The sequence below is a fragment of the Thermobia domestica genome, chromosome 2, assembly GCF_964235325.1.
Source record: "Thermobia domestica chromosome 2, izTheDome1.hap1.1, whole genome shotgun sequence".
NCBI classification, from domain to species: Eukaryota; Metazoa; Arthropoda; class Insecta; order Zygentoma; family Lepismatidae; genus Thermobia; species Thermobia domestica.
Window position 1 is genome coordinate 311,955,827 of NC_137455.1, and position 144,179 is coordinate 312,100,005.

Sequence of the window (144,179 nt, forward strand, 5' to 3'; positions counted from 1 at the left end):
TAACAAGTTAAAATTTGACATAGATGTTGATAAAGATTATTTAAATGACACACTAAAATCCCATAACTTCTTCGTTCGCCATATTGGAAAATGTCCGAAGTAATTGAAAGATATTATTTTGTTAAGTGAAATACAAAATCTGGACCGAGCTAAATATTTGAGAAACTGTAAACACAGTCGATCCAAAGTCAATTGGGATCAATGGTGGTACGAGGGGAAACATTATGATGTGTTTAAGGTTGTCCTCCGCCATCTTGGAATCAACTTGTTTATTTTAAATGGCAACATGGTCGTGTGACATATATAAAACATCATCCTCGTTCGCAGGCACGTAGCCAAGGGGGGGGGGTCCGGATCCCCCCCCCCTTCGAGACCAGAAATGAAAAAATTAAGGAAGGATAAAAACAAAATGAAATAACAAAAAGAAGGATCAGCGTTAAAAATTAAAAAGAAAACTACAGGAAGCTTTTCTTACTCTTTCTTATGAGGAGATTTGTATTACTTGCAATACGGTGGCGAGGTAAGCGAGGTATTCTGGAAGATTCAGGGAATTTGAAATTTCAAGAAAAGTTATGGAATTCTCAGAATTCCTGCTACTAGTCAGGGAGATTTCAAGCTTTGGAAAGCATAAGTGCCGTTGTGTAACAGCGTGGACATTTTTAATCATAACTTTTCGTCATAGCATCCTTGCAGTATCGAACATGTTATTTCAAGGACAATTTTCTGTTGCTCCCTTAACCTATCATTTGGAACCGACAGTAGTTGACGGAATAATAAAAACAAAAAATTATATTGAAAGAAAGTTCTATTAGCATTTGATTCAACAAAGAAAGGAACGCATATATTGTGAAACTAGTTGAATATACACATGCTTTGCACAGGGGCTGTATTTGGAAGTCAGCGCCTGTGGGAGTATCACCATTGATCTCAGCGACCACAAAAACTATGGATTTGATACTAATATAGGTCATTTTGGGCTATTTTTTACATGTCTCGGTATCCACCCCCCGCTGACTCCCAGCCCACATTCTTGCAAGTCATCGCTAATGGAAGTGTCACCATTGATTTCAGCGACCGCGAAAACTATGGATTCAGTAGCGTAACTAGAATTTTTCTCAGGGGAGGCCAATGAAGGGCCCAAGAAAATTTTGAGGGGGCCATCTCTAACGAATGATTTTTCATATATATATATATATATATATTTGTGTGTGTGTTTTTGATTTTGCTGAACCTATAATATAATATAAAACAGGTTAAGTTAATAAGTTCAGCAAAATAAAATAAAAATAAATAAAAAAACCGGGAAATTAAAGAATCGTTCTTTATTCATAAATACAAACCTGCATTGAACCTTGATACTGGCAACATTGATCGAACTTGGTTACCTAACTTTGATGCATACTTTGGATCTGGCAATAGTGGCCTAACATAGACACCACGTTCTTTTTTATTCAGTTCATTCTTTTTTCACTCTGCTCTGTTTCTTCTCAGGATCTTTTTTGTACGTTACTTTTATATAGTGGTATGTATTCTTGGTTTCACTCCTTTTATCTCCTTTCCGTTTTAATCCTTTTTACCTTGCCACTGAGGAAGGAACCAGCTGAGAGTCCCGAAACGTCAAAATGTTTAAATTTTTCAAGGGAGGATTCATTGGTAAGTAGCCAATTTTTTGTTAATGATACTCAATCATGTTTATCCTTGTTTTAACTGTCAACTCATGCAGGAGACTCTTGTCCTTTCTTTTCATCTACATTCTCAAGTCAGTGCACACTTACTCGCTGCAAACACTGACAAATTTCCAGTAGATTTTATGAACAAAACACCTCCTAGAGTATGGTCATTACTTACGAGGAAGGTCCATAAACCGTGAGAGTTGAATTTTGATGAAAATTAGTGACAAGATTCAGTTCGAGTTGCTAAGTAACGTAGTAATAGTCACTCGATGCGCAAATGCTTCGTTGAGCTGCTACACCGACGCCATCTTCAAATCCTGTAGGCAATGTCCAAGAATACCCTTTTAGCACAAAAATGAAAAAGCTTTTGATATATCTGACTTCAGTATTGTAAACCAAGGTAAATCATCTATATGTGAGAGTACTTCCTGTGCATGACCGCTATCTTGAAAGGCGCCATATTGAATCGTCGTCAAATATGATAAATGGCAAGGGGGTCATGTGGGGTATCAAACAGAACTGGAATTTACTCCTGAATTCATTTCAGTAACCAAAGTTTAGTTATCTGTTTTCACTTCAGAGTTAAAAGCTCTCTCGCTCACAGGAACATACAAAAACTGAGCAAGTAAAATCTGTGATATGAAATGCGGTCGTGCAAACACTTGCATGATTTTAACTAATGCAATAGTAGTTATTTGATCTACAATAGCCGCTATACCAATCAGATCTTGAGACTAGTGAGAGATATCTTAATTAAATTGAAATGCCTGTAGTGAAAAATGGAATAGCAGCACTGTAACAAATTATACCTATTTCAAAATCGCTATATATATATATATATATATGAGTCTGTGTGTGTTGCGATTATGCATAGCATTTAAATGCTGTAATATAAGTTAGGTGGAACGGCACATATGGTTTTAAAGAATCTGTCTTGAAGTTATTAGAAAATTAATAGAAAAAAATATTAGAAAAATAATATAAACTATTGCACATAAGCAAATATTAACCTACTAACCTTTTGCTCTTGATGATGGAGATGATGATGATGAAGATCCAAAACGTAGTGATTAGCACACAGCATCATGGAGCAGTGCAAACACTTAACAAATGCACTTTCGTCACAATCTTCATGACCACAGACACTATTTTCTACTACTATTCAGAACATTTGTAAATGAACCAACTATTGCTCCTGTTACGTACTCACATTTCTTCCATGCATATGCAAGCATGTCCTTTAGGACTGTCGCACAACATTGATGATACACAAAAGAATGCATTTTCTTTATGAAAATTCTGCCATATAACTTGTACACCGAACAAGTGAACACCTGCTACAATCAGTTCTTTATCACAGTTTTGATATGAAAACTAGTCTTGCCCTTATTATAAGCAAGTGTTTTATTGTTAAAGGTGGAAAGATGCAGATATTTAATTATTTTATATTGAAGGGAAAAGGAAGAAAGAGGCTTGTTTTATGGATTGGAACTTGGAATTGAATCTTCAAATAATCTTTACTGCCACATATTCTTAGCAGTTGTGCATGCATTCTCTTATCACTAATAGCAGAACAGACATAAGAAAAGTGAATTCTAAGTTTCCAGGTGTATCTTCTAAGAATTGGCTGTGAACTGATAATTTAAATCTCATTCATTGTTCAATGTGGCAGCAATAAATCGATAACACATTAAAGTATTTTAACTTCGTAATATGCACGGTAAATTATAGGTCGTCAAATATGAGTATTGGAAAGGAACGCAATATTCTGCAACAATGATGGTCTTTGCGTAAGGTTTCTAGATTGGAGAATAAAACTTAACACACTATAATGGACCACGTAAAATTGCCTAAAAGATATTTTTGGTTTGATACAATTAAACATCCCACACGCCTGCTACGCTAAAGGAGACGTGGACCTACTGATTATAGTGGAATCCGAACCATTTTGGTCGTTCAACTAATATGTACCAGTTTATATAATTTTTCTAATATATATCCGAACAATCCCTTTGGTATTCTCTGCTTGTCAGTACTATTAGGCATGTGTTTCATCGACCAACAGTCTATTCCATCGCACTTTGAAATAGGTATAACTTGTAGCATGCTGATATTCCATTTTTCACTACAGAAATTTCAATTTAATTAACGATTTCTCTTACTAGTCTCAAGATCTGATTGGTATAGTTGCTATTGTACTGCATTAACTACTGCATTAGTTAAAATCATGCAAGTGCTCGCACGACCGTGTTTCATGACACAAGTTTAACTCGCACAGTTTTTATATGTTCCTGTGGTTAAGAGGGCTCTTAACTCTGAAGTGAAAACAGATAACTAAACTTTGGTTACGGAAATGAATTCAGGAGTAAATTCCAGTGCTATTTTATACCCCACGTGACCCCCTTGCCATTTATCATATTTGATGGCGATTCAATATGGCGCCTTTCAAGATGGCGGTCATGCACTGGAAGTACTCTCGCATATAGATGATCTACCTTGGTTTACAATACTGAAGTCAGATATATCAAAAGCTTTTTCATTTTTGTGCTAAAAGGGTATTCTTGGACATTGCCTACAGGATTTGAAGATGGCGTCGGTGTAGCAGCTCAACGAAGCATTTGCGCATCGAGTGACTATTACTACGTTACTTAGCAACTCGAACTGAATCTTGTCACTAATTTTCATCAAAATTCAACTCTCACGGTTTATGGACCTTCCTCGTTAGTACTTTGACCCCCTTCTGTTCAAAACACAACACGCGCTTTGTTGTGTGTTATGGTATACTAAAGGACTAACTATTCCCAAAATTTCAGATTTTTCTATCCAGGCCCATTGGAGATATTGGACAGTGAAATATTCTAAATTGGCATAATTCCCCAACTTTACGATTTTTTTCAGGCCTTTGGGAGCAACTACTGGTCTGTAAGTTTTTGTGTATTAACTTATGTCCCCGGACTACATGCACTCACAGATTCAGACCTCTACGTCAGTTGTTTCCTCTTCCCAAACATGTTTTCAATGTCCAAAAATGTTGCTACTGCAGACCCTGATTTCACCCCTTTCAAATGGTTTTAGGCAAAAGAGATTAAAGTTTTAGCTCTGCACGAGTTGAAGACGTCCAGCAATTTTCAATTTGGTGAGGCAAATGCATACTGAGATATTCAAAACAACGTGAACGCCTAAAATCGAAAAAACGCAAAATGGCAGCAGCCGTTGTGTCGCCATGGGATGTTGTAAAAAATAATTAATTGTGGTTTTAAAGTACCCTGATATAGGATAAACATTCATGGAAAAATTAGATTTTTTGGAGATGGTCGAGCGGCATATGCTTGATCACTTAGAATGGATTGACTCATATACCAAGTTGCTACTTTATTATCTAAATTTTCAATCTTCAATGCATTTACATCCAAGTTTTTCTTTATTTTCCCTATATCAACGTGCACTTGTTCTAATACACGTTTTTTTTTTTTTTTTTTTTCAATTCCACAAGAACTAACTTCTCCAATACTCCATAACGTTTTTAAGTTGTTCTAGATCATGGAGCCATTCTACTTTACATTTACCATTACTGTGTTTCAAATTGTTTAGTTCTTCTTTTTCTTCTACCATCAAATTACTTCAACTTTTTCGCTTGATGCTTTTGCCACCCCTTCAACCGTATTCTGACTTGTAATAACTTCCAACTAACTGGACTTGCTATCTTCCGAAGTATATGTGTTTTGGTTTTCCGAAACTTTCTTACTCTTTTTCCCATTCTTTTTATTTTTCTTCCCATACATTATCACGTGGTCATCCTTGTCTTGCAGTTCAGAGTCTGCTTTAACCTTACACTCACTAATTTCCTGTGGATTATCGTTTATTTCTTGTTTTGCTTCGTTATGAACAATTACTGTATTGCCTCGTTCACAACTTTTACTTTCATTCTGTACTACTGAGTGCATTACACCGAAATATTGTATAGACTGGTCCATTGTTGTATGGGAACCAACACCATTCTTGTTAGAGATCATGGAGCTGTGACCATTTACACTTGACAACGGACTGTTAGAATTGTTAACCGTATTATTTGTTTGAGTATTACCATTGTTACTGCCTTGCACAACTTCTGTTTACCTTTGTTTTATCTGCTGAACACTATTTGAAACAGTTTTATGTCTGCATGCGTAGGCGAAATGATTCATTCTGTTGCGAGAATAACATTGCTTTCAATACGCCGGACAGCCTCAACTCATGATATTTCTTACATCTTCCGCATGGAAATTTCCATTTTTGATATTTAGACCGATATAAACACCGTTGACAAACAGCTAGCCCGTTGAAATGCGCCGTATGTGAAATTCATTTTGCTTCGGAGGTACACTCTATGAGGTGGTCTTCAATCGGTGCTCATAGTAGCCAAAAATCTGGTGAAGCGGTGGAATGCCTACCTCAACAACAGAAAGGAGTGTGCTGAGCAATAATAAAAGATAAGTCGGTAAAAAAAATTCAGTCCGGTTGTTTATTGACCATATCAAATATATCGTTGAAAACATCAAAATAAATATTAAGCATTACTTTTCAAAACCAGTGCTACGTATATTACACATAACATGTCCCATTTACTTACAATAATCATCATAAAATCAACAGTAATTACGTTAAATTAGTTGAATATCTACCCAATTTTTGAAATAATCCAAACAAGTGTACTGACTTACATTTACTTAACGACGTAACAGCATGCATATTAATAATCAAAAATTAATATCATACTCACTAAAGCACCAAATGATAATGGCAAATCGACGCTGCGTTTCAATGATTCCTTGTCATCATTTTCATTTTCATTTTTTTTTTTTTTTTAATATGCTTGTAGAAAAACATATTTTGATCAGTTTTCTCCACTTCCATGTTGATGTTCCTTGAATCGCCGATATAAAATTTCCTTCTTGAAAACGACTTCTGCCTCTTCTTCCATTTTTCCAAAAACAAGTTAACCTACCACTAAGTTGTTTCGTATCTCCTTAGCGTTTTCAGATTTGTATTTTGAGTAGATGCCTGTTACTTAAACTTGACCAACTTGACGTATTTACCTTACTAGGTCAAATCATCGCTACAAAGGCCACATCAAATCATTCCAAATTACACGAAGAAGATGACAAGGAATCGTTGAAACGTAGCGTCGATTTGTCGTTAACATTAGCACTTAACTTAGATGTTTTTCTCTTTCTTAGACAAATATAATTTGACATCGAAATTTCACTGGCATTTAAATAAAGAAGTGCCTCAATAAACATAATACATCCAAAATGCACATAGAAACGTCACTACGACATTCGAGAATATTCACGAAAACTGCTCATTTTCTAGCAAAAGGATGTTTAGAAGAATTTCTTTAGGACACTTTTGAAATCTTGCTCGAGAACTAATATATTGGGAGTTGGAAGTTGAACATCTGATGCCATTACGAAAGGAAAATGAATACCGAGGAAACACATTAAACAAATAGTTGTTTCAGGTTATCAGCTCTTAATTCTTAAAATAATAATAATAATAATAAAAATAAATAAATAAATAAATAAATAAAAAACACTTTTACTAAATCACACACGCAAGGTTTCCACACACGTAATGCCAATAGTGTAGAGTCTTCCCTTCCCTACTTCAGGAAAAAGCACTCGGAAATCAGGATTCAAAGGTTTATTCACAGGTCTGTTGGATTTTACTGAGGGTTGTGAGGTCACCTGTCCATGAAACAGCCAATTATTATTATTATTATTATTATTATTATTATTATTATTATTATTATTATTATTAAAAAGTCAAAAAAAAAAAAAAAAAAAAAAGGTTTGTATATTTAATAAAAAAGTTAATATACTATGTTACAACTTTTTTCCTCATAGGAACAGTATATTGTTTTGTAACAAATATATTCAACACGTCATAACTCGACACAATAATTTAAACCTATAATTTTACAACATTCATAAGTAAATATACACTGGTTTGCGCTATAAATTCCATTACATTCGTCTTTACACAAATTATTTTAGATTTGATATTAATATTCATAAGAATATTTTTATATCACAGATAAGATTCGCACTTGACTACAACTACAATTATTCGATACACTTAAAAAAAAAAGTATAAAAATATAATACAAACAATGAAGACTTACACAATGTAGGCATGTGTCTTAGTGCTTACCATTATATGAAAAAGAAAAAAAAATGCGTATTCTGCAAATGATGTATGATCAAAAACACTTCCATTTTCTTTATATACTCGAAATGTTTGAAGATTTCAATAGGAGGAATCAGCATTGACACATTTATTTTCATTTTTTGTTCAATATTAGCGTAAAATAATTAAATTAGAAGCAAAAGATTTAAATATAGGACAACTTTCTTCCACTGTCAACATTGTTAGAAGGGAATTCGTACTCCTGAACGCTGAACCTTGAAACTCCACTCTGAAGAGCAGAGCTATGGTGAATTTAGATCCACATACGAAAACATTTTCTGAAATCTTATCCATTCTCTTTCTGTCATGAAATTATTATAAATATTAGTAGCAGCATCCTAACATTTAAATCTGAACACTGATTTACATGATAGTTCAGATTCCCTTCATTATATATGTATGAAGGGAACAGGGAAAATTTCCAGACGAAATACAAGAACAGTGAGCTTCTTTAACAGTCTCCCTATGTAAGCAGCAAATGAATCCTAAGAGCAACCAGACACTTAGTCCAGTGGCAGAATAATAAGAAAAACAAAACTGATAAAGTCGATGAGCGAAAGTTCGAATCTGCGCCAGAGTGAAGTGTTTTCTTCTTAAGTAAAATTATGAAATAAGAAAAAAATAATAAGTAAATAAATAATGGCTGACAGCAGCACATCCGATAAGTCAGAAAATATATAACATTGAAAAGTGATACAGACATCACATGACAAGACAAGACACACACACTTCATGTGAAAATACCGTTAAGCTCTTCACTTACACACAATCATAGTCATACGTCTTGCGAATAAAATCAGAAAAACACACTGTTGAACAAGACTGTACTTATTTAATATAAAAACACATTTACACGTGACGTTTCGATCTTCTAGCCAAGATTCTCATCAGACGTACACTGAGTGATACAAAAAACTGCTCAAGTATAAATATACAATTCATCTCCCTATCTGCTCTCTCATTGGCCCGTTCAAACAGCCAATCAGAAGCAATCTTTAAACACGTAAAAGAAAAAGGACATGATGGAACTGGGAAGAAGTTATTGTGCTGGAACGGGAAAAAAGGTTGTGGCCCAGAAAGTGGAAAGAGGCCTGGTGGATAGAAAAGGAAGGGGATGTAAACTTAATGAATTGGACCAAAGATATCAGCATTAATAAAGAATGGAGAAATATTATTGATAAATACAGAAAAATTTATGTGAATTAATGTATTCAATGGTTGCTTGCTCCTTGTTGTTTCTTTCTGATAGAATGTTATGTTTTCCCATTGGTCAGTTCAGAGATTTCCACGCTTCTGATTGGCTGTTTGAACGGGCCAATAAGAGAGCAGATAGGGAGATGAATTGTGTATTTATACTTGAGTAGTTTTTTGTATCACTCAGTGTACGTCTGATGAGGATCTTGGCTAGAAGATCGAAACGTCACGTGTGAATGTGTTTTTATATTAAATAAGTACAGTCTTGTTCAGCAGTGTGCTTCTCTTCACTTATGTCAGTAACTAAAACGTTGATAATCGTACGTTAAGAAATCTAGACGCTTCAATGAGTTTTTTTTCCTTTTGTGTGCATGCTACAAGCCTTCGATTGGAAGTGAAACCTATTTTTACAAAGCCAATAAAGCTTCAAGTTGATAAATAATGGCTTTGTGCATAAATAAGTGTTGATTTTTTGCAAATATATACTGTAATTATTTTGAATTAATCATATGATTTAAATCATGAGGGACATGCTAGTAGGTATGGTGACAGGAGAAAGAGGGAAATGCTGAAAAAGGCTACAGTTGATGGATAATATTGTACGTGAAGACGAGGGAAGTTAGCTGAAGATCGTGGAGCATGAAACCTTCTCTATTACGGCAAGTTACGAGCCAATAATAGCAGAGTATCTATGATGATTATGATATAATATGATTTAAGGATCTCGAAGGATTATCGCCGCAGAAACAAACTCCTAAGTGAATATTGCTCTACAAATATATTTGATAACCAACATATTTGATAATGATTACAATCTGTCCTATTTATCTACATGTGACACACTGCCTATTACTCAATAAACCAAACGCTTTTCTCAAAGATATCTCAACTAAAACTCCACATATCCTTTCCATATAAGTAGCGCGGCGATATTACACATTTCAGTCCAGAAACTCTATTAATGAAGTGCCACGTGAAATAGTTTGTAATTAACCTATTACAAACAACCACATCGAAAGAAATTTGTTAAATACAAGTTACAAAATGACTGAACAACTGTAGTGCTTTGAACAAGCGACAGAACACGAAACGAGACTTCAAGGTTTCGCATCTCGTCTAGTGAAAATGATGTCTCGTTTCGAAAATATATCCCTATATTTTTCGTCCTAAATTCTCAAGCGAGACAAAAGGGAGCTAAAATACATAATAAAAATTAAAATTGTGTGGGAAATTTGCAATATTCTGATCATCATGCAGCAAATCTCACAAGTTATGGAAGAAGCACTTGAAAATAGGACAAGATGGACGGTGAACGGACATTCGAGGCAATGTTCTTTTTTTCTCTCTCTCTCTCTCTCTTTGAGCTCACAATTTATTTTACGTTCTATTAAATTTTAATGTTTGGTTGCTCATTAGTAACAACCCCACTAATTGGAATTTCACAACATAAAAATAAAAATAAAATAATAATAATAATAATAATAATAATAATAATAATAATAATAAAACTAGTAACTTTAAATTTGAACAGCTCAAAAGGACAGAACAATATTGGTTAGTTAACTGTCTGTTCATCATCCATCTATTTCAATTGTCAGTTGCTTCAGTCATAAATGACATTTGCTGTATGCATCTCAAAAATCAAAAAATGCATTTCACATCAGAGTCAATAGCGCAAACATTGTATGAAATCATACACTTATTTGGAATACCACGGCAGATTGTCTTAGATAGATTAGCTGCACTAAGTCTCAAATTATCCACATATTTGCGGACAGATTTGGCACTCATTTAAATTTTGCGAATACGGAGAGACATTACACTGAGCGATTGACAGAACGAACCAATGGAATTATCAGAATTATTTACGACATTATATTGATCGTAAAATGGCAACGTGAGAAACAGAAGTACAAAATGTACTATTTTCAAAAAAAAAAAAAAAAAAAAAAAAAAAAAAAAAAAAAAAAAAAAAAAAAGGAACAAAATATTAACCATACTATTTTTTTTTTTTTTTTGGTTGGAATGCTAGAACACCATTTGATCATGAATTAGACATACTATGTCAATGTATTGACAATGAAACTCGTTCATGGTGTCTAGCAAATTTCTCTGAGCAATTTCCCGACTTTTTCCAGACTTTTCCCGACCATTTCCAAATTTTTCCCGACTCATTCTAAAAAAAAAAAAAAAAAAAAAAAAAAAAAAAAAAAAAATGTTTTCGTAAAATTAGGAAAGGTTGAATGTAATGAAAAAGTGTACAAGTTCTTACCTGATCATAGAATGTCTCCTTCTTCATATATACAATGAAACAATCTAATCATGCAATTTTTTGATCTCCTCCTCTATGGTAGCAACCTGTTCCGACAACTGATTTACGATTTTCTGTTTCTTTGCTTCAAGTTCCTTTCGTCTCTGTTCTGTTCTTCTTTTTTCAGCGGCCCTGCGATCTTTTTCCGACATCACTTTTCTGCGGTGTTCTTCGGCTTCCTTGAATCTCGCGTATGCGTTTCTCATTGATAGAATCATCTGCTTTGGGATAGGAAGGGCTTGTATGCCACCAGCCTCATTGACAGCATCATACACTACACGCTGCGCCACTAAAGAATCCTCTGACAAATTTTCAACTAATATTTCCCTGTTTACCGAAAAACCCCTTTCTAATGCTGCATTACCGTGGGAAAGAATTAGGCATATCTTTACTATTTTGCACAGATATACATCATTTGGTGGTAACACACTCACCCAGAAGTCATCAAGTCTGTGTTCATTTCTTTTGTACGACTCCATTTTCTTCCGCACATGTGTCTGATCTACTAGAGCATTGTATTCTCTGTCTGCCTTTTCTGCATCAGATGCTGAGACAATATTACTCTGCACTAAAATTTCGAACGTTGCTCTCATTTGTTTAACAGCTTCTTCCTGTGAATGACCAACGGTTAAGGGATTAAGAAACGTCAGCGCTTTTGTAAGGGAATATTTTAGCGGGGACCTCTCCTGCAGCTTGGACACTAAATGTTGATAACATTCACGTACTTGCTTTCGGAAACTCAACATTTCCTTTTCACTAACTTCTGTACATCTCCTCAGTGCTGACCTAGTTGCATACCCAAGGTCAATTTCTTTGATACGAATTAAATTAATATATAAGTTTTCACTTTTCTCCATAACATCAATAGCATTGATACTCTTCTTGTCCATTATTTCTTTTTTAACGAAGCGAGACATCAATACTTTCAATAACTGAGTAAGGCTACCATGTAAAAATGGAGTCATAGGAGTGTCTGACTGATATTCAGTCAGGAAAGGCTCACAGTCCTCAGCAAGAGATTGAAAAAACGCTAATTTTGCATAGAGCAACTTGTCGTTCAAATTTCTAGCTACTATTCTGAAACTGTTACAGTTGGGTTCTTTGTCTGTTCCCTTAACCGTTTCAACATACTTTCTCACATGCGGTAATATTTCTTGGCTTCGCTTAGCTACCTTCGCATTTTCTACCCAACGAATATGGCAAAATGGAAGTGGAAACAATGACGAACCTGTTATTTCAGAATGCTGGGCACGCCTTGCTGGTACCATTTCGTACAAGTTATACAAGGCTCTAAGAAAAGAAATCAAATCCCATCCAGTTTTTTGTATACCAGTCTTAAAACCACCGTGAACAACGTGAAGACCACACGAGCCAAGTTCAAGGAGCTGTGGAGCGTCTGTACCAAGGGAGGCACAACGTTCCTCTTTCATTAGTCGTAAAAGCGCCCAATTTACATTTGGCCCATCCATTGAAACTTGCAAAAGCTTAAATGGATCAAGCGATTGCAATACATTCTGCAAACCTTGTAGTAGGTCTGTAGCTGTACTATGATCCATAAACACAGAATTCAAATACCGTGTTCTGACTCTGTTCGTGTTATCGTCCCAGAAGCGTACACTTACATCCATTTGGGTTCTTTGCGCAACACTATTTAAACTTTCATCAAATCCAATGACATAATGTTCGCACTCTTGTAATATGGATTTAAGTTCACGTTGAAAGTATGGACACAATCCGTACACGATGCTATATGACACTTTATCCTTGTGCAATTTCATCTCGCTAGCAATTGCACTGTCTGGAAACATCCTAGTGAAAAGAAGAACACTACTTTCAGCACTGCGTAAAGAGTTGTGATTCATCACCTCGTTTATACACCACAAAATCTCCGCCTGTGTGACTCTATCTTTTAGTTTATATTTGTCCAGGGTCGAAGTAGACCTACGAGTGGGAGAGCATGTTTCGCTGGATGAGCATGGAACAGGACCAGTGCTGGTGCCAGGTTGATCTACATTTAATGAAGACGCAGGAACATCTGAAATTTCTTTAGGTTTTGTTGGGAAATGATATGTCATTGCGTAAGTCTTCTGTCGAGTCGCTGCAAGGTTTTGATGCTTCTTGCTCTTTGAATGACTGGTAAGAGCTGTACGTCCCATGGTGCCAAACGAAAATGTGGTATGACACCACACACATTCTGCAGTTAACTTCGTCTTCCCTTCTTTTACCCAGGGAAATTCATATTTCCACCTTTCTTGAAAATTCGTTGACGGCATGATGTGCGTCAGACTCTGAAAACACAAAAAATAAATCATGGCAAAACTACACGAGTATGTTCGGTGCTGAGCTAGTTCGTGGCCTAATTGACGATTACGTAAATAAATGCTAACCTAACCTAACGTAACGTAAATTAAACTTACTTCAAACTGTTTACCAAACGTTTCAACCAAATCTTGCTAGTTTTTTTTTTTTTTTTTTTTTTTTTTTTGTCCAAATTTCCACGTGGTTGGCCTACACTCTCCAACATAAAAAAAAGAAAAAAGGTAAGATGGCTTTGAGTGTTTCTACATGTACAAGCACAGGAAAGATGAGTGACTTTTTCTTCAGACAGACATTAAATAAAGTACCTAACAAGAATTATAATATTTTTGAGATATTACGGGCACAGAATTGTGCTTGGTTCAGGGCTTAGAAATATGACCGGTTCTTACTAATATAGAGGCTCCCCTTATAGCTGGATCATTTTCGATGTTACCCTTAGTGTCACTCGCGTCACTTCCACTAATTTCATCATCGACTTCCGATTACACTTCAATATTGTCATCGGACTCTCTGAAATTACCTACAGAATCATAATCTTCTTCTAATGTGTTGAGTACAAAGTCTATAAACTTGCTTGAACCTGCACACACTTTCGACATCATGCAATTAAACAAATATGCACGCAAAGTATCTGAAACAAATTTCGTCAAAATTTGAATTTCACATACGTAAATACACAGGTGGGGTGCTGGAGAACCCCACCTCTTGAATATATTCTCTTCTGAAACGAGACAATTTGCTTCAGACCCACCACCGTGAATGTCATGCTTCAAAATGAGAATACACGGAAGCACCAACCAATGTGCCTGAGAACAAAGCCACAATGGCGATGAGTATAACGTCTGGGGTGCTCCAGCACCCCCCTGTGTATTCCAGGGTTAACGTTAATTAAGTCAGGTTTAAAATATACTAGAATTCTTAACGTTACACTTACTGTTCTGCACAAAGTAAAATCTTGCCCACCTTGTGTATTAGTTCAAGTTACTACATTCTAATAACTTGTTTTTAAATTTTAAAAAATGATTGGTAATAGTATACAACAGTACCTCATGATCTGTGCGCGTGGATACTTCCTACTGTTGCACTACGTATAAAAATGATTTTATTACATTTAGAAGTAGTAAGAAGCATCCACGTGCACGTGACATGCGATATATGTTTCAAATCCCCCACATATACTCATACACTACGTACAAGGGCACATTATTATTCTTCGCATACCATAAAACACAACGAAACGCAACGCAAACCGACGTACATTTTATTTTATATTACTCAGTAATTAAATGGAAGTCGCCTTGTTACCTCATTTTCAAGTTCCTATATCCTCAATGAATAATCCTTAAAAGACTGCACTTCGTGAGTCCTCGCTAAATGATGAGGCACTGTCGTATACTATAACCAATGATTTATTTTGAGCAGAATATTTCAAACATATTACTGTCTTTAGGTAAAACTTTGCTTAGGTCTTTTGTTGTTGTTGTTATTGTAATAGTTGGTAAAATAAACTTATTTATGACGGCAGGAATGTTGAATACTCAAAATTGACATGCCTGTAATTCATGGCAAAGAAAGAAATGGCAAGTGGTTTGCCGTGACATTAAAACAACTAGCCTTTAAAGTGTTGAATTATTTACAAAATCATTGCCCAGGTAAACTTACCTATACGTGAAAAACAATCCAACACGCAAAAACCTTTACTCTTGAAACGCAAAAACCCCAAAAACCTTTCTGCTGTCAGCAAACACTGTTGTCAACCACTCACTCACCACTCTTCTTCCCCCAGCACCACAGCAGGAGACAAACCGCGCGCCTCACATAAATCGCAGAAAATTCACGGTGTACGAGATGCAACGCGTACCACATGACCGCTTCTACGTAGAAAATAGAAAAACGGTTGAGATGGATCGCGGTGTATTTAGGAACACATTAAAAAAAAATAAAATGTAAAAGTATTACATCGCGATGCATTTAGGAACGCGAGGTTTATCGGAGTTGCTCCGACAAGCGTCAGCATCATTTCCAACATGTGGAATTTAATTCCATTTTTCCCGACTTTTTTTGCAAATTCCAGACAAATCCCCGAATTCCCGACCATTTTTTTAATTTAAGACAAATTCCCGACTTTCCCGATTTTCCCGACTGCTAGACACCCTGCTCGTTTCAAAAGTGTTCAGAATACGCTACAATTAGCATATCGTAATTTACAGAAGAGATTTAGAACACAACAAGCCTATTTTGAACGAAAATTTGCAACCCTCAATGCAAAGTGTGACAAAAAGTTTTAATGCAAGAAGTCAATCCGAAACCAAGAATTCCAGCTTGCTTTGGATATAAATTCAGTATTCAAGGAGTTATCCAAACAAGCTTAATGAAAATTAGTACGAAATTAAATACAAAACCCATTGCCATGGCTGGAAAGTTGATTCATTTGACAGGAGAATCAAGTTATTTTATAAAAATACAGAAATAGAGGGAAAATTAGCACATTAATGTAGTTCCTTTCCGTAAAATTATGGTACATTTACAAAATAAAAAATAATAAATATTTATTCTTATCATTATAGTAGAGTATGTACTGAAAAGTTTTATTGTTTTCTTTTCAGATGTTTTGACTTCTAATCGCAGTCTACTTTGTCAAACTTGGGAATTGCTATTTCACAGTCGGGATACGCACTTCACCATACCGACACAGTCCATACCAGTTTAAGAAACTATCTAGACACTCATTACACAAATTTGATTAACAACTTCTGTTACTGAAACAAATTTAATCGACGAGATAGTTTCAGAAGAACGAGAATTTTGTTCACAACTACAATTATTTCTTGTGCATTTCAATACTCTAACAATTCTCTTCATTGTTTACACCAATACCATTCTACATGGTCAATTGTTCTTAGCTTTTAGGAACCTCTTCTTTTGGCTTCTTAACCTATAACTTTCTCGAAACTCCAAAGATAAAGAATTTTTAAAACATTTTTCAAGAATACAACGATCATCTGAATTCCGAATTGAATAATATTAAGAAAGCTTTTGATCCAGTGAAAATTGTTCATGGAATAGTTCTTGCTGTCAAACATGCTCTACTATACGTGGAAACTCATACTTCTGAACTTCTTTGTGGAATAAAAACAAATGAGAAACGATTTTTAACTAAGTGTAACTATCATGAATCACGATGAAAAGTTGCAGATATTTACAGAAAAAACATTTTACAAAACCAAATAATTTACAGAATTTTAAACACAGTTCAGGTACTTTCTCTAATTGAAAATCATCCAAACTTAAAAAAAAAAAAAAAAATCTTTTTTCATGACTTCGGATTGTTTTATACAGTTTCTTCCGTTTTTCTAATAAATTTTAATTTTGATTCTAAAAACATTGACTTAATACTAAAGAGACTGGTACTGACACCAGATAAAAGTTCTGAACGATTTGAAATTAGTAATTTAGGGATTTTAATGACAAATAAATCTGCTAAGTATTGCAAGGTACGTCTTGCGACCTTGCTGGAATAATTATAAATATTAAAGGTAAAAATTAAATATTACTCAATTTAATAATTATGTTTATTTATAAGGTAGATATCCAGGCCTGGAGTACGTTAATTAACTGGTATATATTTATTCATATATATTTATTATTAATGGTGTACAGTAATATTTACTTATGTTGTATATTTATGTATATATATTAGAGAATTATTCCCCATACTTAAGATTTAATCATATTCGTTTTTAGTTAGCTAGCTTCTAACGTTGATTTTTTCATGCTAGTTTTTTGCCTTTTAGAAGCCTGTTTAGGAGGCTAGCAGAGAATCCCATTGTATTCTGTCTCCCTTGCTTGGAATTTTCCATTCGAGTAGTTGGTGCTAAAAATTTTCAAAGGAATTTTTTTGTAGCTATTTTTTTAGCAGGCCAAAACATATACAAAGGCAGCCTCCCCCATCTTTCGCTGCTGTGCGTTGTAGGAGTCCTTGAGTATAGGATCTCGGCCAGCCAGTCCGCTGCACTATTAGTGAATGTGCAGTTTGGAGAGAATCCCCTCTAGTTAGTTACTGTGTATAATCAGATTAGAGGTTCTGCTACAATACAATGTTCGCTGAAGCAATTGGGCTTTGGCCGCAAGATAGTTTAAACCATGTTAGGGAATTTCGACTTAAGTTTGTTTTTTAGAAGTTTGATCCTACGTCTATAATAGAGGCTACTTGGATCATATATTGATTGTTTGGAATGATAGCATGGTAAACTGCCTATGGGGTCTTTGTCGATGGTGAGAGACGTCGAAAAGACTTAGGTATTGGTTCCGTCCTAATGGTGGAGGAACATTTATTTGAGTCCGAGTGCGTTTGGGTTCGATCCACTGTGTATGTATTTATTAGCACAATTAGGTGCTGTGGATGATTAGAAATTTTCTCACTGCAACTTTCATGCAGGAAAATGTAAGAGTGAGTATTGACCTAATTCCTCATTCCTTGAGTGCAAGGAAGTTTAGTCAGAGCCGTGGAGTGAAGGCTGATCTATCCCAAGACCAACCTATCCTACATATATAATTTAGATAGATTCCTTATTATAGACTTAATTTGGAATCTCAGATTCAGGGTTAGGCCAGACTCTGTTCTGTGAGTCAAGGTCCAGTTTTTGAATTGTAAGGAGTGCGAGCCAGAGTTAAGTGATTACTGTACTCTATTTTTCCCTTCTTAATTAGAGATATTTTGAAAAATTAATGAATTAGGAAAATTAGAAGTTAGCTTGAATTCTTCCCTTCTCCATTAGTTATTGGGGAAAGGCAAGCAGGAAATTTTGATGCATATAGGGATGGAGTGGCGTCCTGAGATTATAGCCATTATACCACCTCCTAAATTAGAATATTTATTTGTAATAAATAATTAATCTTCATACTAATTCCGCGAACTTTTCATTTAATTTCTTTGTTATGAACCAATCCTAGACTTAACGAGCAGGTATTTATTAGTTGACGTATAGATATATATATATTTATAGAGCAGATGGTAGTAAATACGAATTTTTTCGTAATTTCAAATTTATTTTATTTGGAAGAAAAATAATAGTATAATTTCTTGAGGGAAGTGAAGGCTATTCAGTAACTTCATCTCAAGTGGGGGCTGAGCCAAATATCTAATAGATACTTAATTTTAGTTGTATAGCTTAGAGCTGTAGAGAGTTCTGTCTAGACAGTGTTCGAGTTGTAGGGGGGATGCCTGGGATTCCCCCCCTCTGGAAAAATCATCCCAGCTTCTGGTTTAGCTAATGTCGTCCCAACCAGGGATAGTGGTTTTCCCCTCTCTGCACACAGTTCCTTTATCATGGAAAAGATTTAAAATCACACTCTTAGAGTGTTCTGTTTTCTAAGTTTGGATGACGCTTCTTCTGTCTCATTTCCCTTTTCTTCTTTCCCATACATGAGGCTGTATTTGTTTGTGCTAGCTACTCGCATAAAAATACCGTTTTGGGGAGTTTTAAACGAATCTTGCAAGAAAACAAAACCAAAGATGCGTGTTGTTTCAAGGTCTGCAGTATATTTGCAATGTCCCCTTCCTCTTTGTCAGCAAAGATGAAGGGGAAGATTTGATGTTTAAGCTTACTATTGAAACTCGGGAGTACCGGACACCAATATACCAATAATGCGTTTCTTCTTCCGTCGACAAGAAAAGAAACAATTGAGGTACTAGCAAAAGCACAAATGGACCAGAGTTTTCCCTCTTCCCCCGTGCATCACATAACAGAAGGAAGAAATGTTTATTGCTCTTGCGATCAACATATGTTTGAAATTTTGGATCCTACAGCCTCCCCAACCAAAGGCAAGAATAAATACAAATCTGTGTTCTCATCTACAGTAGTCTTTTTTTAATAGCTAATAAAGGAATAGAACTTGAAAATTTGATCTCAGGAGACCACTGGAAATCTACACTATCACTAGAATAGAATGGTTGTTGACAGGGAATAAAGGCAATGGGGAAAATTACAAGTATAGAGGAAATTCAAGTTACTATACATTCGCGCTTGTGGGGTCAATGCCATATTTGTTATTCGTCTGCGGCTGTCGCCGTGACACATCGTTTGGAACATCAAGTTTTATTGCTCGTTGGGCGTAGGAAAACATTGATGTTTTCCTCTATCGGTCGTAACCACATAGGGGCCGGCGTTCAATTGACAACAATACACCACTTCGGTTAATTTGGATTTTCAAACAATCGAAGAGTTATATAGGTTCCACTTGGCTTTAAAGAAAAATAAAAGAAATAGGCAGGGCCAGGACTTTAGAGTTGTTCACAGTAAGTTAGATGTGGATGAGCCCTCTAGTGTTCTCTCGTGTTGAGTTGATGGTAGCTGTGCGTTAGCAAGAAATGTCGAAGAATGTTCATATGCATCTCGCCTTTTCAACTAAAACGTAAGTAATGTTTTTCTTTAAAAAAAAGACAACTTTAGTTTGTTGTATGTACGTATTTATTGTATTACTCTATCTTTACTACATTTTCTGTTATTGTTTTGTTACTTTTCATAATTGAATATTTTGTTTAGCTAGATTTTGAATTTGAAATAAAATATTACTCTGATTAGAAGAGGCTCCAGGAAATATTTTTGGCCATCTCACAACTTTGAAGCCCCACTGTCCCTAATGTATATGCAAATGCACTACACATTGTGATCCACCTATTCCCCCTCCCCCCCTTCCTTAATGGTAAATTAACAAATCGAACCCTGTGTCTAGAGATCAGAGAGTAAATAACGTAGTTACAATACGGACAGACAGACAAACAGAAAGTATTTTTTCTTCCAATATTTCTTATCAAAACCGATAAGTATTTCTATTTAACCGATAACTATTTTGTGGAGATAGCGTTCAACAGTATGAATGGAAAAAAAAAAAATCTATATTTTTGCGAAACTTTCACACACCACACAAATAATAGATCTAACTGTTTAGCCTATTCACATAATAACAACGTATTTCGATAGAAAATTTTCACGAGTTGTTTTATAAATCTGTGAAGCAACGTTTACATAAATACTGTAACACTGTAGCTAATATTTATAATAAATTTGACAGAGCGACATCTGGTAAGATTTGATAATATGTTTGGTACGTAGGTCGGAATCCACGGTAGCGTCGCTCGTCGAAATGAAGTTCCAAGGTTCAGTGCTGAGTAACACCATTTTCCCTCTACGAAATCCTTTTGCAACAATGGGGCAATGGAAGAAAGCTCATATTTAAGTCCTTTGCTTTTAATTTAATTATTTTACGCTATTACTGAACAAAAATATTGAAAATAAATGTGTTGGTACTGTTTCCTACTATTGAAACCTTCAAACATTTCGAATATATACAGAAAAAGGAGATATTTTTGATAAAATGTCATTTACAAGATACACGACATTTTTTCTTGCACATAGTAATACAAGAAAAGGACTCGATTCAGAGAGAAAAGTGACTAAGCCCAGTACAGTAATAAATTCCTTTAATTCCGTTTCTAATGCAAAGAAGTAAGCCTTTTGGAATGAAGTGATATACATTTACTGGTCTTTCTTATTCAACAATTATCTTTACTTTCCTGTAGTGGGTTCTACAATGAAGAAAATGCTTTTCCAACTTTCTGTATCCCTATGTTCAATCTGGGGCTGTTTACCTTGATTGTTTTTCAAACAATGCATTCCTGCCAAATCACTGGTGTCTATTTGGTTGCCTAACCAATTTATCAGTTCTTATAATCTATACACTTTTGACACATGCGTTTTTTGGGTTAGCTAAATTCAAACTAGGAGGTAAGAAAATACTACCATTACAAATAAAACAGATACACCATTGAATATATTCTCTATTAGATTTCCCCACAGTGTATTCTTTCTTCTGGTAGCAGTTTCATTGCAATATTCTTAGTACCGGTAACAAGTTTTATTTATTAAAAAACTAGCTGAACCTGCACTGCCTACTCAGTGCATCGTTCTATTATCACCATGAATATCCTTCTCACTGTCCAGGTCTCATTACTCATACAAGTAAAGGATAGGGGACTCACAAAGGAAGTGAATTGCTATGTATAGATAGCCATGCGCAGGATATGATGCTTTAGGTTTTTGTTTATAATTTCAACACTTCCAGTGTACCCGTAAAAATGTAATAAAGAAATAATGGCCATGTTTTTTTTTATTTTTTTAAATATTCAATTAGAACTGGACAATCTACGCAAAATTTGCAATCGATCAGTGAAAACGTCATCTTTCTAGAGATTGTAGTTCCCGAGATCTCATTGTCGAAAGGATTGGCCACAAACATATAGTTTAAAAGAACTCCAAAGATGGTAGCACGATTCATTTGCATTGATTTTGGAGAAGGCTTATTAAAATCCAAAGACTTTGAACAATATTTTTAAATCATTAACTTTATGAAAAAGATCTACTTAAATAACTTATTTAAAGTATACACACTTAAAATGTTTGTCTGTGTTAAACATGAAATCACATATAACCGTAAATGAAAGATTTGAAAGCCAATGGTTATAGGTTGGAGCTCAGGCGTTTTTAATTGCTATTGTAGCATTTTAATAGATAGATGGTCGATCATTTCATGCGCCACCCTGTACTAAGTAATTTAGTTTAATAGTATACTTTCCGAAAAATGTATATTATTATAGGGAAATTATAAGATAAAGATACACCCTCCATTCGGAATAGACAAATGCGGAGATATAGTCTGCACCATGATCCATCACCTCCTCCTTCCATGGTTCCCATTTGACATAGGCTTGGTGAACTCCTGAGCTACATTTGAACGAGAGCACAAGGCAATAAATTTCAGCAACCCGGGTCCTTCAGTAGTAGATACCAATTCAGATTATTGAAAGAAGAAGAAGAAAAAAAAACCTTGAAAACTGATTGGAACCAAACCTACTGAGGATGCGTTGATTACATCGTACAAAGTACACACCCATGTAAAATATTTTGTATACCGTAAGCGTTTGTGTTATAGGTATGATTTCAACAGCCGAAGTCACCCAGTTGTTAGATAAATATAATAACGTTGTTAGATTGTCATCAAGTAAAACTTGTTAATTGCTAGTTTGCCATTAAAGAAGGAAATACATGAAATATACCTTTGTTTTACATCTATATATAGCCAATAGCACGATAGCATTGTATTGTTTCTCAAATCCGTAATAGGCATTGCATGTGAGGCTGTTTTCGTTGCTCTCGGCGACGAACGACCCTGCAGCGTGTAACAATGGCGGAAAATCTTGTGCCTCGGACTCTTTCAATCGTGGAAACTGGCAAAAATCTTATGCACTAATCTCTGGCAAGTACGGTGGATGTTTCAAGACCTCTTAATGCTACCTACAGTAATCGCACCGAGTCGTGAAACTTGACCTAGATTCACCGATTTCACCACCCATCAAACTTTGTCAGTGTCGTCTCTCGCGCTACACGGAAGACATCTTCCAAGAGTACAGTGTTATCGGATTGGCGCCTAGTTCCGTTTTGTTAATTATTTTTCTACGTTATATTTTCGTTCTCATTATTCGTGTTATTGTTATCGTTTAAGAATAATTGTTACAGTGGTTGTGCAGTGTTACTATTTACAATTTTTAAATGCTTTCGTGTGTGTATGTGATATACATGTATACTCTTATACGCGTATTTGTTATTGCATTCGTTTATTCCCTTTTTTATCTTGTATTCGTGTTTAGTTCTTGGGATATGCAATATGAATGACATTAGAAACAATAAGAAAGTGGTTCACAAGCAAGGGAGATTATTTTTTTTTTTTTTTTTTTAAAGAAGCCAAAGCAGGAGGTCCTCTAATGTGCATAAAGTGCAGGAGAGAATAGTAGATGCTTGTGGAATAAGAAAGAGCTTTGTTCAACGCATGACTGCAGAGGCAAAGGGAGCGCAAGCTTCAACAGGTGAAACATCCTTCGTTTCTCCTAGGAAACGAATAAACAAAAGACCAGTTATCACTGACCTGGATGATTTTGACAAAAATGTTCTCAGGAGGAGAATGTTCCACTACTATGAGAAGGGTGAGTATCCTACGGTGGATAAACTTTATGATATGAGGAGTGAAATTAACTTTAAGGGGAAAGCAACATCCTTACGTTCCATTTTGAAATCAATGGGTTTTTATTACCGGAATACAAAAGATGGTCGAAAGTACCTTCTTGAAAGAAACGATATTGCAACTTCGCGTATAACATTTTCACGCAAAATCTGCAATGCAAGAGAAGAGGAACGGGAGATATTTTACCTTGATGATACATTTGTAGACAAAACCTACTCTCATTCCAAGGTGTGGCAAGACGAAGACGGAAGAGGTGGTTTGGACTTGCCTGTCGGAAAAGGGAAAAGAATAATAGTGTGCCATGTGGGTTCCGGGAAAGTGGGATTTGTGCGTGGATGTAAACTAGTTTTCCGAGGAAACCAGAGCTCTGCTGACTACCATCATGAATTGAACGCAGCTGTTTTCAAGGAATGTTTTTTATAACTTACTTAATAAGTTACATGACATAGAGGTGAAAAAAATGCGGTAATTGTGATGGACAACGCGCGTTACCAGTAAGCAGACTGCCTTTCACTATAATTCAATAAAGATGATATGGGCACAAGAGAAGAGATCGATTGCAGACAGAAATAACACATTTAACGCTGAACGACGTACAAATTCTCGTAAATATTGCTTTGGACAGCGCATCTAAACATCAGTGGGAGATATACGTTGGTCACGCGGAAAAACTACAAGATGAAGATTTTCGTCTCGAAGTGGTTGCTGATAGTACAATGGAACATTTTATTATAAATATAAACAAGACAGCGATACGGAGAGCAAAGTTTGCGAAGAATTAGACGAAGATGGATAAGAGGATAAAGAGGGCGAAAAACTTGCTGTCCCTTTGGAATAGGTAAGATACTTTTTTAAAAATTATTTTTTAATACTCCTTTACTATGTCTTCAAAGTTTGATAACATTGTTGGTAAATTTCAGCTGTTTGACGTTTCCTCAAGTGTGCGCTCGGGAAGCGGCTCCACAAATTGTATCGAAGTTTTCCGATGTATCGAAACTCAAGCAAAATAATTCTATGATTGGTTTAGAGATCAAGCTTCACAATTCGGCGCAATTACTATAGTCAACAATTAGGTCTCTATGTCTGCCACGCAAGAACGAGAATATCATGTAAGATGCAAAGTGGTGTTTCAAGGAATCTTTGATAGTACTCTACGTTCACAACTTCACTCCAAGTAGTGTATGACTAAGGATAGCATGCTTTCCTTCCTACGCCAGTATCAGTTTCACCTCATCCTATTGGTTTCCTGTCCTAATATTTCTGGTCGTGGCGATGTTTGGTGACGCCATTTATAAACTGGATGTTTAATTAGGTCTCGTATGCCCGTACCCACGTACAGTCAATCACAACAAAACAACGCAGAAATTTATTTCCTTCTTTCCAAATAAAGATCATTTACCTCGTATCACAAACGAATACTCCCTGATATCCCAATAACGATCAATTCAAGACAATCTCATTAATTTCAACTCTCTTCCGTAACGAAAGGAGAATCCCTACGAGCCAAATCTGCTGACTCCTCTCCGCCTGAACGAAATGCCTTGACCCTAAGACACCGTTGTCATACGCAACGTTTCCCCACAGCATAATTTTTGCACTTAGATTCTTGTCCAAAAGTGCTGTTCAAGTTTCGTAAATATGTTTTAGGGGACTTCATACTAAAATGTTTTCTTCAAACACAACTGTACAAAAACTACTCGCTTTATCGACTGCTCTCCGCACTGCATACGTCGACAGTAGTTCGAACTAGCAATGTTTTGATCCTTATCGTGCAAAAATATACCTATACTTGTCTGCCAACAGCCTTGCCAGTACTTTCAGTAACTTATGTTGTTTTCTTCGGCTTATATATATATATATATATATATATATATATATATATATATATATATATATATATATATATATATATATATATTGCTTAGAACTACAACATAGCATATAACCAAGTATGAAAATCTAATTAAGGCATAAACGTATTCAAAAAATACAATAAAAGAAACAATTTCAAGGTGGCACTTACATTGTTTTCTACAGCAAGTCTTCAATTACGCTAAAAGTGATCTTCTTCGCTGGAACGTTCCAAGGAGCGCGAGCATTTATTCAGAATATAATTGCTAAATTTTGCTCTTAAGATTCCAATTGCCTCTCTCTTTTTGTACTTCATTACAGAAGTTTCTTATTCCATAATTATCATTCTATTCCTTTCTCGAAGTGACCCAAATTACAGTTAAGAAAGCAGTGTTTTAATTATGAGATACATACATTTTTAGTGTAATTATTTACATCCTACACGTCACAAAATCCATGAGCTGCTCCACTCTTGTGTCTCATTCGAAACATCTTTAAACATGCTCTCCGACGTAAGAAAGAAAAAAATAAGTGATTGTTCTACTCCTGTATTTATGTAATATGTTTAGTTTAATAATTTTACCTAGAATGTTACTTGTGCGATTACGTATACTTTCTACAACCACATAGTAATATGTTAACATAATATTTGCCGAATCATGTGCATCTGTAAGTCTATATAACTGTGTATCTTCTGTTTGGGCCATTCTGTCCTCTGCTGATTAATTAATAATAATAATTTTGATTGATAGTCTTATATTCCTTTTTTTTGGATCTACTGACAGTGAAATTCTCTAACAGATATGTGTAGTGCCAATTTTTGTGGATAGATGGCTCTTGGGGTCAATTTTGATCTAACTCGGAGTTCCGTATTCTGTTTCCTTTGTCTCCTCTTGTTGTTCAAATTACCGTTAGGCCGCTCCCAAGCATTTTTGTCAGTGTGTGTGTGACACTCTTCTTGTGTATAACGCGCAACCGCGATCGCGCTTAGAGGATACATTTTTATCAATTGAGTGAACTATCAACCTTCTATGTATTACAGTCCATTATTTCTTGTAAGGTTTATTATGAGTTTATTATTAAATAACTACTAACACACATTTTTATAGTGTTTTCTTTATGTGTAAGCAACATACTGTTGTTTGGATTGTCCTCTTTCCGGGCTGGATTCGTAGCCGTTCCGAGCAGTTTTAAAGGAACAGTGTGAACATTCTATTATTATTATTATTTTTAAAGTGTTTTGTGTTTATAGCTAAAGTGGAGGTTCTAGCAGTGATAAAATGGACCCTCAAGTCCAAAACTACAAGATCTAAAAAAGCCGTTGAACTCTTGACGTCAATTGAAGTGAACGCCATTCTTGTTCACAAAGACAAAGTGGGTGATCTTGAACGAGAATGCTCAGCGTTATTGGAGAAATGTGCGGCAGTGGCAACAAATGAAGAATACGCAAAGGAAGAAGTGGATGTTACGGAGATGGACAACAGGATAGTGAAACTGCGGGTTTCATTGTAAGTGGATTATAAGTGCCACCACGAAAAAATATGTACGGCATCATCCCCAGTTCCTAAAAAATTACAATGGGCAAAGATAGGCAGGGGGAACGGCGTAGCGTCATGCCTCTATCTACCGTCCCCCCACCTTTTCAGATCCACTTTTACCACTGTTCCAGTGTATTCTCGATTGCGCATCAGAGTATAGTTTTGCCATTGAAAATTTCGTGCAAAAACTTGGTCTACGAAAAATCAGACCCAGTGATTTCCGGTATAACTGGAGCAGGTGTAGGGACTGCCAGTGCTATGGTGAACCTGAGGTTTCAACCTGAAGGTGGAAGTTGTGAAACATTCGAAACTAAAGCTGTTGTGGTGCCCAAGGTGACTTCAAATCTGCCCAAGCAGCCATATTCCGAAGCAACGTGCTGGCCACGGGCTTAAGGTTGGCAGACCCCACTTTTAATGTTGTGGACCCCATTGATATGCTTCTCGGTGCTGACGTGTTTCCGTCTTTCATGCTCGAGGGGAAAGCGCGTCGGGGCCTCAGGCGCACCTATTACTCTTGAAACGGCCCTGGGATGGGTGTTATCCGGAAGTGTAGGTTCTAAGGCCAACAGCGTGACAGTGACATCATATCAGGTGTCGTGTGAAGTAGATTCTGCCCTCCAAAGGTTGTGGGAACAGAAGAGCTGCCTCAGCAAATGCACTTATCTAAAAAATGACGGGATTGTGAGCAACATTTTCCGAAAACACACCATCGTGACTTGCAGGGGCGTTATGTGGTTAGACTACCTTTCAGAGTGGCGTGCCTGTATTAGGCGGAATCACGCGAGATCGCGATTAAGAGATTATTGAGCACGGAACAAAAATTAGAGAAACCACTTGTGTTAAAGTGGCGTAATCATGAGTTCATGCACGAATATCTCGATTTGAGACATGGAGCTCGTCCCCACGAGTGACAAAAATGTTCCGAAAGAAGTTGCTACCTGCCACATCACGCAGTATTAAAGCCTACTAGCTCTACCACGAAAGTACGGGTGGTTTTCGATGTAAGTGTGGAAACAACTTTTGGGGTGTCTTTGAATCAAAAGCTCATGGTGGGCTCGAAGTTACAGAAAGATATTTTCTCTATTCCAGTTCGGTTTCGTGAGTATTGTGTGTCATTATGTGCTAACATTTAGATGTACCGCGCCATACGAGTGCACAACAACTATGTTGACTATCAAAGGATTGTTTGGAGAAGCTCTCAAAGTTCACCTATAGAGGACTCCGGCCTACTGACCGTCACTTATGGTACCGCTCCGGCCAGCTTCCTTGTCACGAGATGCCTACTCCAGCCGGTCCAAGATGAAGGAGAGATACCTGCTAACATTCGAAGCCGTGAAACGTGATTTTTTTTTTCTCATGGACGACTACCTCGGAGGTGCGGTCAGTGTGAGGGACGCAATCGAGTTGCAACATCAGCTAATTTAACTGTTACGCGAGTGCGGTTTTGAGCTTCGAAAATGGTTATACAGTGAACCAGAAGTGCTTCAGGCCGTTCCCTCCCACCTGTGCGAAACAGATGTGCCATTCAATTTCAGTGAGGAAAACAACTTTAAGACTCTCGGGGTGCAGTGGTTACCTGTAAGTGACGAGTTTAGTTTCAGCGTATCCATTCTCCCTCCTCCCGCCGTTTGGACAAAACAAAAGCTACTGTCGGAAGTTGCCAAAATCTTTGATCCTCTCAGTCTCTTACCCCTAGTGATTATCAAGGCCAAGATAATATCACAATCGTTATGGAAAGAAAAAATTAGGTTGGGATGAACCAATTTCTCTTGAAAACCAGTGCAGTGTGGCAAGCATACTGTGACTCACTATTTTTGTTACGTGAAGTGAAGGTAGCGCGGTATATCACGACGCTGTCAGCTGCCAGCTGATAGGATATTGTGATGCCAGTGAACGAGCTTATTGTGCAGTGGCCTACATGCGGTCAGAATGTATAGACGCGCGTGTGGGCATAAGCCTCATTGCGGCCAAGACGAAGGTTGTGCCCATCAAAGCTGTGTCCCTCCCCCACTTGGAATTGTATGCGACATTATTGTTGGCCAAGCTGTTAAAAACAATCACCAGTGTAATCAATCTCAATGTAAAACAAGCTAGAGCCTTTACGGATTTCATGGTCATGTTGTCTTGGTTAGCTTAGTCGTGGGACAAATGACCCACCTTTATTGTTAACAGAGTAGCGAAAACACAAATATTCTGCCCGTTTCCCAGTGAGCGCATGTCGAGAGTAAAGACAAAGCAGCGGACTGTGCCACGCGGGGGGTTATGCCCCAGAAGCTCTTAGGTCACCCGCTGTGGTGAGAGGGTCCTTGGATGCGCGAAGCAGTGTTTTCAGAATCACCTTGTACTCCGGTTGTCTCAAGTGCAGTTCAGGAAGAAAGAAGAAAATGTGTCACAGTTATACGTGTGAACACCGAAAATGATCTTGTGAACCGTTACTCCTCCATGTCAAAGGTGACGAGAGTGGTGAGCTGGTGTCGCCGGTTTGCCTACAATTTCAGAAATCCAAAACAGAAGCTTCATGGTTTATTGACCGCGATAGAATTAGAAGGAAGATTTTTTGTGCTTGATCAAGGTAGTACAGCGTTTTTTTTTGTTTTTTTTTTTTCTACGAAGCTAAAGTGTTTGCTGAATGAGCAACTTCTCCCCCGTAAGAGCAGTATGCTTAACTCTCTTTATGGATGGCAATGGAATTTTGCGTGTGTTGGTGGAAGATTACAAAATGCCGAAATGTCGGTGGATAGGAAACACCCTATTTTAATGCCCAAAAGGCATAAACTTACTCTTCTCTTGGTAGAATATGAGCATGCAAATACTTTGCATGGTGGACCTCAAATAGTGTGGGCTACCCTGAGAACAAAATTTTGGGTTCTGGGGGTCAGAAATTTAGTGCGTGATGTTATTCGAAAATGTGTAAAGTGTCAGCGTTTCAATGCACGGACCCCAGACTCAAATTATGGGTTCACTGTCGGCATCCTGGGTTAATCCTGGCAAGTGCTTTTCTAAGACTGGTGTAGATTACGCCGGGTCATATGTTTTGAAAAACAGTTATGGAAGAAGCCGTATTAAGGGCAAGGCCTATATTTTTCTGTTTGTATACCTCGCTGCCATGGCCCTACACCTTGAATTGGTATCTGACGCCAGCACCAATTCATTTCTAGCCGCTTTGAAGCGATTCATAGGCCACAGGGATGTCCCAAATGATTTAAAGGAATTAAATGATAAGGAATTAAATGAGCTACTGAAGGCCAGTGCGGATTCGAAGGAAAATAACCTGACCACATCATTCCTCTCCGAAAGGGAGATAACTTGGCATTTTAATCCTTTCCTTGTCCCTCACCTTGGTGGTTTATGGGAGGCCGGCGTCAAGAGTGTGAAGCATCATTTAAAAAGAATAATAGGAAACGCAACATAATGCTACGAAGAGATGTGCACCGTACGTGTACAAATAGAAGCAATTCTGAACTCGCGTCCTCTCACACCGTTGTCAGAAAACCCTAATGATCTCTCCTGTATTACCCCTGCTCACTTCCTAATCGGGGAATCCCTCTTGGCCCTCCAGAGAGAGACTGCTCGTCCCCTAAACTCTCGCACCTGAGAAAATGGCAGCTTATACAACAGCTGGCGTCAATGGTCCTTATAGTATGTATCCTGCTTCCAGCAGAAGGTAAAGTGGTTTACGTAACACACTAACCGGAAGGTGTATGATATAGTGATACTAAAGGAATCCAACCTCCCTCCGCTACAATGGAAACTTGAGACGTTCATAGACGTTCATTCGGGTAGCGATGGAGCGGTACGTGTCGTTACGATTAAAACAGACCAAAGTGAACTGAAACGTCCGATTGTGAAACTATGCTCGATCCTATTCTTTTCTAAGAATGAGCAATGCTAGGTCATGGCAGCAGGTGTATTGATAAGTGCATTAGCGGCTGTCATATAATTTGTAAATAGTGGTCTCATGTTTCAACTTCTTGATATTATTCTTATGCAATATATGTGGTTTGTGCGGGTGAAGGCTTGTGGAACTTGAGCGTTTCAAGGTGAGGGCTATGTTTGGGCCATTCTGTCCTCTGCTGATTAATTAATAAGAACTTGATTGAGTCTTATATCCCTTTTTTGGATCTACTAACAGCGAAATTCTTTAACAGAAATATATGTAGTACCAATTTTTGTGGATAGATGATTCTTGGGCCCAGTTTCGATCTACCCCGGAGTTCCGTATTCTGTCTCCCCTTGTTGCTCAAATTGCCGTTAGCCGCTCCCAAGCATTTTTGTCAGTGTGTGAGTGACAGTCTTCCTGTGTATAATGCGCAACCGCAATCGTGCTCAGAGGTCAAAATAAAGTGCATTTTTATCAATTGAGTGAACTATCAACGTTCTGTGTATTACAGTTCATTATTTCTTGTAAGATCTATTATTAAATAATTACCAACATGCATTTTTATAGTGTTTTCTTTATGTGTAAGCAACAGACCGTTGTTTAGACACCACATTTTCTTTTGACCCGGTTTGGTGTTGTAGCCATTGTCTTTGAAGAATATGATTTCTTTAGCAGAAAATGCAATAAATGAATTGTCATTTCATGAAGAATTTTCCTACAACTCTGAAGTGTGTACTTACTGACATAATAATAAATGGTGTTTGATTTTTTTTTTTATATCACAAAACCTTTAAAACACTTATCACCTTTCTCTTTACCTTTATTTTTTATACATAATATTTTTCAAAATTGTAAAATGTTCGTTGATTTTTATCATTGTACAAAAATTAAAACAAAGGAACAAAAAATTCAATAATACTAACAAAAAAAATTATTGGATATCACAGGAAATGGTGCAAATTTTTAAATCTGTGAAATTGAGGTTCCCTGTGGTACAGGTAGTTCCAATGACTGCTGAGTTGGTTGTAAGCTATTTGGAACAACTTGTATCGACAGAGACGAAGGAACATTAATTGCGAGAGAATTGACAGGTGTTAGATTAGCAATAGGAATCGATTGTGGCTGTAGCTCTGGCAGAATAAACGGCTGAGACGAGGGAACTTCGATTTCTTGAAGAATGCTACTGGACAATGCAGATGATAGTGATACGGTGGGGAAAATTTGGAACGAATCATTCTGATTGATAACCGATTGTTGAGGTCGCGTCATAACAGCCTGAGTTGAACTTTCAGACGTGCTCATTAAAGGTAAAGATCCAGTAATGTGGGACTCCGTTAAGTCTGATAATCCTGAATCTTGGATTCGTAACGTAAGGATATTTGAATCTAAAGTCTGTACGGGGACATCATCTAAAACAACAGTTGAACTAACTTGATGTTCTGTATTTGAGGGTATATTAGTAACTATAGAACCTAAAAGGGTTTGAACTGTGTATTCTGGTGGATGGAGTTTTTTAATATGTTCACGCCAATGTTTCTTCTCCTTATACTGTTTCCCACAAGAATCACATTGGAAAGGTCTGCTAGCTGAATGCGTTCGAATATGACCTTCGTAATGACTTTTTCGCACAAATTTTTTGTTGCATGTAGCACACTTATAATTGAAAGCTCCAGTATGTGCTTTCTTGTGATTTTCAAAAGACGATTTATGCCGAAACTTTTTATCACACTGGGTACAATGCCACTGAACAGTATTGTCATGAGATATCATGTGAACTTTGTAATTAGTTTTTGCAGCAAAACTTTTGCCACACTGCTGACATATAAAGGGCTTTTGACCTGTATGAAGAAATAAGTGATTGCGAAGGACATCTTTCCTATGAAACTTACGTCCACAAATCGAGCACACATGACGAGGTTCCTCGCAATGTTGTCGTATATGTTCGTTTAATTTAGTCTTTTTCTGGAAACGTTTGGAACAGATGTGACATCTGTGTGGTCGTAATATTTCCTGAGGCACAGTATTTCCCACTTCAGACACTTCGTGCTGATTCGTGTGGACTTTCAAACTTCGCTCGCTTTTGAACCCTTTCCCACAAGTATCACACAGGAACGAGTTGTCTTCTGAATGCGTCCTCATGTGTCTTTCCACTTGATACTTTTTTGTAAATTTCTTGGAACAAACAAGACACGAATGTAAACCGTTCATTGTATGTTTGCGGTGATGGAGCGCTAGACTGCTTTTGTGGCGAAATTGTGCGTTGCATTCTCCACATTGATAGGAAGGTCCTTTCATATGAACCTGAAAAAAGAAGTATATAATGCAATTGCTATACAATATTATTTATGAATAAATAAGGAATTGCATTAAAGTCTTGGTCAAGTCATGTACATTTAGTGGTATGTGAATAGTTTGAGTTTTCTCGAGTTACCTTCGTTTCCTCCCACATTACAATATTATTATTTCGTCGCTATTCGTTTCACGGCATTATTACAACATGGTGCTAAATTTTAAGATGGCAATGATCAACATTTGGTGTATAATTCGATCCAAAAATAGTGTTAGTTAACTTAGCTCTGGAATCGAACTCTTAACCTTGTTTGACAGTTAAAAATTTTACCGGACCGCAGCAACCATATGTAGGTATTTTAGTAGGAATTTTTATTATTATTTATGTCACCAAATTTTATATTATCAGTAACTCAACATCACACTCAGTTTATACTTAACAGAATCATAATATTTCAATCATTGGTGGCTTGTATTTTAAAATTTAGGTTGCGTGTTGTTTACCGCAATTTGATCTTGGTGTTGTTTGCTACGATTTTGTTACAGAATTTGCATTCCAGTTTTATCAGATTTCATTGTCATGAAGATTCACACAAACACACACACCGGATGTAAAAGCTAAGGACTGCCAGGTACTTTTGAATAAATAAAAAGTATCTCACCTTTGGAGCGAGAGAGGTCTCATTAACCTGGTTGCTGAAAAAGAATATTAAGCTCCAAACAGACGAACACAAAGACACCATTAATATCACAAGCATGGGCGGCGATTAGGGGGGCAAGAGGGGGCAGTTGGCCCCCCCACTTTTTTGAAGTGACCACTTAACTCTTTTAAATTATATCATCTATTTTTCGGTGATAGGCTAGAATCTTCATTGTTCGATTTAAAAAAGTACCAAAAAGCTTTTTACTTTTTTTCTGTCAAGCCTGGAGGCATTGTAGAACACGTTACATATCCTTTCACGCCTTTCTGCGTCGAGACAGAGTGTGATGACGTCACAACTAAAAATATTTTTTTGTTATGACTTTTTTAAGTTACTTTTTGCAGGGCTTACTTTTGCACCTAGAAGATTGAAATTTTGCACACACATTCAGTGCACCCCTTAATATTGTCCAGATTCTTTTCAGATTTCTGCGACAAAACAGGGGGGTTCAAGTACCGTTTGAAAGGCTGTTCTGTTCTTAAAAGAATGATGTACGAACCATGATCCTAATATAGATAGGAATGTCTCAGGGAATTTTTACCTGAGATCCTTTTTTATACGGGAATCTGGAGTATTGTAGAGATATTATTTTTGGTGGGCTTACTTTTGCACCCAGAAGATTGAAATTTTGCACACACATTTAGTACACCCCTTAGTATTTTTCAGATTTGTTTCAGATCTCTGCGTTAAAACATGGGGGTACAGAGGAAAAAAAGTACAGAGAAGGAATATTTTTTAAACAAATAATCTATTTTTTCATGATTTTCCCACCTCAGGTACAAGATGGAGACATGTGAGTGGTACCGTTTGAAAGTGTGTTCTATTCTGAAGGGAATGATGTACGAACAATGATCCTAGGATGAATAGGGATGTCTCGGGAAACTTTCATATTACATCTGGGTCATTTGGGGCATTCTGGGAATGTTCTTAGCTCATTGGTAAACATTTTCCCGCACTTAGTTTTCAAGATAGAAGCTTGATTTTTTTAAAATACACATTTAGTATATTCCATCGTATTTTTCAGTTGATTTTAAGATCTGTGCGTTAACATCCAGAGGGGGCCCCAAAGGGGATCAAAGCTTGAAAAAATCAGAAAAAATCCAAATTTTCCTCAAAGTTTCCCGCCTTAGGGACATAGTAGGAAATGAGAGCGTTTGAAAGGTGATTCTATTCTGAAGAGAATGAGATTCTAACCATGATCCTAGGATAAATAGGGATGATGCTGTAGCTGATTGACTAAAATTCAATAATTTACCTTTAAAAAACCATAATTTAAAATGGTTAAAGTATATAGTTTCATTTGGAAATGTAAAGTTTTTGCATATATTATTGGTTCATAGAAAAAAATGGTACCACATAATATTTGTCGTTGCGTAAGTGGGTATTGGTTATTTGTCTTCTCGTGGAGTTAAGACAGCTACAGGAATTGCGTTTTAATTGTAATTCCAAGGAATTAATATTACAATTGCGTGGTAGCATATGTTTGTAGTATTTACTGTCTTTCATTTTCTAAGTGTAATAACATACATTAATGGCAAATGTGGAATTAAAAATGTAAGTTGTTTATTAATATCACGGTTTCAATATAACTTCTACAAAACAAGCCTCATTATTCATTAGTATGATTAATAATATCCTTTATATTTATTTGTTTTGCAAATATGTTATTAAATAATCTGATCACACAATTTTTCAGACAGAATTTTAAGATGTTCATGAGCAAGTAATCAAGGATTAGTACCTAATGTGCGTTGCTCTTGTCAATTTACTTAATCAAATATGAAACACGATATACGGTATTTTAACTGAAAAAGATAGTATCCTATTAGTTATACAACCTTTCGTCAAACAAAGTGTTAGAAGCAACCAGGAAAACTAACATTGATAGCCTATACAAATATTCAGATCATATCTTGCCCCCCCACTTTTAACGTCCAAACGCCGCCACTGATCACAAGAGTTTCATAAATTGACATAACTACATCTTCTCTTTTAACACAATTCTTAATATTACCTGCTGTTATATATGCCTTTGTTGCAATGTAACTTGACCAAATAACACACGTAGCAGATAAGTCGCAACTTTGAACAGTATTACATTGCGCGATGAAAAGTAAAGAAAGATTCCTGTTGTTACTGGAAATCGATCTGCTTCAGTTTTGGCCGGGCACGCATAAAAATGGAAAGAAATCTTTAAATCTGATGCTTCACGTACATGCCATTTAGGCTAATTGATGATTAACGAAAGTGAATGATTGTGAAAAAGTTGGTGGAATGATACGTGAGAGAAAACGGAAGAACTCCAAGAAAACACACGCACACGATGTAGTCTATATTTGTAATATGCGCTAAATTACCTTAGCGTTTGTCCTGCTGGCAGAGGGTGTGTTGTCATTTATGACCTATTCCCTGACGAAAACATCGTGTTTGCAGATTTAATCCAATAGTAAATACTATGCAGAAAAGCAAACAAAACTACTTTTGAGGAATGTTAACAGCAAACGAAGATCAAATACTTTGATGAAAGTGGAGTAAATGAGCTTGATGATCTCTGTAATTATGACATTTAACTTTGTTGTTTTCCCACTTCCGTTCTGTACACGTCTTGAGAAGCGTAACTTTTGGTAATATATACAAAAACTCTGAGTCTTCCTCTGCTTTCCCATACTGACAAGATTCACTGCCTGCTGAAATGTTAGCTTTTATGAACTTATGTGTTTTCGAGCTGCTTTGTTATGAGTTTCAAATACAAATTGGTTCCGCAAGGCATGTTCCAAGTAAATTCCCCAATTACAATAAGACACTTGCTTGCTTAGGGTTAACACAAACTGTGCTACAGTTTGATTTTTTTTCTTGTTTAATACTGTGGAATGGATCCTTTACGCAATCTCATTTGCAATCACACCAACACGTGCTAGCAGCAACTCCTTTATCTATTTGAATTTCTTATCATAGGACATATATAGTGCACATAAATGGTTTAAATCTCCGTGAGGTTTTGGAAGTGTCACAGACAAAAAATTTGCCTCTTTTCTATGTTATGTAAGACCATTGATATGCACATTTTTGGAAACACTGCAAGTTTGACTGTACTTGACCAACTTTCACATCACAGGGTGCTAGTGAAGAGAACGAAGCAATCTTATTTCATTTCTTCTACGTGGAAGCGTGAATTCGCATTTGAATTACGCCACATGTTGTTTTATTAGGTGCAGTTAATTAAAGCATTATGTTAGTTACGAATTGAGATGAGTCGATTTTGAGTTTAACACCCCGTTCAGCAGTGACGCTATATGAGACGTGGACCTACTGATTAACGTGGAATCCGAACCACATGACCTTCCGTCGGGAATCGAACCTAAGTCTCCCACGCCAAAGGCGCTTACGCTAACCGATGACAGAAGAACTAGCCACAGCTCAAGCAGTAGCTTATTTTACTCAATTCTAATCAAAGATAATGCTAATAGAATTTAATAATGTATTAAACTTGCGTAACGAAACAATTATCTATCATTTTAACTTACATACTTATTTACTTTGGTGCCGAGATGTCTCAACTGTAGACCACTCACCTCTGGCGCGTGGGATCCCGGGTTCGACCCGATCTCGCGAAGTGGGTTTTGTGGTGGTGGTGGTAGTAGTAGTAAGAAGAAGAAGAAGCAGGAGTAATAATAGTGGGAGAAAAGGTAAAATAAATTAATACAAGAAACACAAGAGTGGAAAATACTTATATATGGAGTTTATGAACAACAGCGAACTATTTTCGTATCTGAAAAAAGTTCATGAAACTTAAATCTGAAATCAAAATGACTGTGTCAGAAATCATTACCATCTGAAATCGTAAACGTTGAATCTTAGTCTAAATAACATCAATACTATTAAACACCAACTCCATTCATAGCTACTAGTGTCAACAATTCATAGGTAGCTGCAAATAGGACTTTTCATTTACAATATGAATACTTCTCAGGATTTCTCAACTAATGAAAAAGAAGGTCGGTGAATTCTTTGCACAGCTTTTTAAGAAATTATCGCAGTAGTTTTGAATAATAATAATAATAATAATAATAATAATAATAATAATAATAATAATAATAATAATAATAATAATATGTAACGCTGCACTAATTAAATTATTTGAGTCATTTAAACTTAAATTATAATTTTTACGTTTTCAGATGCAGTAACTCTTAAATAACTCCCCAATGGGCCTATATTTCATAAGATTGCTTTTTCTTTTGGATCTTAAACAGTACTTTGGCTCCGAAAATATTTCACTACTATTCAATAACACTCTGTACAGAAGGTCGATACGCGTATATGTGTCCAATTTTACACCTGTACCACTGAAGCGACCGAACCAAGTGGTTAAACGCGTGTGTAACCACTTGGAGGTCCATTCTATCGTCTGCCAAGCGAAACTGTGTATCGTGTGCATCGTGGCTCCAAAGGTGAACCGTTTTTGGAAGGGCTACGTAATTGGACTTTTCCACGCCAAATATTCGGTTTCTAAAATTCAAAAGCAGTGTAAAGAAAATGGTTGTGCATTGGGTTCGACGACTATCAAGAACATAATCAAGCAGTATAAAAAAGGAAGACATACCAGGTAAGCATTCACCCACTAAGGGGTCGAGGAAGCGAGCGTGTACCACAGTGACTCCACAAGTAGCTCAGAAGTTGCGGCGAATGGCCTTACAAGAAAATCCCCCTCCGCAACGTGTGATGGCAGCTCGACTCCACATACCAGAGTCAACTGTTAACCGCGCCTTGAGTGGGAAATTAAACCTCCGGAGGGTCTTTAAAAGTCATGGACATTACCTAAGTGCGGCCCATCGCCGTGAGAGAAAGACCAACTGCAGGCGCCTCTATGAACGCCATCTATCTGGGGAAAAGTGGAATTTTGTGGCCACACTAGATGAAGCATGGGTGTATCTATCAGATTGTGGCAAAATTCGCTCAATAACTTACACTTCGCGAGATGCAAAAAGCCGTCCTACTTTCATCCGTCATTGCAAAGCAACTTTCTCGAAAGGATTTATGGTTGTCGTCGGTTACTCTTATCAGGGCAAGTTAACAATTCGTCAGTTCCTTAAAAACTGTAAAATCAACTCTGCATTCTTTCAGCAACATATACTGACACCAATTTATACAGAAGATCTGCCTTGTTTGTATGGGCATGCCATAAAGCAAGTGTCTGTGCATATGGACAAAGCCTCCTCACATACATCTCGTTCTACCCAGAACTTTCTGAAGCAGATGGAGACAGACACCGGTATTCGTGCTATTCCGTTTCATGATATACCAGTGAAATCACCAGATGCCAGTCCATGGATTTCTGCGGGTTTGGTCTACTGAAAAGGGCACTTTCTTCTCGTCGTGTCACTACTCTCGGGGGCCTGTGGAAAGCCTGCCGGGAGGAATGGGAGAAGATTCCACTTCCTGTACTTCGTCGTAGTCTTCTACAGTGGAAGTTACGGTGCAGGGCTATTGCCAGAACACATGGCCAACACATTGAGGCCAACCGATGGTGGTCCCATGGATTTTCATAAGGTTAGTGCTATTTCAAAATTGGACACATATACGCGGATCGACCTTCTGTATATACACGACTGTAAACTCCTGTTTTTGTTTTATTACCTGTTTATGCAGCATCATATTTGATTTGGTAGAAAATGCTTTTGAACACACTGAACACTGAAATGGTTTGACTCCGGAATGTATCTTCTTGTGCTGTTCAAGGATATCTCTTCTAACAAATTTCTTCATACAAACGTCACAGGTAAAACGTGGTTCACGGTGAGCATACATGTGTGCGTTTAATTTTGCTTGTGTTGTGAACTTCTTGTGACACTCCTCACACTCGAATGGATACACACCTAAATCAACACAAATACTAAATTGTATTAAAGTAAATAAAACACTAAGAAGACTATAATGTAACGTTAAAACTTAAAATTAATTAACAATATAACGATTTACTGCGTCCAAATCCACTTCAATTGAACTAAAACGTTTCAGCAATTTCTGTTGTCTTTGTCAGTAGCTCTGCGAACTCACACCCCCTTCCCTCAGAACAACATTAGAAGTGTTTATCAATGGGGAATACAATTCTAAAAAACAAGTTCTACATTACATACGTCGCACAAAAGAAGTTTTAGTGCATAGTATTTCAAGTAGCAGATCGTTCAAAAGACGAGTTGTTCGAGTACAAGGGATTAACATTAGTACGAGATTAACTAATTATTTATTTTAACAATTAGTAATAATTTTTCAACTGGACACACGAAAGAAGTGTAAAATGAAACTCTGAAAAGTGAGAAAAATTCATGCGATTTCCCCAGAGCTATTGACGAAGACAAGAGATTGCTGAAACAGTTTAGTTCAACTGAAGTGCATTTAATGCTGTTTTAGTTGATATTGTTTTTACTACTCATAATACGGCCTAACGGAGTAGTATTACTTCCTGAGAATTGCAGTAAGGATGTGCCTAGGATGACCCGGGACACCATTCTACGCCTTGGATGGAAACACTGTTGCATCCGCCATACTCCGTGAACATTGCACCATCCAATTATCGCTTGTTCCGTTCCTTGGACAATCACCTTAGAGGATGCCAGTTCAAATCCCTAGTAGAGGTGCAAAATGCACTTGATACCTCCTTCGCTTCACGGCCAAGTTCTACCGCGATGGAATCTATGGGCTTCCAGAATGTTGGCAGAAGGTCATGATGCTGATGGGAACTTTTTTGATCTTTCAGGTACGTCTTAGGTAACATATCGATGTTCAAAGGTGGTGGGTGAAAAAGCGACAGAACTTTCTTCGCTACCTTTATAACTTGTGTCCAAACATAGTTTTTATATCTTTTACAGTGGAAGAAGTAAATTTTCCCTGATAAAAAGAGGTTTCTCTGATTTGCTTATGTGCAAACTTAAGACGTAGGATGCTTCCAGTGCTTTTCTACTAATTAAACTCATGGTCGAAACTTTATATTTCCCACAATTTGGTATTCTTAAGCATCGCTGAAAAACTCAATTGGTTTGTTTTGCACCCACAATGCTCTTTTTGTAAATGTAGTAGGAAATTTGCACGTTTCACAAAATTTCATAACACAAAACGCACTGTGGTTTCTGTTCACTTTTAGCACCGCACCAAGTAAATTCTAATTCCAAACACGAACTATAATTTTGCTGTGCAATGTATTTTTTCTTTCAACTGCTTGCTTTAACTTTCATAAAAGAATATTTACTCGCTGTAGTAACACTCGTTTCACAGTTGGAATTAGCTTCACTTATATCATTTGCTTTTATGTTTAAAGTTTGTTGTACGGAACTTCTCCACTATCAAAACAAACACTTTTTGAAAATGTATAAAACTGGAGTTAACTGACAGCACATATTGGCCAACTATAACCTGAAAGTTACGAAGATCTATTGAGCTTCGATTGGCAGAGGAGACCTATTAATAAATAACAATAAACAACAACCAGCTTGTTGAAATTTGGATGCCATATTTTACTTCTAACAACACGGGAAAGCAGAAGCAATAATATCGTTGTTAAAATCACCGTCCTTTGTTTCCCTTCTTTCTGTAATATTAATTTTTGTCGATGCATACCACGGTTCCTTTTAAGTTAGTGAGAAATGCATTCATGTAATCTTATTTCCCCCGGAAATACCAGATTTTTGTCTGATCACTGAAATGTGTTTCGTAATTATAAGATCTAAAGTAGTATATAATGGGGTAAAATATTGAAAGATTCAAAAATGTCTGGCTTTTAGTTTCCGTTTTATGTGAAAAGTTTTACTAATTTATACTGTATTTAACTTGTTTTCTTATGATATTTTAATTCCGTTTGCAGACTTGTGGCATCATATTCACGAACCATTCATCATCCGTGAACCATAGCCTGAAAATAGCTGCATTACACGATGGGCTATTTGCCCATGAAATTTGGTTCAGATCAGCCAGTAGTTACCTAGAAATAAGCTACCACACAGAAGCCAAGCAAAATCTATCCGGCCGAGCTCGGCCACCAAATATAGCGATCTTTATTCCTTAGGCAATGGGCTACATGCCCACCAAATTATTTTTTCTGGTTCAAATTCGACCAGTAGTTACCGAGAAATAACGTCCCCCATATATATATATATATATATATATATATATATATATATATATATAATATATATATATATATATATATATATAACATACATACATGTACGCTTACGCCGAAAGCTAATAAGAGTTACAAATACACAATCAATGGTGATTGGAAACGAAGTAGTCAATATCAAATATTGAAGCAAGAGGGAGAGAAAAAAAGATATGATCAGTAAAGATATGAAGTGCAAACGTGAAATAAAAAGAAAGGTAGAAATGACAGAAGAAGTAAAGTATATTTCCTGGATCTTTGAATAAAAAGTTAAAACAAAGTATTTCGTGTGGAGTATTGTACTGTATGGAGCGAAACATGGACACTACACAAGGACAACGAAAAAGGATTAAATGCTTTAGAAATGTAGATATGGAGAAGAATGTATAAAATGAGTAGGTTCGAATGAAAAATCGATGAGGAAGTACTAGCGATAGATGGAGAGAAAAGAATAATATTAGATATAATTAGGAAAAGGAAGATAAACTAACAGATACATCGGCTGAGAAGGAAATGTATCCTGAGAGACTCACGGTGGGGTGGAAACGAGAAGAGGGAAAGCATCAAGGGATTATGATTCAACGACGGTATTACAACAGAAAATTATTCCGTCAAGACGAAGAAATTAACTGAGAACCATGGTGCATGGAATCTTCTAGTTTACATCAAATCACCAACAAGTAATGGCAAAATATCTATGAAGAAGATTAACAAGCACCAAAATGTAAGCTCACTCGGCACAAAGGATAATCATACTAATAAAATTATAATTTATATTGTTTTATTGTTTCTGTTTCTAGCGAGTCTAAACATTTATACATTACAATCATAATACAAAAGGAGTACAAAAATGTAACATAGACCGTCTTCGCATATAGAAAGAAATGCATTTGAATAATTTTATTAGTTCAAAAAATTCAGGGTTAAACATAAATAAAGGGAATTTGAACATATTTTTAATAATATTATCAATAGTAATTAGCAAACCTTAATCACAAACATTTGTAATTGAAATATTTTCGTATTTGCACCAGTTATTCAATAGCCAAATTATACCGGGTGAGGCATTTAAAATTGTTTTTGGAAATATCTAGAAAACCACAAATCGGAGTTTAAAAAAGTTGTAATAAAAGTTGTTCGTCTCGAAGGGGGACATCCAATGATACCACACTCGACCCCCTACCCCCACCCCCGGGGGCGGGAGGGGGTCAACTTTGAAATCTTAAATAGGAACCACCATTTTTATTGCATATTCTGATTCTCCGTGAAAAAATACGAAACTTTTGTTTCGAATATTTTTTTTTCGTTGCGTGATAAATGGCGCTGTAATCGACAAAATCAAAATGGCTTACAAACACGAAAACTGAGGCATTTAAAACTGTTTTTTCAGAATATCAGGAAAACTACAAATCGGATTTTAAAAAAATGTTATAATGAAACTTGTTCGTCTCGAAGGGGGACATCCAGTAATACCACACTCGACCCCCTACCCCCACCCCCGGGGGCGGGAGGGGTCAACTTTGAAATCTTAAATAGGAACCACCATTTTTTATTGCATATTTTCTGATTCTCCGTGAAAAAATAAGTAACTTTTGTTTCGAACATTTTTTTCGTTGCGTGATAGATGGCGCTCTAATCGACAAAAATCAAAATGGCTTACAAACACGAAACCTGAGGCATTTAAAACTGTTTTTCAGAATATCAGGAAAACTACAAATCGGATTTAAAAAAGTTATAATAAAAGTTGTTCGTCTCGAAGGGGGGCATCCAATGATACCACACTCGACCCCCTATCCCAAGGGTCCCACTGGGGGCGGGAGGGGGTTAACTTTGAAATGTTAAATAATAACTCCGTTTTTTATTCCTGATTCCCATTCTCCATGTAAAAAAACATAACTTTTGTCTAAAAAAAAAAAATCTTTTCCTTGCGTGATAGATAGCGCAGTGATCTTCAAAACATCAAAATGGGTAAAAACTGTTAGGAATGGGCCAAGTCGAACTATGAGTTCTGAGCCGAATCGGGTTTGATAAATAGCTCACTCATTCAGCTCGTTTTGAAATGATGGCCATATGAGACTGCAAAGTGAAAGTCATGTGAGATGTAAGCAGTAATATGGAATACTTTTTGTGCTGCTCACGAGAGGGGACACTGGTCGCTTCTAGTCTCGTCTCGATAACAAGAAGAGAAGCGATTTTTATAACGACCTTAGTTCGCCTCGGCTCAACTGAGCCGATGTCTCGAGCCAGCTCGCTTGAGGTGAGCCATCGGCTCGGTTGGGATGAGCCATTTCCTCTGTTTTGTTGAATTGAGTCTAGAAATCGAGCAGGGTCGGTTGGGTGAACTGTTAGCTCGGCTTATTGTTCGGTTCGGCTCGTTAGTGAATGAGATGTAAGCCGAACTGTTTGAGCGGTTGATAGGCCTAAGCCCGGTCCGAGTAGTTTTGAACTTGTTTAGCCGGCGCCTTATAACTTTTAAGTTTTTGGCTCGAGCCGGAATACTTCCTCCTCTGGATCTCAAACACCGATGTCCTTGCTTCCTAAGCTTCACGACTACCGAGGTCGGAAGACAACTAGTTTCTAGTATTGAGACACAAACCGCTTATCTTTCATATTTATATACGATGTTGTAATAATAATAATAATAATAATAATAATAATAATAATAATAATAATAATAATAATAATTATTATTATTATTATTATTATTATTATTATTATTATTATTATTATTATTATTATTATTATTATTATTATTATATGCAATAGTATCATTGATAATAATTATATTGTCTATGTAACATACTTGAAGAGAGTACTTGAAACTACACACAGGATTTGGCTCGTTTTCTTTCGACGCGACTCGAAACTTGACCCGAATTCGAGTCGAATTGGAGGGAATTTTTCTAGTCGAGCTGAAATATGTTTGTTTCGAGTAGAGCTCAAAGAAATCTATTTCTAGTCGAGTTGAGTTTCACAGAAAACTCTCTCGAACTTGCTCATGCCCATCCCTAAACGCCGTTGACAAGTGATAAGAAAATGTTCGAAATGGTGACAATTTTCTGCGATACATTCTTTATCATTCAAATTACAGTCTATGAAGCAAAGACTGCGATCGTGCGTCGCAATCCATGGTCAGACTCTCGCTGTACATATAACACTTGCAATGTGTGTTGCAGAAAACAGGCACCATTTCGAACATTGGTTTCAGAAAACAATGGAGATGTGTGAGAAACAAGGAGACTCTCCTAAAACAAGCACCATGATGGTGAGAGGCAAGAGGACTCGCCTTGAAACAAGGACCTCGATGGTCAGGGTCCATGACATTTGGGGGCGAGACGTTTAAGTGCGGCCGCTTGGGCGCGAAATGTTTGGACACAGAATCTTTTATATAAATAGGTTTCCTACCTACATATACTGTATTTCGTAACTAGAATCCGGATGTTTAGGAACTAAAATATGAAAATTGGCACTGGAAATTTCAAAAAAACATCCACAACAATTTTGCAAAAACTAACAATAACATCTTGAACACAGCAAAGTTCCTGCACGTCATGCACAACGTATCTGTACCAGTAAAAATAAATAAATAAATAAATGCAGCAGATTCTCGACTATCCGCATCTCTAGTATCAGGTCTCCGTACCAGGCCCGTATTCAGGTGGTCTAGGGGGCTGGTTCCCCCGTAAATTTTTCCCGTCCCACTAAAATTTTCACGATAGGCTTGCAAATGAACTATAATATGGTTGGATCGGGTCCCTCCTAACTTCAGCCGGGTCCCCCTACATTTTTGGGCTGGCTACCGGCCTGCTCCGTACTATGCGATTTAGTTTTGGAAGAAATAAATTAAGATATATGTAATAAGGACATGTAATTTGTGCAAAAAAAGAAAAAAAAAAAAGTATTTTTAACGTTTAGTTATTTTAAAAATGTAACTTAAAATGTACACAACACTGCACATATTTTCATTTTTGCATTTTCTTTTTCCATAATAAATTATTAAAACGAATGTTACAAAACATAGGAAATGTTTATTAAGTAATGAATAAGTGCTGTTTTTGGAATAAAAATTAAGTTTTTAATGCTATGGGTGGGTGTTTCAGGAAGTGAGTATTTATTGAATGCTTTTTTGTTATTCGATCTGCCCATTAGGCCGGATAGTTGAGACTATTGTATTAACAGAAAGTTATTTCAGATTTCATAAAAATAGGCACTAGCTATTCATTGAAATAGGAGGAGTGGTCCAAATAAAATTTACTGTAGGCAGCCTGTGACACCCCAAACTAAACTTCTGTCGTTTATAATATATCTAACATAAAGGAACGATATTGATCGAGTTGGCAGTTTATTGATGCACTTCGAAGGACAGAAAAAAGCAGAACTTAGTGTACGAGGCAATGCTTTGAGAAGAAACCCTCCCATGGAAAGAAGAAAAAATGAAATGAAATCTTTGAGTTTTACGTCCCACGCTTAGGCCGGTTAGGCTAAAGGAGACGGTGATGATGAGTAATGAATGAAATGGTGGAATGAAGAAAGTGGGAGGAAACGGGAGAACCCCGAGAAAACCCACGCACACGGTTTTTGTCCACCACAAAGTTCACTTGGTGGGGGCTGGGATCGAACCCGAGACCCCAAGCACCAGAGGTGAACGCTCTACCACTGAGCCACCGCGGCCCTCCCATGGAAAGTAGAAAATATATTCGGGCAGATGAAAAATTCGTATTGTTGTACAGAAATTTTGAAACTGTTGATATTGTAGAATACCGTAAGACACTTTGCACATCAGGGGTTACTTTGCACAAAATATGAAGAGTTTCACAGTCCTCTGTCGGCAAAAAAATGAACAGAGAACAGAAAGTTTCAAGTGGTACCGTAAGATAGAACATCTAACTGTATTTTGGCTATAATATTGGCGGTTAACATCAGTTCCAATTACCGAGAAGGTTCATTTGTTGTAGAGGTATGATGGAAAGCAGTCACTGTAAAGACCGCCAAAATTTGAAAGATATCACGTACAAAATTTTCCGTCAAAGTTAAGTCAGTTTTGTAGAATACTACCGTGTATAAGGGAACTTTGATGCAATAGTTGAAATTGAAATGTGAAACGTTTTAAAGTCATAAAAAAAGTAAAACTGGGAGAAGGGAGTTTCAGTCTGTACTCGGGGTTACTTTGCACCGGTCCAAAATACCGCTTAGATAGGAAATTATTACTACTGGGACCTTCTGCATTCTAGATTTAGGTAAATTTCCTACTTAGGAAGATGCTGGAATGAATTTCTTGTTGGAAAATAAATTATGAACAATGGCGGATCCAGAAAAGTAGTTTGAGAGAGGTTTTACTCACAAATACTTCGTTTTTTTTTTAATTTTATTATTATTTTTTTTTATGACTAGGATTTCAGCTTATACGTATAGGAATGACTAACATTAGATTTTTAAAATAAGAAATCGTGCAATTTGGGTGGGTTTCAACCTGAAAGTCCCAAATCCCGTAAATCTCCCACTAATTTTCTTTAAAATGGCTTAAATATTGTGCAAAGTAAGTACTTGCTGGGTTTGGCCCATAATTCCGTCATGCAATGATAATGTCATGGTAAATGTAACGTAAGATTTTTTTTCCTTCTGCATTAGGCATATACGTACAACAATTTACTAGAACAAAACTAGGCCTAAGCATTTAATGCAACTGAGACTGTTTACCATAGGGCATACTGTAATAACTTAACGAAAATTTAGTTTTTGAAGATTTGCTTTTTTAGAAAATTGATATCAAATTTCATCTTGCTGAATTTCTTAAGTTGTGCAGTTATTTTTTTATGACAGAGTATTTGTGATATTAGTGTCTATTTTCAAGGCTTTTAGTGCGAGAACATCCGGGTTCTCGTTATGAAATACATTATAATTATAACCCATTTAAGTAGATTAACCTATTTAGATACACGACTTTGAGCCAAAACATCTTGCGCCGAAACGGCCTTACGCCCAAACGTCCTGCTCTGGATGGTGAGTGGCACGGGAACTCACATTAAAAAAGCACCCCGAAGGGAACAAATTATTACTACATCCACGTCGTTGTTCCTGAGAAACGCTAAAACTAGATTTTAATATTTTTTTTTAACAAAAGAGACACTGACCAAAGCTTAAAATTTTACTTTATTTTAAATTATAATTTGTAACTGTTTCGGATAAAACATGTTAAGGAGACGAATCACGCAATTAATTGGGATAAGACGGAAGTATTGGAGATGGAGAAAAGAATGATAATAAGGAAGTGGAAAGAAGCGGATTGGATAAAGAAGGTAGGAAAAGATAAACTGATGAACTGGACAGGGGGCTTACCAATTAATGAATCATGGCAAGGAAGTTTGAATAACATAGAGAAAAAAAAATAAAATAAATAAATAAATAAAAATTTAAAAAAAAATAAAAAATAAATAAATAAATAAATAAAAATAAAAGGCCCTTATAAGAACCAAAAATAAAGGAAGTGATTAACTGGAAAGTGAACACGAAGACTTATAGGATGGGATGAAGGCCTTGGTAAATAAGAAAAATAAAGAAATAAATAAAAATAAAAAAGTACAACAATGACTCTATATATGACTGTTAAAAGAATTTAAAAATTTTTTATAACAATGAATATATATATGACGGTTAAAGAATTTAAACTCTGTTATAACAACATTTATATATATGTCTGTATTTTCATTAATTTCGATCGTGTCTGAAGAAGGATATGCTAGATATCCGAAACAGTTACAAATTATAATTTAAAATAAAGTAAAATTTTAAGCTTTGGTCAGTGTCTCTTTTGTTAAAACAATTAATCCAAAGCCATGAATAGTCTTACTATAGATTTTAATACATTGATAAAAACAAACCTTAAGTGTTTCCAAATTCTCTCTCTTTAAGTGACATCTGTGACAGAAATTACACTAACAATGTGGACATAGTAATGTATTAAGTTCTGGAGAATCAAGTGTTTTTGCTATAAAACACCGGTTTAACATTACAGATTTTAGAATAACTGCCTTTCTAATATGAGATTGTAGCGGGAGAATCAACTATGGTGTAATTTGGTAGCATTTGCGAAAGTATCACAAGTATTAACTTTCGTAATCTGATGTGTATTTTGTAACACTTTAATTTTGCCGAGTGTTTGTAACCCATCTTTATTTTGTACATTACAGCGCTATCTATCACGCAACGAAAAAATGTTCAATACAAAAGTTACGTATTTTTTCACGGAGAATCAGAATATGCAATAAAAAATGGTAGTTCCTTTTTAAGATTTCAAAGTTGACTTCCTCCCGCCCCCGGGGGTGGGGGTAGGGGGTCGAGTGTGGTATCATTGGATGTCCCCCTTCGAGACGAACACGTTTTATTATAACTTTTTTTAAAATCCGATTTGTAGTTTTCCTGATATTCTGAAAAACAGTTTTAAATGCCTCAGTTTTCGTGTTTGTAAGCCATTTTGATTTTGTCGATTACAGCGCCATCTATCACGCAACGAAAAAAATATTCGAAACAAAAGTTACTTATTTTTTCACGGAGAATCAGAATATGCAATAAAAATGGTGGTTCCTATTTAAGATTTCAAAGTTGACCCCCTCCCGCCCCCGGGGGGTTTGGGTAGGGGGTCGAGTGTTGTATTATTGGATGTCCCCCTTCGAGACGAACACGTTTTATTATAACTTTTTTTAAAATCCGATTTGTAGTTTTCCTGATATTCTGAAAAAACAGTTTTAAATGCCTCAGGTTTCGTGTTTGTAAGCCATTTTGATTTTTGTCGATTAGAGCGCCATCTATCACGCAACGAAAAAAATGTTCGAAACAAAATTTACGTATCTTTTCACGGAGAATCAGAATATGCAATAAAAAATGGTGGTTCCTATTTAAGATTTCGAAGTTGACCTCCCTCCCGCCCCCGGGGGTGGGGAAGGGGGTCGAGTGTGGTATCATTGGATGTCCCCCTTCGAGACGAACAACTTTTATTACAACTTTTTTAAACTCCGATTTGTGGTTTTCTAGATATTTTCAAAAACAGTTTTAAATGCCTCACCCGGTATATCTGAACCAGCGCTGCCAATTGACTGGACAAAACTAAAAGACAACTGAAAGCAGTTGTAGCTTTGAATAACAATGGCCATTTCTCAAAAGTGTATGTATGTGTGTGTGCACGCGCACGCGCGCGTATACCATTGTTATATTAACTGTGGTTAATTTGTACATATTACTGATTAAAAATAAAAATGAACATTTCAATATAAGAAGTGAACTGGTTTTATAAAAAAGTAAATAAATAAATAAATAAATAAATAAATAAATAAAATAAATTTCAAAAATAATGTAAGTGCTGCTAAAACTTTTCTCAGCACAAGTGTTATTTTAGGACTATTAATTTTGACTATTAATTAAAACTCAATTATTTGGTGAGAAAGAACCTTAAACTCCAAAAGTTTTCATCACGAATTATCCTAAATACTACGTACAATATTCTCTGAAAAAAATCTCTTACCTGTATGTAATGCCAAATGAGAATCCCTGCTCACTTTTTGCGTAAAAGTTCTTCCACAAATATCACAGGAAAATGGTTTGTCTTTCATGTGCACAGCCATATGGATCTGAAGAGCATTCTTTAGTACAAACAGCTTCCCACATGTGGCTACAAAATGAAACCAATATAAGGAAAAGATTATTTATACCACAATAATATTAGGTACTCTAAGAAGAATTGAACTTTTTGCACACGAAATGGTATTAGTGTTCCAAATCTAACGGTATATGAGTAGCTGTGGGTCATGTCTAAAGTCGATTGATGGTTGACAGTTCAAGCTACAGACGTCCAAAAAGTGTTGGAATTCTTATAATTAGACGTAAGGTATTGCGCCGTGAAGTTGAATAAACTTTCCACAAAACTACGCTACATTCTACACTTCGATAAAGGCGCAAATTCTGCGCATTAGCGTGAAGAAATTTGTTGTTTATGGGCAATATACGTTATCAAATCAAACAGCCAAAAGATAGTTCAGTCGATTTCGTTCTGGAAATTTCGAAGAAAAAGTGGACGGTAAAAGTCGGTAAAAGTCAAGGAATACTGGCATGTAAACAGTCATGACATCACCAATGACCAAAACAACATCATTAAAAAAAGAGCTGAACCATTTCGAGAAAGCAGGCTACAAAAAGAAATTCGGCGTTTGGGAGCCACACGATCTGACTCAAAAAAGATTTATTCGATCGAATTTCTATCTACGAATCTCTACTGAAACGAAACGAACTCGGAGCCATTTCTAAAGCGATCGATCACGGGTGATGAAAAGCGGATATCGTACAACAACAATGTGTGAAAAATATCGTGGTCAAAGAAAGAAGAAGCTCCACAGTCTGTGGCAATGCGCACACTGGCAACCACGAAGTTATGCTATGTGTTTGATGGAATTGGAAGGGCATCATGCATTACGAACTGCTGCCGCCGAACAGAACGATATACTCGGATCCGTAGTGTCAATAATTAGCGCGAGTGCACCTAGCAATGCAAAAGAAATGGCAGAAACTGTTCAACAGAAAGGGTGTCGTATATCACGCTGACAATGCCAGACTACATGCAATTTTAACGACCTGTCAGAAATTAAAGATCTTGGCTGGAAGACTTTAATGCATCCACCGTATAGCACGGATCTCGCACTGTCAGAGTATCATTTGTTTCAGTTTCTGCAGAACTCCATGAACGATGTTAAGTTAGTTTGAAAAGAGGTCTGTAAAAACCACATGTCACAATTTTTTGACCAGAAATTACGGAAGTTCTATAGTAATGGGATTATGGCGTATCCAGAGAAATGAAGTAGGTCATCGAACAAAATGGTTTCATAATATTTTCAAACAATAACTTTATTCTCAATTTTGACTTACAAAGGCTCGCTACTTTTAGAAAAAGTAATAATAATAAAAAAAAGTTTAGAACATTCTTTAGCACAAACAGTTTCCCAAATGTAGCTGCACAACGAAACAGTATAAGCAGATTATTTATACAATAATAACAAAAGTTTAACTTGTTATATTTAATTTGAAAGATATATATATAGTTACCAAATACTTGTTGATGCAAGTTCGGTTTTAGTGGAGTTACGTAAACATTCATTCCTGTTTTCACCGTTAGGGGCCACATTCTAAAAACAATCTCATTGTTAACCTACGCTACATGGAGAATAATTATGCAAAATTATGAGAAAAACTTCTCTTCTTCAATAGGGGCCATATTTCGTAAAATTTAAGGTTGTACACCTAATAATTTCGGAGAGCAGCTAATGAAAGGGCCAGTGAATGAATCTGTGTAATATGTTAAAAACGGACTATAAACTGTTGATCATGAAATTGGGGGATTCAAGATTGTAAAAGGAAACGGGAGACACCTCAAGAAGCCTCAGATACTATATTACTGACCACAGAATCGTATGGCGTGGGATTAAATCACGGAACCTCCGCAAGTGCGTCATCTACTACTGGCAACCCATCCTCACCGTACGTCCTGTTGTCAGTATCGTGCTAGATCTGGGTTTCTACAGAGTTTCTGAGTTTCTTCAACAAATTCTTCATCTCTTCCAAATCTTATTTCTCTTTCTTCCACATTTTTTATACTTCTTCCTGACATCTGTTCCTTGGTCTTGCTCATGGCCATTTTTCCGTCATTTTCATATGCAGGAACTTCATAGGTAAGCGCTTTTCTTTCATTCTTTCTACGTCTTCATATCAGTATAAACTAGATTTTTCTACTGTTCCTCGGCAGTTCTTTGGTTGAGTGCATTCCATTTCTTATTCCACCTTTTCTTACGTTTCCTAGAATGCTTCTTAGGAATCCCATCTTAGTTGCCTGGATTTGTTTGTTGAAGTTTAGCGTTCAGCAGCGTGACTATATGAGACGTGGGCTTATAGTTTAAGATGGAATCCAAACCACCATAATGAGTTCAAAGGGCCTATCCGGTTGCAATGATGTGAACAGACTCTGGGGGAGATGCTGAAATTCAGCTCAAATATAGAAGGGACTATGTAGATTCTATATTTCAAAAGCAAATTGTTCTAAAATGGATGGAAGGTAGTTTAAAAAAAAAAAAAAAGTACAAAACTAACATTAATGCCAATGGAAAACCAATGAACAAAAATGAATTCGTCCACATATCTCAAAAACTATAATAAGGGGATGGCTAATTGAAAGCTTAATGTAAGATATAAAGAAGAGCTTAAAAACGAAGTATAGCACGTAAAGTAAATATGGATGAAACATCGACAAAAAGCAAGTTGTTTGAGTAAAATCAATAATAATGATAAAGTATATGCACCTTCTTCGAATTAGCCAGGGCGCCTCACGCGGAACAGACTCGATTTAGGAAGCAACTTGACTATTGACCTGATCACGTGGCACAGTCTGGTCCTTATAGCAAACCGGATGGGCTCTTTCTAGGCTCTCCCACCGAGAATCGAACCCAGGACCCGTGTACCAAAGGCACGCGCACCAGCTACTAGACCAGCGGGAGGTCCTGGATTTCGTTCCATTTATCTTTCATTATTTACGTTTCTGTAGCGTAGATTACTATGGGTATGAAACACGTGCTGTATACTAGCAGTTTTAACTTACCTACGTACATTCAAATCACATATCAGATGTTTTATACTTTTGTAATATCCTCCTTTTTGTTGTAGTGTAGTAAGTGATGTTAGCCTACAGTAACAATTTCTCTCTCCAATGAAGGGACCTTAGCTACTGTTATAGTAAATGATGAATTGGACTATCCCGGAAAACCCTATCTAAATCTTTAAAATATCGTGATTAATTGGTTGGAAACTTGGAAATGAAATTAAATCTTTAGTTTTATGTCCTTTGGTTAATTGGGTGGTCCCATGCATAAACAGACTAACTACATTTTTGATGAAACTGAAATAGTGTGACATTTGTGTTGAGAACTGAAAAGCTCATCACTCGCCATAGAATCCACTCATCACGACGACTTACCCCATCCCTTGGCAAACTAAAGAAGCTACAAACTCTAATGTCACTCTATCTCAATTTCACCATAAATGTAGTTAGTCCATTTTGGCATGGGACCACCCAATTGATGATTAATGAAAGCGAATGGTCAAAAAAATGAATTGGTGGAATGAGGATGTGGGAGAAAACAAGAATCACACGAAAACCCATGGAGTCCACTACAAACTCACATTGCCTGGGATTGAATCAGGGATCCTTGTGCCAGAAAAAATTACTCTATCATTAAGTCGTCCTGCCTTCTTTTGATTGGTTCGAACGCTATATTTGTCTCTAAAGCGTTTATAGCTTCGCCTATGGAAAGAAGTTTAATACCTCTGATTTACGAATTTTTAATTAATCTTCATCATTGTTCACAATCTCGTACTGACTAACAACGGGGCAACGAGCTTACATAAATAATTGGTATCTGGTGCTTTCTATGGGTAGAATATTACTCATTTTGCGCCTGACTGATGTCAAGTTCACATGCTGAATGACACTTTATATCGAAACCTAAAGTTTGTTCTTTATCTCCACTTCGTACAAAGAAATTATACTTCCATATTATTTATTTCTTTTCCTCTTTTAACTTTGTTTAAAAAAATCTGAAATATAATGGCAGTACCCAATACTTACGGCATGATAATGCTGAATCCATATTGAGATTGTGCTCTCTTAATAGGTGAGAATCTAGTAGTTGTTTCGAAGAAAAATTTTTAGTGCAGTGTTCACATAAAAACGGTTTCTCCCCTGAAAATAAACACATGAATTTTTATTATTATTTAAGAATTGGTTGAATGAGAAAGTGATAAACTATATAGAACAAACTTTTAGCAGGATATGGAACAGTTGAGTATATTATTCCAGTTTGTGTTACTCTCCTGCGAAGATCCTCTACTTTACGCGATACCCCTTTATGCCATACAACAGGCAACTATTTAATGTTACTGGTACACTGTTTAGTTTTGATTTCTACAAAAAAACTATTTTACATAAGTCCGCCATACAACCCTTCATGTATTAAATGTAGCGAACTATATTCCATAATGTTATTGCGGGATCCCTTGCATGTATGTGGCTTACAAACAAATAGAGTGGTAATTTATAGTTGGAACAAAGAAAACTTACATTATAAGCACTTTTGCTACGCGTTTAAACAGATAGAGAGGGAAATACGTACAAAAAAAAAAAAAAAAAAAAAAAAAAAAAAAAAAAAAAAAAGCACGAAAGAAAAGTAACACAACACGGAAGTAGCTATAAAACGCTCTTATAAAACAAATTAGGCACACAGTTGTTACAGTTTACCTTTAGGGCAATGCAATATTTAACAATCTTTACTGTTAACCTACTTGAAGCACTACTGTGCAGCTGTGGAATGTCAGTTCGATTAGCTAAGAAGTTGACTTATGAATTACTCGCTATTTACCTCAAAATTACTTAAATAAAGGGATATAAATAGGGATAAGAACTGACAATTCACACGCATTTAAGTTCATGAGAAATTATGCTTCAATGCATAAATGAAACTCAACAATTTCAAATGAAGAAATAACGACTAGATTAGGTGGAAGGTAAAAGAAGAGAGAGAGAGAGAGAAAAAAGATTTAATTTCTATAATAGGAAATGAGCATTTGTTTTAATTTTCTTTTGTTCGCGGCGGTCCTGAAACTGTTCTAAACTGGTAATGATTTTCCAAAGTTGCTGTGTAACCTCCTGGCGTTGATTCAACAGAACCAATACTTAACTTGACGATTGGATTTCATATCCCGTCAACTCTGTCAGGAATAACGAATGGATGATTGTGGCTCAACTTAATAATTATGACTGGATAGTGGTCTGGGCTTCGTTTCATGGGCTGCTTCTGTAGTAATGAACTCTCGCAGATCCCAACTGCCGTCGGCCTGGGAGCGATACTAGCCTCCAATATCGGTTGCTGCGGCGATGCACTTCACTCTGTGTCTACATTTACAATCGCCTTGAGAAGTATGTTTCAACAGTTTTGATAGAAGAGGATAATGGTATCTGGTTATACAACCAGGAAGGCTCGTGCAATCCAAAGGAACGCAGTTGATGGTTAAAGGAATATTAGTCTATCGCTTATTAGGTTTTCTTACAGGATGATGAAATGAATAAAATTATTTTACAAATTTCTGTCTGGCAATGTACAGCAAAGACAAAAGTTTTCTGAAGTTAAGCTAATGAACACCGAAGGAGATTTAGCAAGGACTTTGATGATTATAGAGTTTAGCAATAATTTAAATAGTCCATTGAAGATATCACTGTAATAGCTTTATAATAACTTTACAATATTGCACAGCACTGCACACACTCATTAACAAGCTGTATCCATATTTAGATTCGAGCATTAATATTTGTGTAACTGAAACTTAGTTGGGCAAACTACACTTGAGAAAAAGTTAAATGGACAATAGAACTTTCATTAATTACGATTCTAACCTGCGGGAACATCTAATATTGATAATGACTGAGCATGAAAGCCATTTATAACTCAAATAAAACTCTTACTTTGATCGCTCCCAATATTTAAAAAGCAATGTAAGAGCTTGTAAGCAATGTAAGCAATGTAATATGTCAGCATAAACCTGATATTTTATTTCTTCATAAAATGATAAATGATAGACTGAGCTGTCACGTTATACTTCCCACACTTACTTTCCGTGTACCGTCCCCATTACAGGTAGGCTTACAATAATTCATAGGCCTCTCATGTACAGTCTTCCAATTGAATCTGACAGACTGTCATCTACCATTGATATATCCAATTCACATTACGCAAAATTAAGTTGTAAATACTATCGTGTATAAATTTTTGTTAATAATCTTTTGTTGATATTCTGTTGCTTTCTATTTTATTTTCTGCCTATTACTATTTTACATATTTCAGTGTAAAACAGCCAGCACTCTATCTGGAACTATATTATATATATATATATATAATGAAATCAGTATTCAATCTTGTGCCGACATAGTGATAGGGAAAAAAAGAAGGTAGGGAATAAATGGTGTAAAACAAGGAAGCTAGCTACCCATCTTTATTAATTATTATTAATCCTCGACTAACGAGGAAACCGATTCAAGTGTGACACGAAATTATGGACGAGTTCATGCGCAAACGAAGTGCTTTTGTGTACAACTAAACCTATTAGAGGGAAAAATCCTCGATCTCAACCGTTCCAGAGATATAGAGGAATAAGGGGAAGGTTGGTGCCCCGATATTTTGCAAATTTTTGAATATGTAGCGTTAGTACAAGTAAAAGAGTCTTTTAAAAATGAATAATTCCTTCATCCAGGAAACTGCAGTAATATGTCGACTTAAACATAAGGGAGGATTACAAAACCGAAGAGTCCATAAAAAAAATCTAGGGAAAGAATGTTTTGGACTAGGAAGGCGAAAATACCGGAGTTCCATTGTTGCCTGAAATAGGCGTGTCAGAAATCTATGTTCAGGTTTCTTGATACGCTCAATCGAATAAAAGTATTATCAGTCAAACAGGATGAAAATTGTAAAAATTGATGGTCGTCCGAATTTTCCAAACATTCATAATTTCTACAATTACTAACCGATCGGAACTGTATGTGATATACAGTATATAAGGCGTACCGGTTTTCGTTTTTATAAGTTGAAGATACTATTTTTGCTTATTGATCCATACTTTGCGTTTTAATATATGCCAAACAACTACACACTGTCGTACTTACGTTTGCAACAATATGTGTTTATGATTCATATTATTTAATTATTTTTTTCTATAGCACTTTTGCACAGAATATAACATTGATTTTTTGTACACACAATAATGTCTCTGTTCCTGTGGCAATGTAATTAATACATTTTTATATTACCTTTTCTCTCCGCGAGATTACTACATCCTTAAATTTTTCCATCTGTCCGTCCGAAGCTACGTTTCATACTACCACCTCAGATTCACTTCTCAGACTTAATCTTAACTTCCGACATGGATAGAGTTCTTCATTTCGGTCAATTTTCAGTACCTGGCATTTCGCGTCATGATCTTATCTTTGTTTGCTATTCTATTAAAACTCCCAAATTCAAGCCTAAAGTTGTTTTATACAGAGATTTAGCCAACATTAACAATGAAGCACTCTTGCGTGATGCTGCGTTATTGCCTTGGCATCTAATAAGTTCTTTTCCTTCTGTGGATGACCAACTATCTTATTTCAATGAGTTAATATTTTATCTTCTGAACATTCATGACCCCTTGAGAGAAAAACGTGTTTCTCGTTCTCCTTCGCCCTGGATTACAGATGAAATTCGAAGTTTAATGGCTTTTCGCGACAGAGCGTATAGTAAATTTAAGAAAGCACGTAAATTGAATCTACCCAACTTAAATGACAAATTTGAGGAATACAGGATCCTTAGAAATAGATGTAATCAAGCCGTGCGTAATGAGAAATTAAAATTTTCCTACACCCTGTTTGAGAACAAGAATCCCTCCCATCTTTGGAGAAATTTGAAGCTACTTGGTATTCGTAGCAGCAAAAGAGTCCAGCCGGATGTAGCTGCTCCTTTCTCTGCCGATTATCTTAACAATTATTTCTGTAGAATTGATAGTTCTAGCTCACAGATAAATGCAAGATCTGATAATACAGGACAAATCCCTAATTTTGAAGAAAATGTTTTCTCTTTCACTTGTGTTACCCCACAGGATGTAATGAAAGCGATTAAGAGGATAAAATCCACTGCTATAGGTGCTGATGAAATAAGCATAACATTGATCAAGAAAATATTACCTTTCGTCCTCTCCCTAATTACCAATTTATTTAATCTTTCCCTTACTACCGGAACATTTCCAGTCTTGTGGAAGACAGCACGAGTCCTGCCTCTCCCTAAGACTAAGGATGTCCGATCTGCAGAAGACTTAAGGCCTATTTCAATATTACCTGCCCTATCTAAAGCTCTTGAATATATTGTAAGTGATCAAATATATGAGCACCTTCGAACTTATAACCTTTTAGACACTTTTCGATCCGGGTTTCGTAAACATTGCAGCACTTCTACAGCCCTTACCAGTATTACTGATGATATACGTTCTGCTTTGGACAAGAGAGAGATAACCATACTTACCTTACTGGATTATAGCAAAGCATTCCAGTTAGTAAACCATGACATTTTGCTACAGAAACTTGTACAAAAATTTAGTTTTCTACTTCAGCTGCTAAGTGGGTCCAAAATTACTTATGCGACCGAAAACAGTATGTGGTGGTTGCCAACTTAGTTTCTGGTCAGCGTAACCTCCCTTGTGGGGTTCCTCAAGGTAGTGTTTTAGGGCCTCTTCTTTTCTGCCTTTATATTAATGACTTAGCACAATCTCTAAAACACTGTAAGTATCACATGTATGCGGACGATGTTCAATTGTATCTATCTTCTTCACCAAAGCAAATAGATACTTGTATAAAAAAGATGAACGAAGACTTGAGTAATTTGGCTAAATGGTCAGCAAATAATTGTTTGATTTTAAATCCAATCAAATCAAAGTCAATTTTAATTACTTCCAAACGTGCAACGACTTTAATAGATGCTTCACTTGTTCCCAATATAACTTTAGAAGGCGTAAATATTCCCTTCACGTTTTAATAGCCAACTTGCAATAACTATTCATAGATCAACTTATTCTTCCAAATCATATATAATTTCAACGTGTCGTGATTGGAATACTTTGCCAACCTCGGTACGTGAGTCAAAATCTTTAGCATCTTTTAAAAGAGCAGTTTATAATTTATTGTTATCGAAGCAGGGTTGAATGGACACAGAGACAGAAGAGCCAATAGAGAAGCTGGTCATAAAGATATGAAACTCAACATTTATTACATATTGTAACATGTATGTACTTTCGTGTAGCACTATATTATATTTGTGTGTGTTATGTGTGTTCAAGTGACCGTCTGTTTCTTGGTTTTTTTTTTTTTTTTTTTTTTTTTTTTTTTTACTTTCTAACTTCTTTTCTTTCTTTTGCTATTGTTAGCTATATTCTTTGATTTTTCAATTTTGTGTCATGTTTAGGTGGTAGATAAGGCTACATATAGCCTTAACCTCGACATGTAAAATAAGTCGAAATAAATAAATAAATAAATAAATATATTAGCATGTAATATCATACAATCTTGTTTTTCGTTTCAATGGCGTTTGTTATTCCTTTAGCTCCTTCTTTTCCCGGCCCTGGGTAAAAGCTACGCCATTCACCTCAACATTCAACACCACTTTTATTCCACCCTAGTGCATCTTCCTTAACGTTTCAATACAATTTTCAAACATATTCACTTGCAACATAGCCGAAAATTCGCAAAATATCGGAGCACTAACCTTCCCCTTATTGCTCTATATCTCCGGAACGGTTGGGATCGAGGGTTTTTCCCTCTAATGGGTTTAATTGTACACAAAAACACTTCGTTTGCGCATAAACTCGTCCACAATTTCGTGTCACACTTGAATCGGTTTCCTCCTAAGTCTGGCAGCAGCCGACGAAATATTATGTTTTTGTTGTAATTTTTAATTTTGTTGTAATTATTGCTGTAAAAGCACGGTTAGATTTTTATTTTCTCTTGATTGACATCTATTGCAGCTTTTTTCTTTCTTTTCCATTTATTACTATAAAAATTAAGAACATATTGTGCTTTTACTAACAAACTTTAAACCAAATCCCATTACTCAATATTCTCACAACAAAACAAACAATTCAATATTCTAAAAACAATATTCTCACCTGTGTGAGTTCTGTAATGGCGCGTAACTCTTGATTTAGACAAAAACATTTTCCCACATGTTGGACACTTGTAATTTCCATCTGGAAGTTTTATAATTTCTAAGTTTAACTCCTTTTCCTTCTGTAAATACAAAATAAAATACAAATTAATCTGAACTGTGGCGGAACTTGAAATTCAGGCCTCGTCCCTCCTCCTTACACAAGATATCATCCCAGGAGCAGAGCAACAATTGTTTTCGAATTCCCTTATAAACCTCGGTCCGAATTCTGGATCCTTTAAAATCGACATCTAGAAAGTTTGCGAACAGTAACAGAAATTAACATAACAATTAGTACGTTTGGATGCGTTTCAGGATATCGTGTGCCCCGAAAGCTAAAATTTCTATGGATATGACAATCTTTCTCACATTGAGAAAATACAAGTTTACTATTTTTAGAGCAAGAAATATTGTGATAATAGGTATTCAAACACTATCTGGTTCATTATTGAGTGACTGAAGTCAAACTTAGAAAAAATGAAATGGTTCGACTTACCAGTGACGTAAAAATTAAAGAAAATGACCTGTCATACAAAACAGGTCGAATGAAACATGCTAATATTTATGCATCTAATACTGAGACGTTATTACTTTTGCACCTAATAGTAGGTTACTAACTAAATTTTCCAGATCAACAACATTCTATTACATATTCCATGAGATAATTCCACATCTTAGAAAACTCTATACATGATATACTGTACTTTGAATCAATAAGTCCTCTTAAGGTTCCAGGATTAAGCTTCAATCTGTAATATGAAAAAGATGAATGATAAACTTCCTTCCAAGAGAATGAAATATGGGTCCATATCCTTAAAGAAATAGGGATTATCACACAGATCATAATGTGTGATGTAGGAAAAATCCTCTACTTCTATTCTCTTCTTATTAGAATGATTTATAAATACTAATAATTAAGAACTTACAACAACAGTTAATTATTCACTTATTTTAAGCAAATTTCAATAACTAACACTAATACATTATTCATTAAATGTATTAAGTAGTACTACAAAATTACGTAATAAAATCCCCAGGCGAATATCCGGAATCAAGGGGGACGGGAGATAAGAGGACATGGTTCTGGGGGTCGTGAGCAGTGAGGGCGACGTGATGCCTCCACATTCTTTAGTCAAAGTGCCAGAGTCAACGCTGTTGCTTACATCGATGTTGAAGATGGTTGTGCAGCCCTGGATTACTGCTATGGCACGTGGCAGGCCATATGTTTTTCAGCACGACTTCGCTCCCGTCCATACAGCTCATTCAACCCTAGAATGGTTGGCCACGAATTTTCACCCAAACATGTAGACTCCCAGCTCCCCTGATGTCAACCCTTTGGAGTTTTATGTCTGGGGCATGGTTGAAAGGGTCTCTAATAAGAATCCACACAACACCGTTGCGGCTCCCAGGCCAGCCATTGTGGATGTGTAACGTTCCTCTTTGAGCGTTACATTTTCTCAAAGAGATTATTGGTGGAAATGTTTAATCAGCTCTTAGTTAATGTTATTTCTTTTATATTTCTCAATTCTCGACTCTCATGAAGGATTCAAGATGGTCGATAATTGGGCCAGTGTGCGTAGCTATAGTGTGCTACTTTTCTTTGTATGTCTATGTTTGCGTTGAGCGGCTTTTGAGAATAGCTCTGACTGTTTAAAAATAATTTGAATTTTTGTGTTTTGTTTAAACAGAGATTAATTATAAACGTGAGTATATAAACGTTTATTTATATAATTTTTATTCCCTCTTAGTTATATCTGTTTTATTATTAAAGTTGTCGTTTCCGTTCTACGCTCTGATGCGTAGTATGGAATGACCAATCAGGAAGCGAGCGGGCTACGGAGAGCCCCCCCCCCCCCCTTTGTCTTAGTTTCTTGTAGCGAATATGGCGGAAGCGTAGTGAGAAGCATAATTTGTCCATGTCTTGGACATAACATTCCCTGCAAATTATGCAGTAAACGAGTGTCCTTTTTTATTATCAGTGCCTTCCTAAGCATCGCTGTGGTTGAACATTATGTTGGGGGAATGAATATGCAGTGAATTATAAGGAATTCGTCAAAACTGGCTCAGCGTGTGTGTGTCTGACGTATTACTGGGATTGGCAGCAATACTCGTTAATCACTGCTGTGATGAAATCTGAAGTTTAATAGCCTTTCTCTATTGTCTCCAAACCGCATTCGATTGCGTATGGCTTCGTCCTCTTGAAGGAGTGACTCCTCATCTTCCTTTTCCCGATTGGGACTTGGTCCTTTATTTTGCCGACTGACTCCGCCTGCTTCAGTGGGACCCAAGTATATCGTTTAGTGGGATCTTCGTCCGTGGTCGTCGTTGTGAGCATAGGTGCTACAACGACTTATATAGTAAAATTGTGTCTATCTGGTGAACGTTGATGAGGTGTTTCCAGTTGCTGTTAACTAAGAAGAAGGTCGCCGTTTGGTCAATCTGTACCTGTGGCTAGAATTGCGATTACTACGTGTCGAGCTGCCTGAGAGGTCATTGGAGACTGGTCGCTGCCCGAAGATGCTGCCGAAGCTGTGCTCTTTGAACTGGCTTGTGGTGCCAATATTGTCTACCAGTAGGTGTTGAAAGTGGCTGTTGGGTGAGCTTTGGTCACCGTTTCAGGTAACTCTGTCTTTATTATTTCTATCTCGATCTATGGAAGGAGAACGCTGTTCCGGGAATCGTGAAGAAACTTGTTTACAATTCATATATTTCGTTCGAGTGTTGTCTCCGTTCATAATATCTGGTACAATATTATTAATGTCGTGTGTCTATTCCATTGTCTCGAGTCATTCTATAAAGTGAAGACAATATATGATTTATTAATCATTTGTTACTCAGTGAATTTACATAATATACGCATATTGATTTTCCAATGTCCATAATGTTTCAAGTAAATTTTGTCCGTAACATGTTTGAGTAAACGAAAGTGAGTCTCTATCCAGTAAGTCGAATCATACGCCAGCGGGGTAGTCTGATATCAACACCGTTTCTTTCTTGCTTTGAATAAATTCCTAGAGTTGTTTAGATGTATAACATATTACTCGCCACCATCTAGCTCATGTTCGTCCAGTAGCGGGCATTCCGTATTGTCTATTTCTCAGGTACTTCACTTGATAAAGTAAAGATTGATTAGCGATGGCTAGTTTATGTCTGTCCAGTAGCGGGTATTCCGTATTGTCTATTAATATCCATATACATATATATATATATATATATATATATATATATATATATATATATATATATATATATATATATATATATAGTTTACAATCTAAGTATTAAGTCGCCACACCACAAAATTTGTGTTAAACCCTCGAGTTGTCTTCATGTCACGTTTTAACTATAATGTTGCTCACTAGTTCAGTGAGGCGCGCTAAGACGGTGGGTGTATGATACCGCTCGTACTTCAATGCGAAAGTGTCAGGAGTTGAGTCTAATTTCACTGGCTGGTCTTGTATTCCCCGCAATGTTTTACAGTGTATTGTTATTACCGCCGCTGTTAATTGTAAATTATGTTGAGGGAAATGCCCTCTTAACAGTTGGATGCGGACAAAGTGGAGATGCTATGTACTTAAAGGGGGAAGGTAAATCGACACAGCCGTAGGTCTACTCTCTCTCTGCAATGAGATATTTACGAGCAGTAATGTAATTGGTAATTTCTTCTATGTGAAGTAACCTACCGAGGATCTTGTGCTAATATTAAATTGAAAAGAGGTAAACAACTCTCTCACTGTCATTGAGGGTACTGTTTAAACCTTGTTATTACTCATCTTTAAGTTGTGTTGGCGTTAGAAGTTTGTAGAGTCCTTTAAACTGGATACAGATGATTTTTTTCTTTCAACCAAGTCTAGATGTCCATGTTCATGAATGTTAATGAGAGTTTAGTATTATATGTTATTACAAGGAAAGTTAAATAAACAGAGTTGCAAGATATATGGTGTTGTCCTGAATGATTTTTTTTTTTTCTATCTCTTCTTCCTCAACATCGACGATGCCATTAGTGTACAAGAATCTGGAGTTAAGTAGCGTTGTGTTTACTGGTCTATAATTACAGCGTAAGAAAGGAATAATATCGGCGACCCATTTTTTTTTTCCTTTCCCTTTCCCTTAACGTCGGCTACGGATATGTCTTAAGATAAATAGTTTTTTTTTTCTTTCTTTCAAGCTGACTTCCCGTAGCCTAGGATGTAACGCCTCAAGTTGGCGTACACAGCCAGAATTCTAATTACTGTAAACTGTGTCGTTTCAAGTTTGGCTCTCGCAGCCAGGATACCATTAAGCGTAAATAGCGCTTTTCAAGTTGGCGAACCCAGCTGTAGGATTATTTTATTATCTAAAAATGTTACACTATTTGGTTGTTGTCGTGTTATGCGGGAAGAAACGAGTGATACGGACTGTCGCGTTGGTGTTGATGAGATATACTGGATAGAGCTCACATATGTTTATGTTTATTAAGAGTTAAGTAAGTAAGTAGGATGTCGGCTGAGTCGAGAAATCTTCCTCCTAATGGAGATGATATTATTTGCGTTTGTTGTAGCGAGCCACTTGCTGCCGCGGAACAAATTGACTCTGATAAGAAACGTGCTATATCTTGTGACAGATGTCACGAATGGTCACATTTTGTTTGTGTTAAATTAAAGGATACTTCTAGTGTTTTTGAAGCTGTTAGCTCAGATTCTTTTGTTTGGGTTTGTCCTAAATGTGACGCACATACTTCTCCTGAAGTGTCGGAGCGTGAGAATGAATCACCTCCCAAACATTTTTCTTCGCCTAAGTCCCCGCAAAGAAGCGAAAAAGGGACAGAGCAGGTGACTGAACTCGCTGAAATGTTTGCTCTTGTATTGAGTAAGATAGAAGAAAGTAATAGCAAGATAGAAGAAAGTAATAGTAAAATAGAAAGTAAAATAGAGGAAAGTAATGCCAATTTTAATAGCAAAATAGAAAGCGTTGAGCAGAAAGTTAAAGAGAGTAACGAAGCTAACAATGCTAGAATTCAGGAGTGCAATGTTGAAAATGTACATAACCTTTCCACTACAATCAACAAAATTGATGAAAGAATAGGTAGTGTAGAAAATCTTTGTAGTTCTTTAACTGTTAATCAAAAGGATTTGCAAGCGCAATTGGAAACTGTGAAAACGGAAGTTGAAAATAATAAGTTGTGTATTGACTTTGTGGAATCTCGTGTTGATTCTATAGAAAATGAGGCTGAATCTCATCATAAAGCATTAAAGGTTGTTTTTGATAGAATAAAGAAACTTGAAAATGAAAATAGTGAAGTAAAAATTGAATTAGAGGGGTGTAATACTAGTCAATCTAAACTTTTTGCTGAAGTGTTAACTTTAACTAATAAAGTGGATAAATTGCAGAAACCGAAATTTACGTCAGTTGAGTGTGGGAGCCTGAGTAAGGAAGGTGTCCCCTGTAAACGTCCTTGTATTAGTGTTGACCCTTCTGTGTCGTTTTCTGAGTCAAGGGATAATTTGCCTGTCAATACTATTGTTAGTACGTCTGCTGAACGCAATGTGTTTGTTACTAGTTATGCAAGTAAACCTGTGTTTGTGCAATCAGAACCAGATATTAAATATGAATTTCCGGCAAGTCCTATGGAGACGAAAGTGGTTACCAGTGCTGTAAATATTTTTCCAAATGTTAATTCTTCTGTTTATTACAGTAATAATGTAAGTAATAGTACTCGTACTACTGACACTGTCACATGGTCGATGTCGAGAGGGATCACTTCCCATGTTGGGAATAGCCCACCGGTGTTTAATACTAGCTATTTGAAGCCTAGTTATGATCCTAGTGTCTTTCACACTACCATTGTGCCGAATAATCCGGTACCGCGAAACAGTGTTGCCACCTTCAGTGGTATAACAGCAAGTTCATTGCCTTTTGCGATTAAGCAGAAAGATTTACAATCTTTTCCTTCGTATTCTGGGGATATCAAACCTGGAGCCCCAAGGAAGTTTTTGAGGGATCTTGAGAAATGTTTAAGTATGTATTCACTTACTGATGGAGACCGATTACGGGTCGTAGAACATTGTATGGTGCGAGCCGCGTTTGCTTGGTATAGCTCAGTAGCTCCCGAAATCAAAACTTATCAGGACTTCGTGCGTCTTTTTAAGAATCAGTATTGTTCGCCCCAGATAGAGCGTGCACAGAAAAAGTCTTTGCAGTCTTTGCGCTATGATAAGACGAAATTTGCTTCATTGTTAGACTACGTTTGGTTTGTAGTTGAAAGTTACTATAATATATGTGAAACCCCGAGTACTTCGGAACTTGTGGAATTAATTTTGAATTGTTTACCGCCTAGAGATATGCGTTTGCTGTCTGTTCAGCAATATAATAGTGTTGACGAATTAATGAGTAAAGTAGCATTATTATCTGGGATTGAGGATACTTCTATACATGAAGTTAGGCCTCCGACAAAGAAAGTATTCGCTAAGCAAGCTAAAATTATTAATCGTAATTCAGAACATGTTGACAGTAGCTGTCAAACTGAATTTTTAAGCTATGCTCAGACCGAAAATAGAAATAACAATAACAATAATAGTAATAATTATCAGTATAATAATCGATATCGAGGAAATGGTAGAAACCGTTATCGTGGAAGAAATCGAGGACGTAATGGAAGATATCAAAATAATGATAGGAGACGAGATGAAGCATCTTCCGATCCGAGGGAAGATCAACCTTCATCTACTTCGGAAAACTAAGGTTGCAGTCTTTTCCGAACACGGGGGGAAACGACTGCTGTATTTCTTCAGTCCCCGTAGATAATGATTCAGAAACTAATGTCAAAACTTATGATGTCTTGGTCGAGTCATTATCTGGAGACGTAAATAATAACGAGAGCAATAATGCTATGTCATTTAACGTAAACTTTGTGGTCGAGGAGGATGAAGAAAAAGAAAAGCCCGACTATTATTTTTCTTCTTCCCCTGCTGTCAAAGGGAACATTGGAGGAGTCCAATTAACCTGTACTATTGACTGTGGGTCAGATCTATGCCTTTTGGACTGGAATATTTGGAAACAGTTAAAATTAAAATTCTCATCTGCTAAATTGCGACCATATACTGGTTTGTCATTGGGTGCCTTTGTCGGTACAGAAAAATTTTCAGTTCAAGGTGTCCAGATATTTAGTTTAAATATTCAGGGTCATTTGTTTGATATTCCGTTGTTTGTTATAAAGTATCTTCGAACTGATCTTATTTTGGGTTGTCCATTTTTAGACAAATTTAAAGCTGTTATTGACAGGGAGAGAAAGGAAATCAGATTGCGTGATAATGCTGGTAGTCTTGTTGTGATTTCGACTGATCAACCTAGTATTCTTATGGTAGCTTTGTCTTCAAACAGGGTTGAGATCGGGAGGACTGAATGGCCATTCGATAAGCAGGAATTACTTCCTTCCGAACTTTTGTGTTCTGATGTTAATACTTTAGAGGTTTCTCCTCCGGTAGAAAATTCAGCTGTTCTTTCTGTGTCAGATGTGCATATAGTTCCTGAATCTAACCTTTCGGAAACTGAAATTCAGGACTACATCTCATCTCGAGAAGATTTAGATACTAACGTTAAACAACGTTTATATAATTTGTTACTTCGATATCGTAATATTTTCTGCGAGTATCCTCGTAGGATACGAACGCCTTTGTACAAGATAGAATTAACTGACGAAGAACCTGTCGTAGGACCGTATTATTCTGTGCCAAAATCCATGGAAATGGAATTTGAGGCAGAATTGCAAAAATGGATTGAATTAGGCATAGCCCGTGAACAGACCTCACCGTACCGGAACCCCATGCATTGTGTTTGCAAGGCGTCTGGTGCTGTGAGATCTGTAATTGATTTTCGCCTACTGAACCACCGTGTCCGGGCTCCTAAGGCTCAAGTGGAACCAATAGGTGATATATTGAACCATGTAGCGAAAGCGCAATATTTTTCAAAGTTTGACTGTTCGGCAGGATACTATGGCGTAGGTCTCCATCCTTCGTCGTACCCCTGTACGAGTTTCGTTTATAAAGGACGCCAGTACGTAATGTTGGTCTTGCCTCAAGGAATCAAGAGTGCGTCCGCCATTTTCCAGAGCGTCATGCATAGCTATTTCGACCAAAGTACTAAAGATTTTGTCACTTTATTCCTGGATGATATTTTAATATCTAGTACTTCTTTAGACGAACACTTCGCCCATTTGGAGCGTGTGTTCGAAATTTTCGAGCGTGGAAATTTTTCCCTAAATTTCCGGAAGTGTTGCTTCCTTCTGACGGAAGTGAACTTCCTGGGACATGTCATTAGTGGTCAGACTGTTAAAGTTGACCCACGTCATAATGAGCCAATTCGTTGCTATCCCGTCCCAAAAACCAAGAAAAAGATGCGTCAATTTCTAGGATTATTGGGATGGCGACAGCGGTTTATTCCAAATTATTCGACTCTTACTTCTCCATTGTACGATCTCATTAAGAAAGATGTTAAGTATAAACTTACTCCTGAAGTTTTGGATCTCTTTTATAAATTGCGGGAAATCGTCAGTAATCCACCTGCGTTGGGACAACCTGATTTCAATTTGCCGTTCCACATCCATTCGGATGCTTGTTCAGAGAATTTGGCTGGTTTTCTGGCACAGTACCCTGATGGGTCCGATCATCCAAATGTCATTACCTACGCTAGTCGTAGAGTTAAACCTTACGAACTTTCATTGTCTTCTTTTCAGTTGGAATTGCTCTCTGTTTTGTTTCTGTGTGAACGTTTTTCACAATACATTCTTGGAAGAACCACGTATATTCATACAGATAATGCTGCCGTCACTCATTCTTTTTCTATGAAGAACTTAGACACTAGGACGACTCGTATGCTTCTGAAATTACAAAGGTTCGACCTTATCTTCGAGCATTGTCCTGGAAGTTTAAATTTTGTAGCGGACACATTGAGTAGGAATCCACCGGAAGTGCCTTCTAAGTTGGAAGAATATCATGTCAATTTCTTGTCTGTTCAAGATTCGTCTCTTTTCAACCTGGAGAAAGTCAGGGAAAAGCAGCAGTATGATGACTTTTGTATTAAGTTAAGGTCTTTATTGGATAGTTCTCCAGAACATGTCACTTGTTATCAAGGTTTGTTATATTTCAAACATAGAAATTCGAACCAATGGCTTTTGGTTATTCCTCAAGAGTTAGTAAAAGAAATAATTGGAATAGTCCATTCGCGTGGTCATTTTGGGGCTAGGAAATGTATGTCTTTATGTCGTTCTTTATTTTACTGGAAGAAACAAAGGTTGTCAGTTCGACAGTATATAAGAGATTGTCTTGATTGTGCTGAGACAAAGTTCGCCAATCAAGTAATACTTAAAGAAGAAATTCATATAGAAGCGAGTCGACCTCACGAGCGTCTGGCGGTGGACCTCGTTGGGAGGCTCCCAGTTAGTAACGGTTATTATTATATTTTATCTATTATTGATATTTATTCTAGGTTTGTTTGTTTCTTTCCTCTAAAGACTGCTCATGTAAAAGGTATAATTTCAGTGTTGGAAAAGAATTATTTCTATTTGTTTCCTTATCCTAATGCCATTGTCTCGGACAAAAGTTCACAGTTTGTCTCGCGCCCATGGCAGGACTATTGTAAGGAGCATAACATGAAATCAATATTAACGTCTAGTTATTCCCCTTCTTCGAATGGTTTGGCGGAGAGGAGCCATAAAGAACTCAACCGAATTATCCGTTTGGAGTGTCATAGTAATCATTCTAAGTGGAGTACTGTACTGAAGCGATGTCAGGAACTCCTTAATTATTCGTTATGTAGTAGTATTGATTGTACGCCTGCAGAGCTATTTTTATCTTATTCTGCTATTGAAGCATTTAAAAGGAATTTTCCTTGGCCTGGTGTTCTAGAGAAGACACCTACCCAAGATCGTCATATTACATTGTATCCTAAAGTTACTAATAAAACTAAGAAATCTTTGAAACGAACAGGAAAGGAGGTTAAGTTAGAAGAAGGAGACCTAGTAATGGTAAGACTTCACCATCTTTCCTCTTCAATCAAAGGAGAATTTGCAAAATATATGAAATGTTTCTCGGGCCCTTTCTTAGCCAGAAAGGTACTGAAAAACTCAGCAATTTTGCATACCCTCACTGGGGAAAGTGTGGGAACGCAAAATTTTAATAACCTGAAGAAATTCAACTGCTCCGAAGAACGGAGGGATGAACTGCTTCGGAATTATCCATATAAATAACTTTAACTAACAATGTATATAGTGTAAAAAAAAAAAAAAAAAAAAAATTTCCTGTCCCCTGGGTGGATGTAACGTTCCTCTTTGAGCGTTACATTTTCTCAAAGAGATTATTGGTGGAAATGTTTAATCAGCTCTTAGTTAATGTTATTTCTTTTATATTTCTCAATTCTCGACTCTCATGAAGGATTCAAGATGGTCGATAATTGGGCCAGTGTGCGTAGCTAAGTGTGCTACTTTTCTTTGTATGTCTATGTTTGCGTTGAGCGGCTTTTGAGAATAGCTCTGACTGTTTAAAAATAATTTGAATTTTTGTGTTTCGTTTAAACAGAGATTAATTATAAACGTGAGTATATAAACGTTTATTTATATAATTTTTATTCCCTCTTAGTTATATCTGTTTTATTATTAAAGTTGTCGTTTCCGTTCTACGCTCTGATGCGTAGTATGGAATGACCAATCAGGAAGCGAGCAGGCTACGGAGAGCCCCCCCCCCCTTTGTCTTAGTTTCTTGTAGCGAATATGGCGGAAGCGTAGTGAGAAGCATAATTTGTCCATGTCTTGGACATAACATTCCCTGCAAATTATGCAGTAAACGAGTGTCCTTTTTTATTATCAGTGCCTTCCTAAGCATCGCTGTGGTTGAACATTATGTTGGGGGAATGAATATGCAGTGAATTATAAGGAATTCGTCAAAACTGGCTCAGCGTGTGTGTGTCTGACGTATTACTGGGATTGGCAGCAATACTCGTTAATCACTGCTGTGATGAAATCTGAAGTTTAATAGCCTTTCTCTATTGTCTCCAAACCGCATTCGATTGCGTATGGCTTCGTCCTCTTGAAGGAGTGACTCCTCATCTTCCTTTTCCCGATTGGGACTTGGTCCTTTATTTTGCCGACTGACTCCGCCTGCTTCAGTGGGACCCAAGTATATCGTTTAGTGGGATCTTCGTCCGTGGTCGTCGTTGTGAGCATAGGTGCTACAACGACTTATATAGTAAAATTGTGTCTATCTGGTGAACGTTGATGAGGTGTTTCCAGTTGCTGTTAACTAAGAAGAAGGTCGCCGTTTGGTCAATCTGTACCTGTGGCTAGAATTGCGATTACTACGTGTCGAGCTGCCTGAGAGGTCATTGGAGACTGGTCGCTGCCCGAAGATGCTGCCGAAGCTGTGCTCTTTGAACTGGCTTGTGGTGCCAATATTGTCTACCAGTAGGTGTTGAAAGTGGCTGTTGGGTGAGCTTTGGTCACCGTTTCAGGTAACTCTGTCTTTATTATTTCTATCTCGATCTATGGAAGGAGAACGCTGTTCCGGGAATCGTGAAGAAACTTGTTTACAATTCATATATTTCGTTCGAGTGTTGTCTCCGTTCATAATATCTGGTACAATATTATTAATGTCGTGTGTCTATTCCATTGTCTCGAGTCATTCTATAAAGTGAAGACAATATATGATTTATTAATCATTTGTTACTCAGTGAATTTACATAATATACGCATATTGATTTTCCAATGTCCATAATGTTTCAAGTAAATTTTGTCCGTAACATGTTTGAGTAAACGAAAGTGAGTCTCTATCCAGTAAGTCGAATCATACGCCAGCGGGGTAGTCTGATATCAACACCGTTTCTTTCTTGCTTTGAATAAATTCCTAGAGTTGTTTAGATGTATAACATATTACTCGCCACCATCTAGCTCATGTTCGTCCAGTAGCGGGCATTCCGTATTGTCTATTTCTCAGGTACTTCACTTGATAAAGTAAAGATTGATTAGCGATGGCTAGTTTATGTCTGTCCAGTAGCGGGTATTCCGTATTGTCTATTAATATCCATATACATATATATATATATATATATATATATATATATATATATATATATATATATATATATATATATATATATATAGTTTACAATCTAAGTATTAAGTCGCCACACCACAAAATTTGTGTTAAACCCTCGAGTTGTCTTCATGTCACGTTTTAACTATAATGTTGCTCACTAGTTCAGTGAGGCGCGCTAAGACGGTGGGTGTATGATACCGCTCGTACTTCAATGCGAAAGTGTCAGGAGTTGAGTCTAATTTCACTGGCTGGTCTTGTATTCCCCGCAATGTTTTACAGTGTATTGTTATTACCGCCGCTGTTAATTGTAAATTATGTTGAGGGAAATGCCCTCTTAACAGTTGGATGCGGACAAAGTGGAGATGCTATGTACTTAAAGGGGGAAGGTAAATCGACACAGCCGTAGGTCTACTCTCTCTCTGCAATGAGATATTTACGAGCAGTAATGTAATTGGTAATTTCTTCTATGTGAAGTAACCTACCGAGGATCTTGTGCTAATATTAAATTGAAAAGAGGTAAACAACTCTCTCACTGTCATTGAGGGTACTGTTTAAACCTTGTTATTACTCATCTTTAAGTTGTGTTGGCGTTAGAAGTTTGTAGAGTCCTTTAAACTGGATACAGATGATTTTTTTCTTTCAACCAAGTCTAGATGTCCATGTTCATGAATGTTAATGAGAGTTTAGTATTATATGTTATTACAAGGAAAGTTAAATAAACAGAGTTGCAAGATATATGGTGTTGTCCTGAATGATTTTTTTTTTTTCTATCTCTTCTTCCTCAACATCGACGATGCCATTAGTGTACAAGAATCTGGAGTTAAGTAGCGTTGTGTTTACTGGTCTATAATTACAGCGTAAGAAAGGAATAATATCGGCGACCCATTTTTTTTTTCCTTTCCCTTTCCCTTAACGTCGGCTACGGATATGTCTTAAGATAAATAGTTTTTTTTTTTCTTTCTTTCAAGCTGACTTCCCGTAGCCTAGGATGTAACGCCTCAAGTTGGCGTACACAGCCAGAATTCTAATTACTGTAAACTGTGTCGTTTCAAGTTTGGCTCTCGCAGCCAGGATACCATTAAGCGTAAATAGCGCTTTTCAGATGTCATGACAAACATTCCCAGGACCCACCTCAATCATGCCTGCCGACGGTTTCGACACCGTTAAGAGACACTTATTGCGGCAGATGGCGGTTTCATAGAATGATATCCTGTATTGGGTCTGTCTTCATGTGTACATAATGTTCAATGGTCATTAAATACTCTATCTTCCGTCTCTGCTCCTTTTTCCGCGGATGTTATTTTCTCAAATAGCTGCCGCATCCTGTATGTATATATATAAAATAAGATAAATCGAGGGAAAAAGTGGACCACTCTCGCCATTGAAAATTCCTTGACTTCCATGTCAATATCCTTCGTTAGTTTACAGTTTTATTATATTTGATGAATATTTTGGTATTTACTTTCAAAATAATAGTTTGTTGTTATTTGATAACCCATTGCAATCGTCCTAAATTAACATTCGTCTTCTTTATTATAACATTTCATAAATAGGAAAATAAGACAACAAATTTTGTATTGATTATTATTTTGCTCATGTTTTTCTCTTAACTTCGCATGCTTTCTACACATAATATAACATACATTACTACTTTACTCTAATATTGATTGGCTGCTACGTAAATAGAAATTTCATGAAAGTAGACCGTGCATAATTGCGAGTGATTTTTTTTCCTGTACAAATTCAGACTGAGACATTCCACACAGCAAGCCGCAAGTGCAAGTGCAATATTCCAGATGTTTCTGGCCAATGACGCCACATTCCAGGATGATAATCCGCTCACTCACACAGCTGGAACTGTTACGTGTGGAACTGCATCTCCCTTGGACCAGCCAATTCTCGAAATTGAACATTATTCATAATCTGTGGTCTGTTTTAGACACACGAATTCGGAGCTAATTTTTCACCCCCCATCGTCTTTCACAGAACCAACTGTACGTGATGCACCGCCCGTGGAAAGGTGAAATGTTCTACTTGCTACAATCCACAATCTCTATGATTCAATTCCACGTAGCATCAAAGCTGTTCTGAGCGTGAAAGGTGGTGGCGCCATATTAATCTGGTAAGTTGCACTTCTTTCAGTTGCTTCCATTAAATTGGTAAGTACGTGAATATCGAATTAAATTATCCGTTTTAAGTTTAATTGAAGATAATGACTATACAACAATTTGTCCGTTCTAGTTTTTGAGTTGTTGGTTCATTCATTATTGAGTTGAAGCAATTGTTGTAGAGAAATTCAATGTCCGACTTCTACCTTCTACTGTAGAACTTCAAAATGTTTGCCACTTAGAACCATAGGATCTATGTATTGTCCCCCAACAATATTTTGACATTCTGTTTTTTCTACTGCTGTATTGTCTGGTGTTTAGTGCGGATTGGGTTTAGATGTAATGCTATTTTTATTGGTGAAAACAGTTTGATTTTAGATAAAATTTCCTTTTTTCTACCAACTATTGCATTGAACAAATCCCCAACACTTCATTAAACGCACAAGTACTTTTTTTTTTCACATTTTTTTCGAGTCTTCTGTTCTCGCCCAACCTCTTTAATTTATGTCACATTTTTGGGGGTGAGGAAAAATATCGTAAGAAGGACAGTAGATACTGGGATTCCAAGACTCCATAGTATTGAAATGAAATGAAACGAAATCTTTTGAGTTTTGCGTCCCATGGTTATGCCGGCTAGGCTAAAGGAGACAATGATGATGAGAAATGAATGAAACTGGTGGAATGAAGAAAGTGGGAGGAAACGGGAGAACCCTGAGGAACCCTTCTCCCACACACACGGTGTTTGTCCATCACAAAGTTCACTTGGCGGGAGCTGGGATCGAACCAGGGATCCCATCCGCCAGCGGTGAACGCTCTACCACTGAGCCACTGGGCCCTTCTATAGTATTGAGTATAACCCTCTTATCTAAAGAACTTTAATCAAAATATTTTGTAATTTAAAGTTAGATATTGGATGATTACATGTAAGGTTAAGAGGTGAGCTGAGTGTGAGTCCCCGTCTGACCTGGGCGGGAACAGTTTCCGTTTGGAAAAATTACAGTTAATTTCCTTCTTCATCAGTTTTCATATTATTTACGCAAGTTATATATAGTAAGGAAAATAAATTGTAAGAATTCTACACTGTACTTTCAGAAGTACACCCAGTGGAATACTGGTGAAGAAGGGATCAAATACCAAGAACGTGATTTGCTTCTCGATTTAATCTTAATAAAGTGAGATTCACGATGAAGCTTGCAGCACTTAAAAGAAGTGAAATATAGGGAAAGGGAAAGGACAAAATCAAACTACATTTACGCAAGGAACGTGAACAAAAATATTTTCCTTATTATGACATATTTACATTTGTATATCAAGTATGTCTGAAAATATTCAATCACGACGGTTTCTCAACGACTCTAATTTCTCAAATAAATTAGTTAAGTTATGCGTTAAAAGAAATGGCTTTTAAAGTCATCACCTTCCTAGAAAAACAAATGAAAACCGTAACTTACCTTTGGACTTTCATCATTCTTCTTGGATTCTCCATCTTTTTTTCCAATGAATTCATCGTCATTTCTGTTCAATTTAGGATAGTCTATACTGTCAGTATCCTCAGAACTTTCAACAACTGGATTCGAATTTAAATTCTCTCCATTATATTTCAAATTAAAAGCAACGGTTTCTGTTCCTGTTCATAAAGAAAAGAATGCGCTTTAAGCATATTCGTATTACTTTTATTACAAGTTTACATCCCGGACACTATTTTAAGCACTTTAGAAATGTAGGCCAATATTTTATAAATATGTTTCTCCCAGCGAATATGTCAAAACAAATTTAAAATTTCTTGAAGTTTTTTGCTTTCTTCTGTATTATTTTTAATTGGTCGAAAGTTTTCATGGCGGACTAATAGTAGAACGCTCACCTCTAGTGAGAGGGTACCTAGTTCGATCCCAGATCACGTGAATTTGTGAAATGAAAGTTCTAGTTCAACGTTCTATGATTACGCATCGAGGCTAAGGAAGGTGGTGATGATGATAATGAATGAAGTGGTGGAATAAAGGAAAGTGAGGGAGGTAAAGTAGAAACCTCAGGCACACGATGTTTGTCTACCATAAAGCCCACTTAGCTCGAGCTATGATTGAACCAGAGACCCCACGCACAGAAATGAGCGCTCTAACAATAAGCCACCGCGCCACTTGAGTTTGTAGTGGATACATTATGTCCATTTTTAACACTTCCATATTAAAAGAAGGGTACAGGAGAAGAACGTAAGAAGGGAACATTTTTTCAACAGGACGTCAATTTCAAACAAACGTTTCTAATGTCTTTCCTCTATATCTACTTTTTAAAATTATTTCACTTTTTAAACATGTTTTACCTAAAAGAAAAAAAAAACGTGAGAAGAAAAGGGGTGGGAGTTAGAATATTGGCTTTTTTTACCCTTCTAATACATTGTTTTTTCACTAATATAGTGTGTACATTAAATATTTTATATTTACATTATGCAGCACATTTTCAAATCTAATATTCTACCTTAAATACGTATTGTTCATAACGAAATCTGCGACTTAGCGGACTTCCGATTTTACTCCACTCCCTCTTACTCCAATTAGTCTGTTAAATGGAGGATTTATCTTGTTTAAAAAGAAATAACTAAAACATTGTTTTCCTTTCAAAACCTTTTTACTCAAACCTGCAAATAAGCCTTCTACTATGCTACTTCGAAAATAGCTAGGAACAAATACACATTGACCCAGAACTTTTGGAAACATGATCTGGGTACATCAAGAAACAATAATGTAAGTGAGTCCTTTACACGAAGTGGTATAATTTCATTCCTTCAACGTTACATGTAAAAAAGAAAAAAAACAAAAAAACATGAAAACATGAAAACGTAAATAGGGAGACTCTTTTTCTTTTATCAGTCCATCAACTTGATCAAGATATTAATTTAATATAACTATCTTTTGTTTCTTTGAATGCCTGCATCTGAAAATATTCGATTCCCCCTTTCCTTTTTGGGGCCGCGGTGGCTCGGTGGTAGAGCGTTCACCTCTGGTGCTTGGCGTCCCGGGTTTGATCCCAGCCCCCACCAAGTGAACTTTGTGGTGGGCAAACACCGTGTGCGTGGGTTTTCTCGGAGCTCTCCCGTTTCCTCCCACTTTCTTCATTAGACCATTTCATTCATTTCTCATAATCACCGTCTCCTTTAGCCTAACCGGCATAACCGTGGGACGTAAAACTCAACGATTTCATTTCATTTTCCCCCTTTCCTTTGTACTTATCAAACACAGATTTGATTGTCTATGTAAGTATAATGGAAGGAATTAACATAGTCCCCAGAAAAAACGATTTGTGCACCACTTGTTCGTAAAATTAATTATCAGCGCGATAATTAAGCCTTCCAACACGCGTTTCTTTGTTAGTTCTGAGGTGCAAGATTTTCAATCTACACGTGAAGTATGTTATTTCAAATAAAGGTAAGAGATAAGAATTGAATTGTGCTATTTAATGAAAAAAACCGAAGGTTAAGTTTATTGATCATCCTGGTCACGTCGCCTACAGCGTAATAAATGTGATCTAAGACATAAAGCGTATTTCATAAATTAGATATTTGAGGTCACTAAATGTTGAATATATGATTTTATTGTTTCCCATAATAATAATAATAATAATAATAATAATAATAATAATAATAATAATAATAATAATAATAATAATAATAATAATAATAACACACAAATAAATAAAAGTTCTGTGCACCGGATCTCAGGGTATGGATTCGATGTATATTTTGTTACGCCGAATCCAAATTTCGAAACCGTAGGACGATTGATCATCTCAATTAGTGATATGAGTGAAAAACGAGTGTCCTCCTATCCAAAGTCACTGAAGTTTTTCGCCCATAAAACAAAACTGACACGTTTACTCGTTCGAGGGTTTCGAAATTTGGATTCGGCGTAACAAAATATACAACGAATCCATATACCCTAGGGATAGGTGCACAGAACTTCTATTTTTGTGTGTGGCTGTATAGTATATTATTTCATACACATCGGCAAAAACATGATATCGGTCACGTGATAAATATTTGCGCGACCGAAATGTTCGTAAATGACAGTCGCATGATCGGAATAATGAACAAGATAAATATGAAGACAAACTGTGTAATATTTTTAGGACTTTTGCAAGCTCTCACATATTAAATACCTAATAAATTAAATTAATTTAAGTTATTTGGGTATGAATTGAAGCTACAAAGTTAGTCACAAAATTTGATTAAAACACTGTTAAACATGGAATTGTGTTGGAATAAATGTAATAATTTGCTTCGAATTTTCTGTGTAATAATCATCACTGAAATTCGCTTTGTATAGGAATCATATTAGAGATATGTACATTGTTTATATATTACAGGATGGATTTCTACAAATTTGAGGATGGGTAGTGTAAAACACAAGAAGATAAAAGTGAAATTTTACAAAGTACCTCCACTTGATTCACTTAGCACCGGAATGCCACAGAAGAAGGGCAAGAATGGCGGAGGAAGAATGGGGCAATAAAAGGCACAAAGACAGAGAATTGTATCGCAGAAAAAAAGAAGAAAAAAATAAAACAAATTGATCAATTAACTCCAAGTGAACAAAAGAGAAAAAAGACTGCTAGCAAAATGTACAGACTGAAGCGATAACGATTGCCTAACTTTAATATGATAAGCATCTGGTCTGCCATGTCGGATGACGTACAGCCACATCCATCAATCCAGCGTAAACGAGAGAGACAGAAGTGGTGCAGGTTATCGTGATTGTTCGAAAGCAAACACATTAATAGAAAAGCCAGAATAGGTAATTGTTAAGCTGAGGAAATCCAGAAGCATCTTCATCGGGAAAACACAGAAAATTTTAAATATCTTCTTGGCTTACTGAAAAAGGCGTTATAGTGTCGACACCTGTTAAATGACAGTTGCTACTGACCTATACGCTTGAGAAACAACTTCAACAAAGCAAACGAAGGAAAATATAAGCTCAGCTATCGGAAATGAGTTAAGAAAATACCGCTTAGAGACAAAACATTATCTTGGAATTCCCCGGAAGGGCGGAAGAGAAGGGATCACATTTACGAAGAAATAAGGAAAACAGAGGACAGATTCTTTGAAGATGACTGTATTAGTAGCAAGACAGCAGAAAAAATGACTTTGTTAAGAAATATACAGTAACGAAACAAAGAAGGATTCTACGTGACAATATAAAAAACGTATTTGCTCGATTTTATAGAATACTTCAAATATAAATATTTTATATGAGAGTTACCGGAGACTGAAACCGTTTTGGGTTATATCATCATGATTTGAAGATAGGGAAATTTGTACGCGCGTAAACAATAATATTGATTTACAGTGGATACATTAAAGAAGCATAAGATAATTAAGGAAGCCATGTAATGAAACTGTTTGTTCGGCCGCAAATGAAATGTGCATGTTCAAATAAATGTTCTCAGCATCATAACAAGCAAATAATGTATCTATACGAAGATGACAAAGAAACCAAATACTCAAAATGGGAATATGTTATGGAGAATAAATATATCAACGGAAGAACAAAAAAGATAAGAAAGGTAGCGAAACAAGTGAAATCACGTACCATAAGAGGACTAAAAAATATTCGAAATTGATCTCGTCGATGTTCAAAAATCATATTTCCAAATGAATCATCAAGGCAGAGAGTTCAAAACCTGAAAATCAAACCTAAAGAAAAACGAACTGGTTTTGTATTTAGACTTCGCAGAAAATTATGTTACCAAATATTCACAGGAAATTCACAGTTATACTTTTAAGAAATATTGTAAATATATAAATATTTTAAGTTATACTTTTAAGATGACATTTTAAATATTTGTGGAGCACAAATAAACCACATCTGATTTCAGAAGTCGGGCAAAGACGCAGTTCTTCTATATACGAAGTTTGCGTTTTTTCAGTGTTTCATTACGAAACCTTACTGCAGGAATCACATAAGAATACATGAAGACCGATTCGTTAATTATTTTTAAAACTGAACTTGATATCCTTGTACTACAAATATGGCGGATGTAATCTTAAGAAGTGTAACGTTGTGTTTGTGAGGGATCTAATACCGTTCACAAACACAACAGTATAAATTTAACGAAACAGTTCGGATACCAATTCTCCTCGATGCAATCAATGTATGTTCTCAATACTAATCATTTTCCAATTTTTACGAAAAATTTGCCTTTTCATTATTTAACTATTCAACTGTTTGAAATAATTTAAGGTGGTTACAAGTCATAAGATCAAGACTAAAAAAAATTACTGCATAAGATCGTTAAATTTAAGAGCTGTCAATAAATATAGAACAATATGTTCTTGGACTCCATTTACACAATATACTTTTAGACTCCATTTACACAATATAGTTTTACTTATTTAAACTTTTTATCTAAATAAGCGAATGTATATCAATATATTAAAGAAGACAAGCACTTTTCTACAGAAAATTTTGTCATTTTATGATTTCTTTATTAAACTAAGAACTTTGGTTTCCTGCAATAGATGCTAAAATAGAATACTGGTGAAGCTCTAGATTCGAATCGAGACTGGTTTTTAAAATAGAACTGACTGGTTCGTCTGGAAGTTATACAATTTAAATCTTTGGTTGGATTGAAGTTTGGCGTCTCTTTCCAGCATCGATGTCATATGAGACGTGGACCTATACCTTATCGTAGGATCACAACCACATGTGCTCCCACCGGGAATCGAACCTGGATATCTCAGACTTAAGGCACGTATGCTTACCATATAGCCACGACGGAGTTGCAACCCAACTTCTCATTATTACTGTCTGGGGTGCCCAATCTCAACTTTATCGGTGCATGAAAATTCAAGATATTGTAATTTCAATTTTATTATTTGTATAACTTTAAACTTGCAGAAAAAAAGTGCGACATAAAAGCTCAAGAGGGATACTTTTCTCCTTATTTGGAGAAAGCTCTCAAATATTTGGTTGAGAAATCCAATCTGAGCTAAGTTTTCACAATTAAACAAATAAGTAACTTCTTCGAGTATATTATAAATATACCATGGCAATAAAATTACTTTATTTACAAAACCTTTCCTTTACTGTTCCAGTTGAAAAACTGTTTCCTGTAAAAATATTTGATATAGAAAAGTTTCATGTTTACGCTTCTAATGCCCGTGCTTTCTACAACGCGTGGCATAAAGACAAATCTCAAGTAGAGGTGCAAATCACTGGATAAAATCCTAAAGGCCTGCACGAGAATTCAACTTATTATGTGCCGGGTAGCATACTAACAAAAAACTTTGCGGTGACTACAAAGGTACCTAGCCATTTGCTTACATTTCTTTCTAACCATTATCACTGCTTACAATACTGTGATATTTAACTTACATGTAGTTTAATTTTGTGTTTGCAGTGTATGGGACAAGGAGAGTGGTATTCCTACACTCTTACCTTTGTCATTTGTAAAACCACCGTGTTCTTGTTTTGGCCAACATGACTGTGATTCCTCCTCAGTTTCAAGTAACTTTTGTAAAGACAAGTCCTGTCTTGCAGTTACAGTTTGTTTCTGAATTACAGCTTCTTCATGTTTTTCACTGGGTTCCCATCTATTGTGAACAAATAAGTTATCACATTGTTGCAGTAGCAGCTAGTGAGAAACAACATTATCATGATTAGTTACAAAACACATTTAAAATTTTATTACAGAACATGGGACGCGGATATTGTTGCCTAGACTATGCATGAATATGTTTCTGACTATTATCTGTAAGTCAGAAACATATTGACGTTAAAGGCGATACCTAAATTTTATTAAATACGTTATAAAGAATAATACACTTATCCTTTATGATATTCAATATTTTGAATGAACTCTACAGAAATAAATGTACGCCCGATCCACACTTCATTGAGAATGTTCCAAATGTATTCATTCACCCCTTTCTTAAGGTCACCTCTTTTTGAAATTTTCATGTATAATGGAAACATTGCAAATTTACATAATAAGTTATTCAGACGTTACAGAATGATAGTAAATAACTAACAAATACTGTTAAATCTTTTCTTATAGCCCACACATCTGTACACATTTATGACAGTGGATGCACAGAAGCCTGCACTTCCGAACAAATGAACTTCAGCAATGCACAGGATATGTTCTTCCCTGATTACTTCGTTCCTTTCTCGAGATATGTATTGGTTTTACTTCTACTCTCCTTGACTAACTATTCAGGAGAAAGCTGAAAGCTTGGAAGTACAAATTTAAAGTGAAATGATTAGTCATATTGTTATGTGCGCCCTCAAAGCATCTGCAGTTCACTGTTATCATGAAACATGAAGCAGGAACCATGGAAATCTTAAGCATTTTTTAAAAAAAAATCTTACCATATCTTAATTACACTATGCAACACTCATTTTGTCCTTGTCTTATAATAGTGATTTCCTGTATTGTTACCTTGAAAGTAACTACAGAAGGTGTCTCTTTTCCCTAAAGCTTCGCTTATATAAGCAGTAACGTCGAAAATATGGAATCTGTTCTATATTAATGAATTTATATGCGCATTTTAAAACGTTTGATGCGTTAAGTTGCATTTAAATTTGATTGAAGAATCTGCCTACACTGAGAGATTCGCGTTAGAATCAACATGCATCGGGCAGAGTGTTTTAAGGCTATTCGTAAGTATTTAAAGGTATGTGTATATACAGGATGCCCCAAAAGTAGGTATATATCCCTGCATTGATTAAGTGTAGCAGTCTAGTTTATGGGTGTATTTGCTTCGACTCTTCCAAGCTTAAGATGTAAGTAAAAATACATTAAGAACAAATAATAAAGAAACTAAGTCTACCTGATGGCTAACAATAAGAAATGATATAAAATGCAATGAGCTGATGAGTACGGTACTACATACATACTTTTGAGCCACTCTGTATATTTATAACCCTAGAATATCCTGTCATACTATAATTGTGTCACAGCATGTATTTCTTATTAAACATTGCAGATATGAACTACTAATAGACAACCCTACTATCCCAACCAAATAGATTTGAATTATCTTATTCGAGATCTAAGTCTGAGTAAAAATGGTGTGTACAATAGTGGAACATAGTTGATAAATCAGTAAACGCAACAGCTCAAAAGAGACGGCACGAAAAGTTTTCCAAATATTTTTTGTATCAAAGCTAGATGGTGTTTATAAGTGTTTATGCTTTACAGATACCCTGCATTCTGAAAGCGTGGCGTTTGTTTATAGACGCTCGTCTAGAAGTCTCAAGGATGTGCATCTGCACAATGGGAATAAGCACCTCTCTATTCCTGTGATTCATTCCGTCTCTATGGAGAAAAACTTTAACAGCTTCAGGACCTTATCGGACAATTTAGAATATATAAAATATGGATTACAAGTAATAGGGGACATCAAAATTATTGCCTTACTCATGGGTTAGCAAGGCGGTTTCACCAAATTCCCGTCTTGTCTTTGTTTGTGAGACAGTAGTGACACCGAGTCTCACTACCGGAGAAAGTACTGGCCACAACGGAAGGAGTACACTGTTAGGACATATAACGTAAAATAGAGCCACTTGTTGACCCTAAAATGGTATTGTTACCACCTCTACACATTAAACTTGGCATTATCAAGCAATCTGTGAAAGCTTTGAATAGAGATACTGACACACTCAAGTTTTTACAAGACATGTTTCCGCAGCTATCTCGTGCTAAGATGGAGGCTGGAGTGTTTATAGGACCGCAAGTGATGATAATGATCCAGTCCACTGAATTCTCCACGTTGCTAACTGAGATTGAAAAAGAAGTCTGGAGCAATTGTGAGGCAGTCGTTTAGAGTTTCTTAGGATATTACAGAGCTGAAAATTATGTGGAACTTTTGAACACGGTGACAAACTATGGCGAAACGGGTTGTAGGATGTCACGTAAGTTACACATTCTTGCTTCTCATTTGGACAGTTTTAAGGAAAATATGGGTACAGAGGAACAATGTGAGCGCTTTCACCAAGACTTCATGACTTCGAACGCGGTTAGCAAGGACAATATAATGAACATGATGAGAAATTACATCTGGGGGCTAATTCATGGGGGGTATGCATCAATGAAAATGTAGGAAAAGGACACATTTCTAAGGTATGCACAGGTGCACATGGATATCTATCATGGTCGCACGAAGAGAGCAGCTCACGACAATGTATACGTAAAATAGCAAACCATGTATCCGCATCTCAGGAGGTTGCAAGTCTACGGAATTCGGTCTTCGCGACCCTTCCAGCTGAGTTTCTCCACCCACTCGCGGCTGTGAAGATTTTTTTCAGGGTGGCCAGTCTTATATATACGAACACATGACTAACTCTATTTCTTGAAATGGAAGGGTCTTAGAGAAAACGAAGCAAAGGATGTAGTGTTAGGTGTGTGCATTGTCCATTCTCAACATGGCATTTGACACAATCTGTTTCACATTTATCACATGGTTCACATTTGTGAAGAATACTCTCATTTCACAATAATTTAGAACTTGTTTTAAGTCCTCCCAGTGAACTTTTTAAAGTGTGTATCCATTTGTGCTTCAAGATAAAGGATTATCTTGTCACTTATTGACAATTCATCCATAAAATGTATCCTACAATATAGATAAACTAAGAATACTAACTGCAACTTTTTCGTTTCACTTGACTGAGATCCCGCCTCATGTTGGATACCAAATGCCCAAACTCTTCCTGTTTTACTTTTTCATATCAGACAAATACTGGGACCTGCACTAGAAAAGCTTGAGCCACTTTCTTCCTCATTTTATGTCATAAAATAAAAACAGGTATTTGGACTTGAGACAAAAGTATACGTGCAAGATGCCAACAAAGGAAACAATGTGAAGTCTAGTCTAGTGGCATTTTGATGTTGTCCAACAATCGCAAGTTTTTTCACCTTTCTACATATGAACTTATACATAAGGATATTAATTAATAATAATGTCCTCAGCTAAATCTATTATCCATAAAAGCATGTTCATCCTTTAATAAGTGAGCATTTTTAAAAAGTACTCTTAATTTGTCATTTATTTCCTATATCCGAATGTTAGTAAATATATAGTTTGTACGTTAAAGGGCATATATTTAGAGTATGGACAGAAATATCATTTGATTGTTACCTTTCTGTTTCTGCTCGAGTTTTTTTTTTTTTTTAAATTTCTGTTTTTACTAATCTTTCAGAATGTCTCATTAGTTTATTACTAAATTCTACTGCTTATTTGTATGCATGATAAGTATTTCTATTAATATGTATATAATTTTAATCAGTCTGAAATTTGTTCAGATTCCGAGTCAAATCTGATAAATTGCTCCTAAATTTGCCCTTAATAGCCAAACATAACTGCAACTGAAATGAATAATTTTGGGTCAAATCGGTCACGTTCGTAAGTTGTTGGATAGTTCTTTCATAACCGTAATTACAAGTATTTCGATCCGATACTAAAAAAGAAAGGAGGATATATTTTAACTTTGAGCAACCATTGGCAATTAGTTATTAAAATTTTGTTAACAAAACAATTTTTAAAAAAATGTTTGGAAAAACTTCCTTTAAAAACTGTAGGCAGCTGTTAGACGATAAGATAAAGATTTGTTGACAATTTCCTGTTTTGACCAATCAAAAGCAAACATTTGCATTCATATTTCAACTACATCCTATATTATGTATCCTAGTAACTACCCTTTCAGTTTTGTGAAAATTATCCCCATATTTGCATTTCCATCATTAATGTTCTTAAATACTGTAAGAAAGTTTTGGAAATTATAAAAATAACAGTTAATTCCTTTAGGTAATAAGCCATGATGATATTCTTCTTCAGGAAGAAAGTTACGAAATTAACAAACGGGTTATCACCAAGAAGGGCAGTAATCACAGATCCTGTCAAATTTTTAAGTTTAAAACTACTTTAAACTGAAATATACGAAAATAATACTACTACTAATAGTAATAATTTGTTTGAGTCGTGAATGCTAGCTGCAAGAAGTATAAATTCAATGGTGATGCGAGGTAAATTGATTTATAATTTTATTTTCTGGCTATGGAAGTACTGTCAAATAATTTGTATTTATTTTTCAAGCACTCTCTCCAGATTTTCCCTGTAGTCTAATAAATTAAACTATAGCAAAATGAGTAACATATTTACTCTCAAATACAATCTATTCATTGATAAGTTTTTCAAACGCGTCTTTTTTTTTTTTTTTTTTTCGTCCTTCATTCTAAAGACTAAGACGGAATTTTCTCTGCTCTTTAACTGCTGGCTAGCCATATGTCAGGTGTCACTGAAGCTTGATTTACAGCATCTCCTCCCTCCATATGATCAGAAGGGAGCATTTCTTTGGATTTCACACAAACATGGCATTCAGATATACCTGGCAACTCGGAGAAAAGCTATCGTAGAAGTTTTCAGAGGGTAACAGCTACATCCTCCTGTTCCCCGCTTCCTCACCCCGAACTTGTATTCTTCTCTGAAAGGGACATTATATTAAATATCAGACTAATATAGCAACCATGGGGATGCCCCCCCCCCCCTCCAAAAAGAAAGGCGCCCCAGATATCTATGTACCCAAGTTTTGTATTTAAGGAGTCTACTCTTTTCATGTTATAACAGGGGTGTTGAGGAACTTATTACCAAACCCCTTTAACTAATTTAAATGCAAAGTTTAATACATTTCATAGCGTTATCTGTTTTTGCAAACAAATCGATGTTAAACTTACAAAAGCGAAGTTTTATGAGAATTATGCACATTTTCGTAAATGTTCAATGAATATGATAAAGAAATCAACAATAGCAACCGAAGGACAAAAAAAATCGTTTAAAAGTGTTGCATAGTGTTATCCTTATTAAATACATTTTCATTTACTACTATTATTACTATTCAGAACTCCCCTATTCCATTGAAAATAAGGAGTAAAACTTTTGCATTTTTGTGAAAAAAAAAAAAAAAAAAAAAAAACAACAACTAAAATTCCAGTAAAATAAAGTTTTATTTCGCACCTTGTACTTATTAATAAAAATACGGAAAAATGGGTAGGGACCATAACAACCTCAAAACATCCGAAAGAATGGGGAATGGTAGGCCAGGTAAATGCACTAATACAATGGTACCTCGGTATACGTCTTTAATCGTTTTTAACCCTTGAACTTCTACCAAACAGAACGTATATCAAATGAATTTTTTCCATAAGAAATAAAGGGAAAATACTTAATTCGTACCCATGAAAAAAAATAATCCTATTTTTATTGGCACATTATCCGTACATTGATAGGATCGTATAAAATACGTATATTACTACTTAAAGCAGAGTAATCCTCACTCTGTTTATTGCCGCTCTTTTACGGGTGTACACTGTACTTACTCTAATGACGCCTGTGGATAGTCGTGCTTTGCTTCGAGAGAGGTAAGGAAGGTAGAGCCATTTCATGACTTATTCAAGTATCTACGCACATGAGTCATATTTCAAACAAAGGTTGTTGAGTTGAGTTGAGTTGAGTTGATTTTAGTTTAGCGTCCCGTTCAGCAGCGAGGCTATATGAGACGTGGACCTACTGATTAACATGGAATCCGAACCACATGAGCTCCCGCCGGGAATCGAACCCGGGTCTCCCAAGCCAAAAAAAAAAAAAAACAAAGGTTGTGTATGCAGGATAGTAAACTGATAATGACTTTGCCATATAAGATCACGGCACATGCGAAGAAATGTTAAAAGAAGATAATAATTTGGTTAGTTGCTATTAGTTTGTTGATTTTGACATTTGATTTGGAACCCGCTATGTAACTGGTTATGTGTGGTTCCAGTTAGGTTATGTAATGGTTGGGTAGTTATGAATTGTAAGAATTCAAGTCTGGGTGTGTCAGCCATGGTAATTGCTCATCGTAATGTATATATATATATCCGGCAGTATTAAGATTTGTGCGTGTGAGCCACATTAGAATAAGTTTACGTTTTAAAGTTATCAGTGTACAAAGCAAAATTTTTCGTGTCCAAACCGAACGTATACTAAGTTAGACTTATTCCAACGCAGATGTATACCGAGGTACTCTAACACACATACATCTTTTAGATTTTGTTAAGATTAACTAACATTTACTTATTATGTGCCCTGGAAATCATAAAAGGATTGAATTTTATGAAACGGATGTTAATAGTAACATCGTAGATTGTTTTTGCATTTGTATCACAAGTTGTGAGTTAGTTTGTGTAGTGATTACCAACATTTTTTGTAACTTGCTAATGGATGCAATAGAATACATACCAATGAATTATATATTTAACTTACCTCTGTCTCCTTCTGTATCTAGTAGATAATATCTGTTAATCGTTGTGAATAATTTCGGACCTTGTTAGATCCTATTTCAACATCTGCTACTTCTATAAACTTGATTTTTTTCATTTCTAACGTTGCTATCCTGTAATACTTTCCATTGTATAAGCTTTACTTTTTATAGACTTAAATTTGATTAAAACTATTCCCTGAGCAAAACAAGGTAATTATTGTAAAAAATATTAACGTGCAACAGTTTCGTCAACTATTTGCTATCGCCAACAACTAGACAGTGTCTGATGAAGCTGGCGAAACTGTTACACGTTAATAATTTTGACAATAAACGTAATGTTTTGCTCGGCTCGGCAAGTCACATTTAAGTTCTTACCCTGTAAAAATTATAAAAGCCCAAAATTATCTGAGGAAAAAAAAAAAAAAAAATAGAAGATTACTCGTAGATATTTAAATATCTGGAACAAAATGGATAATTGGCGTTACTACAAAATTGAAATAGGAATAAGTAATTTCTAAAGCATTTTCATTTCAAAAGTTAGATTTTCGGAAAGATGAATGCGATGTGTTAATTAAGTGTTTATAAACATTTAAAACTTGAAAAACAGCTCTGATTTTATAGAAATAAACAATAAATGTTAATCACAGATTATATCAGTTAATAATAATAATAATTAATAAAATAAAATAAATAAATAAACGGAGGAGTTTTTTCATCTTTAAATATAGGAGGATGTGGATAAAATCAGCTACGATTTCTTAAGGAAAATAGTTGGAGAATTACGAGTAATACTTAAGTTATTTGTTTCCTAGATGATTCTGGGCTTTTGTAAGTTTTACAGGGCAACAATATTAGAAATGAAATAAATTCAAGTTTGCAGCTGTAAGAGGTGCTGAAAATGGATTCAATGAGGTCCGAAATTATTCACAAGAATTTGCAGATATTTAATTTAAGAGATACAGAAGCAAGCTAATTATAATTTCAGTAACTTCTACCAAGTTTAGCGTTTTCTGTAAAATATGAACTAAGTTGGATATGACATGAAAATATTTGTGAAGCTGAAGCTCTGATGGAAGTATAGAATGAAATAGTATGTTTGGTATTGAGGACGTTACAGACTGAGACCAGAATGAGACTAATCGGCAAGATTTAACTAATTATTATTAAACAATTTGGACTACCTGGTGATGCTGTTGTGGTCCACATATTCAGCAACATAAACTTTCGCCACGGATTTTCCGTTTAACCGACAAAATTATTCCTACATCTTGTTGCTTCTCTTTTGTAGACACGAACTACACCAACATTTATCGTCAACTTTACACTAACTGCGAAATTGCAAAATAGGGAGAGGGAGGCAGAAAACAGAGTGTACCACTTTTCAATCTTTGTAATTAAAATAACACATACCTTCAAGTCTTCCAACAGTTTTTGAAAACTGTACCATAATCCTTCTTCCAATGATGATACGCCATATAAATAAGTAAAACAGTAGCTCTCCAAAATTTTAGCATCTTTTAACTGAAAAAAAAAATATATATATTAGATATCGGCGTCGGCTTTGGTTCTTAATCCCATAATTTACACAAGGAAACTATTTTTAATTGTTTGAATTAGTTAACATGCATTCAGTAGTCAAAATAATAAACTGATAAGAAAGACGCTAAATGTTAGATTGAAGGGAACTCCAGACATGAACTTCCGTTTATCAGCTAGAAGCTCTCCAATTGACATACTTACCGTCGTGGCTAAGCGGTTAGTGTACTTGCCTTTGGCGTGGAAGACTCGGGTTCGATTCCTGGAAGTAACTCATGTGGTTCGCATGTCACGTTAAGCTGTAGGGCCACGTTTCATACAACTTAGTTGCTGAAAGAGACGCCAAGATCAAATCAAATCAAATTGAGCTACCCGCCGCACGGGAAGCTGTGAATATAAAAGTGGACATTATTTGACTATTGTGTAAAAAAAAAAAAAAAAAAAAAAAAAAAACCTTTTTTCCCTTTTAGAAGCGAAACTGTCTAAAACGCTGCAACACATGCTTACTCATTTTTAATTGTGAGTTTATATATTGAATTTCACGCCTCTATCTTATACGAACACATACATTAAGAATTTTCTAAATAAAGAATCGATAATTATAATACTTGAAATTATCCTCTTTAGAAGTCGAAGTGTAAAAAGGCTGAAACATGTTTTCGATTAATTTCAATTAGGAGTTTTTGTATCAGGTTTCTTACTGCCAACTTAAACGAACAGTCACATAGTTTTCGGAAATTTGAATATTATAAAAATGGTCCCCTTTTCCCATTAGAAGCGGAATTGTCGAAACATGTATTCTCTTTCTTTGATTAAGAGTTTAATTCTGAATTCCACACATTTAATATACATATTTAGTGAATATACATATTTAACAGTTACACAATAAAAAAAAAAATATATATTTTTACGATAGAAACTGCACACTTTCCCGTACTTAAGAGCGGAATTTTTTAAAAATACTGATACACAAACTCAGTTACTTTTAATGGGAAGCTCATATGGCAAGTCTTACCTTTTTAGTGTGATATATTTTATTCTTGGAAAAAAGATCTGAACCTTCTTTAACCACGCTTAAGATATGTATTTAAAAAATCCTTTCTTATTACTTGTTTTCATCGTAAGGAAGTTACCTGTCGAAATTCTGTTTCTAGCTGTAGTAGTATGGCCTTTATCTGCACGAATGAGTCACTTTTACACAACAATATAGATAGGAAAGGAAAAACTCCAAAACCGCGTCAACACATCATAATTACGAATTTTCCAAATGCAATAATTAGTGCAATATTGAACAATAGCATAGCCAGAAATATATCATGGAATTTAAAATGTCCAGACTGTTATACTTATTGATAAAGTTGGTACCTATTATTATAATAATTATTACTGGAACCCAGTTTCCACATTATCATATATAGCCTTCAAAATAAGAGGAAATCTCACAACAGCGAAAGGCAGGTAGCAGTATGTCTGACAACAGAGAATTAAAGCTCATTTTTGTAATTGGTGAAGATCGACTTCACAAGGCAGCAGCAAGAGTAACTAGACTGTACTGTTCCTACCTATTTTTTACTTTGCATGAATTTCAGTAAGCCTGTACGTAGACAATATTGGCCCTACTTTTTTTTTTTTTTTTTTTTTTTTTACTGCCTGTATGATTTAAATTGTCTTACCTTCCTTTTATCAATTATATGTTATTCGCTCTTTACTAAAGAAAGACTTATATTACTGTACATTATTACGGAAAAATAAACATTGGTATATTTCCTATCTCCCTCTCCCCCTTTTCCGATTAGGAGTATGAACTGTCTGTACATTTTGCTTTGGAAAGGTGGCAACTGTAAGGATATCCGGATGGAAAAGTCGTAAATAGGTTTAAAAGTTGTGAAGGTGTTATCACTATATTTGTTGTAATTATTATCTTGCTCCGAAACATTTCATCTACACAATTACAAAGATTAACCATGGCACATTTTCACCGGCACTGAATGTTTCCTGTGGATTCCAAAAATATGAGCTTAAAATGATATGGAACTTAAAATGGCCATATTTACATTGACTTATACATACATATTATAATGAAAGAAAGAACTGCAATTTTTGTTTGAATTTCCGAGTTAGGTGTTGCAGAAGGTGGCCAGAAAGATGAGAACCTAACCTGACCTGCCATACCCTAATACGCCTCTACTAACTTTAATTCGTTATTAAAAAGCTAATATTGTACACAGCTGGCCCCTATCTCTAACACAACAGTCAAATTCCCAAAAGAAAGAACTTTAAACAGAAAAATATTTCTTAAAAAGTAAGATAATGGAACACAAGTACTATCCCAGTTTAGGGACACCTACATGAATTCAAGTAATACATACTTCTTTCATCAAGAAATGCACTGCTAGTACTGTATGAATTATTTCTTGAACTTCCAGGTACCCTAGGTGGAGATTTACTATAGGAGGACTAAACAATATAAATACAATGTCGTTGGGGCCGCGGTGGCTCAGTGGTAGAGCGTTCACCTCTGGTGCTTGGGGTCCCGGGTTCGATCCCAGCCCCCGCCAAGTGAACTTTGTGGTGAACAAACACCGTGTGCGTGGGTTTTCTCGGGGTTCTCCCGTTTCCTCCCACTTTCTTCATTCCACCATTTCATTCATTTCTCATTATCACCGTCTCCTTTAGCCTAACCGGCATATCCGTGGAACGTAAAACTCACAGATTTCATTTTTTTTTTTTTAAATACAATGTCCGGACATATGCTATAAAAACTACAGTGCAAAAAAATACCATTTGTGCTAGCCCTCTGTTTCATTTTCTTAAAAATTTAGGACATTGCGTAATGGGAAGCCAATGTTCTTATTACTAATGTTCTTAGTATGTGCATACTGTTGTATTTCTACATCGTTGCTCTAAGAGAATACCAAGTGGAGTCAACGCCTGGTACCTGCTTAATATTTCTGGTACTGTTTGTATAGTGAAGGGAAGGCACGTGTCCTGCTGTTTTCAAACGTCAAGCTGCAGGTATGTTGTATCTTTTCTTTAGCTTTTGATGATATTTTGAAAGCGAAGGTAACGATCAAAGTATGAAATATGATCTCTAGATGTTATTGGGAAGCAAATACACATTCACCAGAACTATAATTGCACAATAACCCCTTCAGCACTATGCAAGTGACTGGAATATTCTTTCTCTTCCTTCACAGGAACAATAGATTCAAAGACGTTCTACGAAATAGGTGCGAGGAAGCGTACTGCAAGAAAGGACATTCCTCTGATAGCGATGATGATGGTCTTTTATAAAGTGATGATGAATGTAAGTCTACTTTTTCCAATAATATATGCAATGTCACCAAATATAAAGTTCAGTCATGAAGAGAAAAACTATGCGGAGGCATTTCTTGTATTTATGTATTTCAGACATCCATGGGTCGGCATGGAATGGGGTATGCGTTGTAGCCAGGGAAGACTCCTCCCCTCCAAATTTTATTGCACATTATAACAAATTATTTTTATCACATAAATAGTTGATATCGTGGCTCATGCTCACCGAATTTTTTTCCCCTCACCTGACATCAGGGGATACGATGCGGGGAGATGTCGGCCAATGCAAACTTTGATAGTACCATCATGGCATTTGAATGATGTGCCTAAGGAAAGTCTGCCAGGCTGAGGCTGGTCCATTCCTATAATAATGATATACAACTGTATTTATAGTGCAAAAATAGTCGTGAAAACCTAAACTGACTAAACATGTGTTTACGTAATAGTTGTCTCTCTCTCATTAGATAAAAATAAAGGAAAATGAATTATGAAACGCCAAATTTTAGTCGTGACGAAATAATGAATTCAAAAAAAACAGTAACTAATAATTTTTTCCCCACTATACGTCCCACATATGAAAAATGTGAAATTTATGTCAATGTCAAATAAACTTCCAGTCGGTTTGTGTAATTTGATGTCATGCTGATGTATGTCATTTTTATACCGTAAATATCTACAGTTTACTAAAATATAAGCTCTTTTCTTGATTTCAGTGTTACTCTCTGATGTGCAAGATGATGTAGCATGCAAAGAGAGTAATGTCAGTACCATACAAGATGACGAACCTACGGCAACAGAAGCAGGTTCCTCGAGTCAACACTCAGTTACAATGGGTTACAGGTACGCTGAATAAAACAGAGGAGGAAACTAAGTTCACTAGAATTAGCAGCCTTACATCGGAATTACGTAACGTCCAAACACTTTAAGAATTTTTCACACCTGATCTAATTACGCAGATAGCAGAACAGTCAGTGCTATACTGTTTAGTGTAGGACTGCAAAACTTGTGGAAATGGATCGTCCAGATATTGTAGGCTTTATTGGTCTCTTCTGTGGATCTCCTTGGTACGAGTCCCCAGAACAAGGGCTTATTGGAATCCTAAATTTAGTGTGTTCCAAATTGCACATTTGATGCCAGTGAACCTTTGGGAGGAAATCAAAATGTTTATTCATTTCAATTTTAATGATCAGCAAGTACAAAGAGACAACTCCAAAGTATGATAGGGTTTTCAAACTTAGACTTGTATTTGATAATGTAAATAAACAGTGCCTTGCTATTCCTTTCAAAGAGAATATAAGGGTAGAAGAATAAGTATGTCCGTACAAGGGGAAGGGGGCATATTAAAACAGTACAATCCTAGTAAAGCAAATAGGTGGGACTACAATATTTATGCTTTGCGTGGTATTTCGGAGTTGATGTCTAGGTTTGAACTGTATACAGGCAAAGAGAATGTTACTGTTAAGGGTTTTCCTCATTTAGGGTCAAGGAGTAATATCGTACTCAGACTGACCAACGAAATACGAACCACAAAGTTTATTTTGACAATTATTTCAACAGTACGAAACTTGAAATGTTCTTATAAGGAGAAAGCAGACTTTGGCAAATGAACTTCGGGGCCATTTTTTGCAAGGTGATAGTGCACCTTTAAAGCGTTCATATTACAAACTGGGAGAGCGCAATGGTCTAATATGGCAGAGAAAAAGCGTCTTAAAGTTTTCGACTCTCCGCATATGTCGTACGTTGCTCAGATTTATCAAGTGACGACATGCCAGAATCAATAGCATCTGTGACTCACGTGCTAAGGGTCATGGGTTCGATTCCCTTTGGAGTCAACTTTTTTGTTTTTTACTTCAACAAATAAAGTACCCACTTGTAGCTACAAGTCAAATGTTAATTCACCATTTGCTTATAATGAATTAAAAACAATAAAAATCATTTGTAAAATCTTTCAATATTCATGTTAACTAGCAACGAAATGTAATCTATTTCGTAAATATATTGATACCACGAGTTAAATTATGGTTACCACAGTCGTTGTATAAAAAATGTTCTTGACGCTTCGTGTCTACATCTGTTGACAGTTTGTGTGTATTACAAGCACTGGCGCAAATAGCACGGGGGCATGAGGGGGAGATGTCTCCTCCAATCTTGGAACTGAGAGACTGTTCCCCCGCAATAATCCGATTTGAAATTTTTTTTTTGGGGGGAGGAGAAATATGATGATTTGTGTCCGATTGCCACAAAGGAAAGAGAGATGAAATTGATATCCCTCCAGAATAAGTCTCAAATGTGCCCGCCTCCCAATGTTGAGAACAACTCTGCTCCCCTTATCCTCCACAGTATTGTTTTTCAACTTCGTAAATATTTTGAACATCGCTTTAAAAAGTATGAGAACGGTCTTACCCGTCCTCCTCCCCAATGTTGGAGACAGATTTTTGCCGCTTATTACATGATGGAGGAAATCTCCTTTGGTTATAGTAACATCCAGTATTACCAAGGGGGATTCCTTTTCATCCCCCTTGTAATTCTCACACTGTCAACAGATGTAGACACGAAGCGTCAAGAACATTTTGTACACAACGACTGTGGTAACCATAATATAACTCGTGATATCAATATATTTACGAAATAGATTAAATTTCGTTGCCAGTTAACATAGACATTGAAAGATTTTATAAATGATCTGATATTTCCATTGTTTTAATTCATTATAAACATATGGTGAATTAATATTTTACTTGTAGTTACAAGTGGATATTTTATTTGTTGAAGTAAGAAACAAAAAACGTTGACTCCAAGGGGAATCGAACCAGTGACCCTTGACAAGTGAGTCACATATCTTACTGATTCTGCCATGCCGTCACTTGATAAATCTGCGCAACGTACGACGTTGCGGCGAGTCGAAAACTTTAAGACGCTTTTTTCTCTGCTATATTAGGCCATTGCGCTCTCCCAGTTTGTAATATGAACATTTTAAATGTGCACTATCGCCTTGCAAAAAATGGCCCCGAAGTTCATTTACCGAAATCTGCTTTCTCCTTGTTAGCTACACAGGGAATTTTGTTGGTAGGCACTGTAAGAATGAACATGCTTCCTGGATGTAATTTACTACCCGAAAGGACATGAAGAAGAGAGGAAGAGGATCGTGTCAAGAAAAGATTGCAAAGCAAGATAACGTGGAGATGTCTTGTGTGAGGTGGTACGATAACAGAGCAATTACTTTGTTGTCTATTTTTGTTGGCAGCCAGCCCATTGGAAGTGCAAGAAGATGGTTCTCCTCACAGGGTTTGAAAAAAACCCGGGTTTTTTTGAAAAAGCCCAACACACCTGGGCCCATGTGGGTTTTTTCGGGTATTTTCGGGTTTAATCGGGTTTTTTCGGGTTTAATTGGGTTTTTTCGACATATTTCAATGTCTTTGGGGTAAAAGTGTTAAAATGTGATTTATATTTCAAGATTATCATTGTCACAACTTGCAACAATTTTCTATTCACTGCTGTTTTGAAAAAATGGCTGCCATTTTGAAATTTTATATTAGATAGCCGCCAAAATATATACATCTAATTTAGAATGTCTCGTGCTTATATTCTAAAAAAATTCACCTTAAAAGACCGAAAATTGAACTTTGTAGCGTGGATAGCCGCTATTTTTTTTAAAGCCACCATTTTGAAATTGTACGTTGGTATGCCGCCAAAATCTATACTGGAAATATAATGTGTCTCTTGCTTGTGCCCTGAAAATTTAAACTTAAAGCATCGAAGGTGGTACCCTGTTGTATGTGTGGTACAGGCAGACGAACGAACAAATGTAGATCGAATCATCCCAGAAGCCATGGGCGGCGATTAGGGGGGGCAAAGGGGGGCAGTTGCCCCCCACTTTTCTGAAATGGCCTATTAATGTATATAGTTTTAACTAAGGAAATCCGTATATTAACATTGATATACAAATATTCAGATCATGTCTTGCCCCCCCACTTTTAACGATCAATCGCCGCCACTGCCAGAAGCCTCAGTGACGTTTGCCAAATATGAACACCAAATATATTAATTTAACAGCGTAAAATAAATGGTTTTATTTGAAAGTCACTTTCGATATTTTGTGCGTTCAATTAGGTGTTATTCCCGAGCATTTGTTGCAAGACATTTCTTTCCAGAAAATTAATTTAAAACAATTAACAAAGATATAATTCATATCTTATAAAGTAAATGTTTCAAAATGTCTTAAATGAAATTAAATATCTTCCAGCGTAAAATAAATAGTTTTATTGTTGAAGTATTCAGTTCCGATGCTTTGTGCGTTCAATTGCGGGAATTTCCCGAACATTTCTTTCGCGATTCCCCCCCCCCCTCTCGAAAATGCAGGTTTCTTTACTGTACATCAAAACTTCCACTAGTACGGAAGTTTGAATTCAGCACTGCAAGTAGTAAGTGTTACGTAGTTTTCGGAACTCTGAGCATTAAGCTTTCTAAATTGGACAAAAATTTTCACGCCATTGTTGGAGTTGAATCTAAAGAATGCTTATTTGAAGAATACCAACAAATAACTGAACTAAACTGTTATTGTTGGAAAACTAAATTTTACTGAATACTTGTGCTACCATCAAAAGTAAGAAATAATACTAATAGTTTTACTAATGCACTACATATTTACTGGTAGTACCGGCACATATGGCTTTAAACTCGTCAAACGTAGGGAGGACCGGGGCACGTTGTCACAGTAGCAATTCTGAAAAAAGCGAAAACATTAGCGCGCCGGTGCTGTTTTCTTGTTTACTTACTAGATATCACTACTAACTGAGCTCGTTTGGAGATGCGCGGGAACAACGGTGCTGCATCAGTTGAACTTTGTGGGTTTTCAGTGCCGGAATGTAAATTTTCCGAGTCCTGAAATTGCTGTTTTGTGTGTTCGTAAAAACGGTAGAAGCAAATATTTTTGTGTGTGTTATGTAGGTTACAAATAGCTTCATAATGTGCTACTTTGAATGCGCCTAATCTTGTCGTTTAGTATAGATAATTTGTAAAAAGAGTAATGGCGATGCGTGGGGCAAGTTGTCACAAATAAGAAGGGGCATGTTGTCACTGTGACAATGTGCCCCACTGTGTGTTATGTATGATACAAACGATAGGGTTATCTCTGTTTCGCAAACGGTGAGAATATACAAAAAGAAAAACAGAGAGAGAAGCACCACCAATGGAAGATCTACTGGTTGCAGCAAGAGCTACGAAAAGAAATAACAACCTCATATCAATACGTAGGCCTAAAGCTGCTAAAGAATTTCATGTCCACTACAGAATATTGGCAAGATTCTCTGCACTTGTTACAGATGGCGAACTACAGTCGGCCAATTCCAATTTACATTAGGTTACTCTTCGTAATACTAGGAAGAATTACTAGTATCATACCAAAAGAAGCTTCGCACATATAATTTGGACTCACTACAAAAGAGGTTCGCGATTTGGCTTACAACTACGCAAAAGCGCTAGGATTGAAATGCTCATAGTCGTGGAATGAAAAGGCCATTGCTGGCCCAGACTGGTATCCGGTATTTCTGAAAAGACATGGTGATCTTGCTATAAGAACTCCAAGGAAGTAGTTTTGCACCTATAAATAATGTCAAGGAAGGTCCAAAGAAGATTACGATTCTTCCTCAGAGGACGACGATACATTGTGTTTAGTTTATGGCGATCCATACAGTGCGAGTACATGTAGCGAGAAGTGGATTCAGTGCATTCGATGTACGGAATCAGCCTATGAAAACTGAGGGAAGCAGAACTTGTTTTACGTGTGTATTAACTGTGACTCTGACGATGACCTCCAGATATGATACTTTGTAGAAGCAAAAGGATAAACATTTTCAAACTAGTGTGCGGTGCGTACTAATAAAACGCAACTAAACTTCGTAATAATATTTACTCCTCTTCTAGCTATACAGTAGTCCTATCAGAGGAATTCTTTGCAATTCTTAAACTACAATCAGAAACAACTTAAATGCAATTGGTTAATTTTGTGTTGGCCTATTGGAGATGTAGGCTATGATTTGATAATTTCGTCATTTTGTTATGACCTTACAGTTTGTAGTTTTGATTCCTTAGCTATGAGTTAGTTCTGTTTTCATGGCCGTTTTGGTTTTCCTACAAAGCTTGATGTAACAATAAATCTTTTAGGTTGAGAAAATATAAGCTATGGAGCCCAACGCAGATATGACAATTTTAAGAGTGGTTCAATATTGATTCAACAATCACAAGGTCCCCCTATTTTTTACCTTTTTAACTAATATAGTTTCCACTTTCATTTAATTATGTTTTGATTCTCTTTCAGACGCTAAGTATTTTATGCTGGTAACATTTATAATCTTTTTGCATTAGTAATAGTTGCATTAATAATATCTACCAATTTCTGGAAAGTGCCACTAGAATAACATGTGACAATTTGCCCCATATATTGTGACAACTTACCACGAATATGGGGTACATTTTCACAACTGTATTGATCATAAAACATAGTACATAAGTCCAGTTCAGAGCGAGTTACATTGGACAGAGAAATATATGTTATGCACAAGATAATAAAGTATATGTATACTAAAAATTATAATTTTCGGCCTTAGACGAGCATCACAAGAAAATAAAACGTCAAAATTGTGACAATGTGCCCCGGTGTCCCCTATGAGGGATAACGTTCCTCGGTATAGCCGAGTCGGCGAGCACACTATTTACGGAAAGTATTTTCTAAAATATAAAATTGCATTTTTTCAAATAGGCTATAAGCATAATCAATACATTAATTTGTTATATAATTATCTCAAGCTAAGGTAAAGTTTTTTCATTTATTCAGCGCATTCAGAACTTTATAAAGGTCTTATGTAGAATGTTGTTGTATACCTTAACGTGAAAGTATTTAATTCGCCCGAGGAAAGTCCAAAATTTGATAAAAATCACTTTCAATCTGATCAACTTAGTTGTAGCAATAATATATTATCAAAAAGCTCAAAAACCCAGGTGGGTTTTAAAGTGGGTTTTTTCAGGTGGGTCCAACCCGAAAAAACCCGGTGGGTTTTTTCGGGCTGGGCCCACTTGGGCAAACCCTGTCTCCTCATCAAAAGAAATGAAATACATTGACTGCCCTCAAGTTGTGAAAGTGTACAACCATTTCATGGGTGGAGTTGACTTTATTGACTTGCTGCTTGGCCTGTACCAAATTAGGGTCAGAACGAAGAAATGGTACTTTCGTCTGTTTTCTCACATCCTTGATACATGTGTTGTCCATGCATGATTGTTATACAGACGTATTGAGAGAGAAAAGCGTACTCGGGAGAAAAATATACTGCAACTTTTTGAATTCAAATCTCAAATTGTAGTGTGTTTGTACAAATCGAACAAATGTGAGACATGTAAACGTGAAAGATCGATTCGAGAAGTAAAACAACTTGCAGCAAAACGTACGAAAGACCCTCCAACAGTCATGCCTCTTCCTGACATCTGATTGGATGGAGTAAGCCATTAGCCTGAGTGTGATGAAAACAAAGACGGTGTAAACTTCCAAAATTGTAAAAGGTTCTCAAAGATAAAGTGCGAGAAGTGTAGTGTGAATTTGTGTCTAAACATAAACTTCAAGTTATTCTTTACTATGTAACTACTTCACGTGTATGGCATACCCAGGACCTAAGACAATTGCATTTCTCACTGCTTTCTTACTATGTTTTCGAAAAGTCTAATCACTGTTTATTGAAATGGTATTTGTAGATATCAATTTAGTGTTAGCGTATTGTTGAATTACACCATATTTTTGATTTGTACGTTCTTTCCTGTAAGTAATCTATGTCCTTAGTTCAAAACAAATAAATCTAAGTTTCACGTCCCATGGTTATGCTGGAGAAGCTAAAGGAGGCGATGATGAGAAATGAATGCAATGGTGGAATGAAAAAAGTGAAAGGAAACGGGAGAAGCTCGAGAAAACGCACGAACACGGTGTTTGGCCACCACAAAGTTCACTTGGCGCGAGCTGGGGCCGAAACAGGGACCCCACGCACAAAAGGTGAACTCTACTACTGAGCCACCACCACGACCCCGTTCATTATGTTGAATTAGTTACTCTTGGGATATGCATGAACTTATATTTCATTATATTGTAAACGTGGTAAAGCTCGTCCTATATATTTTGTCATGTCATATTTTGATTACAATCATTAACAACTAGTGTTGTAAATAGAAAAAAAAAACCGTTCGTATTTTTCAGAAAAGTACGTTTTTTTTTAGAAAAAAAATTGCCTCTCGTTTTTTTCTAAATTTCGTTTTTTTTTTCAAATAGTCATTTGTAATGTATCTTGCATCATTTAAGTCTGAAGTATTTTTATGTATGTGTAATTACCATAAAATGCAACATAAATTAAACACTAGATACTGATACGGTACAAATATTTTACAATTTATATGAGTAGCGTACCTACTAATAAGCCGGGTTTCTGTACTGTTTCATCAATATCAACGAAGAAATAAAAGTATAAATGAACATTTGTTTTTTTCGTGAAAGTAGGTCTTTAATAAGTACAAAAATAATATCACGAACAGTATAAAATGCAAATAACTTGTCTAAAGGTAAAAACTCATACTAATTTGCCTACTAATATTTTTCTGAATATCATATATAAATAATTTGTCGACTAGATATATGATATGCATTGCTGGCTCTACCATATGTGCAACACGTGCATTTGCACTGGGCTGCAATATCTGTCACAAGTATTTTATTTAATTTAAATATTTCTTGTTGGACAGACAGACTTCATGATCATGGTAGCTAAATTTACTCTAAGCTGACCTTCTATTTGAATACTACTTTCATAAATTACGTTTAGGTCGCATTAGTTTAAGTCACATGATCAGTGCTAAAGCAAATGGTAAAATACATCCCAGAATAAATTGCTTGCTTGTTGTCAAATACAGGAACTCAATTCTCGAATGCCTGTCCCCTTTGGTTAGTTATCAAAGTTCTGATATGAAAGCTTCTCTTGTCTTTGTCGCAAATAAGATCGTTATCATGGAAGGTGGAAACACTTTTTTTAAAAATAATAATAATAACAGATGTAGAAGGAAAATCAAGAAATAAAGGTAAAAGAGCTAGTTGCACTATAATTGCAAACTGATATGTTGAGATTGAAACTCGATATTGAATTCTATAAAAAGGATTACCATCTTTAAGATGTATTTGCTTTATCTTTCACTAACATAATAGATTAATATTTAAAGAAAAAAACAGACACAACAATATTGTATTTGTAGTAAGTATTTAAGCCTTTTGAGTGCGAGTGTAGTTTCCCTCCCTTTCGTTGTTCATGCTGGAGTAGCATACTTAAAATCGTGACTTTTAAGATTTGTTCTTTCTGGAGAAAGATTTAGGCGGCAAATTACGTCATTGCGCGGGCGACAAATTGCCTAGGGCCGGCCCGATGATATGTACACTCATATCCAAAATGATTGTCGCATATCTATAACTGCCTTCTTGTAAGAATATAATTTGATGATTTTGCAGGGTACTTTTAATACTGATGCTTTGTGTATAATCGGAAAACGTATATTTGTGGTAAATTTCAAAGGAAAAGAATTATAAATATGAAAATGAGAAAGAGTAAACGAAAATGTTGCTAAATGGACAAGAAAAATTTATTTTCGTTTTATTGTTCTTATTTACTGCTGTTTTGACATGAAATTTGCCACATACATGTCTTTGCCGATTATACACATACTAACATTATAAGAAATACCAGACGGATTCGTTATCAAATTATATTCCTACAACAACATATTTATAGACATGCGACAATAATCTTAGACATGAGTGTACATACAAGACATGAATATAGGATGACATAATTTGAAGTAATGCAGGGTGTTTCAAAATGAATATTAGGGATTTGAAACTTTGTAGTACCGGTATCTATTACAATTAACTTACAATAATAAGTATTATCAAATAAAAGAGCAACTCAAACAGTTTTGTACACACGCATGCCATGCATTGTTTCCTCTGTCTGTCGTTAGAAAGAGCAAGTAGCAAAGATGGAGACTAGAGGCCAGAAAGCTTTGTGTGTTTTAACTTTGCAAAGACTGAATCTGTAGTTACAGTGCAACCGTCTGTGTGAATTGAATGTTTTGTGCCATATGGCGGAAAGTTTATGGGCCTTTCTCACCTATTGACTCAATGTGTGCCATGTGACGAATGAAGCTCACATCGAACACTTGAAGCAAAAACTGTTTGAGGTGTTCTTTTATTTGATGTATCGTTTATAATTGTAGGTAAAATGTAATAAGTACTACGAAGACTTAATTCCACGATATTCATTTTGAAACACCCTGCATTTCTCAGCATCAGTATTGGAACTAAGATGTAAAAAGGAGAGGTTGTGATTGTTTACAACAACGATATTATTATTAGTCAAGACTATAATTACTACAACACAAGTTAGTAGTCAAAAAAATGTAATTAAATGTACACTCGTAACCCTTTCGGACCCAGGTGGCCAAAGTAGCACATACGGGTGTGTCAATTTTTTAATCCGCTCCTGTATGGTCACTAATTAAGATATCGGTATATATATTTTTTGCCAAATATGGTTGAACCATAGTTTATCATTTTAGTTTCTTTTTCTTCTGTGTGTCGAATTTCCCACTCAAATTTCACCCCAGTCAAAAATTCGAGAATTTTCGAATTTTCTTTATTACTTTGCCCCTGTAGCTTTATTCGTTGTAGAGAGACCTCCTTAAGACTTGTCAGGTAGATACGTCGGATGAATACCTAATTGTTGACATCAATTGGACAGGCTTGCGCGCAGTGTTGCCAACTACGGAAATTAAAATCTCCTTAAATTTGGGCAAAAATTTCGAAATTTTTGTTATAAACCGTACCTATACGTCCAAATGCAAGTCAACTTACGCCAGTCGAACATTTGTTCTTACTGAACAAACTCGGGTACATATCGTTACAGTGGGGTAATTAGGGGCCGCACGAAAAATTCGGATTAAGGTTCTAACTCTTGATGTTCCCCTACTTTTCTCTTTATCGAAATATATTTTTGGTAATTAAAAGCATTGTTTCTTAAATATCGCCATGATACTTGTAGGATATATTAGTAGTGTACCAGTGTTTATTTTAAGATAGTTTTCGTCTGTCTGGTAGCAGTGTTGCCAGCTATGGAAAATTTTAATTCAAGATGTTAGGGGAAAATTACGTGTTTTGTCTATTATATCCCTCTTGTTGGCTACATAGGAACAAAAGTACCAGTATCTGAAAGTCTTGTCTTTACCCTTCACAACGCACTATAGAAAGTTTCAATAGGATAGTTAGGGGAAGTACAGTTAAGGTTTAAGTAGACCTTGTTCTCTAACTGGAAAGATAACTGTGATTTTTTTTAGGTGGACTGAAATATTTTTAAATGAACTGCTTACTTTATTAGATATCGTCACAATACTTATAGGGTATATTATAGGGATGCCAAAGCTTCTTTGAAGATAGTTTGTGTGTGTCTGCTAGCACTGTTGCCAGCTACAGAAAATTTTCATTTCCGATTTTATGGAGAAATTTTGGAAAAAAAATAACTTTTTGTCTCTATTATTTCCCTCTTGTTGGCTACATTCGAACAAACGTACCACTGTCTGAAAGCCTCGTCCTTAGCCTACACAGAGCACCATAAAAAGTTTCGGTAGAATAATTAGGGGAAGTACAGTTAAGGCTTATAATAAACTATATTCTGTAAATGTTACGAAAATTGTGAATTTCTGAGGTAGAATGAGATTAAAAAAAAAAAAAAAAAAAATCATGCTTACTTTGTTAGATATCGCCATGATACTTGCAGGAAGTATTCTTGGGGTACGAAGGTTTATTTTCAGATAGTTTACGTCTGTTTTATGGCAGTGTCCAGCCAAAACAATTAATTCCCGATTTTAAGTAAAAAATTTGGCAAATTTCCCTTTCCCCTATATTATTTCCCTCTTGCTCGCTACGTTGCAACGAATGTACCACTATCTGAAAGTCTTCTCTTTAGCCTACACAACGCACCTTAAAAAGTTTCAATAGGATAATTAGAGAAGCTGTAGCCCCGGCATATCTGTTGGTTTTTGCTTCTGAGGCATAAAAAGTGTCAAAATTTCATGTGTATGGAAACAGAGAATTTTTTCTTCCTCTCTTTGAATGGAAGCCAGCGACTTTAGGTTTTCACTGTACCTTGTCAACGCACCAAAGAAATTTTTTTTTAGGTGACTTAGACCCATATGGCAACAGTGGTGCTAGATACAAAAAATCTTGAAATTCGGTTAGGGATTTTTTGTAAATTTTCACCCCTACATTTCCCTCAGTAATTTCCCACCCGCTCGCAACACTGCAATGTAACGTACACCAAAAAATAGCCACATTCCTTTTCTAAAAAACAAGGTCTCAACCATATCAATAGGGTAAATGGTTTTTGAGCAATAAGTCACTAACTGACAAAGTAGGAAAACGCCAAAAATAATCTGGGTCCGAAAGGAATAATCACACGATTTTGCTCATATAGGTAAAAGGAAACAAACGATTTGTAAGTTACGATAGGGCTTCGACTCAAGCTCTATTGATTATTTCAATAATCTTCAACATAAATCAATAAATAATAGCTGCCAGAAAAAAACAGACATTTGAAAAAAAACATGAAAAAGAACGATGTTTTTTATTGAAAAAAAAAACTTCACAGAAAAAAAAACCGTTTTTTTACAACACTATTAACAACAAAAGCATGTGTATCAAATTCATGATGATGATTTTGTACAACAAACCCAGAGCCCTCACCCAAAGGACCTTAAAGATTTTCTTTTGTGACACCATCAAAGGATGCTCGAAAGATGTAAATACACAGTAAAAAGACTTTTTCAATCGTAAATACAAAATTCATGAAATAGAGGGCTAGCTGGTCACTTAAAAAGCACGAAATGTAATGTGACCGAATCAAGGCAGCGCGAAACTGGTGAACGCGCCTCAGAGGTGGGAATCTGCATAAAAAGGATAATTGAAACATACTATATTCCTCATGTTACTTCATGTCTTACGTGTCTGACAGCTTTATCGTTACGGATCGTACATTATCTTCACATACAAATTCATCCCATGACAGTTTATTTATGGATTGTTACGTGTTTAGAAGCGTAGATTTTGGATTACGGTACGTTAGGGATGTTAGAAGTAAGATCCACACAAAATTTGATCAGTTATATATTCCTATTTTCAACGGTTAATAGAATATGGTAGGGTAGAGTAAGGTAAGTGAAGACTGGACCGATTTTGTTAAAACTGATCGAATGCAACTTCTCGTTTTTCCGTAAGGATACGAATTGATGCGGGCATTGTAACGTTTACCCGAAATAACATTATATACTACATTTCTCTAAATTTGATTTTGTTATGCAAATTTGAGGCAAACTACCCTAACTTAAACCTAAAAACATCTAGCTCATGTCTGCAGAATAAATTCCTATAAATTCTACAAATGCATGTATCTGCCGTAAACTGGGACAGCATTGATAAGTATTTACATGAAAATAAATTAAACACAATACACTGAGCAAGGCTATGTGATAATATGTAACAAAACACACAATCACGCAACAGTTTCGACACAATAACTGTGTCTTCATCAGACTTCCACTCCTTAAGAGAAAAGAAATATTGAGAATAATAGAAGAGGAAATGTGTGAAAAGAGAATAGAAAACTGGGACAGTAAGAAAGTAAGAAAAGGATTAGAGGCATTATGGGAGAATGGATACTGTATAATCAAAGACAGGATTGTTAAAATGAAGGAAGGACTTAATATAGCATCTTGTTTGAGTCCAGTACTATCAGATATAATAATGAATCGATGGGAGAAGGAGACGATACAAAGAGGAGGAGAAAGACTGTTCTTTTCTTGCCGTTATGTAGATGACTGTTTAGGAGTATGGAAGGGAACGAAAAGGCAGCTGGAGAAATTCATAAGAGACGTGGAAGATGAAAAGAAGGGATTAGACTAGAGAATGAAACAGAAGTAGATAAGGAGATAAACTATTTAGATATGAAAATAAAGAAGTCAGAAGAAGGAGAGTTTATCCTGGTACCAAAAGGAGTGTGCAGCGGGAGTGTATTGCCACAAACGAAGTGATGTGGGTGAGGGTACAAAGAAGTTTCATAAAAAGCATGGAGAAAAGAATAGGAGATCTAAACACAAATGAAGAACAGAGGAAAAGGGAATTAAAGAAGTTCTGGACACAACTAAGGAGAAATGGATAAAACGAAGAGGACAGGATGACAAGAAACATAGCAAGAGAGAGGAAGAAGACAAGAACAAAAAAAGGGTTTGGAATAGAAAGCCTAGGCAAAAAAAAAAAAAAAAAAAAAAAAAAAAAAAAGAAAGAGAATGCTTCGGAAAGCAGGAATAAGGACGTACAAGAAAGGAGGAAGCAGAGTAAATTAAACTGGTCAGGAAAAACAAGAGAAAAGCAATACCGGACAAAGACGAAAAGGGGGTAATACATGGAGTAGGATGCGCGGAGTGGAGTGTAACAAAATTTACATAGGAGAAACAGAGAAGAAGATGGAAGAAAGGATAAAACAGCACAAGGATGATGTAAGATTGAAAAGGGGATAACAATGCGATATACAAACATCAAAAAGAGCCAAACCACAGAATAGGGTGGGAAGGAGCAGAGTTCATAGAAGTAGAGAAGAGAACTTTGGTGAGAAAAAGGAAATAACCCAGGGAGATTATGAAGGCAGGAGACAAGGTGATGAATTGGAATGCAGGATTTTCGACAAATAAAGAGCGGGAGAAGATTCTGCTTAAAGAAGAAGAAATGAAAAGGAAGAAGAAAGAGAACAAACTAATAAGAAAAATAAGGATAATTAAAGGCAGAATGTATACAGCGAAAAAAGTAAATTTTTAATTGGACACGTGCGCAGATAAAAAGTGAACGTGAAAACCACACAATTGTTACTTTGAAACGAAGGGGCGGAGCCTAATTAAAAGTTGATCTCCGGAGAGTATATAAGAGATGACCAACTCCCAAACAGCCAGAGAGGTGTGGAAGTCTGATGAAGACAAAGTTATTGTGTCGAAACTGTTGCGTGATTGTGTGTTCTGTTACATATTATCACACAGCCTTGCTCAGTGTATTGTTGTATTTAAGCACAAAATGGAAACAAGGACCGATAGAATAGTTATAGAAAATAAATTGTAACACACTAGCCGATGCTTTCTTTACCAGCAGAGGTATTGTGTGGAACCGACAATGAGTTTTAAAACTGTGCACTTAGGTTCAGAGCGAAGTTACTTCACTTATCTTTTGTTGTTATGCGAATGTAAATAAAGTGTAAAATCTGTGGGTGCTAGGTAAGTTTAACCACATCATGTTTTGGAAAATTTTACCTGTAAATTTAATATTCTACATGGAAAGACGTGTTTATAAGGAACAAATTTCTGTAAACGGAAGAATTAATTAGTAAGTAATATAGCTGTCACAAGTGTAATACGACGGTTAAAATGAGTAAGTACATATTAAAGATGACTGTATTAGGTACTACTTTCCGTCGGTGTGCGAAACTTGCATTTTGTTTTCAAGCGTGAAACCACTACAAGTGCTGGGTATTACTTAGCTTCTCCCCAAATCTCTTGGCAGTGATTGCGGTATGATATTCGCAACTGTGATGTAGTCTTGTACAAACACAGTGTGGATGTATGTCATAGAAACTGTAGTGCATAAAAGATGAACCAACTCGTCCTAGATGGGCACTAAAAAGCACGAATGCTATCTTACCGAGTCAGGGCAGGAGCGCAGCAGAAGACCCGAACGGCGAGAGGGTGCGTCCATAGGGAGCAGGCGGGTCTGCAACGGTGAGAATACGAATAATCGAAGTCGCTTACAATGGCACACTATAGGTTAAGTCACAGTATCGGCTCCTGAGCAGTCGATGGATTTGGGGGAGACACTAAATGCCATTCCAGGTGCTAAAGGAACTACAATTACTGCGAAAACTTACATGTTTTCAATACTTTTACTTACGCGCCTGCTTCCTTCGGACGCATTTCAACGCGTACCTGCCAACTTCGTCCTCTTCTGACTCGGTTAGATACCGTTCTTGCATTTTAGCGGCCACCTAGCACACGTTTGTTTTTTGCAAACTAGTCTCTGACATATGTCAGGACATCGTACTTAAAAATCAGCGACAATCTTGAAAGAAGTGTAATTTTAAAAATATTACTTCTGAAGGCCTCGTTTAACTTCATCAAACTTAAGTACGGCATTATTAGATCGCCCCGCGCAAATCTTTTGAAGGACAAGAACGAAATTAGTAAATTTTCCAACAATTATTCGAGTGGTGCACGAATGTGTTACAAAAATAAATAAAATAAAGCAAAAAATACATTATATATATTACTATTGCACTCATTTGCAAATCTCTGGATGAGTTGGGGCCCCATAGCAGAACATAATGTGATCGCAGAAAATTTGCCACGCCTGTGCAGAAAAATTGCAAGAGAAAAAATAGCCAACAGAAAAGTATAAAAAAAGCCTGCTATATGTAGATGTCTTAAATGGACGGACTCCTTGCATAAATATAGTTTGAACTGTTTTTTACGTCGCGTAAATCATATTTTTAAGAATCTAAAGTATTTCTTCTGCAGAAAATTTTAGCAGAATTCCTGCAGAAAACATTTGACTTACGAAAGGTCATCGCAGAAAGACATAGAAATTTTTATCATTGGGTGTTGGGATCGAAATATAAAGGTGCAGCGGAAGAAACATTATTTGGAATAAAATTTGGGGTTAAGTTTAGAGTTACCCCTCCGCTTTTTATAAAAACCAGGAAACTTTACAGGAGAAATGAGGTAAGAAATGATAATTTGAAGTTTTTATTTGATGTTTAGGAATTTAAGTTCGGCATGAGAGTTATGTTTAATACGAGAAAAGATATGTGGACGTTAGTACTATTTGCCGGATGCGGAAGCATTCGCGGAAGGTTTCAGCAGCATGGTAGTTGTAAAATATGGCGAATATGGCGAACAGGTGTAATGGATGCTCAAAAATAATGAAGAAAACCTTTTAAATTTTTGTAAAGCCAACGGAGTACTAAAGGTAAGTGAAATGTAATAATTTTTAATACTTTAAGCACTGTTTTTTGTATGTTGCAAAGTCCAAGGGCACCTACAGACTGGAGGGGCAACTCTAAACTTAAGCCAAAATTTGTCCTAATATCTTTCATCATTTTATTTTTGACGAAATAGCTGACCAATCTTCAAAATTGATTTCTAAAAAGCACCCAAATTTGTCGTACCTAAACTTCTTTTCCTCCCAAGTTAAACAAAATGTAACATTTTAAAACCCCCATAATTTGACATAAGCTTTAAATTTTGGTATTAACCCTTGTACTTAAAAACAGTTGACTGCTGCTATGAGCTCCTCTTGGGTTCCAGTTCTCTTTCTGTAGAGCGGAAAATATACTGCTTTTAAATGTTAATTTACTGTTGCAAATAACGGTAAACTACTTACAAATGATAAAAGTTTAGAAAAATAATCGACCAATCTCTTGATCAGGAAATCAATATCTAACATAATGTCATATGAAATAACTATGTGACGTTCCACAAAATCAAGCTAGGCCTAAAAGAAATTCTTGTTTTGTCTGAGACCATTATCGGTCGAATAGGTAGGTGCACCAGCTATATAGACATGTGTGCTACAAATGCAAAATTGTCATATGTACCTCACACGGAGGATTTGTGATTCAGGAACAAAATTGAATAAAATACAGGATACAATTACGAAGAAAGGACCCAATCGGGAAAAAGGTCCGAGTCAGGAAAGAAGTTCAGACAGTGAAAGAGGGCCGAAAGCCAAGTTGAACAGGGCAAAAAGTTAGAGAAAAGAGGCAAGTGTAAAATGAAAAATAAAGAGTATAAAAAAAGAAGGGGATGTATGTATTATACGTGTAAAGGTAAAATAAAATGTAAGTGTAGTGTAGGTGTATAGGAAATCCCACTCCACTGAAATTCGCCGTAACGGCCACTATCGAACTCTCCTAAAGAATTCCATTCCTCATACGGAAGCAGCGTTGCCAGTCTCAAAACACGAAAATCTTATACACGATGATAGTCGATCTCTTATTCTCCGGAGGACCGTACAGTAAATTTTTATGTAATCACTCTACTTTTTTCGTAATATAGGAAACGTTTTATTATTTCTAGACATTTATAATGTTTTGCTGTAAAATTCTGTATTGTAAAGTAAAAGTAATAGAGGATTGGCAATTAGTTTAAAATATAGTTTTAAAAAACGATTTCTCAATTATAACATAAAGTTATAATTTTCATCCCCCAAACAGATGTCATCACTTTGTGTTTCTGCTATGTATATAGAAACAGGGGGCGCCTGAAGAAAATATTCTACGGAGCCATCTCCATGGTTGCTATATAACGTCTAGTATTAAATATACGTGGTTTGCTATATTATATACTTTTGTGAGCCAGGGGGCGACCCCCTCCCTTCCCTCTTCGGGCACCCATATAGAGAAGAGAACTTGCCATGAACCTTAAGTTATTTTGAGAGCTGTGAAACTGTCGCATGTGAATCCACTGTATTGCACAATGAGTTGTTTAAACTTGTGTTACTATTTAGCAATACGTTTATTTGATATTTAACTTTCTTTTCACTTATATTACTGAACGATAGACCTACCGTAAGACGGGGTTACTTTGCACAAGATTTAAGCCATTTTAAAGAAAATCGCATGCAACTTACAAACGTAATGAATTAGAACACTGCATTTTAAACATATAATAGCTAGATGTATAAGGAAAACATTAGTTCAAGTTCATTAGTAAACATTCAGTGTAACCATAGTTATTGAAATATAAACTTGGGTGCAAAGTAACCGCATAGCTGGGGTTACTTTGCACAACACACAAAAAAAGTATGTTCAACATATGAACATAGCGCTTATGTAGAATGTTTTCCCTTCAGTATTTATACATTTTACTTTCTACACAAAACTGCATGTAGTCTACAAAATTGATATTAGAATGATGTTACTGGTATCAGTACTTAGTTTGAATTATCGATATTTGTAAAAAAATATATTTATATTTATTTTCTGCTCCGGCACAGGAACCGCATTATAATAGTTTAGCATATGTCCCACAAAAATGCCAACTCAGGAAGAGAAAAAATCCCCGTGAACTGATTTGCCTTTGTTATTCTTTATGTTCAAGAATATCATCCTAACCGTAATTAGTGGGAGATTTACGGGATTTGGGACTTTCAGGCTGAAACCCACCCAAATTGCATGATGTCTTTTTTCAAAAATCTAATGTTAGTCATTCTTATGCGTATAAGCTGAGCCCCCCAAAAAGTCTAGTCATTTCTAAAAAAAAAAAAAAAAATAAATAAATAAATAAAAAAAAGAAAGAAACGAAGTCTTTGTGAGCGAAGCTTCTCTCAAACTACTTTTCTGGATCCGCCACTGTTCATAGTTTATTTTCCAATAAGAAATTCATTCCAGCATCTTCCTAAATAGGAAATTTACCTAAATTTAGAATACAGGAGGTTCCAGTAGTAATAATTTCCTATCTAAGCGGTATTTTGGACCGATGCAAAGAAACCCCGAGTGAGACTGATACTGCCTTCTCCCAGTTTTACTTTTTTTATGACTTTAAAACGTTTCTTATTTCAATTTCAACTATTGCATCGAAGTTCCATTATACACGGTAGTATTCTACGAAACTGACTTAACTTTGACGGAAAATCTCGTACGTGATATCTTTCAAATTTTGGCGGCCTTTACAGTGGCTGCTTTCCAAAACTCTACAACAATAAACCCTCTCGGTAATTAGAACTGATGTTAACTGCCAACGTCATAGCCAAAATACAGTTAGATGTTGTATCTTACGGTGCCAGTTGAAACTTCCTCTTTTCTGTTCATGGTTTTGCCGACAGAGGACTGTGAAACTCTTTTCATATTTTGTGCAAAGTAACCCCGTCTTAGGTATAGGAAAAGTCAGCGTCCAAAGCACCTCAATAACAGTTTGGTGAGTTATGGACCAGAAGTCATTGGGAGATAGAAGAAGATAACTCTTGCTAAAAATTAAAACATTCTTGCGAAATTTCAGTAAGACTGTACGTAATACGTAGGTCAACGAGTCGGAGAGTATTCAGTACGAAAAACTCAAATTGCCGTCTTTGTAGGTCAAGAACTTACGTCTGGCAACTCTGGTACGCGCGTAGTGACAACAGACATTTTAGGGTAGGCCTATATTGAATTTTCTCTATACACGTGCAGTTTGTATATAGAGTGCCGCCTTGTACGTGTGGGGACTAGTGTGGGAAATAAGTCATCGTCCGCGGAAACTTGTGGAAAACACCCCCGAGAACTAAATGGCCAACCAGAATCCTCATTTCCAGCATTTGACAACCGCTCGTCAACTCCATATGGAGTACTTAGTTGCCACAGTTCCAAACGGTCCTTTGTCAGAGATTAGAAGATAGTTGTTCAACATATATAGTTTTCTTATACATATATATTATACTCTATTATAGCAAAATGTGGAGGCCTGGCATCTGTTTCACATTAGCGATAGTATTAGGAGAAAGAGTAAGAGACACATGACACAGTAGGTGCTGCGACGTTGCAAACCCGCAAATGCGGTCAAAAGAGGGCTAGGGGGAGGAAAAGATAGGGTTTTTTTAGACAGAAGCATTTATCATAGCAAAAATCGTATCATCGATATCCTACCGTGTAAAGTAGCAAATGCTATAGCATTTCCCATGCCATGGCATACCCTATGCTATTTCTTGTCTATAGAGCCTGCTCTATTTCGTAGCATTTTTTCCAGCATTTTTCTGGTCCGATTGCAGCACCGTGGTGTGTTAAAAGAAAAGAAAGATTTTGTGCCAAATATTCATCCTCTTTGTTTTGTGTGGGAAATTGAATTGTAGTAAAGAAAAATTAGTTGGAGTAGTTATGTTCTTTCCCCACATACAGGGTTTGTCCGGGAAGTAATAGGACTGATTTTATTCCGCCATTACTGTACTTCGGAGCGTGCGCGCACCGACTGGATCCGGTAGAGGGCGTTCCTAGCTAACGAACGAGCGGCTGGTCAGTTGTCTCCGAGCACACGGAGAGTCAGGACAGGCTTTTTCGCGCGACGTGTTTCTGTGTGTGGTGCAAGCCGAAAATGCAGCGTTCGTTAGAGCAGAGGTACGCGATTAAATTCTGTGTTAAACTCGGTAAATCTGCGACAGAGACGTTTGATATGATCAAGCAGGCTTACCCAGATGATGCTTAGCAAGAAGTGGTGTGTTTCGGTGGCACAAGGCCTTTTCGGAGGGCCGGGAAGAGGTCGCCGATGAAGATCGTGCTGGAAGATCTTCGACTTCGACAAACACCGACAATGCGACTTATGTGCGCAAAGTTTTGAACTCAGACCGTCGATTAAGTATTCGTTTAATTGCCCAGATATTAAATTTACCAAAAACTGTGGTTCATGAAATTGTGACGGAGCATTTGAACATGCGCAAGGTGTGCACGAAGATTGTCCCAAAAGTGCTCACTGACGACCAGCAATTGCGGCGAGTGGAATTGTGCCAAGAAAATTTGAACATGTGTGAAAGTGACCCCCAATTTTTGAATAACGTAATCACAGGTGACGAATCATTTATCCAGTGCCGGCGAGAGCGGTCGCGGGCCCCAGGGCAGAGCAATCCTGGACCCCTTACATGTTTCCTTATGACTTTTTACGTACTTACTACTTTGAACGGAAATAAACTAAAATGAACATTAAGACTTATTTTGAACTCTTTATTAGACCATTAATGCGTTTAATTTAAATGTTAAACAGTATTGCTATATCTCCAAATAAGTGAATAATAAGAACTCTGAACCTAACCTATGTTCACTGTTCGCTGAAAAAAAATTCATTAATTCACTATTTGTGATTTTGTTTAAACCCTATACTAGTAGGTCTATGGCTATATGTAACCAAAACTGGGGGAGGTAAACACAATAGAAACCTATTGTATTCATAATAGTGAAGCACCAGCGGGTCGCCCTGCAGACAATGGGTAGAAAGTATAGTTGTATAGAAATACACTATTGTTTAAATGACATATGATGACAGGTAATGGCTGTTGTACTATTGTATGTATAGTAGTGACATAAAAGAGAATAATAAAAGATGTCAAAGTTGAAAAGATAAATGATTTTAAAAAACCTTGGAAAACTTGTTGAACAATGGGAAGCTTGTTATAAAGAATAATAAAAGAGAAACATTGTAGTTGCATGTAAAGAATAATAAAAGAGAAACCTTGCAGCTGTATGCGTTAAAGAATAATAATTTAGGTGATGAACAATAGTGGATTGTTATAAAGAAAAAGAAAAAAACTTTTTAACCCGGCGGCGGCGGAAACGCGAAGGCGGCGCGGAAAGGCGCGGGGGCGCGAACGGAAAATACCCGCGTGCGCGGGCGCGAGCGCGTGACGTCATTTGAAATTTTTATTTAAATATTGGTTTTAAAAAATAGACATGTATAGTTTTGTTAGCGATGGAGAACCGTCAGTTTGTAGAAGACATTGATGTGAAGCATAAGTTAGACGGTCAGAATGAATATCCAGATTCTCCAGATTGTACATTTGATGAAAATGAATTAGAAAGATATGAAAACGAAAATATAAAAGTTTATGCAAGTGATAGTGAGGCTGGAATAGATAATGAAGTGTATGAATTTTCGCAAAATAAGTCAGATTTTGAGGCGGAATCAAATGACGAAGTGGTATCAAATGTGGATACGCCCCCATGTTCACCTGATTTATCAGAATTAAGTTGGAACTGTGAATGTGGTGTTAACTATGTGGATGTGAACTGTGTAAGAGACTGCATTGCAAAATGGAAACCAAGTGATTATTTAATATGCTATGCATGCTATTGGCATGATACATGTGAATGGTCTCATGAATGTTTTTATTGTAATGAAGACGTTTTAGACATTCGTGTTTGGTCTGTGTTAGTGAATCCTCGTGTACAGGAGGAATTATTTGATATTTATGCAGAAACACATACAGTTATTACAACATTAACAAGAGATTATTTTAATATTACATTTGGTGAACTATCAGTGGATGTGAATGTACGAAAAGAACTTTTAAGTATTTTCCTTGAAAAAGACAGATCGAACGAGTATAGTGAGGTGTGTTAAGAAAACGTACTGTACACAATGTATTTAGAAAATAATTTTTGTGTATCATGTAGTGAAGAACATATTAGTGAAGTTTGTGTTTTAAAAACTATAAGTGCATACTTACGTTTTAATAATAATATTTCTTGTGAACAATGCTTGCTGCATCTTGAACATCAATGTTTATTTCACGATGATATTGGAACTTTTGCTGTAGGATATTTATCCAACGACATAACTCTTATTGATTTATTTGAAGTGTTTGAAGAACAGCATAGTGAAATTTCAAGTATAAACTTTATACGCAAAGTGCGTGATTGTTTAAAGAACACTGAATTTGTTGGACAAATTATACCATTTTTCTTAGAACGTAAACATAAAATTTCACCATGTGTTAATGAATACATTATTGACATACAAGGTTTTAAGATTTCAAATCATGAATTTATTATACGTGAATTTTGTTTAACTGCATGTGATGATACAGTAAATTTGCATTGTTTAATAAAATCACCAGTAGAATACAATATACTTCCATTAGGTTGTCAAAAACAAATTGAATGGTTAACATTAAACTTACATGGATTAACTTGGAATGATAAATGCGGTTATACTGTATCACACATACGTAACCTTATATATCAACTTTGTAAACAAGATGCAACCTTTTATTGTAAAGGTGCAGAAAAAACACTTTGGATTAAAAATATTTTTGCACTAGTTAATGTTATTGATTTGGAAAGTAAACAGTGTCCACCATTAAACACAATGCATGCAAACGTATTTAATGGTTATTGTGCTTTTCATGAACAAAATATTAAACTTGAGAAAAAATCAGGATGTGCATTTCGTAATGCACAACAATTATGTTATTGGTGGAAGTTTCAACATACTATAACATTAACTAATGCATTTGCAAAGTTGTAAAAAGGAAATGATGTTCTTGTAAATAAAAATACAAGATTTTAAATTGTAAATAAAAAATTTATTAAACTAATCTACTTGTTTTTCTTTTTCATTATATTGCTTACATGATTGAATACAATTTTATCATTTTGTTTAAGATTATTTTTTCTGAATAAATTTAAACATTCTTGAAAGCTTTTCTTTCGTACAATATGATGCAGAAAGTACAACACAAATTGTCCACACAAGATTGAATTATCATCTTGATATGCGGAACTATTTGTAAAATATATTTTACAATTTTTATTTAAAAAAGTTTTTATTTCTTTTTGAAATGGTAAAGCTAAGCTATCGAAATAGTATCCTCTTTGATTTTCATCAATGAATACACACACCCAATGTGTGCCACCTGAAGATGAATTGCTTAAATTTATAATAAGTCCAGCCGGTGGTTGTACAGTTTTTGGTATTCTATCAATAGGATAAATGCCATGCACATTTGCACCAGTAAGTTTATCACGAAGTAACACTTTTATTAAATCATCCGTGTATATAACTTTTCTTTTTAAATTTACATCACTTCACTTCACTTTACATCACTTCACTTCACTTTACATCACTTTATACGCGTATATGTTGGAAGACCTAGTGGAGTATATGGAATATTCTCATAAAACGAAATAATATGTTTAAAATATTCATGACATATTTTTTTATAACTTTTCCAATAACGATGAATGGTGCTAACGCATAAAAAATACTTTTGAGAAACTTCATAGTATGATACCTTGCAACTCTTTGAATAATCAAGCAAAAATATTACAATATACAATGCTTAACACACTTTATACCAGTAGGACACATGTAATTCATATGCTTAGAAGTGAACAGTTATACTTCTTTTATTAAAATGATACTTTTAAAAAGTATTATCAGTATATATATTTCTATCTTTATCAATTTGAATTAAAGAATCAAACTGAGCGTAAACAATACATGTTATAGGCTCAGTTAAATTTTCAGAAAAGGAAACTTTAATATTTACAGGCGCATCACGCACAAGGTCCCAAGTGCAATCATCTAATGTTGCTGTAGGTGATAGAATAAATGCATAAAGAGTATAGCCGTGTGGATATTCTTCAGGAGTAATAGTATGTGCATCATCTTTATAATATAAACCAGTACCGGAAAACAGAGAATGGTAACTTAGAAGGTACAAATTGTTTTGAAAATCGGGGGTGAGGGGACTGGGAGGAAAAGATTTTGATCCAACTTGTAGCTGCAGTTTGTTAACGTTAAAGTGTTGAAAATGAAATGGATTTAGTTCAGATTTTCCATTAAATGCCGAATTGGAAACAAACCCGATAACAACACCTTTAGGTACGTTACCCAGAAAAATATTATCAAGATTGTATGAATTAACGTTTGCAGGAATAGTATACGATCTTGTTTGTACTCTTGTAAGGGGATATTTTGCTGTTTCATGATTCATATTAGTATTGATTTCCATTGCCAAATGAGGTGCAACATCAATGCGACGTATATGTAGAGTAACATCTTCAAGTTTTACTTTATAAGAAGTATTTGCAGGAGATAATAAACAAAAAGCATCTTTACTACGATGTAATTTTATACGAAGACCTACTTTATTTACAAGTGCTCTTGGTAATCCAGCAATATCTGTATACAGACGACCATACATTTCAAACGATTTACTATTTTTAATATAATTAGCACGTTGTTGAAAACCTACATTAGCATTACCAATGCTATCAAATTGTTTAGCAGTATCTTTATACCACATACCTAATTTCAAATGTGTATCAGAAGCATCACGGGAATAATTTAATAATGTTTCAAGGTACGCACGATAAGGATAAAATCCTGATGAAGAAGTAATTAATTTATCATTTAATGAAATGTCAATTTGACTAAATAATGAATGTAGGAAATTATTTGTTGGTGCTACAACATCAGTGCCAGCTAATGGTGTATCATCAGGTTTTGTAATTTTACAACGTACGTAAAGATAAAGATATGCAGTATGAATAAATTCTCCTGTTTCACCGGGAATAAAAAATTCAATAGGTCCATCAGATCTTAATGTTGAAATTGGACGATATTCAGCATTAAAGCAAGATTCAATTGCAGTTTGTGTCATTGGAGTACTAAATAAATCGAAATCGTTGGTACAGCATTCAACACTGTTTGAATTAAGTAGTGCCATTATGAAAATATATCTGTAACACGACTTATTTTTCTTTTTACTTTTCTTTTGCTTTTGCTTTTGTTTGTACGCTTACGTTTAGTTGGAGGTCCAAAGCGAACAATTGCCGGAGCTTTACGCTTGCGTGGCCGTCTCTTACCACTTCCAGTTAATAACTGACCAACTTTGTTAGCAGCTTTTGTCTTTAATGTTTCACCAGCTTGTTTTACACGTGCACGAACAGATTCTTTAAATGGTTTATCTTCTAATACATCACCCGCTACTTGTATTCCCGTTTGTAATGCTTGTCGACCTAAAGTTTTTGCACCCTGTTTAAGAAATGGTAATGCAAAACGAAATAATCCTTGAAAGAAACTACCTATACCATGTCCCCGTTGATATACAGGTCCTGAAAAGTATGGGATACCATGTCCGTAATGTCGTCTAAATTTCATTTTTAAAATATAATTAATTAATTACTTTTTATGAGGAGAGCGCTTAAAATGAAGTGTAACACTTAGTGTCCCAGAACGAAATGGCAAATTTCGTCCTGCATGGTCTTTTAATAGTATTTCAATACTGTTAAATGAAAACTTTGCAAGTGGAAGATAATGAATATCTTGAAATGTTAATGTTTTCACTTTACCGTATTTTACATTTGATATTGTTGCAATACGTAATAAAGGTGCTTTTGTATCACCTAGAAACTGATATTGTATGATATCAGTATAAATAAAAATTTGATGAGGATATCCAATATCAACATATGGTTGTTTAAATCCACGTTTATACAAGACAAGATCTTTATGTTGACGAAGTCCTAATTGCGTTGCTAATGTTGCTGATAATAAGGCCGATTCAACACGATCACTACAATCTACTTGTACAATATTTGATATAGAAAATTTTATGTCTTTTGATATTTTATTTAATTCATCAATGATATGATGTGCAGAGTGATTATATCCACTTACAATTTTACCTTTTTGTGCTTCTTCATTTTTTTATTTTATACCACATAATATTTTCTCCATCATTAACATTATAACATGTTAAAGGAACATGTAATTCACTTAATCCTACATGCCAATCGGTTTCTGATAATTGAATATTATTTTTTAGTTGATTAATAAAATGTGTTGGACTATTTGTAGGATATACATCAGTACTTGCGTTTGATACAAGTGTAATGTAAAAACTATCATCAATACTTTCAGAAATCATTTTCGTTTAAAATGAAGTGTTAAGTTTGAAGTTCCAAATTGAAATGGCAATTTTAAACCGTGCTCATCTTTTAAGTTTACTTCAATCGTGTTAAAATAAGATTTTACAACTTTAACATATTGTGGTGTGTGAAATAGAAAACATTTTACATCTCCGTGCTCAATATTATATGCACTAACTTTACGAAGTACTGGTCCAATATTTTCTTGTTGTTTTACAATATCAACACAAACATTAAAAACGTTTGGTATATTATATTCTAAATTGCATGGAAATTTTGCACGTGTTACGGTTGGAACATCTTCATTAACTGGTTTTACAAAAACAGCGTCTGTAAACTCTGTTGTATTTTCATTTATAAATCCAAGTAAATGTTGTAACCCACGTGTCATTGCAATAACACAAAAATCTTTTAATTTTAAAGAATGTCTAATTCCAACTTGATTTTTATTTTTATAATATTTTAACATGCGTAATTCTTCAGGAATCATTTCTAAAATTGATGTAATAGAAGTATAGTATCCTGGTGTAATATCAACATCTACAATTTCAAGTTCATCATTAACGATGGTTTCAATTGTAATTTTTTCATTTTTACCAACATTATAAAAACTAAAAGGTACATTAAGTTGCGTTAAGGCAACATACCATTCTCCTTCACTTAAGTGAATAGGTTGTGCTAACTTTACTATAAATGAAGAAGTTGTATTATTAGTAAAAATTTCACTACTAGCATTTGAAGGAAGAGTAACATAGAAATCATGTTCTATCATTGAACTCATTTTGAAGACTGAACAGAATTTGTTTTAATCCATGAATTCATACTTGATGAATATCCCAACCACTTTACATACATCATATCTTTTTTTCGTTTTAGTACTTTTTCAATTAAAAATGTTTTGTTTGAATTTACATTTACTTTTTGTAATTCTTCTGTGTAAAATATTCCTTTAATTTCCTCATCATTCCAATCTTTTAATTTATATGTAATAGGATTTGTCGGAATACATTTATCAGCAATAAAAATTTCTTGTGACCATTTTGGTAAATATCCCTTTTCTAACTTATGTTTATATTTACTAACACGTACATAATCACCAGGGTGAAATTTACATGTTAATTTGTTTTTATTCGTTTTATCACCGTACAACGTATTCAAAACTTGATCAACATTAGAGTAATTTACATTTGCTGGTGCCATTTTAATACTACTATGATAGGAATGATTATAATTTTTTACAAATTGATCTAAGACATCTATATAACGGTATGTATTTTTAGCCGTAAAATAACGATACAATTTTTCTTTTAATGTTCTTATAAAGCGTTCAGCTAATGCACATTTAATTTCTGAATGTACACTGTAATGATTAATTTCATATTCTTTAAATAAACGTTTTACATGCCGATTATAAAATTCTGTACCTAAATCCGTTTGTACATTAAACACGGGTAGTTTAAAATTTTTTAAAATTTTTTTGATTGCTTTTGTCATTTCAGGACCTGTTTTTGTTTTTAAGGGAACACAATACGCATACCGTGAAAAAATATCAATACAACATAATATATACTTATAATTTTTGTTATACTTGGCAATATTTTGCATATCTGCTAAATCCATTTGTAATGTTTCATTTGGTGCACTAACATAATATTGTTTACGTTCAAACACTTTACGTGCTGGTGCATGTAATGTATATGCATCTTGAGATGCTAACCAATTTTTAATTTTCTTTTTTGATAATTTTGTTTTTGTTTGTAATGTTTTAATACTTGATAAAGAAGTAGGATTCGTATAATCATAATATAATTTTGACAATTTTCCCATTTTTATTTACATTTTATATTCTTTCCAGTTTTTAAAAATATTTGTTACTAGTGTTGGACTTTGTGATTTTTTAACTTTGCTATGTGATTTCACTATAGGAGTAGAAATAAATTCACGTGGTACATTAAGATCATCCAATAAATTTTTAAACTCGTGAATGCCTATAGGATTTCTTGAATATTTTCGTGTACGAACAACATCATTTATTAAATCAATAATATTAGAACCTGGTATTATTTTTCCTTGAATACGTACTGTTCCTGATTGATCCCAATGAATTTTATTAGAACTTGTTAACTGTTTTAATAAGAGATCTGTTTTCCTTCGTTGTGTTTTTGGTACTGATTGTAAAATGTCTGATACAAAGGGTAAAATAGAATTATTTTTTTCTTCTTCTTGAGATAATGATGATGATGATGATGTTTGAGGAACATCTTTTTCAATAATAGGTAATGTAATTGGATTTTGTGAAACTGATGAAGTATAATTTAAATATTGTTGTAATGCTTGCTGATACAATTTCCATTTTTCTTCAATACTAAGATTACGACGTTGTAAAATACTATTCATTTCTTCATCTAAACGCGATTGATGTGAATCTATTGATTTTATATTTGCATGCATTTGTTGCATTGCATTTTCAGGCACTAATATCATTTGACGAAATTGCGACATACTTATCTTCCAAACAAACTACTTGCTACTGCGCCAAGTAATGGTCCTAAAATTAATGGTAAAAATGCCCCACCTTTCTGCAATAAAATTTTCTTTATCTTATTAAGTGCTGTACGTTGTGCAGATAAAGCACGCAAGATCTTTTTATGTCTACGTAAACGTTGCTTCTGACGCGAATTCAACGGAATGTTTCCTTTTATTGTGTTTTTAGCAACTTGTGAAATAGTACGTATTAAATCACAAGATGCATGTCGTATAATTTGTTTTCGCTTTGCGCTTTTGTATTTGCACAAAGCACGGAGAGTATCAAAGTGTTGTTTCACCTTCAACATCTTGAACTAAACTAAACGTAAACGACTGAATTACTGTCTTTTACATTTGCATATACATGCAGTGTTTCATTAGGAAAAATATTTGTACGTAATCGTAATGCATCATTTGTTTTTTGAGTTAAGTCAAATAACAAATAAGTGTGAGGTTCACGTGTTACATCTTCGAACACATTCACAACTTGTTTACTATATCGTGGCATAATTTGTCTTGCTAAATATTGTATTTGTAATTTATCACGAGGATTTTTAAATACTATAATATAATGTGCATTTAAACTTATATCACGAGCATGTTTTCCTTTTGGAAATAAATTTTGAACAATAAATATTACTGTTAATTTTTTATGATGTGCATATTTTGTAAATAAGTTTGCAACATCACCATTGGTTTCAGACATTAAGTCATCTAATATTAATAATGAATTTTCTTGTATTTCAAAATTATTCATATCTGGAATACCTTCTATAAATCGAATTTCTGAACTTGCATCTAAATTTGGTATGACTGCACTATAACACCAAACAATTTCATTAAATTTCATAGTAAACATTTGATCACGATCATTTAATAATCGATTTACAAAACATGTTTTACCTGCACGTGAAGGACCAGCAATTAAAATGGTTGATGGATGTTGAAACTTTAACATCTTGTATTAAACTGAATGCACACAATAGATACTTTACTTTATATACAATCATTCACACACTGACTCACTCACACAATTAACAACATAAATTAAAAATAAATTAAAAAAGACTAAAAAATAAACATTAAAGCTTGAAATGACTACAATCACAGCTTAGCTGATGTTATGACTATACTTTGGTTTACAATTTATAAGTTTGCACAGCAAACGATGGAATAAATAAATAAATAAATAGTGAAACTCTACTAATGATCTGTTAAAAATAAATAAATAAATAAATAAATAAAAACAATCACTTATAAACCAAGCTAAAATTATTATTCTGCATATCCATGAGGTAAACTTTTTGTCTTTGGTACTGGTTCGTCACTTTGTATATCGTCAATACGTTTACGTTTTTTGTTTACCTCTTGGTGTGTTTTTGTCTCTTTACGTGAAAAGATAGTGAAGCCCTGTTTTCGCACAATGCTATTTGGATTTTCTATAATTGTACAATTAATATTTCCTGTCACTAATCCATAGAAACTCTCAAAGTTTATTCTTTGAGAGGTCCTATCATTTAGTGTAATTCCCCGAATTTTGAAAATATTCCGAAATTCCCCTGCGGCATTTTTAAGCCGCATACTATAATTTTTTGGCCCTAACCCTATAAACGTTACAAACTCCCACCCTTCTTCAATTTCATCAGTAAGATCACCCAAATAGCTTCCAAGCTTCAACGGAGGTTCCCTATCTTTTTTACACGTGAACATAATACTGTCTGTGTCACAATAAATTACGTCTTCAGGTCCTACAGTCACAAGTAAATCATATAATTGTAGCCTGGCCCATGAAGTAATAAAACCAGCAAGGACGACATTGGAAAATTGCAGAGGTACATTTTCAGTTTCCAAGTCTTTATATGTTAGAATAAGATGTTCATCATCAACTGGAATAACACTATGAACCTCATATCTCGGTGTAGTAAGGTACCTATGGAACTCTGCCCCACTATCAATAATTACACACTGTGTCATATCTGTACGCTGTCCCCATTTTCCGTATAAGGAATTGAGGTACAACTTCGCGCATTGTCTAAGTCCAGGGTTCGTCCTAATATTATCTTTATTTAATTTTATGCCTTCGTGAGCATAGTAATCGTCAATATATTTATTTTTGTCTTCTTCAGTTTTACACCAAGCAGGATAGCCTGAAGCTTCCTGCTTCATCTGAAGAAACGTATTCACATAGTCCCGGAATAAACTAGGTGAATTCCGATCTTCAGAACCCATGAGTTCAAATTCCCATATTTCATAAATTTTGACGATTTTATATCCGTTTTCAAGAGCACGGTGAAGCTCTGGTGTACAAAAAGTTCCAGTTAATGCACGTTCAGTATCACTATGTGTGCAATTATCAATAGTTTCTTTTTCCATACATAGCCTACAAAGTCCAAATATTAATCGGCTTTGCGCTACATACGGTAAGATGGGAAAAAAGAGTTGTTTAGGAGCCAATACAGTACATTTTACAATCCCATGAATTTTTCCCACATCTGGGAAAACCGGCCCCTTATGCACCTTAGGTGCCCCCACCGGAAGAGGTTTCCTTGCCATTACGTAGGGGTATAACGATGTAATATCATAATAAAGAATGGACTCATCGTCCGCACAATTCACATATGAACGAAATACTTCAGTACGGCCTCCGTTGTAGCAACTCTTAGGAATAAGAAAGTCTGCAGTAGTATCACATTGTTCTTTAAGGAACTTTTGTAAATCTACATCTGTGCGTACTTTATTATCCCAAGAGCACTCCCATATTTCATACAAATTCATTTTTAGAATTTCTGTGAAATATTTTCCCCGGATTTCCGTATGTTCGTACCTTTTTTCAAATGTGTTGTACGGACCATGTGCATTATCTATTATGGCATTACGGTTATTTGGAAAACACGTTTTACAGGCATGCCAGTAACATCCCATAAATTCGAACATGGCATTAAGCTCTGCATTGTATCCGTCAACATTATACCTTCCAAAAGATTGTTCTCCGTTTCGTCCAGCATGCTGGCATTCTATACCCAATTGGTGTTCCATATACTTTAGCCATTTCATTGCTTTTTCACTGGTTTTTGTTTTATAATGGTACCCCAAAGGTGGTATAACAGAAATACTTTCTTCTGGAAGGTATGATGTACGATATGTTTGCATGGCTAAACTTGCAATCGTAGACGATACTAGAAAACATTGTAACCCACCCGTTTTCTCTTCTATGATATTACTAAATTTAATAACAGCTTCTGTGAGAATTCTCACATCATTTTCACAATACTCCAGCATTTCCTTTTGCAAATTAAATTGCTTTCTCAATTGCACCTGTTCTTGGTGCCATCCCTCCAACCGCTTTCTTTCTTCACCAGATCGCGATTCAGGATCATAGTACTCTATTCCCGGATATGGTCCTACATAATTTTGGTTCTCTACTGTATTAAACAAGTATGGGAAATCTCCCTTCTTTAAATTTTCTGAAAGGCCTAACGTCTTAGGTAATTTTGATAATTTTACACCAACAAACAAATAACTATCTCTAAAAATGATTTTATTATGAATAGAAATACTAAAAATCTTTGACCCTGAATTAAAGTTTTTGGAATGATATGCTGGGACTTAATGAGAGATCTCAAACAAAAAATGTTATCAAATCGACTACCATTATGACTTATGACGCATACTTTACTAAATTGGGGTCTATCTAATAAAATATGTATAATAAATTCATCAATGGTTTTAAAAGAAAACGAGCGGTTACCGTTTTCATCACCACATGTACAGCAGGCTTCATCAATGCCTGTGTTCATACATTTATGACATACATGTCTAGCGCATACCAAGCAAACAACGTGTTCCCGTTCCCCACGCTCATTTTCCGGTTTGAGCATGGTTTCTACGTCAAAGACAATACAAAGAAACCTCTTGATATGAGTAGGTTTTACTTTCTTCACATAACATGAGTGACCTTCCTGTACATGTTCACATGTACTGCAAAAGTATTCACCACATGTATGATCAGATTTACGTGTTCTTAAATCATAGAGTGCATTACAGTTGATGCAAACTTTCACATATTCACACACATTCTTGCCAATTTTATTACCTTTTAAGTGATTGTCGAAACATTCACCCCTAGTAAAATATCTATTGCATGCATTGCATTTCATTTTATCCATCGTAACATCAAGTTTATGCATATGTTCGCAAGATGAACACATTAACTCACACTTATGGAAACGATTCAAACCATTAAAACCCTTTAAACAATGTAAGCAGTACTTTTCTTTTCTTAAAAATGACGTTATTGTACGAATAGGACGGAAATGTCCAATACTGCCCCTTTCATCGTAATAAGTATAAATGGGTTTTGCATTTTGTAACTCTGGTTTTTGTATTTCTGTTTCCGGATAACGTACTCTAAATTCACGCTTGCTTTCGGGTACTTTTTCATAAATAATAATTTGATAGTTTGGAGTTAAATGTTTCTGAAACAATTCTACGTCATTGAAATCGCAACCATCTTTAACGCTAACACCTGCCTCAGTACAAAGCTTAATTGCTCTACCTTTTAATGTATCTCTAGTTGGGTCAGTTAAATGAGTTAAATTTCCACGTGTTTCGGTATGCTTTGCTATACCCCAAGCAATACTTTTAGGTAAACAAAGTTTGTCATTATCAGTTCCCGGGAGCTCAACCAAATGTTGTACTAAAAATTCATTTAATGGTAAATATTTGTTTAGTGTGGAATTATTATCTCGTGTTTTTCCAGCACCAAACAATGAATTTACTATATGAAATCGAAAAAGGATATGATTACCTAAAAGGAAGTCTTCATTACTATTTAACACTCTAGTAATGGAAGCTAAAACGGACTTAGCAGAAATGTCTTTGCGGCGTCTCCATGGAACATACACTGCTTTCTTATCCTTACTATTGGAGGAATCAATGTACATTCCAACAAAATCATTAGGTCTCGCATTGTTTAATACATTATCCAATGCGAAGTTCATTAGGTTTTCAATATAGGCCGCAGGATTTCTAATTTCTTCATTTCCCATTGGCCTTACCGCAATTTCATGTCCCACCAAGTTAAACTTAGTGAAACTTTTTCTGCTTTCATGTACTACTTCGAAGTTACCTTCCCCTGTATTTTGAACATCTGTATGTCCGCTACGTTCACTTGGAGGAACGTAACCGGAAGTACTAGGCTGTGGAGAGCCCATTCCGTAACCACGAGTATCCCGTGAACATTGTACACTTGATACCTGTAGTTCATTATTTACAACATCCACAGGATTTTGTCCGTTTTCACATAACTCGTTTAATAAAGCCTCCACATAATCAGATGTTCCAAACTCATCGGAATTTACTAAAACTGCGGAATTTTGATTTGTTTGTGTACCATCTGCTGCTTCATTTTGTATTTGTTCATTAATAATTTCATCAATTAAATTTAAATCTTCTTCTTGAAGTATGTTTTCCAAGGGTTGACTTTCTTGGTGGACCGAGGTTAAGGAATTTTCAACAGATGGCGACACATTATTATCAACCAAAATAAAACGCGATCCACAATTACAAAATTCGGCTACCTCTGCTGCATTCATCCTATCACTTTGTGCACAATTAAAATAATTAAAATGAATAAATTTATCATACGCCCACTGGTACATGATTTGCTCACGGAAAAATCCGTGAGCAAATAACTCAACAATGTCAGCACTAGACATTGTGTATTGTAATATAAGTGCTTGATTATCATGGTAAAAATTAAAAAGAGCTGATAACAAGGTATCATACCTTTCACTGCCACGAAATCCTTGGCGTTGCTTATCCATAATACGCCACCAAGTCTCCAACACGCGTTCCTTTGTATTCAGGCCTTGTATAACACCATCCAGGTAAATTTCATCAATTTCGTTGAACTCGTTTACGTATGATGCACCCAGAAATTCCATCTGTAAAATATAAAAACAAAAATTAGTATACATTAAAATAAATACAACAATACAGTGTTATTCAGTTAACAGTATTATTTAGTTTTCTTCTAAGAAGCTCTACTTATTTTTCTGTTAATAGAGCACTCATAGAGTGTGATCATCATTAAAATTCTGCAAGAACTTCATTGTTAAAATGGAGTGTGATCATTTTAAAATTCAGCAAAAAGTTCGTTCTTAAAATGATGTGTAAACATTTTTAAAATTCTGCAAGAACTTCGCTGTTAAAATACAATGTAATCGTATTTAAATTCTGCAACAACTTTGTTCTTAAAATAAAGTGTAAATCTATTAAAAACACGTTTTGTGCAATGGTAAAACAAATTTCGTATGTTTTAAAATGGGGTATTATTGTAAATATTTATCACATTACAATTTAAAAATAATATTTTTTTATAACTATATTTAATCAAAGTATAAAAACATTATCATTCAAATATGTATAATATATAAATATACTTACGATGATCTTCTAAGTAAATCTGGTATGTATTCTAAAATTAATAAAAATCAGGATTTTATCCTTACTTCCTTTCTTCTTTTGTTTTTTTCTTCTTATGATGTTTTCAATTTCAACAACTGCAACAATACAGTTAATATTAATACTCTTTTCTAAATATAATATTTTAATATTTCTTTTATTATATATTTGTATAAACTTATTCACTAAGTAAATATTGTGTTGAAGGTACGGTTACCAGCATACATATGATAATATTTCGTCAACAACGGGGGTATATATACACAATGCCTAAAAAAACAATAAAACTAGTTTAAACCGGTTTAAACACCTGCAGCAAAGCAAACAAAGGAAATTCCTAGCATTACTAACTAAGGAATTTTTTAAACCCAGTAACATAAGGTACAAATTACATCATATTGTGTAATATTACTAATACTAATTTAAAATATGTTAAAGCACCTGCGTACGAGATTACAAAACGAAATGTGTTTGGGTACGAGACTACAAAACGAAATGCGTTTGGGTACGAGATTACAAATTGTGTTGTAGCCTATACAAGTAATAGTGTTACACTCCATGTTAACATTATAATTATTTTCGACGGTAATTAAATTATATTTAATGCATAGTATACGTATACTAAACGTGTACGGCAAATCATAATACATTTTTATGTTTATGTTCGGTTAAGTTTGGAACCATTTGTGTAATACATGTATAAACATGTACATAAATTGTAAATAAATTCGTATGTTTATGTTCGGCAATGTTCGGGAAACTTCGGTTAAGTTTGGAACCATTTGTGTGTTACATTAACCAATATATACAAAATTGTGGATACATTTTTGTTTGTTCGGTAATGTTCGTAAAACTTCGGTTAAGTTCGTGTTAACTTGTTTAAATTTCCAATTATTACTGTTTTAAAATAACGTTTACTACATTAATTGTAAATATTTTTAGTTATTACATATCATTAATGCAAAGAAAACATTAAAATCCAACCGCCATCTTTGTTTCTTGAAACAACGCCATCTGTACACATAACATTCACATTAGTGTGTATAAGACTGTGCGTGTGTGTACATGTGCCATAGCAAGTTACCGACTGTTGTTTGTTTTTTATAACCGGCAATACCCCCGCAGTTTCCGGGCAGCAATATTTTACGCGTCCCGCGTCGCAAAAACCTTTTTCCGGGCGCAAATACCGCGCGGCGCGCACCGGTCGCAGTAAAAAACGCGCGGCGCGCACCGGTCGCAGTAAAAAACGCGCGGCGCGCACCGGTCGCAGTAAAAAACGCACGGCGCGCACCGGTCGCGGTGGAAACGTGCAAAAATGGTATTTATTTTAGTAATATTATTCATTTTATCTATTTATATAAAAATATATCCTTTAATAAGCATATTTCCAAAGTTTCAAAAAAATCTACGCCATATTGTTTATGTAAATTCATTAGATTTTTATTTTAAAGTTACATTGTTCTAATCTGTATAGTAGTGTTCCTTAGGTCATAACGATTAAGAAAATACCTTTCTTTTGTTTCTACGACCAATAGTTTGCCGTAAAAAGCGAAAAAATAAAAAAACTGTTCTTTTTGAACACCCTGTATATAAATTTGAAAAAATAAAAAGTGTTCAAGTTTATCATGTAGGGTGTCTTTCTATATAGATTTTGATCTGACAAATCGATTTCTGTAGTCCATTTTCACCTACGATCAACCGTTTAGAAGTTACACTCATTTAAAATTATTTTAAAGTTACATTGTTCTAATCTGTATAGTAGTGTTCGTTAGGTCCTAACGATTAAGAAAATACCTTTCTTTTGTTTCTACGACCAATAGTTTGGCGTAAAAAACAAAAAATGTAATGGGACACCCATTACATAACGAGCCGCCACTGTTAGCCCCCACAAAAAATTGTTCAAATTTATTATGTAAGGTGTCTTTCTATATAGATTTTGACCTGACAAATCGATTTCTGTAGTCCATTTTCACCTACGATCAACCGTTTAGGAGTTACACTCATTTAAAGTTAATATACGGAAAAATCTTAGTCTTTTTGCATCAACGCCACCTATATAGCAACACATGTCAGTACCATGCATGCTTTTGTGCAGTTAACATCAAACCGTATCGCTCTAGTGTTATTTGTACAACCGGCATTGCCTCATACGCTTACCGACAAAATATTTTGTCGTTTCCCGTCTTTTTTTCCCGCCATATATTAGTTCATCATATACAGTTCCCGTATGTGCTTCAATCATCAAAGAAAACATTTTATGTTAGGTAAGTATCAACATTTTAACATTTCTATTCTTCACATGTGCTTTCCCATACAGTATAATGTAGCTTTACATAGGTATATCTGATAAATCCATTTGTGTTGTTTCAAATGGTACACATATTTTTAAAGTAACGCTAAATAGCTAAAGAAAAAAATAGTCACTCAAAAACATTTACATATTCACTTAAAATCTCAATAAACCGCGCATATACACCACTGTTTTCGTTCATTTAATTCAATCAATTGGTATTCGTTTTCTCATGGGTTACACAAACTTAAACTTTTCGTGTTCAAAATCAAGCTTTCTCCGTTCCTTTTTAAAGACCGTAAATTCCATTCCATTCAGCTAGGAATAAAAAAAATGGCCTCAAGCATCATTCACGTTAACTCCGCGCCTCCCCCTCTCTTCCGCTCACCAGCGCATGTATGCATGCTTCCCGCATTCTTTCTCTCTCCTTCCCTGTCTTTTTCCTCGCGTCTCTTTCGCTCTTGCTCTTTCCGTCAAACTACCCTGCCCCTCTCTTCTCCTCTCACGCACACTAACGCATGTATTAATGCTTCCCGTATTCTCTTTCTCACTCTTTCCTTCCTCCCTTACGCCACACCTCCGCCCGGGTCCCTAGCCGGCACTCAAGCAAACTTTTTTCTTTTTTTTCCTCCCTCTCTCGCTCTCTTATGCTAGGTAAGCAATCTGTCCACTTTGGGCTTCTTGGTGTTTTAAATCGCCTCATAAAAACCATTGAGGAAATACACAACATTTCCGGTTTGCGTATTTCAATCTTAAAATTTCCCGTAACAAAATCTCAATGTCTTTTTCAATCATAACAACTGTTATATCCGACATTTATCCAATAAATAAAAGCAAACACAAGTCATTTTAATTCATGTAAATACATTTAAAATCCAAGTTCAATATTTTTTATCATATTTATTTATATAAATGGTAAATTTTAACTTACCTTTTTCCTTCCAGTAATTCCAAAATTATTCTCCAAACAACACAGTCACAGAAAAATACAGAAGCCAAGTTTCCACAACGCCCAAAAGCACACTATATAATCTGGTCTCATTTCAACTTCCTTATATATATATATATATATATATATATATATATATATATATATATATATATATATATATATATATTCGTTAACCCGGGTGCTTCAAGCGTTCACACACCCTTCCGTTTTTTCACAAAAACAAGTACAATAGCTATTCTTTAAAGTTAACAAAAATCTTTTCCAGAAAAATGGCTTTTTCTTTCTTTCTTTTTTCATTCTATTAGGGTAGAAAAACATTCTAAATGAAACATTTTTCTCTCTAACAAGTCAGAAAAATCTTTTTTTTCTAAAAAGAGTTACGTTCAACTCGAAATTACAGGGGGTCTCAACCGTCAACAATAAATGTCACATACGTTTTCTCAAATAACTTTCTACATCCTAACAACTTAAAAGATCTTTTTTTTCAACTATTTCAATTCTTTCTTTTCTAAAAAGAGTTAGACATACAGGTGATTCGCAAATAACATGACGTTTTCTCATCTGCACAAAAAATGTTTCGGTTTCTATTGTAGTAATTTTCTACATGTCTCTTTACGTGTTAAGGTTCTTAACTATTCCCTAACAAGTCCCACGTTAATTTAAACTGGTCCTTTGCTCAAAAGGACATTACAGTTCCCATGCAATCGTATGTGCTCTCCCTCAGTATGGGGCAATGTAATATCTCTCACAAAGTGACACGTAACTATCTCTTTCTTACATTCTCTGTTCTCAAAATAATGAGCGGTATCTCTCCGTAGGGTGCAAGTTACACCCTCAATTAAACAAAATCTTTTACTCCATGGACAACACAGTTCGCTCCCCCAACTCCATCACCTTGGACCACCCAAAATTACAGCGCAGCTGTGTCTATGTTTCTTTCTTTAGTAGGCATCAAAGGGCTCTCTCACTCCCCCGCCATTCTTACCTAACATATACCTGTGCTTTTAACATTTGTTCTTTATCGAGAGTTTCCCATGTTTTCTAAATACATTAAACTAAATTATTTGACAAGTTTAAAACACTCTTTTCTGACTTCCAACAGTTAAACTTTCTCAGACACCCATATGTCACGTTTAAGTAACAATATATTCTTTCTTTTAATGACACAAGGTTCAAATTGTAACAGTGTTACAAAAAGCTTGTCAATTTCAAATTCTATCCTTTTCTTTCATGTTTCTCATGTTTCTAAAAGCTATTTCACATGTCTCTCTGCCTTCCAACAGTTAAAGTATTGTGCAACATCCATATGTCACATTAAATTGACAGTTTTTTTCTTTCTTTAATTGACAAAATGATGGAATTATGTGACAGCTCCATAAGAAGCATCTCTTACCATTACAAAGGATGTTTGTCTGCAATCCATTCTTCTAAGAACACCCACGATGGTTACATTTTGCCATAGACCTACTTATACTTGTTGGTTCTAAGATTTTTGAAGGCTTCAAAACTAAAATGAATAAAAAAAATTATATATTTAAATACAATGGTATCAAAATATAGAAAAAAGTAACTTATCTATTTGTAATAGCAAAAGTTCTCCTCCAATGCTCAATCAAATGCTCAAAACAAACTAATTTATGAAGGAAATACAAAAAGAAAGTATTAAATAGCTAATAAAAGTTGAGAAAGTAAATGTTCCCAACCATCCAACCTACCCTGTTTTATGCATATCTTTGCACAAATTGTTGCTATAAATAATTATATAGAAGTAAGCTATGCAGTTACTCTTCCTTAACTAGAGACATGCGGCATTAGGCCTAATTTACTTACTTCAATGAAATATTGCTCAAATTAACTATAGTGTGATTAATAATGTGATATTAATAGTAATTGTCTGTAGAAGAAATTTATTATACGTATAACTACTAGACAACTGTTACAGTTACAATGTACCCTTTTCTACGTATAGTTACAACAAAATTCCCTTTCTGACTTTTATTCAGGGCGAATTCATCAATGATAGCATCCAGTTTGATACACTTGATAAGTTGTCTCCACTGCCAACAAGCCTAAGCTTGATAATCTGTCTTGACACATTGTAGAGGGTAAAACATTTTTTACTCTATTTAACAGAGAGAAAGAGCGCTCTGCACTAGCAACGGTAGCAGGGATTGTGGCGAATATACGAAGGGCCACTGTCAGATTTGGAAATAGCCTAAAGTTTCTAGATTCAAAGTTTTGATGTTATTTAGGAGATCCCATGGTGAAAGCGTTTTCTCACCAAAATTGGCCGAATATATCAATTTCAGGCTATGCAGTTCATCAGAAAGATCATCTAAATCTTTTGGGTATCGCTGGACTAGTGCAGCTGTTTGTTCTTGGATCTGGTCACCTGCCATTTTTTTTTTTGCAAGACCACAGTACACAAAAATTGTTACACAAAGAGCGCACTGACTGGAAGCGAACTGAGTAAAAATATACAACATTTAGGAACTCTTTATCCTCGGCCGCCGGGCCCCCTTTGGGGCCCTGGGCCCCAGGGCTCTGGCCCCTCCTGCCCTCCCCTCTCGCCGGCCCTTCATGTATCTTTGAGTATGATCCCGAGATAAACAGGCAATCTTCCGAGTGGCACACGCCGGCGTCTCCTCGCCCAAAAAAGGGAAGAATGAGCAAATCCAAAGTGAAAACGATGCTCATTGTCGTTTTTGACATCAAAGGCATCGTCCACCATGAATTTGTTCCTCCTGGACAAACCTTCAACGCCAAGATTTACGTGGAAGTGCTCAAGAGACTCAAACGAAGGGTCAATCGGGTCCGACCAGACATCGGAGCCGACTGGAAGCTGCACCACGACAACGCCCCGGCTCACACCGCCTTTCTTGTGAACAGCTACCTGACCTCCCAACGCTTCCGCAGCCGCCCTACAGCCCAGATGTGGCCCCGCCGGACTTCTTTTTGTTTCCTCGCCTGAAACGCCCGATGAAAGGCAAGCATTTTGAGACGACAGAGGGGATCCAAGCAGCTTGCACCGCGGCTCTCAAGGCTATTCCGGAGAATGACTTCCGTGACGCCTTTAATGCTTGGAAATCGCGCTGGCAGCGCTGCATCGACGCAGAACGAGCCTATTTTGAAAGTTTTTAAAGAATTGTAACGATTGGCTCAATATATTTTTTTTTAAATCGACTCAGTCCTATTACTTTCCGGACAAACCCTGTGCTACTTTGTAGTTCTCATTTTTTTTTAAATTTATTATTATTATTATTATTATTATTATTATCATTATTATTATTATTATTATTATTATTTTTTTTTTTTTTTTTTTTTTAGGTATAACCGGCGAGAACTGTTGTTACAAGCACTATAGCTTTAGCTACCTCACGCTTTAGTCTCGGAGCCGTAATTGCGCTCTTCAAGAGCGCCGATTTCTCTGTAAATTTGGAAGGGCCCAGTCAGATGCTGAGAGGATTTTAAGACAAATTGCGTTCAAATTATGCCAAATATTGTATATTCATAAATACAATAGGGGCCCACATGAGCTTGGGGGGGAGGGGGCAGGATCGGCGCCTTTAGCGTTCTTCTTCAGTGATTTGTTTTCTACGTCACGACAAGATGCTTATCAAAATGCTATCGTGTAAAAACACCATATACTTTTGATGCCATAGAATATTATACGAGATTTTTGGCAGGACATCTACAAGAAATGCTACGATAAATGCTTCCGTCTAAAACTGTTGTAAAATCCAGCAGGGGAAGTGCAAAAATTTTACCGAACTGCCCACGTATAGAAGAAATACACTTTTGGGAATTGTTTCGGACATCGTTATTGGCTTGTCGTTTGTTCTAGGCTCTTGATTTGCCATTCTATTATCGAGTAGAGATTGGATTGACATTACTCGTACAATTTTCATTTACTCTCGGAAAGCCGAAATATCTGTAAAAATCCGTATTTTTATTAAAATATCTGGATAAATATTTGTATTTATTATTTGTGTTTACCTATGAATTCTACTTCATTGTTACAATGGGCCTATTTAATAGATCATTCCGAAACAGAGCAATGAAATATTTTTGACTTGCTTCATTCGGAGGCATTATAAATCTCAATAATATAGGCCTATTCATTTCTCATAATCACCGTCTTATTTAGCCTAACCAGCATAATCGTGCGTGGGACGTAAAACTTAAATATTTTATTTCCATTTTTAGTTAAGTATCTCAATTACATACGTACTAGCAAAGAAGAATATTTTATCAGAAAGAATAAAAAGTGTTGAGCCGTATGCGCAAGAGATGGCGTTAGTGTTTCCAAATTTCAAAGTATATGAGTCGTTGCGAATCAGGCCTAATGTCATGTGACAGTTGACAATTGAAGCTAGAAGCTAGATAAAAATAATTGAATTTCTTATAATCAGACGTAAGGTATTGCGCAGGGAAGATGAATGAATTTTTCACAAGATCGCTGCCTTTTATTTGGTCTAGGAATTAATTCGTGCGGGTGGACAAGAGATGACGCAACGAACGGAGCGTCCCACAGTTCCGTGTATCCACACATGTGTTGCAAACCCCTGTCATCGCGTATCGTTCGTAGTATAGGGCAGTGGATTAAAGCGTCAACAACACCAGTTTGTAGTTAAGTGAACATGGCGCAATTTGTGCCTGATAAAGTGTTTTTGCGGGGTGTCCTGCTGCATTACTTTAACATGCAGAAAAGTGCGACTGAAAGTCATCGTATTTTAGTGGAAGTGTATGGTGACCATGCTCTAGCTGAGCGAACGTGTCAGAAGTGGTTTGCACGGTTTAGAAGTGGTGATTTCGGCTTGGCAGACCAAGAGCGAGCTGGACAGCCAAAAAAATTTCAAGACGAAGAATTGACAGCATTGCTCGAGCAGGATTCGTGTCAAACGCAGGAATAACTTGCAGCAGCATTAGGCGTTGATCAAACAACAGTCTCCAAACGCTTGAAAGCCATGGGAATGATTCAAAAGATGTCACATTGGGTTCCACATGAATTGAAAGACAGAGACGTTGAAAGACGAAAAACCATTTGCGAATTGCTGCTTCAACGACAGAGCAGAAAGGGGTTTCTGCATCGAATTATTACGGGTGATGAGAAGTGGATCCATTACGAGAACCCTAAACGAAAAAAGGCCTGGGTGAAACCAGGTGAACCAGGTCCATCACAACCAAAACGAGATATTCACTGTGCAAAGGTTATGCTGTGCATATGGTGGGATATGAAAGGTGTGGTGTACTATGAGCTGCTGCAACCGGGTGAAACTATGAATGGAGAACGTTATCGACGACAATTAATGCGTTTGAAGCTAGCTCTGGCCAGAACACGACCAGAATGGGAGAACAGACATGATAAACTTATTGTTCAACATGATAACGCTCGCCCACATGTCGCAAAACCGGTCAAAACCTATTTAGAAAATGTCGGATGGGAAGTTTTACCCCACCCGCCGTATTCACCAGACGTTGCTCCTTCGGACTACTACTTGTTCGATTGCATGAACAACGATTTGATTGGACAGCGGTTTACTTCTTCAGAAGATATCGAAACATGGGTCTCTGACTGGATCGCTTCCAAGGATGAGGACTTCTTTCGCCACGGAATCCGTACATTGCCTGACAGATGGGCGAAAGTGGTGGCTAGCGATGGACAATATATTTCTTAAGGTATTTATGTATTTTGTGTTTGTTCTACAGCTTCAATGTGTGCGTACCAACCGCACGAATTAATTCCTAGACCAAATACAACTTTATTTCGATAAAGGTTCAAATGTTGTACATAGGGATGCGCACGAGACGAGTCGAGACAGGATTTTCCTGACAAAATTCGAGTCGAGACATGGCTCTTCCAATAGAGAAATATACATTTTTCGAGTCGAGACAGCCACAAATCTTGTCTCGTGCGCATCCCTAGTTGTACAAGCCCGTGAAGAAACTTACGCTTTTTGTTGGCAAGATACGCTATTAAAATCGACAGCACAAAGATTGTTCAGTCGTTTTCGTTCTGGAAATTTCAATGTCCAAGATGGTCCTCGCAGTGGACTAACCATCACAGCAAAGTGGATTCTGGCAAAAGTCGGACAAGACAGGCATGTAAGCAGTCATGATATCATCAGTGACATAAACATTCATAACAAAACGGTGTTGAACTATTTGGGGAAAACTAGCTACAAAAAGAATCTCGACGTCTGTATGCCACCCGATCTGACTCAAAAAACATTTACTCGAATTTCTATCGTCAAATCTCTACTGAAACGTAAAGAACCAGAACCATTTCTGAATCGGTTGGTGACGAATGATGAAAAGTAGATAATTTATGACAAGAATGTGTGAAAAAGATAGAGGTCGAAGCGAGAAGCTCCACTGTCTGTGACAAACCCACATTGACGCCCAAGAAGATTATGTTGTGCGTTTGGTGGGATTAGAAGGGCGCCAGCATAACGATAGACTCGGACCATGTCTGTAGTGTCGACATTAGCACGAGTGTACTAGCAACTCAATTGAAACGGCAGAACTGGCTAAGGGAAAGTGTGTTGTATAGCACACTGGCAACACCAAACTGTATACATCTTTAATGACTCGTCTGAATTTGAAACAACTTGACTGAGAGGTTTTAATGAATCCATCATATAGCCTGCACCTCGCATCGTCAGATTATTGGCTTCGATCTCTACAAAAGTCCCTGACTGGTGTTAATTTCAAAAGAGGCGTAGAGAACTCATATTACAATTTTTGACCTGAAACGACAGAAGTTCCATAGGAATGGGATTACGATGTTGATGGGAAAATTGAGATCTTCGAACAAAATGTTCCATATGTGTTTTCACAATGTTATATTCAAATCACAATAAATGTATTATTAATTTTGTCTTCCACTGATTCAATACTTGTTAGAAACCTGATATTACAACTTTGAGTAATTATTCGAATTTGGTTATTGGGAAATTGTTAAGAAAATCAAATTAAAAGGAAGTTTCTAGAAATTTCCTTTAAATACCATGGGCAGATGTTCGCCCAGAGATAAGAGTTTGCTCGCAGGCGTGCACCTAGAATCTTCTGTTGGGAGGGGTCTAAAGTTAGGGGGATACAATATTACAAGATACTACGTCTATGCAGTATTCAAGTGGTATTATTCTGCATCCGAAAGGACGATAGATAATTGTTAAGCACTGCCATCTATACTCAGAAAAAACAATAGAACTAGATTTATTTTATAAGAGAAGGAAGAGCAGAGATGAAGTGTAAGATCAAATCTTTAGGCTACACCATTCATTTCTCTTCCAAACAAGCGCAGTTTTATTAAGAAAGTATACAAATTTATACCGACTTATAAGTTTTGGAGGGGGGATTTGAACCCGGTAGACTCCTGTGTAGGTGCGCACCTAACATTTTACACTTTTGGCTAATCACAACGAACCATTTGTTTTAATCTTTTAGGTGTGTCATTTACTATGTATCCCAGTAACTGTCGTTTCATTTTTCTACAAATTATCCCGATATTTGCGTATCCACCATAGTTAATGTTCTTAAGCACTATGAGAAAGACTGACGGAATTGTAATGCTCGATTTTCCTATTTTCAAACTTCTGGTATGTACAAATTGTTGTTTCATTGCATTATAGTTTAACTTCAAACCATAACTCTTGGTTCCTATTAATAGTCCAAGATTTACATGCAGTAAATAATATTATACATTGATAAATGGAACTACTCATTCTTCTGTGATTGATTCCATTTGATTTTGTGTCCTTAAGCATGACCAGTTTTTTTTTTTTTTTTTTTTTTTTTTTTTTAAGACCAAACGCCGCAATATTTTTCTTTTGGCGAAAAGCCACGAAATTTACATACAGGCACGATGAGTGAAGACCACTAAGCCTTTCTTATAAGGAGAACACTCCTCGTATGTGACATTGAGCAATTGAGTAGTCCCTTTTCAGCACAGGTTTTGGACCCTTACCGGGGGTTCGAACCCAAGACTAAGTGGACCACAAAATGTTCTTTCAACAATAATTTCGGAACGAACACGAATTTCACTACAATTTAATTTGACGATAGAAGAAAATAAATTCTCTGAAACTCGCACGTAAATTGATCCATTGCTTCCAAATTTCACCTTCGTCTTCACCTTCACTTATTGATATGTGTTGTAATTAGCAAAGTTACAAGGAGAACACTCCTCGTATGTGACATTGAGCAATTGAGTAGTCCCTTTTCAGCACAGGTTTTGGACCCTTACCGGGGGTTCGAACCCAAGACTAAGTGGACCACAAAATGTTCTTTCGACAATAATTTCGGAACGAACACGAATTTCACTACAATTTAATTTGACGATAGAAGAAAATAAATTCTCTGAAACTCGCACGTAAATTGATCCATTGCTTCCAAATTTCACCTTCGTCTTCACCTTCACTTATTGATATGTGTTGTAATTAGCAGAGTGCATAGATAGTCTGTTTCGCCCACATCCTTGGAATTGTAAGCGGGGTACCATTGTGTTCATTGGTTAGAAGGTGTGCTTTATCAACAAACTTAATAAAAGTTAACAATTGTCGATGCTAATATATTATTCTTGGAAACGAGTGCAACAATTTTTCCATCTCCTATGAACAGGATTATATGCTTCTAAATTGTTTATATAGTATTAAATCGCAAAGTGACAATGTAGACATATAAATATGAAGTTTGTTGACGGTATAGCAGAAAATGTCGGACTTCTCTTACATCTGTGGAGTTGGAGATGAAGTTATTTATACCCTATCTGCTACTAGTTTGATTCTTCTGTGCGTTGTTTTCGTATGGGTACGGCAACAACCACAAATCCTGGAGAAAGCGATCCCAACACGCAACACAAATAACATCGACAATGTTACCGGAAGTGACAACACAATAACCGAAGATAATGTGATCGTTCGAAATGACAGCCACAGAAATCTACTGAACTCAGATAATTGTGTGATCTGTTTACACAGCTATACATTAAAGCTTAAAGCTAATTGTAGTCATGAATTTTGTTCACAGTGTTTCTTTAGTTATTACGAGAGTAGCAATCTATTGAGAAATGTTTCATGTCCAGTTTGCAGACAACATATTTATAAATTAAATTCTGCATACACGCATGAAGAATTAGAAGCAGATGCAAGTTCAATATTGGGAGCTGAAAGAGAGTATTCGGACTTCAAAATTGAAACTTATAATAACAGATTTTCAGGTGAGCCACGAACTTTGAGGAGCTACATCAGTGACATTCCTTTGTTCTTTAGAAGTATGTGGAATGAACTAAATTCATTGGAAGTCATGTATAGAGTTAGAATCATGTTATTCTTCGTCACGACGTTTGTCTACTGCATTATGCCTGTGGATTTCTTTCCAGAGTCATCATTTGGGCAGTGGGGGTGGTTAGACGATTTTCTTTTTATATTGCTAATGATATTTATTGTCCTAATTCAATACAGAAATTATATGGGGCAACTCCAGGAGTAAAATGATCTAAAAATATACAGTTTCAGAAGTAAGTTTGTTCAGAATTTGTTTTGTTCATATGTGCAAAATAAAAACAAAGAAAATCCGTTACCTTTTCCTTTAATGTTCTTGTTTTTCGTAGTTATAGGCAGTTCCATGGAGGGAGGTACAACACAAATATTTGGTGTAACTATTAACGATGCTGAATACCTATGCCACCTTTGTTTTCTCAAAGGACATTGAATTGTACGGGAAATTATTTTTGTTTTTTTCGAACCGAAGTCGAATTTTACAGGCCTGAATTTAAAAATTTCGTTTTCAGATCCATTTAAACATTCCCTACTTCGTGAAAATTACATTTTGTTCTATAGATTATATGCCTCTATATAAATGTATTCATAACTCAGAATTTATCTGTATAAGCTTCAAATATTATTATTATTATTATTATTATTATTATTATTATTATTATTATTATTATTATTATTATTATTATTATTATTACAATGTTAACGAATCAATAGCTCTTATAACGGGGCTTGAAAAAACGGCCAGTAAATTTCCTCCGGCAGCTTCCGGAATATAATTATTTAGATTTTTCTTAA

At 35.7% G+C, this 144,179-nt stretch overlaps 1 protein-coding gene across 1 annotated transcript; it reads right to left on the reverse strand.

Moving 5' to 3' along the window:
• Nucleotides 1-25,754: 25,754 nt before the first annotated feature.
• Nucleotides 25,755-112,016, reverse strand: LOC145678624 (uncharacterized). Its single transcript, XM_081748980.1, has 9 exons — nt 111,859-112,016; nt 90,879-90,989; nt 82,614-82,809; nt 76,638-76,813; nt 60,979-61,099; nt 54,872-54,985; nt 50,732-50,878; nt 39,699-39,937; nt 25,755-33,372 (listed from the first exon to the last, which is right to left on the reverse strand). Exons 1-9 carry the CDS (start codon nt 111,919-111,921, stop codon nt 32,035-32,037), a joined length of 2,505 nt encoding a protein of 834 aa, XP_081605106.1. The 5' UTR covers nt 111,922-112,016; the 3' UTR covers nt 25,755-32,034.
• Between the last annotated feature and the right edge of the window lie 32,163 nt (nt 112,017-144,179).

What these genes read in the sequence shown, in the direction of transcription:
- LOC145678624 (XM_081748980.1), bottom strand. Translation starts at nt 111,921, where the DNA reads ATGTTAGATATTGATTTCCTGATCAAGAGATTGGTCGATTATTTTTCT. An exon ending in TTTCTAAACTTTTATCATTT is followed by an intron (nt 90,990 to 111,858) that starts GTAAGTAGTTTA and finishes TTTTTTTTTCAG; the next exon opens with TTAAAAGATGCTAAAATTTT. An exon ending in AACTGTTGGAAGACTTGAAG is followed by an intron (nt 82,810 to 90,878) that starts GTATGTGTTATT and finishes GTTTCTCACTAG; the next exon opens with CTGCTACTGCAACAATGTGA.